Source organism: Ruditapes philippinarum, unplaced genomic scaffold (assembly GCF_026571515.1).
Source record: "Ruditapes philippinarum isolate M1 unplaced genomic scaffold, ASM2657151v2 ctg4810_1_1_1_1, whole genome shotgun sequence".
Taxonomy (NCBI): Eukaryota; Metazoa; Mollusca; class Bivalvia; order Venerida; family Veneridae; genus Ruditapes; species Ruditapes philippinarum.
The window spans coordinates 84,162-210,142 of NW_026858822.1; the positions used below are offsets into that span (position 1 = coordinate 84,162).

General features: G+C 33.4%; 9 protein-coding genes across 11 annotated transcripts; 5 read left to right on the forward strand and 4 right to left on the reverse strand.

Moving 5' to 3' along the window:
- Positions 1-5,297: 5,297 nt before the first annotated feature.
- LOC132754376 (carotenoid-cleaving dioxygenase, mitochondrial-like) lies at positions 5,298-25,216 on the reverse strand. The gene is made up of 13 exons (XM_060744989.1): positions 25,014-25,216; positions 19,887-20,009; positions 18,295-18,430; positions 17,309-17,450; positions 16,675-16,813; positions 16,109-16,190; positions 14,998-15,115; positions 14,648-14,759; positions 11,890-12,047; positions 10,500-10,605; positions 9,795-9,895; positions 6,471-6,582; positions 5,298-5,802 (listed from the first exon to the last, which is right to left on the reverse strand). Exons 1-13 carry the CDS (start codon positions 25,075-25,077, stop codon positions 5,639-5,641), a joined length of 1,557 nt encoding a protein of 518 aa, XP_060600972.1. The 5' UTR covers positions 25,078-25,216; the 3' UTR covers positions 5,298-5,638.
- A 7,477-nt stretch (positions 25,217-32,693) lies between these two features.
- Positions 32,694-37,229, forward strand: LOC132754387 (ciliogenesis and planar polarity effector 2-like). Its single transcript, XM_060745005.1, has 5 exons — positions 32,694-32,881; positions 33,772-33,918; positions 34,818-34,942; positions 35,453-35,589; positions 36,812-37,229. Exons 1-5 carry the CDS (start codon positions 32,773-32,775, stop codon positions 37,071-37,073), a joined length of 780 nt encoding a protein of 259 aa, XP_060600988.1. The 5' UTR covers positions 32,694-32,772; the 3' UTR covers positions 37,074-37,229.
- A 4,949-nt stretch (positions 37,230-42,178) lies between these two features.
- On the reverse strand, positions 42,179-43,324 carry LOC132754388 (carbohydrate sulfotransferase 1-like). Its single transcript, XM_060745006.1, has 2 exons — positions 43,218-43,324; positions 42,179-42,849 (listed from the first exon to the last, which is right to left on the reverse strand). Exons 1-2 carry the CDS (start codon positions 43,258-43,260, stop codon positions 42,179-42,181), a joined length of 714 nt encoding a protein of 237 aa, XP_060600989.1. The 5' UTR covers positions 43,261-43,324.
- A 7,869-nt stretch (positions 43,325-51,193) lies between these two features.
- On the forward strand, positions 51,194-54,039 carry LOC132754378 (uncharacterized). Of its 2 annotated transcripts, none has more exons than XR_009629078.1 (3): positions 51,194-51,375; positions 51,615-51,916; positions 52,519-54,039. XR_009629078.1 is itself a non-coding variant. In XM_060744991.1 (3 exons), the coding sequence occupies exons 2-3, from the start codon at positions 51,741-51,743 to the stop codon at positions 53,326-53,328; spliced, it is 813 nt and encodes a 270-aa protein (XP_060600974.1). In that variant the 5' UTR covers positions 51,194-51,375; positions 51,615-51,740; the 3' UTR covers positions 53,329-53,584. The 2 variants fall into 2 exon arrangements, 1 of the variants encoding a protein (XP_060600974.1); XM_060744991.1 differs by having other exon boundaries at positions 51,615-51,743; positions 52,519-53,584.
- Positions 54,040-54,126: 87 nt separating this feature from the next.
- On the reverse strand, positions 54,127-62,535 carry LOC132754377 (uncharacterized). Its single transcript, XM_060744990.1, has 2 exons — positions 61,081-62,535; positions 54,127-58,466 (listed from the first exon to the last, which is right to left on the reverse strand). Exons 1-2 carry the CDS (start codon positions 61,099-61,101, stop codon positions 56,109-56,111), a joined length of 2,379 nt encoding a protein of 792 aa, XP_060600973.1. The 5' UTR covers positions 61,102-62,535; the 3' UTR covers positions 54,127-56,108.
- A 531-nt stretch (positions 62,536-63,066) lies between these two features.
- On the reverse strand, positions 63,067-66,600 carry LOC132754379 (uncharacterized). Its single transcript, XM_060744992.1, has 5 exons — positions 66,460-66,600; positions 65,951-66,012; positions 65,313-65,505; positions 64,746-64,877; positions 63,067-64,472 (listed from the first exon to the last, which is right to left on the reverse strand). The coding sequence occupies exons 2-5, from the start codon at positions 65,972-65,974 to the stop codon at positions 64,108-64,110; spliced, it is 714 nt and encodes a 237-aa protein (XP_060600975.1). The 5' UTR covers positions 65,975-66,012; positions 66,460-66,600; the 3' UTR covers positions 63,067-64,107.
- Positions 66,601-77,162: 10,562 nt separating this feature from the next.
- LOC132754389 (uncharacterized) lies at positions 77,163-79,615 on the forward strand. Its single transcript, XM_060745007.1, has 3 exons — positions 77,163-77,484; positions 78,032-78,064; positions 79,346-79,615. The coding sequence occupies exons 1-3, from the start codon at positions 77,397-77,399 to the stop codon at positions 79,558-79,560; spliced, it is 336 nt and encodes a 111-aa protein (XP_060600990.1). The 5' UTR covers positions 77,163-77,396; the 3' UTR covers positions 79,561-79,615.
- A 1,566-nt stretch (positions 79,616-81,181) lies between these two features.
- Positions 81,182-82,873, forward strand: LOC132754384 (uncharacterized). Its single transcript, XM_060745000.1, has one exon. The coding sequence runs from the start codon at positions 81,182-81,184 to the stop codon at positions 82,871-82,873; it is 1,692 nt and encodes a 563-aa protein (XP_060600983.1).
- A 3,056-nt stretch (positions 82,874-85,929) lies between these two features.
- LOC132754380 (solute carrier family 12 member 9-like) lies at positions 85,930-116,049 on the forward strand. Of its 2 annotated transcripts, XM_060744994.1 has the most exons (14): positions 85,930-86,167; positions 88,084-88,392; positions 97,635-97,769; positions 102,242-102,376; positions 102,866-103,011; positions 104,271-104,454; positions 104,939-105,076; positions 105,690-105,801; positions 108,015-108,172; positions 108,709-108,791; positions 109,233-109,357; positions 110,834-110,955; positions 111,876-111,946; positions 113,362-116,049. In XM_060744994.1, the coding sequence occupies exons 2-14, from the start codon at positions 88,116-88,118 to the stop codon at positions 114,517-114,519; spliced, it is 2,844 nt and encodes a 947-aa protein (XP_060600977.1). In that variant the 5' UTR covers positions 85,930-86,167; positions 88,084-88,115; the 3' UTR covers positions 114,520-116,049. The 2 variants fall into 2 exon arrangements, with proteins under 2 accessions (XP_060600977.1, XP_060600976.1); XM_060744993.1 differs by lacking the exon at positions 85,930-86,167 and having other exon boundaries at positions 87,695-88,392.
- Positions 116,050-125,981: the final 9,932 nt, after the last annotated feature.

The following is a 125,981-nucleotide window of genomic DNA, read 5'->3' on the forward strand; positions in this document are numbered from 1 at the left end:
TTCTTTCCATGTTTTGACTCATTTTAGGTAAATGATAATGACTGTATGAGCCTTTTGCTAATTGAAATGACATAATTTGTTCTGTTGATTTTATTTCAAACTATTGATTTTTTAAAAAAATTTCATAAGTTAATCATGAATCTAATTAGAAGGGAACCCAATGACGCTTAAGTATTCATGATGATGATGATAAGGTGATGATAATGATGCTATTTGATTGACCAATTCTCAAATTGGTCCACAATTTTAGAAACTTGTTGTGGGGGGGGGGATGGGGTTTGGGGGGAGGTCAAACAATTCACTGATTTAAGACAATGATTTTTTGCACCCGTATATTCATTTGAATGCTTCCCTAGGGGCAGGGGCAGCAAAATCAATTGTCCGTATTGCCCAGCTTGTCCCGAAGCCAGTATGAGAAGTATAACTTTATTAGAATTTTCTTTATAAATACATGTAAGAAAAGAAATAATTACTGAAAACGGACAATTAAGTCAAAAATTAGATTTTGGCGACCCTGCAGGGAGATTATAATTTGATAGTATTGTATTGTTATGAAATAATGATAGCCGGTGGTGTTTTTTGGTTTTAAGGTTCAGTATTTTGATTGTTTGTTTTTGAAAATTTTTTACCATTGTGCTTATTTTTTGTTTTGATACTATTCTAAAATTACTCCGGATAATATGATGCCTGATAATTGCTCAGTTCATGTACATAGAATTTGGTTTTGTTGTTGTTGTTTTTCTTTTTTCTTACTTTTTCAGAGCTGAAGTCCTGGCTGTTAGCTCGTTTTGAGCCAAGCTCATGACTAATGTTCATTGAATCATTGTACAGATGTTAAGTTTCTTGTTTTGATTTATTTTGCAGTCGGTTTTGTTTTGAACTTTAACATTTTTCCTATCTTTGGTATTGAAATTGCTGACGCAATCGATAAATGGTTTTTTACTTTATTTTTTTTTTTATTTTTTTTTTTATTTTACTTCAATGTTTTACAGTATTAGAAGTCATTTTCAAAAATGTATGTGTAATATTTCACAATCGATACATGTATAACGAATAATTGCAGTCATCTGATATAGGTATGTATGTCCTGCGTTTTATGGAGTTTTGAACTTAATTAGAACCTGATGAAAAAATAATTAAAAGCCAGTGCAGCCTAGGAATTGGTAATTTGGAATTTGGTAATTATACTTTAGCATTTAAATTGTTTATCTTGTATTCAGAGGGCTTAATGAATTTCAACTCAAATAGAAAAAATGGACTGGGCTATGGATGCAGGTGACTTTGATGAAAAGTGTTTTAATTGTTTGTATTATAATTGTCATGATTTCATAAATAAGCATGTTCCAAAATTACTCTTAGATTTCTATTTATAAATATTGGCATATTTGTATGCACCTTTAATATTGAATCAGGCCAGTCTATTTATTTGCTAATAGCTTGATGTTTCATAGAATAGTGGAGTTAACCTACTCACCTATGCATATGTATTAAGACTTGATTATAGTTAATCAAACCCCTTTAATGTCATACATGTAACAGTACTGAAGGTTTTCATTTGAAAATTTACATACATTTACATGTATGTCTTTAAGATTCATTAATGTAAAATGTTATCATTTATATTTTTGCAAATTATTCTTGTTACATGGCTGGTTGAATATCCATTACGATGTTTGCTATACTTTCAAAAGAAAGTTCATAGCCTTATTATTTGCATGGGTTATAAGTAAATCCTAACAATGGCATAATGATATCTTATTCTGAAATCCATAAATATTATTTGATTTTTTGAAAAGAAAAAATCAAATGATTATTGTTGGAAGGTGTAGTTTACTTTCATTTTCCTTTTTCACTGATATTTCATTGTTTAGAGAAAGACTGTGTTCAAATATTGATGTTTATGTTTTTGTTTGAAAAATGCTGTTGGAAAACTATGATTTATTTTTTTGTCCCGTGGTAAAAAACAACGTACTACATTGTATTAGTTTACTCAAATGTAAATTTGTGATTGTAAAACTTCAATTAAAACGGACACTAGGGAAATGTATATATAGATATATTTCAGATTGTTTTACAGGGTAAAATGTAGATTCTGTTATTTTGTTTATGGTAATTCATCCACCTGATCACTCCATTCATTTTCATGATTTATCACATTTTTCCATAAAAACTGAGGTGCAGTACTTTTTTTCCTTTAAAAACAATTCTATCTGTCTTATAAGAGGGCCTAATTTTTGAAACAAAATAAAGACCTCCGTCTTATAAGAGATCTGTGTTATAAGTGAGTTAATATGGTATATAAACTCCCACTAGAAAATACACTTGGAGAATGTGTGTATACAGATTTGAGACTGTTTTAAAAGGGTATAAAGCTATATAGGGCTGTCAGCAACCTATAGAATACAGTAGGTTTTATATACATAAAAATCATGCCAAAGTACCTAAAATTGAAAGAAAGGTGTTTGAAAATTTCTGATTAAGCATGCATGCATTCATTGCTTAACCTACTGATATAGATTTTGAATATTTTGTTAGACAATGTTTTTATATTTGTGTGTATATTTCATGTGTGTTTAAGAATAGATCAATTTTTTGTTACAATTTTTACCATATATGATCATAAGAATATGAAAACAAGTTGATTCTAAAGTTTTGTCAAAGTTGTTATAGTTTATTTCTTCAAATATAGATTTACACCCTTTTGTGGTGATGAGAACATAATGCATGTAATACTATATTAATATGCTCATTGAAATACATGTATATTATTTTCTAATTATCTTGACCTTTATTTATAAGTTTATTTTAAAGCTGCATGCCTCCAGATGTAATCCTAAATAATTTCAAGAAAATGAAATTAGAGAAAAATGTATTAAGATTTTTACGAAAAATCAAATGTTTCAAGATTCAAGTAATATTTTCATGTTATGTGTGATTATTGACTGATTTTGCAGCATTTATCAACACCATATTGCTACTGCATTTGTAAAATGGTAAAGGCTAATTTTGCCATGTTATTAACATAGATAGTAAGCACCATTTGCAATGTGTAAATTAATATCTTTGTTCATTTCACAATATTTTACTTTTTAAGTACATTTTCCAAATTTTCATGAAAATTTACATAAATCTGGAGGCATGCTGCATTAAACATTATTTTATAATGCTGATATTGTTATGTATTTGAATGCTTCTACTACTTTAAGCACTGTTGGCGGTAAATTATTTGTAATTTATATGTTATAGTGGCTTCAGTATATAAATGTAATTGAATAGGAAAATGAATTTGTAAGAAGAAAAGTTTTTATATTAGATATTTTATAATACTGCATGTTCCTAACATCGCTTTTCATTTGATAACGGTTATATTTTTATAGACTTTGTATTACACAGCTGCTCATTCATTTAGTCTAAACAAGCTTTTTACTATCAGTAATTAAATTTTTTGTATTTTAATAGTGATATCCCTTAAATTCTCGTAATGGACTATTCCAAATTCAAAGCTCCTAAATTTCATAAAAAACAAAATGAGTAGTTGCAGGCTTACATAAATAATGAATCTACTGTTAAACAGATAGCGAAATATTTGTATTACATGTAAATAGGGATAAAAAGTTCAAGACTTCAGTGTCTCGGTTTTCTTCTGTTTTATATTTAATGTTTGTAAATTATTATGAATTATATGAAAATTATTTGTATCTATAAACAAGTACACAAGTACTTTATATGAAGTGAAACTCTCTTAAGCATGCAATATTTGTGATATTAGATGCCTATATATACTTATTGTTCCATTGAATGTCTCAAAATCATATACATTTGTACATGTCTAAATCATGTGATATAAATACTCATTATTTGAGTCGCATCACGACAAAACCAACATAATGGGTTTGCGACCAGCATGGATCCAGATCAGCCTGCGCATCCGCGCAGTCTGATTAGGATCCATGCTGTACACTTTCCAACTCTATTACAAGTAGAGAAACTGATAGAGAACAGCATGGATCCTGATCAGACTGCGCGGATGCGCAGGCTGGTCTGGATCCATGCTGGTCGCAAACCCATTATGTTGGTTTTGTTGTGACACGGCTCATTTTGTTTATTGTTTTTGTTTACAATGTTTATATTTTTGTATATGAAAAGTTGTTAAATTTGGAAACATATCATACATTTCCACATTATCCTTACAGTTTTTGTACTCAGAAAATTTTGTATAAAGTTTATTTTTTGTTGATATAAGTGTTGTCTTCTTTTCTTAATGTCCCATCATTTTTAGCCTGACTTTTCAATAAGAATAAGTAGAGCTATCCTAGTCACCCCGAGTGTTAGCATTGGTGTCGACATAACCACTTATGTTAAAGTTTTTGTAACAACTCAAATATTTTCAAAGTCCATTGGCATATGGCCTTGAAACTTTGCCCAACCTGTAGACAGGAGGAGGTTACTCTATCAAGCATTTTGACAGAATTATGCCCCTTCTATGACATAGAATTTACATTTGAGTTTGGGTACCACCTCAGGTATTTTCATATTTCATCTTGCTTTGAAACAACAAGTTGAAATTTTACACACTTCTTTGTAAGCATTACAGGATTCTCTCCAAGCCCTATATTATGGATTTGTAAAAAAAATTGGCCCTTTTGTGAACTTTGAAAATTTTACATTATTAAGGTTCTTTTACTATCAAGCACTTAGAATAGTTGAGCGTTGCTGTCCTACCGACAGCTCTTGTTATTGGAGAGCTCCCATGGCAGAGTAAGAGTTGTTGACAATATATATCATTGCCACGGGTTTGGTTTGAATATAATAGAGAGAACACTTAATGACATGCCATGGGTTGATTTATCATGACATTTCACAAGTTGATTATTCATGACAACTCTTGGGTTGAATTATCAGTGACAATTCTTAGTGGGTTGATTTGTCAGTGACAACGGTAACAACTTTTAAGTTGATTTGTCAGTGACAACGGTAACAACTTTTAAGTTGATTTGTCAGTGACAGCGGTTACAACTCTTGGGTTGATTTGTCAGTTACAGTGGTTACCACATTTTGGTTGATTTGTCAGTGACAAGTCTTGGGTTGATTTATCAGTAACAACCCTTGGGTTTATTTGACGTAGCTTTTGTTTACCTTCATATTATACCGCTATGCAATATTATTGTAAATCCCCTTTACAGTGAACAATTCTAATTGATATACAAAGAGTTATTGTCCTTGAAAATCAAATGACTTAAAATCAAAAGTACTGCAGTTGTCCTACAGTTTGGATGTAAAAAAAAGAAAGAACTGTCCGATTTATTCTTGGAAGTTTATTCAACAGTACAAAAAGACATCAACTTTTACCAATAATTTAACATAGACTTAACAATACGCTTAGTGCCTTTGTTGATTCTTCATTTCATTTATAAATATTTACAAACTTAGCATAATTAAAGCTCTCTTTGTTTAAATATTTACATATAACTTTCTATAAACACAATTATGTACAATTTATATACAAAACATTTTTTGTCAAACAAGAAACCTTTGTGACAGTTTATGGGCAATTGAAAAATACGACTTGAAGATTTTTTTATCATCTGTCTTCAAAATTCCATGCAAATCTTTTTGAATCATCACTAAACATCGATTTTCATGTCGGTCTAAAGATGCCATGTAAATCTTTAGGAAATCTGGGAACTCCGAAGTCGGCCCTGGCAATTTCCTGCATACTGCGAGCATCCAATATAAGCAGGAATGCATTAGCTCCGCCTTTCTCATCGAAATCTGTACGGCTTACTGCAGACAAGAGTACACCTGATGAAAATAAAATGGGCATTTAAAGTGTTCTAATACTGAAATACCTCATAAGCATTATCAGGGTTAAATTTCCTGAATTTCAGGTTTTTAATACTCTGTTGGAAATCACATAATATTTTGCTCTTATTTGAGTAATTGATTAAGGTTATTGGCTTAAAATCAGTCCTGTATGTGCCCCCTACATGCCCTAGTTGCTAGAACTGAAAGAGAGTAGACCTTTGCCACCAAAATAAGGCCAGTCTCATTGTATTGATCACAGTTACCTTAACCTTTGACTTAGTGACCTTGAAATTAAGAAAGGTCATCTTCAGGTTATGTCCAACTAAATCTGAGGACTCACAGTAGCCCAAAGCATTCTCTAGTTATAGATTGTGCAGGTGTTTTATGGGTAGAAACAGAGTGACCTTTTGACCTCAAAATCACTAAAGGTCATTTATAGGTCAAGACTAACCTACAATCCAAACAAGGACTGTATGCTAAAGTTTTCAATATGACCAGCTTTATGCAGACAATGTGACCTTGACCTTTGGCTTTAAAATCAATACAGGTCATGTCAAAGGCCCAGATATTTTCTAGTAATTGATCTACTGAATGACCAACATTTACATTGCAGTATACCCCCGTTCTTTTCAACAGTAAACGTCATAAAAATATAGTTAACTAACCATCATCTTCTGTGGTTGATTCTGGTCTTGGTACAAACACAGGCTCTGTTGGGAAACAATTTTCACATTTCCATTGTTTGTAGGAGTTAGTTTCTGTGTCAATTTTCACTAGCTATAACGGAAAATAGAAATTATTTTTTTGTACACTTGATAAATGTAGAATATTACAGTGAAACCTCTGCAGAGACACCCTTTGTAGAACAATGACCTCTTTACAACAATAGTATCAAATCTTCCCAAAATAAGATTAAACACCAATAACCAAAATCTTTGCCTTTAAGGGGTGTTGCTCTGCACAGGTTGTTCTGTACTACAGTTTCACTGTATGAATAACTTTTAATGTTTCAGATGAAAAAGTCCACATCACAAAAAAAGTATTTCATGTTTTGCATATCACAACTTGTCACATTACAAAATTCAATGTGTATTAAATAATAATATATACATGTAATATTTATAAAGAAACAAAAATTGTCTAAGGAGCAGCACATTCCACTTTTCTTGATGCTGAATGGAATGTTTAAAGCCATTGAGAAAAGGGGGCGTATATCTAAAAAAATGCTTGGCAGAATAACCTGCCTTATATCAATACAAGTTTCCGTCAAAATATTCAGCAATGTTTTATTTTTTTTACTTTTTTCTACTGTAACACAATAGGTTTTGTAATGCAATGTGGTATCTAAAAGTTCAGCGAATATTTTTTTTTACTGTCTTCTTTTTTTTTTTTGGAAAACAATGGGAAATTTTTATATGGTATCTAAAAATTCATTTATTTTATAAATGCTTTTTCTGTAACACGCTGGGAAATTTTTTATATTGTTCTGAAAAAATCAGCTTTTTGTACTGTTTTTTTTTTCTGTAACACAATGGGGAAATTTTTAATATTTAGCTAAAAAAATTGGGAAAATTATTAATAATTTATCAAATATTTAAATAACAATCTTCTAAGCCTCCAATTAAATAGATGAAAACAAAAAAAGCCTCTATATATTTGGACAAGTATACTATTAATACATTTGTATAATTTTATATGTGTGAAAATAACTTTATTGCTTGTTTTGACTTTTAATTCCCATGCATAAAACGCAAAAATAAATTTTGTCACATTAGCGTACCACATAATTTTTGTCCCCAAATCACATGATTTATCAATGTCATAGTTTTTGTTTGCCAACATTCCTTCATTTACATCTTAACTTACATAAAATAACTTTAATATGTTAAACAATATTTAAATGTCCCTTTTGTTTTATCAACAAAAACATTGCAACATATTTGATTATGGTAATTTTGCCCATTAAAATTCTAAAATTAACATATTAAAATTGTGATGATTTATGATTTGCATTTCTGTGTCATATGATATGTCAGTTAATCATAATGCAGATGATCTTATGAAATAATTCTTTTTGTGAAACAGATTACCAACAAAAATATGTTATGTAACCACATGACAGTGTTTTTTGTCTTAAACCTTCAGTGTGTTGCTTGCAACTTTCTCAGTGTGTTGCTTGCAACTTTCTCTACCTATGCAACCACTATAGACATGACATAAAAAATGGCCATACTAACGACCCCCCTTCCCACCCCCTGGAGCAAAAATTTGCAGCATAGATAGGGAATGAATTTCAAAATTTTTAGCAAAGAAAGCATGTCATAACTACGTAGTTTTTAATTACATTACCTTTTTTTATAGAAAATGTTTTAATAATGCAGGAGTACAGGAAATGTCTGCCCTTCAAATAGTATGAGAGGTGGCGGGGGGGGGGGGCAAATTTTCACCCTTCTAAAACAGGATGAGAGGGCAAATGTCTGCCTCATTGACAAACTAGAACTCTGTGGGTCTGATGTGTCGCTTTGTAAACAGTATAGCTCTGTCACTTAGGCATTATATTCTTCTTAAATATATGTTATTTATAAACACCACTCTTATAATGTACATGTACCTTGAACTTTAGTGGCATTTGAACTAATTCTAGCTTGAATAGCTTTTACTGTGTAGGAGAATTGGCCCGAACAAAAAGAAAGTAAAATAATTAACAAAGGGCAATAACTCTAAAATCATGAAGTATAGAGTGCTGGTTCTTGTGTACTGCTCTTCTTCCAATAAGATCTATCATCCTATGAAGTTTCACTTAGTCCATAGCTTTTATAGTTTAGGTGAAATAGCTGGGACAACAATAAAGTATTTTTAATCTACAAAGGGCAATAACTCTAAAATCATTAAGTACATTGTGCCAGTTTTGTACACTGCACTTCTGATGACGTTTCAAGTCCATAGCTTTTATAGTTCAGGAGAAATGGCCGCGGACAAAAATAAAGTATGAAAATTAACCAAGGGCAATAACTCAAAAAATAAGTGCAGAGTGCTGGTTCTTGTGCGTTGCACTTCTTATTAATCAGATCTATCATCCTTCTGAGTTTGAAGTCCATAGCTTTTATAGTTTAGGAGAAATGGCCCGGACAAAAATAAAGTATGAAAATTAACAAAGGACAATAACTCAAAAATTAAGAAGCGCAGAGTAACGATTTTTGTTCACTGCACTTCGGGTCATTGAAAGAAGCATGCATACTAAGATTAGAGTCAATCCGACTTAGAGTGACAGAGTTATGCTCTGGACAAGCCTTTTGGAACGCCGACAACAACGTTGACAACAAAAGTAACCCCTATAAGTTATGTTGCCTTTTCAAGGTGGCAGCCTTTTCAAGGCGGCACAAAAAGAAGCTATTTCCAAGAGAACATAAAGCTGTAACAAATGAAGATCATGATTTCATTTTATCTATGAATCATTGGCCTAGCTTTTAATCTCATATTCAAACCTGACCCCAATATGAAGAAAACACTCGGTACATTAGTGTTATGAAAATTTGATCAAAAGTGTAATCATCAGACAAGGTTTTCCTGGCAACTGCCCTGACTTTTAGCTTTGCTCATTAGTTTATACAAATTCATTTTAGTTCTATTTTGTTGGAAACTATAAGTTTATTGAAACACTTGTATCTGTTCCTGGAACAAACCGGTACTAAGCAATGAATGTAAAGTTTCTTGCTCAAGGAAAGAACAGCTGCTGAGCTGAGTTGCCCATGACAGGGTTTGAACCCACACGGTTAGTAATCCTTAGATTACTAGTCTGATGCGTTAACCACTCAGCCAAGCCGCAACTTTTGCTCATTCAAGGTATATTTTCTTCAACTCCTGATTGTATAAAAGTTTAATGGAATTTCCTATTAAAATTTATACATAGGACTTGAACAATCATATTGAAAATCAAAACATAGCACAGAATATTGTAAAATAATAACTTTGAAGGAAAGCCAGCTTACTGTATGGATAATGTCTGCCTTTGAATGCCAACCAACGCCATAAACATACCTGTACTTTTTAGTGTTGTAGTTACGATAATTTATCTGTGGAAATTCTATACCTGAAAACATTGAAGCATATTTTTAATGAAATAAGCCCAGAAAATTTAGAAATTATTTGACAACATCGGTATCTAGTGTATCTAAATTTGTTATGTCTATTATAAAGACTTTAACTACAAAGGAGAAGAGATGAAGTTTTATTTCATCTATTATAACTCAACACAGAAAACTGTTGCAAGTCGTTGTTTTCTTTCTTTATTAATTTTATCTATGATTTTTTTATTTATTTATTTATTTTTTTTTGGTTGAGGAGGGGGTGGTAATTTCAAGTAACACAGGCGCTATAAAAATATTAATGACTTATTGCGAAATTCCAAATTCATACTTTGAAACTGCCTCTCAATGCATATATCTCAAGAATAACAGAGCATCTGAGCTTGACTAGGGGCTGTGTAACCGCAAACCATCAGGAAGGAATGAAATGTTTACTCTTTAGATACCAAAATCTTAAATTTATGGCCAACACTACCATTCTAATATTTTCATACTGACAAAAAATGGAAATACTCATGAAAAGTTACGAAATCAAAGCTTGGAATCTCCCTTACACAAATTTAGCAGCACACAGGAAAAATATAAATATCTAAGAATATTTTGCCCTACCTATATCACAAAGTATTTCATGCGTCAGGAATACTGTTTTAGCGTCTCGTCTTTTTGCCGTGGCTTTTGTGTATGATAATGTGACAAGATTTGTGGCCGGAGTTGCCTGTAATTTTAAAAAAACATTATTTACATATTAACATTTCTTTGTTCATTTTTTTATATAATTATATATTTTCTATGTTTTTACTTCTTTTTAACACAAATCTCTTCCAGATATATATGATTTTAGAAGAATTTTAAGTGAAAAATGAATAAAATATTATCAAATGAGCACATAAAGAATAAGAAAAGTTAGTAGTAGGCAAATATATGGTGATTGAAACAGAAACGTAAATTCAGCCCAACTTTGCAAAAATTATGAAAAGAATTGCATGGATTGGAAATATTTATACATAGCTTGCATGGCTTAAACTCTTGAAACATTTTCCTGCCGTAATTTTATGTAAATATTGATTACACAATTCAAGATGTGCAGCTTAATGCCTAGAGTTTTTAGAGTTATACATACATTTACTTGTATACTTAAATTTGGTCTAATTTTGAGAGTTATGACATATATTTAATTGAATATTAACATTTGGTCTATTTTTGAGGGGAGCAATGGCCTAGTGGTTAAGGTGTCTGCCCCTCAACCCGTCTATCATGGGTTTGAGCCCTAATAGGGTCACGACCATGTTTCTTCATATGGCACCAGTACTGTTTCAGGTTCCAGGAAATGGACCCAAAAGTGATTGATATAAGTTGCAAGTACTTTGAAAGGAATGGCACAAAGTTAATTGAAAACATACATTTGACCTTATTTTGAGAGGCATCTCAGGATTATTTAAATGTATACTAACATTTGTTCTACTTTAGAGAGGTAACATGACATACAATGTAGGTTAAATTAATTATACAAATATTTGGTCCAATTTTGAGAGGTTTTACACAGAGTTAATTGAATAATAACATTTGGTTTAATTTTTAGAGGATTATCATAGAGTTTTTCATAGAGTTAATTGAATACAAACACTGATCAATTTTTGAGAAGTATGACATTGGTTTCATTGTATACTAACATTTGGTCTTATTTTGAGGGGTTTTACATAGAGTTAATTGAATACTTAAATTTGGTTTAATTTTAAGAGGTTTTACATAGAGTTAATTGAATACTCACATTTGGTATAATTTTGAGAGGTTTTACATGGAGTTAATTGAATACTAACATTTGGTCTAATTTTGAGAGGTTTTACATGGAGTTAATTGAATACTAACATTTGGTCTAATTTTGAGAGGTTTTACATAGAGTTAATTGAATACTTACATTTGGTTTAATTTTGAGACGTTTTACATACTAACATTTGGTTTAATTTTGAGACGTTTTACATAGAGTTAATTGAATACTAACATTTGGTTTAATTTTGAGAGGTATGACATATCGTCGAATTAAGGGGTCCTCAATCTTCCTGTGTTCTTTCTCGCACTGTTCTATTGTCAGGTTCTTCAGATACAGGTACTGTAAGACAGAGTCCTTCCTATATGCTATAATGTCAACCACTAGGTGTCCTGCAATGGTCAGTAACATATATCAGTAAAACATTATGTTTGGTTTGTCACAATCACTTTTGTACTTTTGAAATACTTATAATTACAAGCATATTCAAAGTCTATAAGATTTTTTTTTCATTTATTATATCAAGTGAAAAAAATGGGAAAATCTATTTGCCTATTTCTTTCTTTTTTTTGTTGTTTTGGTTTTGCTCAAAGACGTTTCCTGGAGTATAGCGCATTTTTATATTTTTATTTTTTTGAAAAAGCAAAGGAAGAAAATTCAAACTAACATAAATTGTTTCTCTTAAATCTTACAAAGTTAAAGAGAATCATAATTAAATTTTCTTTAAAAGAAGCAATTAAATTTTGTGGTCGGGATCCTACTTTTTGAGTTACCTGCCCCTGAAAGTTTGGCTCATTTAAGTCATTTTAAGTGTCAATATTTACTCAAAGCCGTAACTTGCAACACCTCATTTGATTCCAAATTTTTTGGCATAAACAGAGCTATTATTATATGACACAAACAGAGCTAATGTTATATGGCACAGAGCTAATATTATATGGCACAAACAGCGCAAATGTTATATGACATAAACAGAGCTTATGTTTTATGGCACAGAGCTAATGTTATATGGCACAAACAGTGCACGTGTTATATGGCACAAACAGCGCACATGCCATATGGCACAAACAGCACATGTGTTATATGGCACAAACAGCACACGTGTTATATGGCACAAACAGCGCACATGTTATATGGCACAAACAGCGCACATGTTATATGGCACAAACAGCGCACATGTTATATGACACAAACAGAGCTAATGTTATATGACACAAACAGAGCTAATGTTATATGACACAAATAGCTCTAATGTTAAATGGCACAAACAGAGCTAATGTTATATGACACACATCTTATATGTTATATTGCACAAATAGAGCTAATGTTATATGACACAAATGGAACTTATGTTATATGCAGGCTGTCCAGCACCTTCCGACATAAAATTAGGGTAAATTTTAGGGCAATATTTTAGAAATTTTAGGGCTAAAATTAGGAATTTTAGGGTGCACAAAAGAAATTTTACGGCTAAAATTTGGACTTTTATAACTAAACTTTGGCCTCAAAAGACCATGATATGGGCTGTAACCTTTGCATATTTGACACAAAAGTAACTCACAAATAATGCTCTAGTTTAGTTACAGCAAAAGTGTCTACCAGTGTTCAGTAGTCATCAGTGATAGTCAAACCATGTTCAAACCATATCTGAAATATGTTTTTTCAATGGTTGAACATGTCAAAAGAACATGTTCTACCTATGTTTTGGGAATGTTATAACCACAAGTGCTAAAAGGAATTCTTATACAGTGAAATTCATGCACATTGCATCTTTTGAATATGGACAAATCAAGTTTTTTTTATTACAAGTAGGAAAAGACATTTGCCCTAGTATAGTCATTTGAACAAATGAGAAACATCCGTAATCAACACACAGAATTGCACATCAAAAAAGTTCATCACACAGACCATTCAATTGCAGTTTATCTAGATTATATAATTGCAAATTGTATGTACATGGGATTTGGAAATGTGCTCTGTATTATTTATTGAACTGCCAAATTATTTTGAGTGAGATTTAATTATAGGAGCCTACCTTTTCCTGAATTGCTCCATATGAATAAAAAAAACAAGTATTATGGAATAAAATTGTAAACTTTGTGGCAAAATAAGCAATTTCTCCTGAAGAGGAAAGGATTAATAAGTATGAGGGAAAGAGTTTATTTTGCTAAGTCTACGTTAACACATGTAGTACTTTGCACTGTTGTTTTCAAATTATGCTTATTTAAATAAAAGAGTTGTAAGTAAACAAACTTGTACATTAATTTTGACAACTATTTCTATTTAACTAAGACTGTGATACAACAGCTTCATAATGATCATTTTGAAATATGATATGATATACATCAACCACTTTAGCCATTTGGAAAAAAAGAACAAACATTAAATTCAAGATATCATTAGTTGGCAAAACAGAGTCAAAATATTCCAGAATAAGTGGACATATTATGGTTATGATTTAAGTTTAGGACCATGATATGGTAGTGTTTTTGCTGTTAACTGTCAACATGGTCCTATCAATTACTGTTTTGATTATGAAACAGCAATGTTATGGACATAGCAAAAGTATAGTATATATAAAAGATAAAAATTAGGAATTTCAGTGAAAAAATAGGGCATTTTTAGGAATTCCCTTGGAATTTTTCATTTTTTTAGGAATTTTAGCCAAACTGAAAAAAATTAGGAATTTTTAGGAATTTTAGGGACGCTGGACAGCCTGTATATGACAAAGATCAAATGTTATACGGCAGAAAGAGAGTTTATGTTATATGACAAAAACAGAGCTTATGTTATATGACAAAAATCTAATGTTATATGGCACCAACAGAGCTTATGTTATTTGACACAAACAGAGCTTAAGTATGTTATTTGACAAAAACAGAGCTCATGTTATATGACAAAAATCTAATGTTATATGGCACCAACAGAGCTTATGTTATTTGACAAAAACAGAGCTCATGTTATATGACAAAAACTGAGCATTATATCTTACCATTATCCTCAAATGTGTTTATATGATGCATAAACATAAACAATCCTGTTTCAAATCTTATGTTGGCATTTACTTCTGCTCCAGTTTTCTTGTCTACAATACGGAACCTTGGCTGACAACAAAAAAACAAACACTATACATATTTATTATAGTAAGTCTTTTATACAGAAATATAAGGATATTTTAATTTAATGTGACCATTATGGTATAATTAAGTATACTGAGCCTAAATAAAGAGTAATTACACTAAATATTATGAAAACTATATAATGTCAATTATTATGAATACTTACAGCTGAAATTCAGGAATGCAATATAATATCATTACATAACGGGAAAAGTTTACCAACCTTACTCTGTGGTTTCCACTCCAAAGAAGCCTCCTGTATTTTTGTAGATGCTATCTTTTTCATACTCATATGTAGAGGTTGTTCAATAAATACATAATAGTTTTCTGACATGCCAAAACTGAAAGGATAATTTTCAATTTCTTGTTTCAATAAAAGTATTACCCATTTACTGTCTGTGTCCACTTTGTCAAGTAAAGGTGACTGTAGTACAGACTACCCCGTTCCAAAAATAATGCTACTTAAACTAGAAAATGAATTTTTATAAATCTTAGTTTCAACTTTTAATCAAATCATAGAATGTCCAATTTTAACATATTATTAAATTGGTCACTGGTCATATATTTAAATACATTCTGATATAAATGTACATGTGCCAGTATTTTCCATCAAAATTATAATGTTATGGGAACAGTGACCTAGTGGTAAAAGTATATGCCTCTCAGCCAGAGAATCCTCAGGATTCAAGCCCTACTAGGTCCATGACCATGTTTTTCCATCCTCACATGACACCAGTGCTTGGGAATTCTAGGAATCGAATTTGTCAATAATTCGAATCAGCTTCAAACTTTCATGTTTGTCTGGTTAGATTTTAAGTCACATGGTAAGGGTCATACAATAACTTTTCAGCTGGACTGGTTGAACTTGAAGACCTCAGGTGCCTCTTCATGCATTATCACAGGCACCACCAGTAAGCACCAAAGTAAAACCACTGACATTTCATAACTTAGCTCAGAATAGCTTCACCGAATTCGACATTGGTAAAATTAAAAAAGCTTCAATGCAACTTTCATTTGTATCAATTTTGTTGTATTTAAGTCACACACATCTTGTATAGGTGAAACAGCTTTTTTCCAGCTTGAATGGTGAAAGGCAGACCTTCTCATGCCCCTTGGTGCAATAACACAGGCACCAGCAAGCATCAAAGTAAAACCACTCATATTTTGTAAGCTAGCTGAATAGCTTCATTATAAGTTCCTAACAGTATTCAAAAACACATCGATTGAAAGTTTGTGACCGTAACTAATTAACCACCAAGTACCCATTTCAAGATTTAATCATAATAATCAACCATAAAATTAATATGTTTAAACTAAAAATATATAATCAGAACCTGTGTAGGTAGTTTATATGCATTTTAGACTGCGAGGCCAATGAAGCTACAACTTGACCTTGTGGAAAATCATCATTTTTATCTGAAATTGAAAATTTAAAAAATTATATTTAGTGCATTTTGAAGCAGCATGCCTATTTTTTGTCAATCTTTATGAAAACTTTAAAACTGTTTTGATGAGCATAATTTGTCACCTTAGTGCAGTAATAGGTTAACTTATATAAAATTATAAAATTTTATAAGGAGTTAACCCATTACTGCACTAAGGTGACAAAATGTCATCAAGTGTAGAAATCAAGAAACTTTACTTGGCATAAATCGCTTATTATCCAAAGATTCTTAATCACCTATAACATTGTTTAAAGTATGCAGATATTACAGAAGTAATGTCAATCAAAGTTTAAATGACACTCGTTACAGTATGCATAATGTTAAAGCCCAGATTGACAGGACAAGTGTTAAAGTAATTTAACTATCTGCTGACCTATGATGCAGGGACTTTATGAAATTGATACAGAGCTGAAACAAGAGTAATTTCCAATGCTACAAGAAGATACATTAATTACCTTTCTTAGGTGGTATTCGAACTAGGCATGTTTTTGGCCACCCCTGGTAGGTGTTACCAAGATTATGAATGGTACCGTCAGGATCCCAGTGTGGATGAGCTGTCCCAGAGTTCACAGCCACGTAATCTTCCAATTTCACCTGAAAAAAATGCACTTGTTGGATTTAACCGACAAAATGGGATGTATGACCATCAGACCTGGGCGACCTCTCAAACACTTTATTTATTGTTTTTGTTGATCAATCAGTTGCTTTTTTATTAACTATCAATAAACTCATTTACCTTAATTAAGACTTTATAAGAGTCTTGTGAAGAACTTTCATTGATTACAGCAATTTTAGCATACGTAATCAATTTTACACAACGGAATTTAATCTTTCTTTTTATCAAGAGACATATCCAAAAATTAGCACTCTTTAATTAATAAAAATAGATAAGGTGCCCTCAGTATATATATACCACTCTCAAACCAAACTTTTCCATATGCCTGCACAATACAATTATGAAAATTAAAGTAGCATACTTGTAAATTAGCATTCATATACATGTACATCTATACATGTAAATAATATCTCTTTAATAACGTTCTTGGTCTTTAATAAACAGTATTATCGTATTCTAATATGTATATTTACCTTCTCTAACCGGTCCAGGGTATCTGGATCTATTCTGTTAATGAAATTTCTCTCCGTGGCTGCATAAAGTTCATCTTTAAACGGAAAAAAACTCACATTAGTGTTGTCAGTGGAATCATCCATCTCAAAATGACTCAGCTGCCTGCATGAAATACATCAAAATCATCAGTAAAATATCATATCAAACCAGTCTAAAGTATCCTTTACTCCCATTGGTCAAGCCAAATTTAAATTTTAAATTTCGACCAATGAGAAGAGTTCATTATGAGACTGGTTTTATGTCCTGCTATGCCAACAATACTGAACATAGAAAATTCTCTTTTTGAAGAAAATACTTATTGGATAAACCATGGACTATTGCATGTATTACATTATAGTGGCTCAATTTTTTAAACCTGAAAAATGTACTAATGTTTCTTTATAGTTGTCTCTTGTAGCCATTACAATATAAGTGACATAGTGTGTAATATATTTTCCAGGATAAACATTCTACAGTGCAACCTTCACAAAACATCCACTTGTAGACCGATTACCTGATTACAACAACAGTATATGCATAACTACGCGTGAATTCAAGAAGTTGAATTCGTGGAGTTGAAATCGTGAATTCATGAAGTTGAAATCGTGAATTCATGAAGTTGAACTCGTGAATTCATGAAGTTGAACTCGTGAAATCGTGAATTCACGAAGTTGAACTAGTGAATTCACGAAGTTGAATTTCGTGAAGTTGAAATCATGAATTCATGAAGTTGAAATCGTGAATTCGTGAAGTTGAAATGGCCCGACCGGACTTTCGTATTATCCGGAGGAAAATACTGTTACCCAAGACGTTAGCTACTATAGGGTAGTGGGAGATGTTTTCCACATAGTAACAATTGCCTACACTATTCCTGTTTAAATATTTGAAGAAAAAAAAAACAAACAAAACGTTGACACACATTCTAACATTCAATAATGTCATAATCAGGATTTTTAATTAAACTAACCTCTTAAAACTGTTGATACAGGGATCCGGTGTACCGACTGTACCGAACTCATGTACCACAATCCGTTTTGCTTCCATAGCTTTCGTGTAGGCATCACTATGTAAATATCGGCACTGATATGATGCCTTCTTGTCACCTTAATAAAGATACATGTTTTTTCCATAAATATTTTAATTTGAAAAAAAAATCTATATTAAACCTTGCCAATGTTATGCTTTCAAAATAATATTACTATGATCATTATAAAGACTTTCAAAGAAATAAGAAGAATTTACAATACATGCATTCGATCATTATCCTTACAAGCAGCTTTTAATGAATCTTAGTAGAAATACAGTTAAATACTAATACAATAGATATTTTTGTAAAATGAAGCCATTTGATTAGTTTACACATCATTATTGTATAACTTGCCTAATATCAAAAATTCTCACAAATGTAGAAATCAAGGGTTATCTTTATTTCTTTTGTAACATTACCCATGAGCTATTTAAATCGCGAAAATTTGAGCTTAAAGGCCCATTATGCCACATACATGCTATCATTTCTATTTCTATAAAAAAAACTCATTTGCTATATACATGATCTATATCTGTCGCTGATTTTGTTATGTCGGCAATTGGTGTAAATATTGTGAATAAGTTTTCGTATGGAAATCAAAATATTACTTTGTTTACAGTTTGCTACCTTTAACACAATACTATAAAATGTATTTACTTCATAATAAATTAAACCTCTGTTCAGCAAACACCTGTCTCAGACATAACCAAAAATCTTTGCATCCTAAAGGTGTTGCTCTGTCGAGGTTATACTGTATTTGAATTGGGAAATTTAAGCTAACTTGGTAACATTGACAAAACTATTAAAGCATTCATTTTTTTTTTGCAGATACATGTACACATAATTAAATTAATAAGTTTTTTCATAAAAACTTGGTGCCTAAAAAGTTGAGCTGGTTAGAAGAAATCTTATATAAATTATATAATTTTGGGTAATGTTCAAGACTTAATTGGGATTTTTTTACAGTTTTGTCACTTGGGAAAAGGCTTAAATTTTACAACCTATACTTTGTGCACAAAATACTAGTAGGAATCGACTTTCAACAATATTATAATTGTCTCTTTCGTTTGTTTGTTTGTTTCGTCCCAACAGTATTTAAGTCATATAGGCGTATCTCTCTTGAAATAACTTAAAATACAAACTTATAATGAAAATAACTTTAAATACAAACTTATAATGAAAACAACTTTAAATACAAACTTATAATGAAAATAACTTTAAATACAAACTTACAATGAAAATAATACAAACTTATAATGAAAATAACTTTAAATACAAACTTATAATGAAAATAACTTTAAATACAAACTATGAAAATAACTTTAAATACAAACTTATAATGAAAACAATTTTAAATGAAAATGAAAATCGGTGGAAATTAGCTTTTTAATTTGTTTATATGCAGTACACTGTAATGTTGAAATAGAAGTGTCAATTTATTATCTGAAAATGGAAATCTGTGGAATTTAGCTCTGCAAGAATGTTGAAATAATAAAAGTGTCAATTTATTATCAGCCCATTCTTTCACTTACGAATTCTGAAGCACTGCAACATGGCCAAAGGATCGAGCCAGTGTTTGTATTTGTCCTCCCCGACCTCGTACATGCCCGGCCCATTTCTGTACAAACTTCCACATAACCATCCTGGTATATCCCCTGTAAACAAATGTTTAAAGGTAATCTGATAAATTCCCTGTAAATAAATGTTATCAAAAAAAGGATGCTATTTTTTTTCATTTTTTTTTTTTTTTTTTTGGGGGGGGGGGGGTTGGGGCCATTAAGTTAGACTCAGGGACACATTTCTAGAATCCTAGATGGAAGTCTACCACAATGTTGACTGTGAATAATGGTTGTACAAAAACAGTAATGAAATGAGCCGCGTCACGACAAAACCAACATAGTGCGTTTGCGACCAGCATGGATCCAGACCAGCCTGCGCATCCGCGCAGTCTGCTCAGGATCCATGCTGTTCGCTTCCCAACTCTATTACAAGTAGAGAAACTGATAGCGAACAGCATGGATCCTGATCAGACTGCACGGATGCGCAAGCTGGTCTGGATTCATGCTGGTCGCAAACCCATTATGTTGGTTTTGTCATGACGCGGCTCAAATAAATTCTTGTCCTCCTTTATAACAACTGATCTGGCCGTATAAACTTAACTAATTTTCTGTTTAAATGTATGGTCCGACCAATTTCATGGATGGACATGATTTTTCAGCGTATTAACCTGTTATACTTTGGTAATTAACACAGTTTCTATAAAAGCTATTTATGTCTCGATCTATCTTCATGACAAATATAATTAATCAAGCAGGAAAAAGACTTTGCGTACTTTATATGTACTATATCATATGTACTATATAAAAGACAACTGACCAGGCAAAAGTAAAACAATGCCCCGGTGACCTATGAACAGCGATGTTTTGACATTGTCAATAAATCATGCAATCATTTTTTTTTATTTACACACTAATCACTTGTCAATTACACTGAAATTTATGTACTTATAATTGTTTTGAGCTTATGTGGAAAAATTCAGTGATGACAATTAACCCAAAGCATCACAAGCTTATATTTTGAGCCAAAAGTAGGGCATTGCATTTCACTGGTCAATGAGCACATAAAAGTACAGAAAGCAGTAACAAGGAGGAGGTTTAAGCTCTGAACAGGATTGTTTGTGCTAGCAAAAGGCGACGCTATTCATGTTGTCTCTTGGTTCTCATGCACCCAGGTTCCGAACTGATTTATATTACATCATATGAATCCGTGTTTATGTAAACCATAAGAGGAATGGGCCACAGATCTTTACATGATCAGAAATATGCTACAATGCCCCAATTTGCAGTTACCCGTTTCCGAGCACCTGTAGACACTTGGGTGTCAGACACTATCCCCCCTCCTGAACTGCCCATGTCAACGGTCAATAATTTTTTTACCACACATGGGGAATCTGTCTTCATCAATAAAATTAATTTTTAAACCATTCGCATATGATAAAAATGCAAACAAGAGGGCCATGATGGCCCTGAAATCGCTCACCTGTATATAGGCCCACATGACGTGGCCAATTTTAACCCAAGGGCTTTTATTTGTACAAACTTGGTAGACACCCATTAGATGTTTCATGCTAAATATCTTAGCTCTAGCTCTTTTGGGTTTTTAATAGAAGATTTTTTAAGTTTTTACTAAATATACTTAAAGGGAAAAACATGACCCCCTGGCGCGGAGCCAATTTTGACCCAAGGTCTTTTATTTGAATAAACTAGGTAGTCACCCACTAGAAGATGTTTCATGATAAATATCTAAGCTCTAGCTATTTTTAAAGAAGAAATTTTAAGTTTTTATTTACAAATAATGGTAGCGAAATTTCAGACTCTAATGCTGTTAATTGCAAGTGCCGAAAGTAGTCCGCTTTTTTGAAGCGATTACTTCCCTATATATGTAACACTTAGGCCGAAAAAATTAGGGGAGATCATTGCGTCAATATGGCCACATGACAGGCGGATTAATTTTCAAGCAAAATAATTCCCGAATGGTCGAAGATTTCTAATATTGTTTTATTCTTTGTAAATATACATGCTTATAGTAAGCGCCATGATTATTTACACAAGTGTTAAAACAACAGTTAGCGTCGTTACAAACCCTAAATAGAATAATATGGTTTTCTTCAGGCCGTTAACATATAAATGCACCGTGGCCGAGCGGTTAGCGCAATTACGGCAATTCATTTTTTTTTCAAATTGTTTAAGTCAAATAAACTTTGGATCGAATATCAGTGTTGCAATTAGTCTTATAGCCAATCTACTACAATTAAAACGCTGGAAAGCATTGGTAGCACTATACAAAAACAAATTGTTTTATATCACAACCTTCACCTTTCTGATATTCTGCGCCTCCTGTGCTTTGATTTCTTTTTGTTGCCATGGTAACCAGAGTTCTGCAGGGAATTAATTTTTTTGAAGAATTTTTAAAGTTGACTACCAAAGGAACATTCATGTGAAGTTTGGATGAAATTGGCTCAGCGGTTTATGAGGAGATGTCGTTTAAAGTAAAAGTTTATGACGGACGCCGGACGGACGCCGGACGAAAAGCGATCACAAAAATTCACTATGTCACTATGTGACAGGTGAGCTAAAAACATGTACCGTCTGACAAGCCTAAAAAAACAACATTTTTTAGACTGAACGGTACCATGGAGTTAAATATAGTACTTATGTTTATCTGTGACTGTACATGCTTGTGGAAATGTGATTAAGAGGACCCCATTTACTTTACTTTACTTTATCCAGCGTATCCAGCGTAAGGTCGCAAGATCAGAAATCTCTTATAACCCCCTCAAGGTCTGACACCCAATAATTATTTTCCGGTACGGCAGTATATAATTTGTTTCTCATTACTTTATCAGGTCTGTTTTTTAACGAATTAAGCGTTGGTGAACATACCTACGGTGGCACAAAGGTGACATGTGTGTGTTTTTATTTATCTCGTGGCCACTAGATACTATGTCGTGGCCACGAGATACTATGTCGTGGCCACAAGTTGCTAAGTCGAGGCCACGAGATAGCTAAGACGAGATAGCTAAGTCGTGGCCACGAGTTACTAAGTCGTGGCTTAGTAACTCGTGGCCACGACATAGTATCTCGTGGCCACGACTTAGCTATCTCGTGGCCACGACTTGGTAACTCATGGCCACGACATAGTATCTCGTGGCCACGACATAGTATCCCGTGGCCACTACTTAGCTATCTCGTGGCCACAACTTAGTAACTCGTGGCCAAACATAGTATCTCGTGGCCACGACTTAGTAACTAGTGGCCACGACTTAGCTATCTCTTGGCCACGACTTAGTAACTCGTGGCCACGACATAGTATCTCGTGGCCACGACTTAGCTATCTTGTGGCCACGACTTAGTAACTTATGGCCACGACTTAGTAACTCGTGGCCACGACATAGTATCTAGTGGCCACGAGATAAATAAAAACACACACATGTCACCTTTGTGCCACCGTACATACCACAGTATCTGGTAATCTATTCCATTCTGGTACTACTCTTAATGAGAAGAAATGTTTTCTTATTTCCTTTTTACATGTTTTTGTTTTCAACTTTGTTCAAAACGTTAAAACATTTTTTATTGATCGTTTGTACTGAACTAAAGAAAAAGTAATGAACATTATAATATTATATCGATCTATACCCCCAGTTTTAGACCCTGGGGTCTATTCTAGGATATAGCACACGACCCCGCGTTATTTATGTGGTTTAGCTTGTATTTACACTAAAAGCAAATGGGGTTTCGAAAAAAGGGAGTTAATTTTGAAAAAGGGGAATAAACATCTGAGTAGGTAAGAAATGAAATAGCTCAATCTTAAACCTGGCACATGTTTTGTCCCAGATTAAACATAAAATTTGAAATTATTGTATGGATCAACTTGGGTACTTAAAATCAAAAATTATGGTAATGATTACAAAGAAGAATTAAATTTAAAATCGGACTACAGTAACGTTATTTTTAGTCAGATTTGAGTAACGCTTTTCATTTTCAGGTCAATTTGCGCAATGAAAATGATTATTCTGGAAAAACGAATTATCTGCAAAGTGCAAGTTATTTGTGAAGACCTAAGCCTATTAATTGCGCCATTTTCTAATTTAAATGTTGAATTCTGCTTAAGCCGGTGCAAGGGGATGGGACGTTGTTTGCACTTCACAGTGCCGTCCATGAACAGGGTGAATCAAACCGAGCATGCATCATTTTAAATTTTTAATATCTCTTTTTTTAGCCACGGCAAATGGTACAAGTCCACATGCGTTCGGCACATTTGTGTTGCCAATAATGGTCAATTTATCATAAAATTACCTCCCCTTGATCATCATGAACAAAATTAAGTATCAATCATTGTTTACTATATACATATGTTTATACCGTATGCTGGATTGTTAAAGTGCAATATCTAAACAGAAACCTATGGAAGAAATAAAATCTGGACTGTCTACTGTAATTATATTGGTCTGCAGCCAAGGCAGATCAGAAATCTCACGTGAAATATAGCATGTTTATAGGCACTATGAAATTCATTACTGTGCGCTTTGTCTTAGAACTGTTTGTTGAACCTGTAATCATGCTGAGTTTCCCAGCCTCCTCATTTTGAAACTGTTCGTTATCAAATAAAAAACTATACATCAGTCAAACATATATATAGGCTGGCTGGGTCTGTTCAGACTGCATGGTTGTTTGTTTGTTTCATTTTACGCCTTTTCCCAACAGTATTTCAGTCATATATAGGCGGGTAGTGTTTCCGAACCATCGTTCCTGGATAGAAACACCAGTACAAGACTACCTTCCTCCGCGCTAAACTACCAAAGCATCTCCTGGGGATCGAACCCACGCAAGAGAGGTAACTGGATTAGAAGTCATCGACTCTAACCCCTCGACCACGGAACCGGTTAACTGCGCAGACTCCCGGACTATTTAAATACTGGTGTCAAAGGCCGATCATTCGGTTCATTATCGGGGTAAAGAATGTCTCCAAGGATTCAAATTAGTTGTCACTGTCAGCAAAATATGTCCTCAAAAATAATCGAGAGTTTCCAAAAAAGAAAAAAAAAAAAAAAAAAAAAAAAAAATTAGGCTTGGCAAAAACTTGATTAATTCACATACCTATGACTGTTCCATCAACTGGGGTTTTATATTCCTCGTGAATAGTTTGGAAAAGTTTGTGCATTGCGAGTTGTATTAGTCCTTGTTAAAATAAACTGAAACAAACCGACTCGTCAAGAATAACGTCCGAACGTTTAACGTAACGCGTTGTACTTTACAAAGATAAATTCATTCCATTCAGCTGACTTGTCACGCGATAGTTGTACTGTCAAATGAAAATCACATGATCCGTTTATAAAACAAGAACTTACTGACAGTTTGATTGACGTAATAAATTACTGCGCGCATTAAACGTAATGAGTTATATGAAATAACGTTGTTTAACGTAGCGGACCAACAGCAATCTCCCGTGGGGAAAAACTAAAGAACATTACGTTAAATATTGACATGTTTGATAAAAATTTAATTTTCTCATACTATATGGATTACGTGAGAAAACAGTTCCCTGAAATAATTCCACGCGCTATTTCTTTCTTTAAAAGGTGTGCACATTACTGACACGTTACGTAACGTCATATATAGTTTTGTGCTTTATACATGTAGATGAAATTGAGGGGAATGTTCCTATTTACGTGGGGTCGTCATAAATTAGCAGCCAATAATAAAAATATGACCAGACAGACATATTTGACGACTGCTAAATTTAACTCTTCAATTCCGGTGGTAAAATTATACGGAAAAAACAACACAAAACAACAACAACAAACGATAATTGACGTAGTCTTGAACTCAGTAACGTTTTCGGAACATAAAAGCCTATACCACGTGATTTTTGTTTTTTGATATTTTTTATCTGTGTGGGGAAGCAAACCAATAGTAAAGTCCTTCCAAGATTTATTTTCCTCGTTGACATTTTAATTCCAAATTCCTATATTTATAATGATTTAAAGTGTAGAGCCCTTACATTCAAGTCAGTTAACCATATGTAGAATGTCGGGTGTGTTTTGTCGTTTGTTTGTTTTTTGTTGTTTTTTTTTCTTTCTTTTTTCTCTTGCTTCTGTTATATTTTCAATATTTTTGTCAATGGAAACAGCATGAATTTCTGATTTTCCAAACACGCGTTACACTTTCTGTTACTTTCTGAGAAAAATCGTTTTGCTCAGTTTTTTTTCTTTCTTTTTCTTTCTTTCTTTTTTTGAAGTGTACAGGTTATTGATTAGAATGAGCAAGCTCTACACTATATTTCGTCTATTTTTTGTGTAAAATATGGCGTTACGGTAAGAAAAGTCTATAATTATTCTCACCTTCACTTAGATTTCAAAAAAGTTGAGTTGTCAGCTTTTGGCTCGAGACTTTTTCAAGCCGTACAATTGGTTCAAGTTTTTGGGAACAACGGAATGCATTCGTTGTTACGCGTATTAAAACAGCACGCCTTCAGATTCATGCTAATTTTCATGAAAAATTTAAAAAAGTATTTAAAAGTATATTATTGTGAAGTAACCAAAAGAAAGCAATTCACAAATTATAAATGACACTCGTAATGTTCGTAAACTATCTAAAACAGGTCAAAACATGCAAAAATAGCTCTTAAGTACTGCGTTAGTAACGCAGTAGAAATATAGTTGTAAATACTGAAAAATCAGTAACATAAGAATTATTACTTGAATCTCGAATCTTACACCTTTCCTAAAATCTTAGTACATGTTTCTCAAATTTGATTTTTAAAAAATATTTCGGCTCATTTGGAGGCATGTAGCTTTTATATGGACACTGTTCAACCTAGCAATTGACGTTTTATGCCGTGACTTCCGTGGACATTTAGGTCTTTATTGAACTTTACCTACTCGTACATATTATCATAACTATACTTATCTCAGTCAGATCATTGCATCATGACGTATTGTAAAAGTACATCAAACTTGGGGAAATAATATGAATGTTGTAAGTGTACTTAGATCTACGGACTTTTTAGGGATCGCTAGGCATACCCTTAAAGGCACATTATGCCTAAAAAAACAAATAATTTTTTTAAAGGCACATTAAGAGCAAACATAAATTTATATAGAAATAATGGTTTTAGAGAGTGTTAGATGCTTGTAAGTTGTAACCTGAAGATGTGAAATACAAATGTAATTTGTCATAGAAGAAGCGGGAATTTTAAACAAAATTTTTTTTTTTGGATTTTTCCCATACAAGTTTACTTTTTAAACTATAACTTACTTTTTGCCAAAAACTAACAAATGAATAAGATGATTCACATAAATGGCCAATGCCATAAAAGACAAACAACATTAAAAAGCTTTTGAGAATTTAAAATAAAGCATTTCTGAGACATGATGGACCTTTAAAGAGTAAAGGTGACCAATATGTACACCCTATATGTCTTTATCCTTTTCTAAATTTTGATTTTGCAAGTAGTGCCACTAGATATTTTCAAAGGACTCTTCATAGAATTAATTAATGGTAAAAAAAGGACAATTCTGGCATACATTAGATATTTGAGCCGCGTCACGACAACACCAACATAGTGCGTTTGCGACCAACATGGATCCAGACCAGCCTGCGCATCCGCGCAGTCTGATCAGGATCCATGCTGTACGCTATCAGTTTCTCTACTTGTCATAGGGCTTGTAAGCGAACAGCATGGATGCACTAGCTGATCTGGATCCATGCTGGTCGCAAACCCATTATGTTGGTTTTGTCATGGCGCGGCTCAATTTTGTATTACGGTTGAACCTATGATTGTCTCACTTTTTTAAAGCTACATGCCTCCAGATGAACCTAAAATCAAACTTGAGAGAAATGTTCTAAGAGTTTAAGAAAGGTATAAAGGTTTAAGATTCAAGTAATAATTTACATGTTATGTGCGATTAAAGACTGAATTTTCAATATTTTTGTCAATGGAAACAGCATGAATTTCTGATTTTCCAAACACGCGTTTACACTTTCTGACACTTTCTGAAAAAAACTTCGTTTTGCTCATTTTTTTTTTCTTTCTTTCTTTTTTTTTTATTATTATTTTTTTTTTTTTTGTAAAATATGGCATTACGGTAAGAAACGTCTATAATTATTCTCACTTTCATGTAGATGGGAACCCTTAAAGTCTGTGAAATTCAAAAAAGTTGAGTTGTCAGCTTTTGGCCCGAGACTTTTTCAAGCCGTACAATTGTTTCAAGTTTTTGGGAACAACGGAATGCATTCTTTGCTACGCGTATTAAAGCAGCACGCCTTCAGATTCATTCTAATTTTCATGAAAAATTTAAAAAGTATTTAAAAGTGTATTATTGTGAAGTAACCAAAAGAAAGCAATTTACACATTATAAATGACACTCGTAATGTTCGTAATCTGCCTGAAACAGGTCAAAACATGCAAAAATAGCTCTTAAGTACTGCGTTAGTAACGCGGTAGAAATATAGCTGTAAATACTGAAAAATCAGTAACATAAGAATTATTACTTTAATCTTGAATCTTACACCTTTAACTAAAATCTTAGTACATGTTTCTCAAATTTGATATTTAAAAAATATTTCGGCTCATTTGGAGGCATGTAGCTTTAATATGGACACAGTTCAACCTAGCAATTGACGTTTTATGCCGTGACTTCCGTGGACATTTAGGTCTTTATTGAACTTTACCTACTCGTACATATTATCATAACTATACTTATCTCAGTCAGATCATTGCATCATGACGTATTGTAAAAGTACATCAAACTTGGGGAAATAATATGAATGTTGTAAGTGTACTTAGATCTACGGACTTTTTAGGGATCGCTAGGCATACCCTTAAAGGCACATTATGCCTCAAAAAAACAAATAATTTTTTTAAAGGCACATTAAGAGCAAACATAAATTTCATATATAAATAATGGTTTTAGAGAGTGTTAGATGCTTGTAAGTTGTAACCTGAAGATGTGAAATACAAATGTAATTTGTCATAGAAGTAGCAAAATGTAAATAAAATAGTATTTTGACTTCCATACAAGATACTAATTCACTATAACTATACTTATTGCCAAAAACCTAACAGATGAAAAAGATGGTTCAGGTAATTGGCCAATGGATAACTTTTTGAATGCCATAAAAGAACCTCAACATTGAAAAAGCTTTTGAGATCTTAAAATAAAGCATTTCTGAGGCGTAATGGGCCTTAAAAGAGTAAAGGTAACCAAAATATAAAACCCTATATGTCTTTATCCTTTTCTAAATTTTGATTTTGTAAGTAATAATTGTACCACTAGATCTTTTCAAAGGATTCTTCATAGAATTAACTAATGGTAAAAAGGACAATTTTGGCCTACATTAGATATGAGCCGCGTCACGACAACACCAACACAGTGCGTTTGCGACCAGCATGGATCCAGACCAGTCTGTGCAGCCGCGCAGTCTGATCAGGATCCATGCTGTTCGCTATCAGTTTCTCTACTTGTCATAGGGCTTGTAAGCGAACAGCATGGATCCTGATCAGACTGCGCGGATGCGCAGGCTGGTCTGGATCCATGCTGGTCGCAAACCCATTATGTTGGTTTTGACATGGCGCAGCTCAATTTTGTATTACGGTTGAATCTATGATTGTCTCACTTTTTTTAAAGCTACATGCATTTAGATGAACCTTAAATCAAACTTGGGAGAAATGTTCTAATATTTTAAGAAAGGTTTAAAGGTTCAAGATTCAAGTAATAATTTACATGTTATGTGCGATTAAAGACTGAATTTGCAATATTTTTCACCGTATAATACTATTTTTCTACTGCGTGACTTATTTGCTTGGATTTAACCTGCCGATTGCAAAAATGTATAAATTAATTTCTTTGTTCACTTCATAATATTTTACTTTTAAATATTTTTTTCATAATTTTCATGAAAAATTAGCATGAATCTGGAGGCGTGTTACTTCAACAACCAGATCTAATGGGGGTTGTTGTTTTTCCCCCCAAAAAAAACAATGAGTGATGGTCAATTCATGTTCAGATATCTTTTAAATATGGCGCAAACTAATAATGCATAAAGCATGTCTTGTTTTAGTTTGTTGTTTTGTTTTTCAACTGTCAAACCTGGACATTTATAAATGGACTGGCACGTGTCAGGTGACATCCGTCGTCTGGTCAGAAATGGTCGTTTCTTAATTTCCTTTATAATTAATGATACGCATTATACCATGTATATTTTATATGTCAAGTTTGATGAAGTTTAAGAGGCAGATTAAGAATTTTAATAATAATTATAAAACATGTCATTTACTTAGCACTCTCCTAAAAGTTAAAAAAAAACCGCCATCGTGGTCCTATATAATTATATATTTTTATTATTAGCTATAAATTTTGACAGGTTATATGGCCCTATATAAACGGTTGCAAATTGCGGCTCTGGTCATATTTCAAACAAGCGTTTATTTTATGGTCAGATAATCTGCCAGGAATGTTATATCGAATTCATAATACAGCAAACTTCATTTTTAGAGATAAAAAAAATTTTTTTTTTCATAAATAGACAGCAGTTGTTTATATTATTAATTATAAAGATTTTTGAAAGGTTATGTGACCGTATATAAACGGTTGTTTGTAAATATAACCCGAACAGCTAGGCGATGGTTATATCGCAAACAACCGTTTATATACGGCCATATAACCTGTCAGAAATGTTTATAACGAATAAAGGACACTTTCTGAAATGAGGACACTTTGAAGTGGCTGAATTCCTCTCCATTTGCCGTTTACAAAAAGAATCGTCCAGTTGAACAATTGCTTGTTATGTTGATGCACAAGCAAATGTTCCCCCCTGAAAATATTTTTTGGATAGCGGGAGGAAATAAGCTGATATATATCCCTACCTGCACTACTGGATAAGGTCATTGCGACAATTTTGTTTGGCGCCAAAATGTCAATTGCCATGGTCCATTGCATTTCGATCACTTTATATACAGAGTAGATCTATGGCCTTTACATGTGGTTTGGAACTACAAAAGTGTTAAAGTCTCCACTATTGCACTTGGATGTGGGACATGGTAACATTTGACAAGTAATTTGGACGCCTGTGACATTTTCAAGTTTGCAACATTATATATAAACTTGTATACCATGGAGCTTAATATAATATATCTGTGAGTATACCAACCAACATGAACTTGTCAGAGAGAATGAGATGTTAAAAGTTTGATAGAAACAGGAACGTTCATTACGCAGTCTATAGCTAAAAATAAGATTTTTCTCAACCAACATATCGACTATTAATTATATCCGAACTTTGACGAAAATGGCCGTAAAGCGCACGCTTTCTTAGCACCATGATCGGTGCTTCGATTCAAACCAAACGTGCGATTCCCGGTGCTTCTGTTGTGCGTTAAATCTTAAAAAAAACGATTTAGAACAAGTTATCAAATATCAAAAAAAACAACAAAAAACTGTACTTCTACCTTTTATATTATGACAACGTGTGTATTTATCTATTCAACTCATAAGATTTTATTTTTTGAGAGATTAAAGTGCAAAACTCTAGGACATTGAAACAGTGTGTATCTTCATGGAGCTAACTAAAGAGTGTAATTAAAGTCCGTTATTCCATCTAGTTTTATGATCGAATATGATACTGTTTCTTGCCCATGATAAACGCTGCTACTGTAAAGTAATGCTTTCTGCTGAAAGTTTGGATATATTATATATAAGATGATATAAATGCTTGAAGCATTACAAAAATAGGCGGGGGAAAAGTCAATCGGAATACATCGGATATTATGCATAATAATATTATCCGAACATTGACGGAAGCGGTTTGGATAGCAAGTTAAGTTTGATAGGTTACGTCCCTCTATTGTAATGCAATCCGGTCAACTCGTCCCCTGGTCAACTCGTCCCCTGGTCAACTCGTCACCTTTTTGGTCAACTCGTCCCCTACTTTTGGTCAACTCGTCCTGAAAGAGTCAACTCGTCCCTAATATGGTCAACTCGTTTCCTACTTTCTATCTATTCGTCACTATTATGTTGTAAATCAATGTCTTTAAATAGTTCTTCTATGTAAAATTAATTATGAATTTGATTGATATCGAAATATTAATAAAATAACGTCTTTTTTACGTTAAATTTTAATGATCTTTATCTAAGCGCACGTGCATAGCTTTGATGAAAACTACAAAGACAGGTAAGTTTGCAAACATTCAATTAATGTTTAATTAATCGGAGTTTTAATGATTATTAATCCAACTCTTTGATTTTTACCGCCACCTGAATGATTTAAAGACTGACGACAGATTAACAGAATTTAGAAGTACTAAAAACATTATGTCGGTGCGTATCTCATTATCTCATTAAAGAAGGATCGTGTCAATTAAAAATATGATAATTGTTTCTTGTGAAATTGTCAATATAAAAGTTGCCCTGATAAATATAATACATTATACATTATATGTTATTGCTATTGATTGTCTTCGTGTCGGTTTTTTTTCTGTATGTAATTTAATCAGTATTATGCATATATATACTTATTATTAGATAAAAAAAAACTCCAAATATTCGCATACAAAAAGCGTCAAAATATGTCCAATTCAGTAATTTTATAATATATTATTTTAACAGTCTATAATAATGTATGAAATGTATGAAAAACAAATAATAATAAAATATAGGGGACGAGTTGGGGACGAGTTGACCAGGGAACGAGTTGTCCAAGGGACGAGTTGACCAAAAAGGTGACGAGTTGACCAGAGGACGAGTTGACCAGGGGACGAGTTGACTCTGAATCATTGTAATAACGCCAAAATAAACATTGTATATTTATCATGTTTATGGCTTGATATTAGAAAAAAACTGTCATCAAGGAAAGAACAATGCTTACAGCGGGCAGCTTGATCAGTTCAGAGTGGCCCAGTACTGCTGAAGGCAGAGATATGTTATCATGTCTCTTCACCAGAAACAAACAGCGACTGAGAACATTTGGTAAGATATAATTTCTGAAATCGTGCAATCAACTGTAGTAGACTGTAGTCCTAGCTTTATTAGATTTATCACTGGTTATAGTAAAAGTAAAATATTATTAGTCATGCAACTTACTGAGGGGATTTACAGGAGATTATTCCATAAATGAGATTAAAATAGAGGGGGGGTTTATTTTCCTTTCTTTCAAAAATTTAAAGCGACTTTGTCATTTGAGCTTATGGACTGAAAAGGTGGTTCTTACTAAAAGAAAATTTTTGTGGGCCCAAAACTCATCAGACTTGTCAAAGTGACATCAAGATAAGTTTTGCAGGGGATGTCTTGACAGTATGAGAAAAAAAAGCTTGTGAAATGGGTCAAACTGTTCTCGCCAAATTAATTAGGCTAAACAAGTAGTGGCATTTGCCTGTAATTTTCATGCATGAAGGGGCAACCTACATGTAGTTGTCACTCTTACAGTTTTGTTATGACTTAAAAGCTGGATGCCTCCAGATGAGCTAAAACATTTCAAGAAAATCAAGCTTGAGAAAAATGTACTAAAGTTTAAAGAAAAGTTAAAAAATCAAGATTTAAATAATAATTTGATACTGTTTGACTAATAAAGTAAGGGCTATATTTGCATATTTGGACTGCCTTTAGTGATTTACTATATTTGTAAATGCTAAAATTTTGCATTGTGTTAAAGACATTTACAAATAAATATTTAAACATTGTCACGGTTAATCATGAATATCAGGCTATTGTAACATTTAGTACAAGAATTAAGTAGAATTTAGCAGTGACTTGTCCTGCAAGACATAAGGATTGCTTTAAAAAAAGTTTTGCAATCCCTGGTTATAAACCAAACAAATGTAACAACATTTTTTTTAACATATATGTATTTATTTGTACAGGCCTTCTAGAAAGACCACCTTTATCAGCACATATTGAGGAAGCCAGATACAAGATATTACTATCGGGAAAAACTGGTGTTGGGAAAACCTGTACAGTTGCAAAGCTGACGGGTCATGACATACCAAAAACACATACAGAGACAGCAGGTATGGTTCTTATATAACAATCACTGTGGGTATGGTTCTCATTTAAATTTGATATTTTTAAGGCAGTTATGGTTCTTATAATTATATTGCAGGTATAGTTCTTATGACAAATACTGCAGGTTTGGTTGATACAACAAATACTGCACATATGGTGCTTACTATAAAATACTGCAGGTATGATTTTTGCTATTAAAACTACAGGTATGGTTCTTGCAATAATTACCGTAAGTATGGTTCTTGCAACAAATGCTGTATGTAGGTATGATTCTTATAACAAATACTGCAGGTATGGTTCTTATAACAAATACTGCAGGTATGGTTCTTATAACAAATACTGCAGGTATGGTTTTTACAACAAATACTTATAACAAATACTGTAGGTATGGTTCTTATAACAAATACTGCAGGTATGGTTTTTACAACAAATACTGTAGGTTTTTCAAATCACTGCAAACTTTTTTCATTGATTGTTGAAATTCATTAAATATTTGTGATATATAAAAACCAGGGAGATAAACTATTTGAATAAAAACTTATATAAGATCTATTCAAACAAAATGTTGTTTTATTCTCTTTTAGATCACATGCTATTGTTCAGCTGTCCGGGGGGAAAATATACCTAACAAAAAAAAAAATCTTAATGTTATTAGTACATCTGTTATTGTAAGTGGATTTACTGGATTTAGCAATGTCGTGCACATACTCTGCTCAGTCTGATGTACTGTGATCATTTTATTTAGTAGGTTCTTTGGTAGGAGTCCAATCTATTCATTTTCTGACGGCTGAAAAATAGCTGTATATTCATTAAATGTATAATTTTAAAGATACTTAAAGAATAAAAAAATAAACATGATATATAGGCATTATAATTATTATTATTGTTTGGATTTCTTTTACAGGGATTCAGACAAGTACATGTTACTGGCCTGTCAAAGTCCAGGACTTGAATAAAGTGATGCTATTTCGCCTCCAGTTCTGGGATACAGGGGATGCAGCATGCAAGAAATTTGACCATATCATGCCTGTACGTATAGTTAGTTGTACATATCGTTAGTTGAGCTGATAGGTTGGTTTGTCATTCAAAACTTTTTAACTTTGAGGGTGTTGCCCAGTAGTTAACTCTTTAAGACTAGTAATCTTAGAATTAATGGTTGCATGGGTTCGGACGCCTTTAGGGGCATGTTGTGGTATCCTTGCGTAAAAATCTTGACACTCATTGCTTTTTACTGGTTGGCTGAATGAGTAAGGAACAGATTTTAGAGTGTGTCTGTAAGCTTAGTTTTCTGCACATTGAACCAAAATAAATCCTGCATAAACTACATTGTAAAACTTTTCGTTTATGGCTGTCATTCAAGTAGATATTGTACACCAGGCTTATGGTTCAGATATAAAATATATGCTTTCTTTGGCCCTATCGACTGAGCTGCCCAGCTGTCTACACATTTCCTCCTCTAATTTGTGAACAGTTCTATACCATTTGTAAGATTTGACAATAACTGTATACATTTTGTAGTTTTTCTCTTGTATTTTTCAGGCATGTACAGACAGAGTTGATGCAGTTTTGTTTCTATTTTCATTAATAGATAAGTCAAGCTTTGATGAACTTCATCAGCAGATAAGTCGTCTAACTTCACCTAATGATAACATTGCAAGAGTTGTGGTGGCTACAAAGTATCCTTTCAGCTGTTATGTTTTGTATTTTACAAACATTATCCATACCCTTAAATGGATTGGGAATGTCAGCAATATTGTGCCCGAAATTAGAAAATTTTATATGTGATGGTAGCCTAGATTTTATCCATGTATCAGTGTCTGACTTAAAAGTGTGTAAAGAAATGTTTTGACTTTCATTCAAGTACTTGTAATAGTCAAGCCACTGTCTTACAATACAGATCTTCCTACAAATAGGTTTTGCCATAGATTTTACTTTCCATAGATTTTACTTTCCATAGATTTTACTTTCCATAGATTTTACTTTCCATAGGTTTTACTTGCCATAGATTTTACTTTCCATAGATTTTACTTGCCATAGTTTTCACATGCCAAAGACTTTACGTGCCATAGGTTTTACTTGCCATAGGTTTTACTTGCCATAGGTTTTACATGCCATATATTTTACTTGCCATAGGCTTTAGTTTCCATAGGTTTTACTTTCCATAGGTTATACTTTCCATAGGTTTTCCATAGGTTTTACATGCCATAGGTTTTACTTGCTATAGGTTTTACTTTCCATAGGTTTTATGTGCCATGGGTTTTACTTGTCATATGTTTTACTGTCCATAGGTTTTACTTGCCATAGTTTTAATGTGCCATAGGTTTTACTTGCCATAGGTTTTACTTTCCATAGGTTTTATGTGCCATAGGTTTTACATGCCATAGGTTTTACTGTCCATAGGTTTTATGTACCATAGGTTTTACTGTCCATAGGTTTAACTGTCCATAGGTTTTACGTACCATAGGTTTTACTTGCCATAGGTTTTACTTTCCATAGGTTTTATGTACCATAGGTTTTACTTGCTATAGGTTTTACTTTCCATAGGTTTTAAATGCCATAGGTTTATTGTGCTTTAGGTTTTACGTGCCATAGGTTTTATGTGCCAAAGGTTTTACTAATTACTGTATATGATATGTATAAAATAAACCCTTCACTTGCTGAATTTCTGAAATGTACTTGTCTAACTTTCATTTTGAAACTGTCAGTTATCATTTTTGTGGATATCAAGATTTACATATGGTTAGCCACCAAAAGCCTGACTCTATACTTGTTGCAAAGGCTAGTCACCTTTGGTTTCAGCAGAGAATGGGTTAATTGATGTGTATTTTATTGAAAGGGAAAGATTGGCGGAATATTACATACAAACATTGTAAGCAATTTTCTTTAACACTATAACAGATGCGATCAGCATGCTCATGCAGAGGTCACACAGAGAGATATCCGAGATTTTGAGAAAACTTGGAATATTCCGGTACTCAAGATGAAAAACACTGTCGATAGCACCCAGTCGGACTCCAGTGATATAGTACATGCTTTGAATACAATTTGTGAACATTTATGGCAGCGTGATTTAATTTTAGCAGGAAAAATACCAAAACCTGTTCCTGAGCAAAGAACGGACACTGTGAAGAAAACATTTACATCAGATGAATATGTTTGAAAGATATTACATATTCAGAAAGAAATTTAGACCTGATTTAAATAAGTAAAGGCAGCTGGCTTCAGAATCTGCATGCAGTGACAATGATCTGGAAAAAGAAATAAATCATTTTTATCTTGACTTTTTCAAAGAAAAATAAATTTCGAGCTATTGCTACAGTCAGGTTGATGTAGCCATTGCACATGCCTTTGCCCTCCAGAAATTTTAACATGGTGGCCAAATTAATTTTTATTAACTTAATGAAATGTCTTTTCAAACTTTGACGCAACCAAACCCTTTTTGGGACAAGTTTCAAGGGTCCAAATTATTTGAAAACTTGTTACTATTATCATTAGCTTTGTTGTTGATTAATTTTATTTACCAGACTTTATTTTAATAACTTGGACAAAATAAACACATTTAATTATGACAAAAGCAGGGAATGTTAAGTTTATTCTAGGCTTTGATTACATGTATGACCTTTTTTTGACCTTTAATTTGACTTTTGACTTCTCAAAAAGTCGTAGCCAATTTTGAAAAAATTTGCATTGCCTTACTTTTCTTGAGTCTAACATGTAATTATATTTATGTATTTTCTTGGACAAAAAGGAGCTTCAATGACAAAACTGACAATGATTGATTTGATATATTCAAATGTGACCTTGACCTTTGAATGACCTTGACTATCAAGGTCAAACATGAAAATAGAAAAAAATTTTTTTACAAGAAAATTATATTTTGTAGGAGTACTCTTTGCTTTAATAGTCTTTCTCTGATGTGTTTGATTTTAGAAATAATAAAACAACGATGCGTGGCCCCACTTGGTGGTGGCTCTTGTTAATTTATCAGGTTATGAGGAAAAGCTTCTGATTCAGTGGCAACAGTTCTCAATCTGTTTCATCTCTTGAAGTTTTTAGTCTTGGTCTCTGTCCGGTGGTGAGGGTAAACAAACCCAAACACACACACACACATATTATAATATGATTAAAAAGAATCAAATTATTGAGTATTTGTCTGACAAATATTTTGAGATCTTGGTAGCTTAGAAATATTTGGACATGTATAATTGTGATGTGCCTTTGAAATTAGATCAGCGTTTTCTGATATTCATTCAAATTTGATGGTCGTACATGTATGTGTTAAGTGTTATTTATGAACATTTATTGTATAATTAATTTGATAGTTGTGTATGCAAATGTAAGCTTTTATTTCATTAAAATATGTGATTGTTTACAGTTCTTAAAGATGCACTATGCTCAAATTTGAGATTTGAAAATATAGATAATTGTTCAAAGTCTTTTTAGGAATATAAAATAAACATGTTTTGACTTCACACAAAGTAGATATGTTATGCTTTAAATCTTACACAATATTAGTGGACATACTATCAATATATAGTGTGATAAAAAACTGGCAGTTTTTTAAAGAAAGGACCAGCTTTACTTGACCTGTAATAAAGAATAGATATTCCCATACATAGTTTTATGTTCTTTTATTTAAATAAGACATATTCAGTAAGAATTTTATAGATTTCAATAAATTTCTGTAATAAAAATATTTTACTTAAAGATGAGCATAGGATATCTTTAATGTAACAAATTAACATGTATAAATATTGTTATTAAAGTGTATAAAGCTTTATATAAAATTTGCTGAAAAAATATTGTTTGAATTTTAAAGAATAATATATTATTACAAAAATGCTTGTAATAAATAAATACTAGTATGGTAGTAAATTGGCATAAAAACGAATGGTACATGCACAAATAAATTGCTAAACAGATAAAACCCTACTTAAAATTGCTGAATGTTAATCCTTCTTAAAATTGCTGAATGATATTTTGTTCTGGAACATATTTATTCCGTTTATGTACAATAGTCATGTATGTAAAATAACAGAGGCTATCTATGTTACAACTTTTTGGAAAATGGACTATATTTAATTATGGAAACAATATAATCTTACTGTTGATAAATTCTAAAAAAATAATTCATAAGATATAGCTTTATACCCTTTAATGTAACAAATGTACAATGTAAAAGTATTAATGTAACACACTTACATGTATAGTGTCATTAGTAAAACGATTGTACATGTATTTAGTTATTAATGGAACAGATATACATGTTTAATGTTATAAATGTAATAGACATACAAGTATAGTGTTATTAATGTAACAATAGTACATGTAATGTGTTATTCATGTAATAGACATACCAGTATAGTGTTATTAATGTTACTATTGTACATGTAATGTGTTATTAATGTAATAGACATACAAGTATAGTGTTATTTATGTAAAAGATATGTATGTTTTTTAACATTAAGAATATTGAATACTGGAAAATTAATTTCTAAGTGAACAATGTCGCAAGTTAACACTGATTTATTTGCTGTTATAGGTGTGATAAGTGTTACAACTATATATATGAGCCGTGCCATGACAAAACCAACATAGTGTGTTAGCGACCAGCATGGATCCAGACCAGCCTGGGCATCAGTGCAGTCGGATCGAGATCCATGCTGTTTGCTGTCAGTTTCTCTTCTTGTAATAAGGTTGGTAAGCGAACAGCATGGACCAGGCTGGTCTGGATCCATGCTGGTTGCAAACGCACTATATTGGTTTTGTCATGGCTTGGCTCAATTATAATCTTGTGCAGAGACCTCTTTTTATATGCATATTGTCAATTTTAGAATCTTTCTATTTTTACATTTAAGCATTTATTTTTATAAAAAAAATGTGAACTTTAAAGAAAAGGTGTTTTTTTTTCTTTCTTGTATACAAGTATATTTTTTATTATTCATTTATATTATAAATTTCATTTATTTTGTTCCCTATAGGCCAGTATTTACCGGTACCTAAAACGTATTGCACAAGGATTTTTTACACCAGCTGAATTTACTTAATTTTAAGTGTTAATTGTGAAAAGTCCCGATATTTTGCCAGGTCCAAGTGGTTGAATATAGCATTTTTTTGCCACTTTGAGACTTGGCTTGATTCATTTAGGATGCCTGCTATGAAAAAAAATTTTACATTTTAAACGTCATGTTTAACGAAAGAACTCTTTTGAACAACATTTCAATCTTCCATGAGGCCCTCAACAAGGAACAATATAAATTAAACATATTCAAACTATTAAAATACATAAATAGAAAAATACACACAGGAGATTATCAATTTGTATACATCAATGCGGTATAAAGTTTTACAGATGTAGCAGACTTGATATAATCAGGAAGGCCTTTCCAAAATAATAATGTAATTGATTTCTCCAGTTAAAACTATACGTTTTGAGTTAAATAGATTTTAAACTTAGAACATAAGTTTAAGAGATTTTAAAATTGGAACAGTCTACCTCCCAGTGAGATTATTCTTCAGTCATTTAAGTAAGATCATTTTATTCTATGAAATATGAAGCAAAATGAGTGACATTCTTTTCTTTATGCATTAGGAATAGTGGAAGGGAGATCATTCTGTATAAAGTCTGAACTACACAAGCTAGGTAATAAGCACAGTGTATGAATCATATAAAAAAAAGAAGATATTTTTATATAATTTATGAATCATACAAGGTTTTTAGTATAATTCATAAAATAAGAACGTTCTCATTAATTTATTTACCATACAAGGGAGATTGCTGCATCTTTTAGAATGTCTCAATCTTTAAAATTATATAGTGTTCTTCATTATGTCTATACCATAGATGAAAAAAAAGAACTTTTCATTATATTAGAATCAAACAACAAGGATGTTTCTTCTTAATGTATAAATCATTCATAATAAAACTAAAAGATAAACATGTACATATGAATCATATAACTGAAACAATGCTTCAATACATATAAATCACATAAGTAAAATATTATTTATTTACATATTTAGGTAAGTAAATATTTTAATATAGTGACATATGCAATATGTTACAAAAATGCAACAGTTCAGAAGTATTGAAAGCATCCGGTCCAATGGACCTATATGTCTCCAAAACCTAGACATCATAATGAATTCAGGTATAGATCAATGATATGATAACATAAAAATAAGTTTACTTATGCAAGTTTAAAGAAATTCGATATGCAATGTTTGGAGTTGTTTTTCTATGGAGATATGAATTAACAACATAATTATATTGCTGATTTTCATGAACAATTGTTTAAAAGACATGCTACGTATGTATGCATGCGTTCATCTTTTAAATTAACAGTTGTTGCCCCAAGAATATTTGTTGCTTATTTGATAACAATAGTCACACTCACTCATAAAGTGTAATTCATCCTCGATTATGTTGATGAGCAAAATCTGCAAAGTATTTTTTTCTATTTGTTCCATTGGCTCTCCCATATATCACGGATTTATATTACATGCAATAATTGTAATTGTAATTTAAATCCGTGCATATATTAACCTGTTTCAATTCTTAAAGGTACTTGATGAATCTTACTAGTCACGTTAGTCCTCAAATCAGACAAGAGAGATAATTTTTCACATATATACAATTTCTGAACAATCGAAAAGAGATAATACTTTAAACTATATTCATGAATAGGACAGCCATATTGTTCTTGTATGTCCAATATTTATGAGATAATACTTTGAAATATATTCATGAATCAGCCGTAATGTAGAATCTATATAAATGAGATAATACTTTGAAATGTATTCATGAACAGGATAGTCATAATGTATGACCAAAATTTATCAGATAACACTTTAAAATTTATCATGAATTCGCCAGCCATATTGTATGATCGATAGAAATGAGATAGTACTTCTGAAGGTATTCCTGAATCAGACTAAAGAGATCGTTGAAAGAAATGTTGTTTTAATCTAACTACATGTATTAGGCTGTGACTAAAAAAAGGATTGGAGCACCACACTAAATACCGTATTCCGGTATATACCGGGCAAGGCGCTTGAATGATAAAATGCTAAAATCTTGTCTTTTTACCCAACGGAATGAACTTTAACAGGTCTAATTCATCTTTTTACACCGAATCAAGTACGATAATCAAGGAAAAATGTAAAATTCGGCGAAAAAAACGATATTTGTCTATTTTGTGATCATGATTTCTGCAAGCGTCTAGTGGTACTGCTCCAATCCTGTATTGAGCTAAATCCCATGTATTATAGCAATGCATATGGTAATGGTGACGTCACAGGCTGTATCTCCGTGTCTTTTAATTCTTCTTCTGAACCAAACATAGTATAGCCTAATTCTTTATAAATATTGCTACAATATCTGTTAATAACTCTAACAAATCGCCATTCTAATTGTTCTCTGTATAAAAACGGATGATTTCCATTTAATTTACTACCGGATGTTGCGTTCGTATCGATGTCTATAAAGTTATAAGCTTCACTTGTAAACTTCATCCCTACAAAATCTATTAATTTCCGTATTTTCGGTAAAGGATTCTTAAAATCTTCATATTGCACAATAAGAAATCTTTGCGGAAACTCTGCTTTCAATTTTTTAGCGTTTTCAATGTCGTCTGCCATTCTGCCGCAGATGCTTCTGGAAACGCTGGCAACGCTTTCGAGGGAATTCGCTCGTACGGGGGACCAGTTCGTGCGTATGTGAGAATTGATTACAGCTCTAGGATCACGGAATAGGTGGACTATTTTAAGATTTGGCCGGACTTCTAGAAATGATTTCAGGTTAAATAGAGATATCCGTAATACTTTTGTCACCTTGTTTTGACTTCTGGAGCAGACGTTACTGGACATGTACCGGAGACACGTGTCCAGCGTGTGGTTCTTGGCGCTGCATTCCCTGAACACGTTCCACTTTTTACCTAAATATAATACATATTTCAGAATTGTTACAAAATTATACAAACCCAAAGAACGATAAAGGTTGAATAAAGAACACTTTGGTTTAAACTACATTTGTAGTAAAAAAGAAAACAGTATTATAGAATCTTTATATAACGTATATGATACAAAATGTATTCTTAAATTTGAATTGTCATCCAGTCCATCCATTTTTTTTCATCATTTATAATGTAGGCTCTAAATGCACTTGAACGTCATATTTTGACATCGAATTTCAAAGAATATGTATGGATGCATAGGCATACTATCGTGCCATTAAGTGCATAAAGTTGATCTTGAAAACATTAAGTTTGCTAGGCGGTTCACATTTGTCCTACCTCATATTTACCTGATAATTTGGCATGTATGTTTCGTTTGAAAAATCTCAGCATGGGGTCCGTATTGAAGTTACATCCGTATATTTGAAACAAAATTCTAAAAGCAATCTGCAATTCACCTGTCTCACTGAAATGAAAAACCGCCACACTATTTCATGTTCTTTTAAATCGCCAGGAAAACTTGAAAGGTAGGGAAATTGTATAAAACGCCTGTTTTACTGATGATTGAAACTTATAAACTTACAAAAAAGCGTCACAGTTCCCTAGAGGACAGTTAGGTACGGGACATCTGGACTTAGCTTACCAAGGCTTTTGTGATCATTCTCAGAAGGCGTTGGGTTATTCCGTACCCGACTCGGTAAGCATCGTTACCGCCCAATGGACAGGTACCTTCGGAGCCAGTCAGAACCGCAATATTATTGTACAGTGCAACTTTTACAAAGCGGCCCTCTAAGGACACGCCCGTTTAACTCACAACGAGTGAAAAATGTCCATCGGTAAAATGTTGTGAGCAACTTCCGTTCCTCGTTGTGAGCACCCATCTCTTTGGGGTATGCACAACGTCTTGCAAAGAAATGCTGCTGTGCAAAAAACGTTTTAATTGCTGTGGTAGATTGAAAATAATATTTTCACCATCTGAATTACATATTAAAACCATACACGCACTGCGCTTGTCTTGCTCACAACGAGGTTATGATACTCACAACGAGGATTAAAGCAAAAAAGGGGTATATCTTCGTTTCTATGAAGACTTTCAGATAATAATTTACGCTGAAGGCTTGTGGGCATCTGTTTTTTAGGTTAGAATGCACAAAAAACGTCACCAAGAATCGACGTTTTCAATGTTTAAATTAGGTCCAAAGAGAAGTGTCCCTTCCAGTTTTCCAGCTACCCCGAGTGGACTGCGTCGCACGGTATTTCCATCAAATTGTTCCACCAACAGGCAAAATCTTTACATGTGCATACTCGGAAAACACATCGCTAGCTAACTGCATTCCGATATTTTACATAAATGTCTGTAATCTTCAAAAATTTTATGAAAAACTCACCTTGTTTATCGTGTCACTCGTCATAAGATGGGTGCTCACAACGAGGAACGGAAAAGTTTGCTCACAACATTTTTACCGATGGACATTTTTCACTCTCGTTGTGATTAAACGGGGTGTAAGGAGCAATTATTTTCGTTTCAACAACGTAGACAGCTTCCCCATTTAAGTAAAACTTCCACAAAAAACCTCTGTACAGTAACCCCTGTACGCAAAACTCTAAATTTGATCCCAATGGCATAAAAAGGTTTAATACTAAATGGGTTTCATAATTTTTACTACAATTTGGTTAAAAACACGATTTTTTCGCATTCCAGGGATAAAAGTAACGGCTGAGGCCCAAAAGGGGGTTTATAATGTTTGAACGTATCCACCTATGTCCCACTTTTGAAGAAAGTCGAACCGGATCTCATGTACGCGCTGATCATAACTTCGACGCCGTCATTTCCGTTGACTTCCGTTCCTTAAAGATAAGCAAAAGTTTAAAACAAAAAGTTAAAGAGGCCTAACCTATTCAGCGAAAGAGAGTAAAAAAACAACATCAAAATCAAACAAACTGGATACAGTGTCCCGTTATGTCCATCGCGACACATACATAACTCGAAACATCGAAAACTCGAAATGACGATGGTGAAATTTAGTCGAGACCAGGATGTTGAAAAGACAAAGTTTCGATGGATGAAAGTACGATGGAGAAAAGTCTAAATGACTATACTACGATAGTGAAAACTCGATATAATTTCATAATTTCACCATCGACCTTTCACCATCGTATTTTCGACTTTTATCATCGTGGTTCCTTCAACATCGTAATTTCGTTGTTTCGAGTTATGTGTGTGTGTGTCTCGATGGCCCTAATGGGACACCGTACGTGTATTTAACGTTAATAAATGCTAGGGAAAAGTTCGGTCGAATAACCTATCAACCGAAGACATCGGACAGAAACTCTAAAAATCTCTATGCAATTTCTATAGTACAATAAATTATTATTGACCTTTAAAAGTGTGACGAATCTATTTCAACCACTTTTTACCTTCAAAAAAAAAACGTTTACCTTCAAATAACGAGGGTCTAAAACGCAGTTTTCTACGGCTATGATTCTGCTTAAAATCTATGTCGATATCTCGTTCTGAAAAAAATGCACGTGAAATTCGGTATATAATAAACCAAATCAGTTTTTTATCTTAAATTGTACAAGACGCTTGAAAGGTACGTTTGTTGTTGTTGTTGTTGTTTTGGTGCATGTTTTCGTGAGATAAAAGTATCTATTTCACATATAATCAATTTAAAGAGACACATCCGTGGTTAATTAATTTATCAAAGATACAAGACAATAAGGAAATGTTATCAAATGCCATGAATTATATGATTAATTATACATTGTAAAATAAGGTAATGCACGAGTACTAATCAATCATGAAGTGAATTTGTTTCAACTTAAACGGGTTTCATTCGGAACACTTCGCATTTTAAAATAATCACCATTTAATTGAAAATTCTCTTTTTGAGATTGGCAAGGGCCGGAATGCTTCGTTTTTGGGTCGCACATATTCGGACTTTGATGGAAAAGTCCGAGAAAATGCGAATGGCAGAATCTCCATCATATTTATTATAATATTATTCGCAATTCATGTATATGGAAGGGGAAATATGACTTAATTAAATTAAAACGTTGGTTCCGATTACTTTAATTTCCGGAAAATATTGCAAATTACGTATTTGATGAAGTTGAATAAGCGTCGAAATGACAAAAAGTAATATAAAATCTTTGTCGTTTCAACGCTTTTAAAACAAATATAAGAAACAACAGGAAGTATCTTTAAAAGAGATACTCGGTCGAACTAAAACTGGTTTATTTGCATATCGTATCTCAGTCAGGAAACATGGAATGGGAATCATAAGAATTATGATGTTGAGTCTAGTATTGAATTTTACGTTTAAATATTTGAAATATTAAAATCATATGCATTTGTTGGCAAATACAAAGTATTTTAATAGAAACAAAATCTTAAGTCTGAAGTAAATCCTTTAAAAGTAAGGAAGAAGTAAATAAGAACTACAAACAAACAAAACAATTTATTTCGTACTCATTTTTTTAGTCTCAATTCATATTTTCCGTCATGTAATTCTTTTATTTCTATTATTGTGATTGCCGTTTTAGCTCAAAGAAAAATATTTAAGTTATTGAAGTTTGTTCCAATCGAAATTTTAATTGAAAGTTTATAAATGACAACGTTTTGTTGATACGAAAAACCCGAGTTTTAACAACTTGACGAAGATGAATGTGGTGGTTTTCACTAATGTGTGACAAAATCTATACCTTTGGAAATAAGAAAGAAACCTTAAATCCGAAAAAAACCGAAAGAGAGCCTTCTTATATTAAATACTTTGGCAAACATTTATTATAGACAAACAATTCAATCGTTAGCGGTTAAATAAATACTTCATGAATATGTAAAATACATGAAAATAATAAACTTTGTATATAACTGATAATACCAGATAAATCCGTTTTCTTGTGTGCTTTTCGCTATTTTCATAATTATTGAAACCAATGAACTTTGAATAATTTGAATAAAAGAATTAATAAACTATGTGTGAAAAGCTGCATTCCCTATTACGGGACATGTAAAGTTGGTCCTTTATTAAACAAAAAGTATCTTTTAAAAAGATATTCGGCCGAAGTAAAACTGGTTAACATGCAAATTATGCTATTTTTAAGTGTTTAAAACAAAAAGATAAGTTAGTAACTCTTGCATAAAAATGACATAATACCTATTTCTTGTAATTAAAGGAAATACCCATTTCATAAGCATTGAATTTAAATTATAGCATAGATCTCTATTTATTTTGATGATTTTTCAAAGTAGGACAACTTCTATTTTAGGTTTTTTGTAGCAATTATAAAAAATAATATCAAATTTGAGCATATGTTTAAATTGATAGTAAAAGGACTTATGAATGTAGATATTTCGTTTCCAGGCTCCTTAAGATCAATCAAAATTTAGACGCGTGTATAATAGAGTTAGAGTTAGAGTAACCTCTCCTGATAACACTGCAAATGGCGTAAGGGTTCAAAAGGAAGGTGACTGTTGCACTCAAAAATAAAGTCGGTTACAGTGACTTCCCATGATATTATTGCAAATCAATCTCAAACGCAGTGATCTCTTCTAACAGGATTAGATCTCTGCCATCACAACATTTTCGTCAAGATTTTTGACGATATGAATTTTTTCAATTTTTATAGTAATTTTTAAAAGTAAACACGGTTTTGCTAATGTTTCAAGACCGTAAGGTGTTAGATGTGAACTAAAATGAAAAAATAATTTTGGAAACATAAATATTATGAAATTAATTTTTAAATTTTCAATATCATCGTTTATTTCCAAAACAATGGCCCCTCTCGAAAGAGAAATCATTCAAGTAATTATTAATTTCGACTCTACGCTTTACAAAAATGATTTTTTTTCTCAATCATATCGACATATTTGAAACAGAGTAGCGTAACCAGTTCGCGGAGTTTGATTGCAAATGGTAAGGGTTCTGTTGCAATTGTAACAACTCGGCAATCTCCGTCAAGTTCGGAGATCGACCTCGTATGTAAGTGTATGAATACACCAAATTGTTATACGGCCCGGCGAAACACAGATTTTAATTATTGATGTAAACAAAGATGGCGGACTTTAATCAGTGTCAATCGTAACAACTCGGCAATCTCCGTCAAGCTAGGAGGTCGAATTCTTGAAGTCGCCCGAGGTGTTCCGATTGACACAGGTAAATCAACAATTTTTAAAATAGTTCGTCAAAATGGCGCATCCCTTATTACTTCCCAAACTCCTCACATGAAGTGATTACCTCCCTTGGCAGAATTGTAATAACTGCCTTCACAGACGTCACATGAAATTGAAAGTCACATGACGTAACATCGAAATTCAAATGAAAATATCGACTGTTACATAGAAAATCTAACGTCATTTTTCTCTTTCTGTTTCATTTTAAACTTTTCGTACCTTCGTCCGTTATATTTATATTAAACAATTATCAAAAGTATACAAAATAATGAAAAAGAAATGAAAAAGCTAAAAAATATTAAATATACAATATTTAAATGTTTGTGATGGCAGACATCTCTGTACTGATAAGGAGAGATAACTGCGTAGAAGATTGATTACTTCCGATGCAAATTCTTGAAGTCGCCCGAGGTGCTCCGATTGAGACAGGTAAATCAACCATTTTGAAAATAGTCCGTCAAAATGGTGCATCCCGTATTACTTCCAAGGCGATTTCTTGAAGTCGCCCGAGGTGTTCCGATTGCGACTGTGACCTACAAATCGGGTCCCCTGATATAATTGAAAAATTGGTAAGTGTTCCACAGGGAGGTGACTGTTGCGCTACAAATCGAGTCAGTTTGAGTGACTTCTCCTGTTATCATTGAAAATGGCGTAAGGGTTCAAAGAGAGGTAACTGTTGCGCTAAAAAAGAGTCAGTTAGAATGACCTCCCATGAAAACATTGCAAATGGCGTAAGGGTTCAATGGGAGGTAACTGTTGCGCTAAAAAATGTTGATTAGAGTGACCTCCCCTGATTACATTAAAAAATGGCGTAAGGGTTTAAAAGGAAGGTAACTGTTGCGCTCAACAACAAGTTTATTAAAGTAACCTCCCCTGACAACATTGCAAATGGCGTATGTGTTCAAAAGAGAGGTGACTGTTATGCTATATAAGATTCGGTTTGAGTGACCTCCCCTGAAAACATTGCAAATGACGTAAGGGTTCTAAAGGGAGGTAACAGTTGCGCTAAAAAAAAAAATCAGTTAGAATGACCTCCCCTGAATACATTGCAAATGGCGTAAGGGTTCAAAAGGAGGTAACAGTTGCGCTATAAAAGATTGGGTTAGAGTGTCGACCTCCCCTGATAACATTGCAAATGGCGTAAGGGTTCAAAGGGAGGTACCAGTTGCGCTTAAAAAGATGTTGATTAGAGTGACCTCCCCTGATAACATTGCAAATGACGTAAGGGTTCTAAAGGGAGGTAGCAGTTGCGCTAAAAAAGAGTAAAGATTAATTTTTTATTTCTCCTAATTATGATTTAAAAATCTGGACCAAAATGCCTTGTTTACATTGTCATTATATTAGATATTTTCGACCATGCGACCACATACATGCATCGAGGACATATTTGAAGGAAAGTGACCGTGCGACCACATACACGCATCACAAGATTCCCGTTCTCTTACGAGAAAGGAACAAAGAGTTGTCCGCCCTTTTATTAAAGGCAGACTGTAAAAATGCCTTTGCCTTATGTTATTGATAAGGAGGCTAGTTTTCACAGATATGGCTTGAATTGGTTTATATATAACATTAGTAATGCAAAGCAAGCGGGTTTTCAGTTTACGTCTTTTTAAGTCCGCAATGAAATTTTAAAAAGATCATATATAACTTCTTGGAAAATTTTGAGTTTAAACTTTTTTCTACTTCTCATTATATGTATATAGCAGAATTATTATAATTTTGCAAAACATGAACGTTTCAAAAACGTTTTATATAAGTTAAATATTGGAGATATATTTCACACTGTTTTCACATATTAACCTGGGGGCATTTTTGCCGATGTACTATCCAAGGACAATAACTTGAGCCTATGTTTACATAAAAATTAATAAAAGGTAAAGCAGACTGAAGCCTAATAAATGAAACACAAAGTAAACGTCATATTTTCATGTGCCTTGATAGCGCAGTAAGCAGAGCGTCCTTGTCAGTGTTGTTTCATGCATTTAGATGCTCGTATCATAGTTAGGTCCCATTACATTTGAGTGTTTTATGCGACGTCCTGTGAACGTTGCCTTTGCCTTGTTGATCTTTATTCTTGTTATTTTATGTATCTTTTTCTTATTTGACCACCTTTTTTCAAATAGTTTCAAATGCATGAGATAGAAAATTTTTGTACACAGGTTGATAAGCAGTTGTGCTAAGTTTGGGGAAAACGTCAAACATCAGGAAAAAGCATTATCAGAAATGTAAGAAATATAATGAAATGACGTGTATTATATATTGATAATTAATATTTCGTAATCGTAGTGTGTTTAAAATTGATTGATTCTTAAAATGTTAAATAAGATTTTAAAAAATCACTTGAAATGTAGTTATTTTCTTAACAGTGGAACAAAAAATGAAATGAAATAAAAAACATAAAATAGAAATAGAAATTTATGAGAACCAAATACATGCATATTCAAATGATCATACAAAAGACAGACAAAGTAAAAAAAAAGGGAGAAAAACAACACCACCGGCAACAACGAAGGGTTCAAACATATAAGTACAAATCATTAAAAGTTACTGTGTCGTTGATTTACCAAGTGAGCTTCTATACGACGGTATACAGTTTTTAGAATTAAACTGTATATAGTTGTTGTTAAATAATATGCAGAGTTACCCTTTATTGGAATATTCCAAGTACCGTTAAGTCACAGGACAATTAATATGGACAATACACATTTAATTTCTATATTCGACTTATTCTACTTAAAAAAGAAAAGGTAATGTGATGGGCTGCAAGAAAAATATAGATTAAACTTGAGCAGCACGCAAATAAGACACCGGTAAGAATACATACATGTATTTGCAAGACTTTAGTCTTATCATTCCTGCTGAATTTGATCGTTACAAAAGCATGAAGTAGGCAGAAAAGTTGCGATCATGCAGTCACGCAGACCTTCATCCGTGTGACGTCAAATTCCCTATCAAAAGAGATACCTTATTTTCAGCTACATCTAGCCTTCATACCGTAATCTAACGCAAAACATACAATGCATACGTAGATACTTTATTTTTCTTTTTTTTCCTTTCTTTTTTATTCGTTTTTTTCTTCTTCAGAAAATAGCTGAAGATATACTCATGATACTAGTGATAATATTTAATACAGTGATACAATACTATCTTACGGAAGCCCATAAGTGCCATTTTGTCTTAGGACTTTTGTCTTATGACTAATGACTTGTGTATTATGACTTTTGTCTTATGTATTATGACTTGACAAAAAAGCGGAAAAAGGGCAAGTTTCATCACATGCACCCTTCATGGACGTTGGAGGTAAATCTGATAGTGAAACAGAAGACGATTTGGTAAGTGTTAAATTTAAAAAGTATGACAGTACTGTATTTCTCCTAACTTGAATAATTATCTCCCATACAAGGTTAGGTTTCGAATATATGGGTCATCTCAGATGAAAAAATAGGTCACAGGGCACAACAATCGTATTAACTGTTAAAGTTTAAGTATCAAAATATTTGCAAGACTGACACATTTTTAAAACATGTGTGAAACTTTATTCTGTATAAAATATAAATTATTTCTCCTTCAGGTAAATGCGAGTAGTAAACAATGCGAGTAGTAAACGTATTCATGCACTAGTTCAGAACATAGCAGGCCACTAAGAAGAAAAAAGACCCAGGAACATTGAAAAAGATTAACTTATGGAGATCCATTGATGGTAAACATGTTGGACATTCATCTTCTACCTGTGACTCTCTTTACAAAGGAAAATACAAGAAATTGATTTATGATTTATCAGACAAGTACAAAGGCAAATGTGCCGAATGATGATATTTTATCAAATTGCAGAGTACAGTAGGAGAACAAAAAGTAACAAAGAAGACTGCTTTGGTAAGAGTTAAATTGTTAAAAGATTTACATAAATTAATTTTGTTTATGTCATGACAACTATAGTATATAGGATTAACTGTACAACTAGTTGCAACTTCTCCATGCATCTGTTTCAGTTTCAGTTCTTTTCCAAAACTGTAAGGCATTGGCCTAACAACTTGAAACTCTTATTCTTTTGGTGACTCTATTGAGTTATCTCCCTTTTAAACTTCTTTTTTAATTTTCAAATATAAAGGTTATTTGAGTGTTCAGTACCTGTATACGGTGCAATTTTGATTTAAGCAGTCATAGTCTTACTTATCAACCCGCCCGCTTATATCAACAGACCGACGGTTTGTTGGCGAGGCTATGTTTTCCGTGATTGTGTATAAAATTTTCAGGCCATTTAATCAAACTCCGTCTTTGTTTAATCTTTTTTCTCCTAGCAACATTTATATGATTTAAAAAAAACAACAACAAAAACTACACACTGATAACTATGATGTTTGAATAATTATTGCAATTGACATTTTATACAGCAGTGTTTTTATAAATTATATATTTTGTCTGACATCTTATAAGTATGAATAAGAGCTTATATGTATACGTACTCTGTTTTCCAGATATCACAAGTGAATATGTTGGCGTTCCATAGCTTTTGGTTTTGTCTTTGGATACAACAGGTTAACTCTGTATTAGGAGTGACACCTTCAAACATACCAGACACATCGACAGCAGGAAGTACACGGCTTGAATTAGTGAAACACTATTTTTACTGTGGGTTTTCATATCCGGAAATTATTCTTTTGTTGTTTGTTATAAATAACATTAAAATATCGTTGCGACAGCTTAATAGAGTACTTAAATGTAACAACTTACGACGTCGAACTGGATACACACCAGATCACATTGTTCTTGATTATATTTCCAAGGAAATTGAGACAAGTGGTCAGTGCATTGGTTATCGTTCGATGTGGAAACGCTTGACAAATGAACATAAATTAAGAGTTCCTAGAAATAAAGTTCTTTCATTTATGAAAACTATTGATCCTGACGGAATTAATTTTCGGAAAGCCCACAGAATTAAAAGACGCAAGTACAGAATAAAGGGGCCAAATTATGTATGGCACGTAGACGGTTACGATAAACTGAAACCATATGGCTTTTGTATACACGGTGCTATTGATGGTTACAGTAGAAGGATACTTTGGCTAGAAGTGTCACAAAGTAACAACAACCCTGCAGTCATCGCTATGTATTATCTTGAAGCGCTGAAGACGCTTCGGGTTGTTCCCCGAATTCTTCGTTGTGATAAGGGAACGGAAAATTCAACTCTGTCTTTGCTCCAACCGTTCTTCCGGTACAATGATACAGATAGTATATCGAGACTTAGAAGTTTTATATACGGAAAAACGTTTCAAATCAACGAATAGAGGCCTGGTGGGGAACTATGAGACGCCAAGGAATTCAATGGTGGATTTCCTTTTTCAAAGATTTAAAGGACAATCAAGAGTATGATGAATTAAATCCTTTACATGTTGAATGCTTGAAATTCTCTTTTATGCACTTGATTCAGGCCGAGCTTGACAGAATAGCGGTTAATTGGAACTTACATTCCATACGTAAACAGAAATTCTGAGGTACCAAATGGAAAACCCGATTTAATGTACTTCGTTCCGGAATTGTTTGGCGGACACAATTATGGAAAGATTGTAGATCAAAATGATGTTGTGAAATGTACGGCTTACGTAGGACAACATGCATTATAGAATTTCAAGATTTGGTAAAATTACTAAAGCCTGACATCCGCATTCCCAAGGATGTACAAGATGCTCTAGAACTATACAGGGAACTACTGGAACTTATTGATGAAGCCATGGAATAATTTCTCTCATATATGTGCTCTGAATAAATTCTCTTCAAGTATCAGATATTTAATATAATTCATTAAGATCGTTTGCGGAACAAGTTCTTGCCAAGGTTTTTTTTAATCAAAACCCTAGAACCAACCAGTACTGGTGTCATATGAAGAAACATGGAGATGGCTCGAGTAGGACTCGAACCCATAGTCCTTAGGTTGAGGGGCAGACACATTAACCAAGAGGCCACCGCTCCTCTTTCCCCTTGTTTAAAAGAAATGGATTGTAGTACGAAACGTAATGTTGTGTAAGCTTGTTCCTCCGCAAAATGGGTTTTTATATGGAGTTAAATAAAGGAGTATGTAAAAATCATAAAGTAGAGCAATTTATTATATCTTACAATAATTAAGTCATGCAATAAATTCAATTTTGAAAAAGAAACAAAACCAAATGCTATCAGATAGTATCAGATGTTAACTTTGAATTGCTTTTGCGTAGTGGATTGGTAAATTCTGCGATCACACTTATGTGCCTTTGAACCAGAATCTTTTACTTATTTGAGGTCAATTCAAGGACATTAAAGTAATACAAAGAAGAATGAAACACGAGGCTATTTGATCTGATAGCTATCTGATACAAGGGGGCTAAACTAGTTACATGCTTGTTCCCAAAATGTTGTTCTGAGATGCCCACAATGTAACTTCCAAACATGCAGATTTTACAGGATATATGTCTTATAATATTGTTATATTGTTATATTATATAAATGTATATAATTGTCTATTATATGATTTAAAATTCATACACAACATAAGAAGTAGTTATGTACATTAAAATAACATAAACTGATATCTATTCTGTTTCCCTTTTATAGGTTTTTCCATAGAACTTATTCAAACAACCCTTGAAACTTCACTGGTGGATATCAAAACATGAATATTTGTTACTAACACGAATCATTTTATCTTAAACTATGTCCATTTGTTTTATTTCCTTGCTTAGGTTTAAAGACTGACACTTTCAAAAAATATTGTTTTAAGGAAAAGAGCTCGCTTATATGAAATATAATCTGATAAACAAAATTAAATGGTTTTAACGAAATATATTGACAATTATTTAAGTCTTTAAGTAAAAAAATAAACAAGTGTTAACTTAAAACCAACTTTCTTTTCGGCATACAAACTTAAATATTTTGAAATCAGTCATAAGTTTTACTTAGATTTAAACAAATTGAAAATACTTATATCAAAGAAACAGAAATAATTATAGTTTTGAAAACAGCCTAATACAAAACAAGAACTATCACTAAATGTGATTAATACCCCCGCAAGACTGCTTCGGAAATGATGGAGTTATTAGTAATAGAATACCTTTTAAAAGAATTGAAATTGAGTTATGGTTGTGGGCAATTAAAGATAGTTGTGGTTCTTGTATGTTTCAGTTCCAGTCAATGTGGTTTAACATTGATGAAGTGTTATTGAATTACCCTGTAATAAGTTCAGAAAGAGTTACGCTTCTTCAGCACTGCACTTCATCTCATTGCGCTTGACCATTGTATGAAGTTGCATTAAATTCTAAACATTAATTTTAAGTTATGCATCGGACAAGGAAAAGGAATAAAGGGCAATAACTCTACAAATACTGAAGATGGAGTTATGGTTATTGTATACTGCACTTCCTTTCATTGTGCTTGACCATTGTATAGAGTTGTATTGAATTCCAAACCATAGTTTTCAAGTTATGCACTGGACAAAAATTAACAAAGGGCATTGTATGAAGTTTTTTTGAATTCGAACCCGTGCTTTTAAAGTTATGCTTCGGACAAGGAAAGATATCAAAGGGCAAAAGCTCTGTAATTTGTCAAAATGGAGTTATGATTCTTGTGTACTGCACTTCCTCTTATTGTGCTTGACGATTGTATGAAATTGTATTGAATTACAACCAGTAGTTTTCAAGTTATGCTCCAGACAAGGAAAAGAAACAAAGGGCAATAACTCTGTAATTAGTCAAGATGGAGTTATGGTTCTTGAGTACTGTACTTCCTCTCAATTCGCTTGACCATTGTATGAGGTTATAAGGAATTCCAACCATGAGTCTTAAGGTTATGCTCCGGACAAGGAAAATGCAACGGACCGCTTGACCGACCGACCGACCAACCAACCAACCAACCAACCGACTGACCGACCACCGGTTGACTCCTATATACCCCCCTAACTTCGTTTCGGGGGTATAAAAAGTTTTATTTAATGTAATATTAACCACTTTTGACGTCACTCTCAATATATATCAAACAATAATATTTCAGTTCCATTATATCACTTTTACTTATTTGCTACACCCGTTCATATCTTAGTTTATTTACTAAACTCTGTTGGGAATTCAGTCGCTACTGGTCTGCTATCGGGATCATAGTTCAGCCCCTTGGTTACAATGTCTACTATTCTGCTACAAATACAGTCCATTTGTACAAGTTTTGTAATGGCATGTGGGACTTCTTTTTGACTCATAAATTCTTTAATTGTTTCAACAACTGATCTTTCATTTTCTTCTTCATCTTCCTCTTGTAATCCCCACATTGGACATTCACTGAATAATTCTGCAAGAGTGCCTGCCATTCCCCAAACATCAGATTTTGTTGATGCAGGTCTATTACCAAGCAAAATTTCTGGTGCTTGAAAGATAAGGGTACCTGGTTGCATACCTGGTGCATAGGTGGTAGCAGAACTATTTATTGTTAACAATTTTGAAATCCCCAAGTCACATAATTTCACTACTTCTAAAGATTCTGATACAATGATGTTCTCTGGCTTTAAGTCTCGATGTAATATAATAGGAGAACTGTTGTGCAAGTAAGCAACAGCCTGTGATATCTTTTCAGCAATGTGGCACTTTTTTAGAAGGGGGATTATTTGGCATCGATCACCAAACAGTAGGTCATCTAAATTTGATCCTTTTATGTACTCAGACACAATGTGTAATGCATTATTATATACCGAATACCCCATACACAGTATAATGTGTGGATGCCTTACTCTGCTGAGAACTTTTACTTCTCGTTCAAGAGCTTTCTGGACTAGTTTAATTCGCCTTATTTTTACAGTTTTTATTGCAACTGGAGTAAAAAGATAATGTGCCAAATGTACTGTTCCAAAAGAGCCTTCCCCAATTTTAGGTCCCATAAAAAAACTATCATAAGGAATTTCTGGCACATTTACATCTGTTGAGAAATTAAGCGCGTGTATAGGATTATACTTGGCTGTACTTGAACGTTCTTTGAAATAGTCACAGTTTGTCTGTTCACTCACATTCTCATTCATGACATGACTTTTTATTACTTCATTGTCTGTAATGGAATCATAACTAGGAGTTGATCGTTCAGTAACAGTAACAATATCAACTGTTTTGTCCTCCATTGATGGTTCAGTAACACTGTCAACTGTACTGTCCTCCATTGATGGTTCAGTAACACTGTCAACTGTACTGTCCTCCATTGATGGTTCAGTAACAGTGTCAACTGTTTTGTCCTCCATTGATGGTTCAGTAACAGTAGCAACTGTACTCTCCTCTATTGATGGTTCAGTAACAGTAACAGTATCAACTGTACTGTCCTCCATTGATGGTTCAGTTACATAAGCAGTATCAACTGTACTGTCATCCAGGGACTGAAGTCTTACTCGGTCAGTTAAAATCTCCTGAGTTGCATGACAAGTGTTTGTTGAAAGTTTTATTTTTTCTGCCAGCAAAGCTTGAGAGTCCACCCTTACAGCTGCACATTCATAAAGTGTATCTTCATCTGATACCTTCACCAAGTATTCACCAGGATCAGTTACGGGGATTAAGCAAAGGTCAGGTCCACTTGCAAAGAGTTCGTTGTTTTTATACCACTGAAAATATGCACCAGAATTATGTTCTTTATAAAGTACTCCAAGTATGATTTCCTTGTTTTCTTGCTTCTCAAAACCCACAATCTGGTCAGGTGTATGAATTATTCCTTTTGCGTTTGATGTAGCTGTTGGATATTCAAAGTGGTTAGAACTCGGATCTGCTTGGCTCAAAATAGAGATCTTGTTGACTGTTATGCCTGTCACTTTGAAACTATTTTCCAGTGGATTATACCCATCTCTTTCTCTGTCAGGATCACTTACAATTGTGTCAAGAAAGCAGTCATCAATGGTTTGGCAGATTTTTTGTGAACATTCTGCTGTGTATGATGAGTTGCAAAGTTTAGTGTACTTTACACATATTTCACCAGGTGTTTGGTCATTTACTATCAATGATGTTAGAGGAACCGGAATGCTTTTATCATCTACATGCTGTCTAACTGGCTCTCTACCGTCAATCTCCTGTTTTTTAGATGTTCTCAAATATAAAAAGTACTGAGAGGAAAACACGCCGATAGACTTCAAGTATGTTTGCAAATTACATTCTTCCCCATTTGGCATGACAAATTTTGAGATTACTTCTCCGTTACATGTAGACAGGTTCACTACCATATCTGTTAACTTTCCCATATCATTTTTTCCATCTGGAAAGAAAATGCTAGTTGCATAATTTATAACTGTCTGAACAGTTTGCTCTTCTTCTTTTTTAAATTCGTATATTCTTGTACCGCCTCCTCTCCGTGCGGTAACTTGTCTTAACTTCCCACGAGTTTCATGAAGCCATCCAAGGTGCAACTTATATATGGCATGTCTACCAGTACCTCGCTGTTTCTGAAAGAAGAAATAATAAGCTATCTATGATAATTTATTGAAAATACACCAAGGGATATAGTTTTATATAGAAATTTGATGAATCTTTCAACCATCATAACTGAATCTCATAGAAAACTTAAATGTATACGTCATTTAATAAAGCGCCCAAAAATATGTGTCACTCACATAAAAACTTGCTGTTTATTTCTTTCAAAAAAGTACATTATTTTACGCAATGGTCGTATTCATTGATTCGTTAAATTAATCTAGGTTTTGACAAAACCAAAACACAGTTACCAGACTAAAATTTTAACCAAGTGATCTAGTATTTACCACTCATTTACCAGAACGTATTTTGACTTTTGAATTATGTCTTATGTATTTTGACTTTTGTATTATGTCTTATGTATTTTGACTTTTGTATTATGTCTTATGTATTTTGACTTTTGTATTATGTCTTATGTATTTTGACTTTTGTATTATGTCTTATGTATTTTGACTATTATATTATGTCTTATGTATTTTGACTTTTGTATTATGTCTTATGTATTTTGACTTTTGTATTTTGTATCATGACATATGTAATACGGCTTATGTATTGTCTATTGCGGGTTAAGAAGTATGCATCATTTGAATTATACAGATATGTAAGAAGTAAGAAGTATCGCAGCTTGCTCATCTATTACCCTATCTCCTTAGTGATAATTTTACTTGAGAATACTAAATTTGACTGCTATTTGCATGTCGGTTCTGTGCCAAAATAATCATAAATGTTCAAACTGTTTTCTACAACTGAATCTTAGTGCTTCGAATTATTTTGTTAATAGAATAAAAGAAGATTTTGCATGTAGGTTATTTACAGTGTTTATTTATATATTATGTAGTCAAACATTGCACAAATGCTTTAGAAGAATGAAAAGTCAAACATTTGTTATTTGTCATTTTCAAGAAAACTTTATCGATTTGGTAGAACCATTTCATGTATCAGATCATTCTATAAGTGATTTTACAATTCCACCTATTGATCATGTTTAGAAAAAAACAACAAAGAATTGGCTTCAAAATGTCATATTTTAAATTATGAAAAAAATCCTTGTTTTCACCATAGATTCCTCAATATCAGATTATTAATTATCATTTATTGTACTCTTTGTATTTTCACATATTAATATACATTTATAGTAAAGTTTCATTATATAAAACATTCAATTTGAAGAGGAAAAAAGTAATATTTTGAATGATTACATACTACAAGCTGTCTTATTTTTCATATTAATTACATATCATTGCATGTATATATAGTGATATCAAAATACAACTGATTCAGGTACTCTCATATTTCATTCCTCCACAAAATATGATAAACAAAATCAACAAGTTAAGGCAGCGTTCAATGAACGCAAAAAAGACAATAGTGTGAAACTTCTTATTTATTTATATTTGAATAAGTTATGCTGAATTAATGCAATTGAATCAACCATTTCACTTAACTTGATTTTTATATTAATTAGAATTATATGGCACATAAACCGACAAGCACGTAAACTGACAGAAGAACAAAGTTGTACATGCACAAAGTATCATAGTAGATGACTTTAAGCATTAAAGATGCATGCCTCCAGATGAGTCAAAATATTTTTTTTAAAAACTCAAACTTAAGATAAATATGCTAAGATTTTAAGAAAAGTAAAGAGATTCAAGAATTAAGTTATAATTTACATGTTGGGATAAATCACTGGTTTTGCAGTATGCATCACCATAATTCTCCTAACGCGTAACGAAAGGGCTATATTTGCCAATTTAACCACCTTTAAAAATTTACGATTGTAAGTAGATTATTACTTTGTTCATAACAATATTTTCCTTTTCATAATATTCATGAGAATTTTCATGAATGTTTGAAGTATGCTGCTTTAAAAGTTAAAGAGTTATTCAAATCCTTAATTATTATATATTAAATCATGACTCAGATATAGATGTACATATATGAAGACTGTTTTTCCTAAACTAAAATGATTATTTTTGTTGCAAGTTTAAGGCATGGGGCATGTTCTTCACACTTCTTTAGGAGGACCCAGCAACTACCAAAGCAAAATTTTTTTGGTAAAATAGATAAATACAGAATTCCTAAAGAAAGCCCAACACGGCAAAATTGAAAATGTTGCAGGCTCGGTTTGATTGAGCCTGTTCATGGACGGTACTGGAAAGTGCAAGTTACCGTCCACGCCCCCTAGCACCGGCTTAAGCAGAATTCAACATTTAAACATGAAATAGTAAAATTTTGAATTTAGAAACATCCGCAGATGTGTTCATACGGCGGTTATCATGGAACCTTCAATGTGACACTTCCGTGCCATTCCATGAAAAGCGGCGTATGGTCCCCAAGTAATAAAAAGCGTGTGCCCTAAACGAGAAAACAATGTGCGGAACTAAATAAAATGGAATTTTGAAAGGGGATCAGAGGTTATGAAGCCTACATATCACAGATAAGACGTCAAAAGACAAATTTAAAACATCATTATTCAGTATCTAGGGATTTGTACTTATAAATCATAAACCTGTTTCTTGAAAAAATACTTGTATTTTCCATTGTAAACAGAGTAACGTAACAGACTGAATGTCTCATTTTTACCTTTTTTGGATTTTCCATCATAAGCTGTTTCTTCTTCTTTTTTTGCCCTGCTATATTTTTAACTAGCTCCTTAATTCGTTTTCTTCTCACATTTTTCCTGTAGGAGAAATAATATATATTTCATACAGAATATTGCAAGAATCAAGTTTCACAACTGTATCAAAATGTGTCTGTCTTGCAAGAATCTTGTTACTTAATTAATCTAACAAATAATATTCATTCATAAATCAGATGACCAATAATGGAATAAGACCTAGAAAACCAATCAAAACAATTTTCCTGGCCAATCTTCATAAAATTTGCGGTGAAAATGTAAATTCTAGAGAGTTAAGATTTATAGCGCACTGTAAACTACTTTTTCTCACGAAATGAAATGGTCCATATAAGGACTCGTCCGAGAAATATTTGGGACAAACATCCTGACCGTGTTCAACAGAGGCAAATGAGTGACCATCGGTGTATTAATGTGGATGGACATTCATAAAACCTTACTAAGCCACTGTTTGACGGATGTGTTCTAAAAAAAAAGAACCTGATATTAAGACAACTTTGCAATTAGAATCGAGGTGAAAAGTAAAACTATAAAAGAGCAAGATGGTTTTAAAATGTACGTCAGTGTTGGTATACTTTTCTGGCCCTTCGTGATCATTGATGCCAGCAGTATTAAGTGTGGATAATTGAGTACCGCTCAAGACGGTGCAAGGGGGCGTGAGGGATGTTGCACTTATTCATTATCCCTCATGAACAGACTCAATCAAACTGAGTCTGCAATTTTCGCGTAATTTTGTTGTGATTAATGCTTCAGGGGGATCACTTTGTTTCCATTTTATTCTTTTCAGTGATACACATGCCAGTGAAGAGCTTGGAAGTTGAATTTCTTTTATTAACAAAACAATATTTTGAAATTTGGAATAATTTTTTCCTTTTTGTAAATATTTACAAAGGTACTTTGTGTTTATCTTTCCATAAATCTTCTTCAAATGTTATGTTTCTCAAAATCAAAACTGACATTCCTCGCTTTTGTTATCCAATTCAGTTCTAGAGAACAATAATCCTGCTGGTCAGTTTTTTTTAATTGATTTTGTTATTGTAACTGCTTTAAAAACACTCATTAAAGGCAGTTTTAAATTAAAGTGTAGTATTCTTATAAGTACTCCATTATAACATTTATACATGTCTCATATCAATTGTTATTAGCCTTTGACACAGAAAGTGTTACTTCGATATGATTTTGAAATAGATATTGTTATTTTATTCTTGATAAATTATCAGTAATAATTCCTTGAATCATTTAGTGGTCTCCTGAATAAACTTGTTACACATGAATAGATTATTCCAAGTGTTGGACCTATCAGTTCATACCGGGTCAACATTGCATCATTTTATATCTCACCTTACAGTTAATTAGCCAGCAACTTGAAAGATGTAGATAAAAGTGATTTATATTTTCCCAGTTGTTCGCATAGTTTCTATACAGACCATAGTACAGAACAAAATATACAAACTGAATTAAAGATAAAACTCTAGAAATTTAAATTATGAATTTATAGATATTTTTGAAATTTTATGTGCTGTAAAAAATTCATTGAGTGAAATATGATCAGACCTATAAATATTCTTTAATGTTATTGCTGATTCTCAAAATACACATCACCTTACAACACATTACGTGTTATATTATGCTAACTGGCTTTAATGACGCTGTATCTGCCAAGTGGGATTAAGGTCTTAGACCCATCATTGACATATCTTAGAACCTATGGAATGTTAATATTTATTGAATCTATGCTACATGCCTGACATGTTTGCAAATTTTCATTGACTTTTACCATCTAATAAGAAAATTATGACCAAATGTATGTTTTCGGCCTTTCCCTTTCTGGATCGTGTAAAATTTGCCAGAGTTGAACTATAGAAATGAGCTTATTTTCAACAGATATTGCAAAAACATTAGAAATTTGGTACCAAATTGTAGTACATTTATTATTTTATCAAAATAAAATATCATTTGAGTAACAGTATTTGCAATAAAACTTATGAAAACAAAAATATGTTACCATTGTCACTCGGAAAATGGCCAAATCGTGAAAATGTAGACTTGTACTTCAATTTTTCTAAGAATTTTCTATAACCTACTTACAAGGTCCAGCCAATTGAAATACATAGAAATTATCTAACATACCATATGAGAAAAATAAGAAAAGAAAGACATCATTTACCATGTTGTTTGTAAAATATACAGCATTATATTTGACAACCCCATAAACTGATTTTGGCCATTTTTCATCAACAGTACACATTTCTTTATGTAAAATTCAAAATACATTTTGAAAAGTATCAAACATTCTCAAAATGACCTAATTATCATGAAGCTATATTCTAAGCATTCTATAAATATGTTAATTACTGTATATACTGAGTAAATGTAAAAATTGTCAACTTGAAATGGATCTCAACGTATTGTTCTGACTTTAGAAAGAGCACGAGCAGTGTACTAAACTGTATTATTCCCAAAGTATCCCCTCTGGAGCAACACAGAAGTATATCATATAAAAATGCTATGTCATACACTAATTCCTTGAAAAATACTGTGCAAGGGCAGGGATAACAGTTTCTAATGTTCTTTTAGTATTAGTTACTCGTGGCTGACCGTCACAGTTCTTCATCACGAAAATGTTCCGAAGACCATCTTCGCCTTGGCGCTTAAAGATGCACCTTAGATGTTGTAGGTTCAAGCCGGACGCAGCAATATTCTCGGCTGTAGTTAACTTACACACACTATTATAAATCAATACTCTAAGTGACGGCAAATTCTTTGCTTTTTCCCGACTGCACAACTGGGAATTGTACACAGATTTTGTTGAAAATGTGTGTGGCAGCAGATCAACAGATAATATGTCCAAGTGGTGAATAAGTTTACCAAGAATCGAGACATCTTCTGAAGCATTATGAGCACAGTATGAAGCTCCCAATAGATCCTTTGCAAGGTCTTCCTGTTTGTAAGACTTCCTGTTTGGGTATGCTTTTCTAAATATAGACAGTGAATCCGCACATCCAGCAACACACTTTACACATTCTGTCCCTCAATCCTACATTGTCACATGCCGTCAACAAAACAGGAAAGTCAAATCTTCTGCCATTATGCGCAACCAATACAACATTCTGAAATTTTTCTAACCAATCACAATATGATTTCAAAGCTTCATATATGGAATAAGCCTCTACATTAGTTCCATTGTACTGCATCTTGTGATCCACCATTCTTAGGCCGGTCACTTCTTGTGCCTTGTCAGATATGGGCAATGTAGGTAGAACATACATATTGAAAGCTTTCCCACTTTTAGGTTCTGTGGCAGCAACCTGGGTAATATGTGGGATCTGGCCATCGTGTACTGAAACAAACAACACAATTATTTATAAATAAATAAACAATTTTGAGCTGTTTTATGTGCTCTTATAAATAATCTGAGATCTTATTCTAATTCAGCTTGTTCCGAATAAGGATAAACCATTCCTGATATATTGCATATTTTTTTACAATTATATTTTAAGAGACGACTAATCACTCAACCTAATATCGAAGGACGATAACCTAAAATGAAAGCAACTGTGTTACAGTTTTCACATGATATATATCAACAAATTCGCAATACAGGTCTACTTACTAAGGCCAGTTGTCTCCAGGTCAAAAGCAATGTATGTAGGCTGTCCTGTTGGCAGCACTATAGGTTTGAAGTCACCTCGAGGGACTGGATCTGGCAGCTTTTGGATGTCAGCATCATCTGAATGCCCAATCTCTGAAATACAAATATATAGATTAGAATATAACCTATAAAAGTAAACAAAAGGTAATTTGCAAACTTTGTTTTAGTAATGTTTATATTTACAAGAAATGATGTTCGAAGAAGGAAAAGAAGAAGGAAAACACCAGTACCTGCAAGACTGACAGTATTTTGTCAAAATACATGTATATGAGCCGTGTCATGACAAAACCAACATAATGGGTTTGCAACCAGCATGGATCCAGACCAGCCCATGCTGTTCGCTATCAGTTTCTCTACTTGTAATAGAGTTGGAAAGCAAACAGCATGGATCCTGATCAGACTGCATGGATGTGCAGGCTGATCTGGATCCATGCTGGTCGCAAACCCATTATGTTGGTTTTGTCGTGACACGGCTCATATGTTTGTTCTGTAAGTAAAAAAAACAACAGCACAAATCACTTTACCTACCTGACTGATAGGACATGCCTTCAAGAGCTTCTTGAGCACCTTGTGTTATTGACCGCTCTTGTTTTAGTTGAAGTCGCCGCCGCTTAGTCGATGGCAGTGCCGATCTTTCCTGGACACGCTTCCTATGCTTCTGGCATTTATCTGCATATCTGAGGCTGTGGACACCAGGGGAAAGACCTGCCTCGGAGTGTACCTGAAAGCAGTAATCAGATTATTTAGCACACTTTAAAATGAAATATTCAGTCAAACATGGATATTGTAAGAAAAGAATTTTCTTGATCTATATATAAACCCAGGCAAAAATAATTCAGATAAAATGGGAACTATTCATAACTCTTTACTATTGTTGAGGAAAACTGCATTATGATTTTTGTAAAAGTAACACCATTATTCAATAAAGTTTGCTTTTCACACCAACAATTTATACATTCCATCAAGGTGCATAGTGGTCTATAAGCAATATTTTTCTTCATTATCACTCAACATTTTCAACAGCAATTGCTTATATCTTTATATAAAAGTCATCTTGTGGATTGTTTGTCTCATAAAACTGACTGGCATACAGGTCCTATCTGCACAAAGCATAACAGAAAATTTAATGACAATCTTTCCAAAGTTCTAGATAATAGAGTATTTACCTTATGATCATCACCTGTCAACATCTTGTTCCTTGAATAATAACAGTGCTGAACTGGAACAGCTGAACAAAAACAACAAACTTCAATAAACAATTAACATCAATCAACCGTCAAACAAACATTCCAACATTATTTTGGCAATACATCCAACTAAATACACTTCCATGAAAATTATTTTTTTTTTTTTCAAAGGCTTCAACAATCTGAAAGAGACTGTTTTCTCTTTCTCAAATATAAATCAATGCTTATTACTTTATGAATGTTCTTTATTTTTCGAGTGATGGTTGAAGTTTGCCAAAATTATGCATGAAAAATTCACAAATATATGTAATACTGAAAACAATTAATACCAAGGAAACAGGGTCTCCAGAACTAGTATACCACAAATGAAAGGTTGTTATGACTTTCTTAATTGTTGTTCAAAACTATGTCTGTACTGGTCTAACATTTGTAAATAAAATAACAAGCAAACTAAACAGAACAAACTTAAACAGTAACAAGATATGTACCTTTGAAATGTAGTGACGCCCTTCATTGATGAATGCTGCTGTGGCCTTCACTCTAAAATCCAAAGATTCTGAATTCCCATAATGAAGGGACTTTGGAGCCCTCATGGTGACCTCTCTGTTGGCGTGCTCGCACTGCTGACTCGAACCTAGGTCTGCGAGCTGGGGAGCCTTCATCACAACTGGTTCAAACAGTTTTTCTAGCTGAGATCTAAGGTGGTCGTCCTTAAGCGGTCCTTTGTAGGGCAGGCTTCTGTGTGAGTATTTAACACTGCGGTCACGCTTGTACCCACACCATCGAGGCTGGCACATTGTGTGGTCTGCGAATTGATGAGGTACTAAAGCTTTCAGATTTTCTTCTAGTCCCTTTGGATCACCTTGATTCTTTGCTAGAATATACTTCACACATTTCTGAATGTGTAAGATCACTAACTTACTGAGCTTTGTGCTTTTGTCCGCCTGAAGAGCATATAGCTTCTTTCCAATGTTTTTCACTATATGATTTCTGTCAAATTTCTTTTTCAAGCTAATGTTTGATTTGGATTTCAGACGAGCTATCATGGTGTTATCTCCATCGCCTTCAATCACTTCCACAGGGGTTCCGTCCTTGTGTAGCTCACATACACCCCGCTCACCCGATACACTTTCCATAAGCCTGGCACTTCCTGTGTGATCATGAACACAACGATGATTTCGTACTGCCTCTGAAGGTCTATAAGACCACAGAATTTGCAACACTTTAAACCAGAAAGAAGAACATCAAACTCAACGATTCTACGACCTGTCTTCCAGCCCATCCTTGACACATTTTTAGGCAATTTCGGCTGGCATTCACAGTCTTGTCCATTACACAAATGTGCTCCAACATAATTGTGATCTTCTATAACATTCGACTGCTTCTTTAATCGCCGAGAATTCACAACTTTCTTGTAACGGCCTGTTTTATCGCGGACTTTCATTTTGACATTTACGGTGAAGGACGTTTCATGTAATCTCTAAACAAAGTGGTGGATTTCAAACATCCGATAATTTCAACGAATTGTTGGGAATTTGGATATTATATTGTTAATATACCAAACAAATAGCAGTTATTTAATTTTTGTTTACAATACTTTTTACGAAAACGCAATTTGTAACGTTTATATTTTTTAGAGAATAACTAAGCCGACCTAAGCCGAGTAATCCCGAAGTACCTCCGTATCCGTTACGAGGAAGGGCGGAGTTAGGCGAAATTTCACGATCTAATGATGGGTCTAAGACCTTAAGCCGTCAATTGTATCATAATCCATGCTTTTTTAGGGGAAATGAACCTTATTCCACTTTTACACTCATGAATGAAGTTTATCTATCTTTCAAATTTGATTTCTATGACAGGCATTATGTCTGTCTGCTAACATAAAGAAACAGGTGGCCATAGTAAATCATGATGTTTGCAAACCTCAAAGCAGTAAAATCACTTATTAATTAATCTTGGATATTTTTATTTATTTCCTTACTATTTCAACTCAAAGAAAGTCAAAATATATTGTTCAAGTGATTGCACAGGTTAATGAACAAATATGGTGAGATAACACTGTGAGGAGTGCTTTGCATTAACACCTGTTGTCTAAATTTTGTACTCTTGATGAAATCTTTGTAGTTTTAACTGATACATGAATCGGAGCAAGTATGTGCTATACATAAATAGCATAAATAGTGTTCGCTATAAACAAACAATAATACATTGAGAAATAAGCTTGTATAAGGGAGCCTAACTGTTTTCAATTTCAACACTTACCAAATTGTCTTCTGTTTCACTATCAGATTTACCTCCGTCAGCCATAATGGGCGCATGTGATGAAACTTGCCTTTTTGCCGCCTTTTTTGTCAAGTCATAATACATAAGACAAAAGTCATAATACATAAGTTATTAGTCATAAGACAAAAGTCCTAAGACAAAATGGCACTTATGGGCTTCCGTACTATCTAGATCTGTCATAAGCTTTATCTATATCTATTCTCTTCCTACGCAGTGACCCCGTTGATCAGTAAAATCTGCAAAGGGAGGTAATCACTGTGAGGAGTTTGAAGATATCTGGAATTTTATCGTGACAAAATATGGTAATTGATTTAAATCTACTATAACCTCTTGTCTGCAGGAATATATAGGTTTGCAGACCTTTTGGAGTCTCTTCGAGTAGATAATGAAGACGAAAAAAAAGATATAAACTTTACTCAATATAGATTCATTATAAGACTTAGTCATTTGTAAAACGGAAATATTTGGTCTGCTACTACTATTTGTGACTATTTATTTTGTGTTTGAAGGTTAGTAAGATACTTTGATAATTAATCTAAACACTATTCAAATCGTTCCGAACTTTTGGTGTTATACATATGAAATTTGACAAGGCTTTTCATTACATGTAAGCGCCATTGCCTATTAATGTTTATTTCTTAAACTGTCTATTGTCAACATGACAGACAAAGAACAGAAACAAGATAACGTACCAACCTGAAACATTCCACGCAATTAAAATTATGAAAACTGCAACAATTCCAAAACATAAAAGCTTGGGCACTGTCTTCATGTAGTAAGTATAGTGAAAAAAGTGCATAATTCTTCTCTTGAAGAGTTTTGGCATCTGAAACATTTGCTTCCTATAAAGTTATATCAAAATCCCGTTTTCGTTTAAATACATATTCTATTATACACATACATTTGACTGCCATGAATATTGAAATATTGAATTTTTCGCCGATCGTAATCAGTAACAAAAATGCCGCGGGCAGTTTTTGAAAAAAGCTAAGGTTAAAAAGACATCTCGTTTTAATTGTTTATAATTTATGAATATTTACAATAGCTTTCATAATGCTATATTTAGATATAAAACTAAAATGGACAGTCATCAGAAACTGTTTTATTTGATTGAAACCTAATTTCAAACGATATATATTCACAGGGATTGTACAATACAATAAAACATACACGTAGAAAAAATCATTAAAAAACCAAAAAGAAGTAATTTTAAAAAAGATACTCGGCCGAAGTAAAACTGGTTAACTTGCATATGTTAATTACGTGTAGTTCTTAGCTTTCCTTGCATAGTCATGTTGAAATGTTAGCAAAGCTTGCATAACAATGACATAATAATTTTTAAAGGGTATTGATTTTGAAAAATGGATCACTTTAAGATGTATGTGTTTCTGAACAAACCTGTCATGTTTTTGGTAAGTGAACTCAATTTCTAACACCAATATCTTGTCATCAATAAGGCAATTGTTATTATTAATACTTGATTAATATGCAAAAATATATAAACATTATAAACATTATATCAATTGAACACATCAATAATCATATAATATATTAGACACTTATTGAACATCATAAACTAAGGGTACCTGATAAGTTCTGATATTATTCTCGTTATTTTGGACAAAATTTAAAACTCAGATCTTGTGTAAAATAAACTCAGTAAGTTCTTACGTAAAATAAACTGTTCACTAGAAAATGTTATGTGATCTGAATGCAATATGCAATGCGTATTGTTATATCTGAGCGATTCAACTAGAAAAGAACTTGAAAGTTAAAGAACTATTCTGTACATTTTATTTCAAAACTATCCTTTACATTTTATTTCATAATGACAATTAAGAACTCCCCTTTACATTTTAGTTTTGAACTACATGTATCTTAGAATGACAAGAACTATCCTTCACCTTTTTATTGTAGAATGGCCAATGAGATTCCCAGATTTCATTTTGGAATTTTAAAATGACCAATGAAAACTCTTTTTACATTCAGTTCTGCCCTGTAAATTGTAACAATGCAGTCAAACTGAAAAATGAACAGCCTTAGGCCGGAATATGCAAGCAAAAATGTACAAATAGATGAATGTACCATACTGGCCGTACTGTCACATTTAGTGGGACGGTAAACAGATTAATGTGGTAAAAACAATAACCTGTCAATAGATAACAACAACAACATCATTTAAATGTAGCCATCCAAATGATCAATGGGATAGATTTTTATTTTTATTTATATTTTTTGGATGGGTTTTACGTCGCACCATATGGTGGCTTTTTAGCTTTCAGACACAACCGTGCACCCGAGTAGAACCACCGACGTTCCATTAGCTAGATGGATAGCTTTCTCACATGAAAGAGTCTGAAGACGCTGGCACGACTCGAATCTACAGCGATGAGAGGCAAGGGGTTTGAAGTCAAGGGCCTTAACCACTCGGGCATAGACACCCCTCTAGTTTAAGTAAATAATATGAGCCGCGTCACGACAAAACCAACATAGTGCGTTTGCGACCAGCATGGATCCAGACCAGCCTGCGCATCCGCGCAGTCTGATCAGGATGCTATCAGTTTCTCTACTTGTAATAGAGTTGGTAAGCGAACAACATGGATGCGCGGATGCGCATGCTGGTCTGGGTCCATGCTGGTTGCAAACACACTAGGTTGGTTTTGTCGTGACGTGGCTCAATTATATTTCATCATGTCATTTCTAAAACACGATGTTGTTTTCCATATTTCGACCATGAATTATACCAAGTCAATATTTTTGATTTTTTGGTATATATATATATACATTCAATATGTTGTGTTACGATAGGCTTATTTTTTATATAAAATTTATTTCCTTGCATTTTCATGCTGTTTTATTTCCTTTTGTGTAGTGGTCGTGCTTTTAGGTGTGCTAAAAATGTGAAACCAATCGAAACATTTTGGCTTTTATTCATAATAACGTTATTATACTTATCCGAAGTTTGACGGAAAGGGCCGAGATGATGCGTACACTTCGGTGACGTTTTTTACTTAAATAGAAATTAGATGATGGATATGGTACGCATAGCTTCATATGGACTACAACGTGCAAAGAAAGTATCAAACGAGCATTTTTGTACATGTTATACTAGATCTTTTTTTAATTCTTTTTTTTTTATTTAGACTGGTTTGGGGCATTTTTCTCATGAGCATGTTAAACATTTCCGGAGCCACGACAACAAATAAAATAAAATAAAATCCAAAGAAGTATGCGTCAAAAATCAACAAGAGTTGGTATGACTGCGTGCTCGACTACCATCTGTGCTCGACAGTAAATCAAGAGCCTGGAACAAGTAGATATTTTAGTTCAAAAAGGTCACAATTCTGTACAGAAAACAAAACATGTTCGAGTTAAACTTCGAATAGTCGAGCTAAAAAATGAGTGTCATAAATAGGTCGAAATATTCAATATCATTTTCATATTTTCCCGTCATGACATACTATAACAAGCTAGATCGTCAATTCTTTTAATATATGTACAAAATTCATAAAGTATGTAAAATTAATACAATTTAATGACAAGAAAATCATTGATGCAAAGCATCAAAGGGCGACGCCAAAAGAATTTGATCCAGATTTGCACCTAAATACTTAACAAAAGATGTGTACTTGATAGCAGTACCATTACATGTGACCTGGAGGCTAGGGCCAGTTTAAGTTGAAACTTAAACCAAAAAAGAATAGACTGTCTTGCCAAGATGCAAAGACAATTTATAGTCAATTAAGCAATCTTATAAGACTCATGCTATAAGAAAAAATTTCTTCAGATTTATTTTATGAGACACAAGGATTCCTGAGTCATCAGTATATAATCACAGGCACGGGTATCGGACCTGGGAAGAAAAATATGACCAGATTGATAAAAAAAACTGTGTTTATAAAAACCAAAAAAAAAAATGTAAATAATGATCCCCTTTAAAAATATACTATCAACTTGAAGTATATTTTTAAAGGGGGTCATTATTTACATTTTATTTTGGTTGTTGACACTTTTAAGATGAACACAGGTTTTTTTATCAATCTGGCCATATTTTTTCTTCCAAGGTCTGATACTCGTGCCTGTGCATTATAATAAAAGCTTACTGCTTAGGGTTGAAGACATGTAATTGACATATATTAGACATAAAAGAGGACCTAAAATGAACATCAGGGGGACAGCATAGGTACTCAGAGCAGTAGTAGAATGAGTACCAGCCACATCAACCAGCTACTATCAGAGATAAGACTTAAACCATGTAAGAATGTCATTATATATGGCAGATGCTTGAAGTTTCATGAAAAACCACTTCTAAACCCTGACTGAAACTGCCTGACCATGACTCGAACCCATGACTTTCAGAAGACCAACTGAGCTATCCGGCCTGCTACACATTTTCTCTTTAATAATGAAACAGTTCTAAACCACAACATATTTCCCCACTATATCGATTTGTGTTCGTGAATTTCTTATGTTACAGAGCATAGGAAATTGAACTCATGCTTATATGCAGTCACAGGATGAGAAAAACTTTGAGCTTGACCAGAACTCAAACCTGTGACCAACATAAGAAATTTTATGAAGGCTGATTTGTATTTTGCATCAAGGGCACCGGGCAAAAACATGAAAATGCAACAAACAAACCACTTTGTGGTAGATTGTATTTTCATGTTTTCATCTGGCGCCCAGTTACTTTTTGTACTATGTTGGTTTTCATGTGGCACAAATCACCCACTATAAATTTAGTGCACAAATTTATTCAAGGGCAAGTAACAATCTACTCTATGTACAGTCTGTTGTCCGGTTGACTCAGGAGACCTGGAGGTTGAGACCGGTGTCCCTTCATTACAAATAGATAAGACAGAAGCTGTCCTTTTCAAACTATGCACATGTTAGAAAAAAAATAGAATAACTGTTCAGAATATGATTTTTTGAGACTTTATTAATTATATTGCTTGATCCAAGTTTAAGGACATTTTCAATCAATACATGTTTTATCATTTATAACTTTAAATGAAAGTCTCATCCCTTTAATAATAATGACATAACTGTATCTCTTTAAATGCAGAAAAATTATAAGTCTCAACATATCAATATACTACTGTCTAAGATAAACATGTATGCACATAACATTAATAATTCCCAGTTTATATTAAATAAATATGAAATCATAACATTAACATTAACATGCTTTTGATGACCTTACAACTGGTGAATTATATACAACAAAAATAGTAGTATAAGTAATACCTAAGATAGACAGAAAAGAACAAATAATTTAGTAAACATGAGTTACTTCCCCTTACAATAAAGAAAACCTGAAACCCAAAAGAACACCCTAAACAGCAAAATTATGAAATGCTGCAGGTTCAGTTTTATCAAGCCATGCAAATTAATGGTAAAGTATTCATAAACAAGAGCTGTCCGTAAGACAGCGCGCTCGACTTTTTTATTGCTTGCCAATAAAAAAAGTTTTTGCAGTAAAAGGCAATACAAGAATCTCTGTATTTTTAAAGTGAACTAGTTGTTTGATACCCTTGAATATTACAGCAATGTTTATATGACATAATTTATGGTAAAGTGAACAAGTGGATAGGAATGAATTTTTTTAGATTTTTTAAGTTTTTTAGTGCTTGCCTATAATACAAAACATTGACAGTTAAGGGCCATAATTCAAATAAAAACTTTGACAGAATTACCTTCTCCTGGACATGTTTGGGAATCATGATTGTAAACAAATATTCCAACTTTCAAATTAATATCTCAAACAGTTCAGTCAAAAAGTGGACTGGTACTAAAAACTTAACCAAGATTCTAAGTCGATAAAAGGCCTTAATTTTTAAAACAAATCCTTGACAGAGTTACCTTCTCTTGCGTACAGATGGGGGTAATGATGTGAAATAGCATTAAAAGTTTCAAAGCAATATCTCAAAGGGTTAAGGCAATAAGTGGATTTTACCCATATTCAATGTATTTTCTATGTCAAAAAGGGGCATAATTCTGTCAAAAACCTTGACAGAGTTATGTCCTCTTGTCTGTTGATGAAGGTCGTGATGGTAAACAAGTATGGTCAGTTTCAAAGCAATACCTCCAATGGTTTTGAAATAAAGTGAGGTGGTACAAAAAACTTAACCAAGCTCAATACACTTTCTAAGTCAAAAAAGGGCCATAATTCTGTCAAAAACCTTGACAGAGTTATGTACTCTTGTCTGTAGATGGAGGTTATGATGGTGAACAAGTATGGTAAGTTTCAAAGCCATACTTGTAATACTTCTGAAATAAAGTGGGGTGGTACGAAAAACTTAACCAAGGTGTGACGCCAACGCCGACGCCGACGCCGGGGCGAGTAGGATAGCTCCCCTTTTCATAGAAAAGTCGAGCTAAAAAATAGATGGCCATGTGTCAGCAGTAATTGCAGAAAATCGGATAGCTTTCAACATCCGGATACTGGTACACTTTGTAAAAACAACCATTCTGCGCAACAGATAAATGTAATAAGGATAAAATCAATAGGATAATCGTTTACAACAGTTCCATTACCTATCCTTATACTCAATTGCAGGTGAACTTTCTTCTTGTAGGAAAATTTTGAAAATGTATAAATGAATGAATGAACTGATACGGCCTCAATCTAGACCACAACGATATTCGAAATCCGGGTTTTAGTATTGTCATTAAAACTAAGGGACAAGCTGTTAAACTTAACCTGCAATTTCGTGAAAATAATATCACAATGCACATGCTTTTTACATAAAGTTATTAAATACAAATATAACAACACATTTGTTTACTTGATTTTTACGAATCAAAATAAAACTAATTAACACAACATGAAATTAACTGCTAATAATAACAGCTCCTTCCATAGGCAAAAATAAAAAGCATTCCATAATAGACGACGCCGCTCACCGGCGTCGCCAATAAAACAGTTTTCTGAGTCGGAAGTACAACACAATCTTACAAAATGTAACATCACATACTTTAAAATACACTCAAGCGCGTTCTAACACAACCGCACGCGCACGCTTCTCATGCATTCACATTCTTAAAATAGATGTTATTAAACACGAATGATTTAACCACAAATTAAAAACGTCTATACAAAAGTAAATAGTAAATCAAACTTAATAATAGTAAAGAAACGGTGATATTACACATGGAAAATTAATTAAAGAATTTATGATATTAAATCACTTTGATGTCTAAAGGCGTATTTTCCATCGTACATTTCATGTATTCATTGTCAGACTATGTATTTACTAAAAGGCTTAGGAGATATATAATTGTAAGTTAACGAATAGCGTCTTGAAAAATCACAGCATTTCACAGAATTCTGTTAATATAAAAGATCCTTTAACACTATTTCTCATGGTTTTAAATCATAAATATCATGCTCAAATTAAGATTTATCAATATTGTAGGTTCCAAAAAGCATTATTTATCAAGATATTACCGAATTTAACATTTCATGTCAATAAAGGGAGGTAATAAAAAATGTTATTTTCTATAAAGTTTGAGTCAAATTTTACAATAAGAAATCCATGCATATTTTTTAATGATTACATACAATATGCACAAATATTTACAGTACATATTTTACATATTCTTCGATGTTTGAAAATTCTTTTATTTGCATAATTATGTATATATATATAATTTCACTTAGTGTGGTTTACCACTTTGATCCTTTAATTAAAATATATTGCTATGGAACGCCGCCTTTGCGCAATTGCGAATATTGTTCTTGATTTATGTTTTTTATATTAATTAATATTATTTATTTCCTTTTTCGAGAGGGGATGAAAAGGGTGAAAGGGGGAGGTTCGACAGTCTTTCCGCTCTGCTTTATTAGCCGTTACCAAAAGACATCATTTTACTACCGGAAACCTATGAACACCCTGGTCAGCATACGGAGTAGTTTCATAACTCCTGAACTCCTTCGTCTATATCACTCAAACATGGTTCACTTTTTAATTGAAATACAAGTAAACTTGAAACTTGAAAACTTGATTTAACGCCTATTTCTACATATAGAATACATATTCAATGACGTTGTACAGCTATATACCTTATATGTGCTACTCCCAGTGCTACCATACACAATACTCCCAGCAGTGCGACGGTCACAGTGATTGGGTCAATCCCAACCAACATGTAACAATCTACACCCCTGCACCCCTGCACATGATAACACATGGGCTAGACTTTATTATATTATTGTACAATGAAAACAGTAAAAACTGATAGAAATATACAAACATGCACAAAACAATTAGGAACAGACAATGCCTTCAGCGTCACTTAAAAAAGTGCAAAAAAGTCCTTGAAGTAAAGTGATTTCAAATCGAAATACAAGTATTCTGTATTAAATTCTATACGCTTGTATATTTAGTAACGAAGTTGTCCGGTTACGCGCATATTTTACTGAAATTGAGACCAAATCTAAAAAAAATCAGTTTGAAAGAGTTTTTCAAATACGAAGTGTGATTCATTTACCTATTTCAATAAAAATATTATCTAAGTACACTTAAGATTTTACAAAAATTGTATTGTACATTCAGTTTTCACGGCCTACACATGTAACCGACCTTAATCACGCCGACGTCAACGACCTTCCATAATATTACATTGTACACTCAATTGATTAAATAAAGAATGATGCGTAAAGAAATTACAATTATATACGCTTTATGCCAAAAGACAATGGAAAAAGAACAACAAAAACACACACAAAAAATTCAACAACAAAAAACAAGGAAGCAATATATCAAAAATTTGATATCAATAAGAACAAAGTGACATGTTACACCTTGTTATTTTTTCATCTCGAATAATGAAAAGTTAATAGTTTCTTTATGGCCTTACACAGCCAAAATTACATCATACTTAATTTTGCTAATAGCCGGCGCAGCGGTGTACAGACAGGTGTACTTTATTGTCTTTTTTAACAAGAACTTCCGACTAGAAACACACGATAATTAATTGTCATATAGCATACATATATGTGATTTACCATTTGTTATTCTGACATTGAGCTAAACCATGTATTAATTAATGATATGTGATTGATCAGTGCTGTTAACATTTATGTGAAGCATTTAACGTTATTTCATAATTGAAAGTAGGGAAATTCACTTAAGACAAAATGCATCTTGCGGTTAGTACGTGTCTTTTAATTCTTACGATCTGCACTTGTGGAATTAATGCTTCAAATGAACAGATATTTGCTCCAGGTAAATACATAGCGGGTTTTTTTTATTATTATTACAATTTTGAAATATCATTTAATTTTGAGTTTATTGTTATTCAAAGGCATAGTAAGCATCAAAATATTTTTTTCTCCAATAAAAAGGAAACATGCGTTTTGTAATTTTTTCATAATTCATTGTACATTTAGAGTATATACGATACTCATCGTGTGAAAGAAGAACCGTTGATTATAAGTAATATGTTATCAAAGTAGTAAAATGTTCCCAAAGTGTTTTTTACGTCTTCCATACAAAATACCAAATCTTTTATTTTCGTAACCGTCAAAAAGCACCAATATGACCAATACATTCGTTAAATAAACTGTATAAACAGGAAAAAGTTTTTGAAAAATAAAAATTATATTATTTTCTTGGGCTGAATAAGCTTTTAATATTGCACGGTAGATGTGACACAATTTTAAAACCAAGGCTACAGAAAAGCCTTATTGCGTACATTTGTGTTACTAAACACATGCAAATTTGTGGCTCAGAGACAATCTTTATGTTATCGTATGTTTTTTTTTCGTTCCAGCTATCCCAAGTACAGGAGGAGGAAATGGTGGATGTAAGTTTTACTTTAATTCTTATTTCTTCGTTAAGACATACTTCTGCAGACCATCACCTTTTGGGGAAAGAAATATTTTGGATATAGCTAATGTATTGTATTAATAATATACAATCAAGAAGAACCTGATGTTGCTGGTATTTGATGTGCCTTGAACTGTTTTAGCCCCAGCAATGATAACACTATATCTTTTCTACCGGGACTGTTGTGGCACAGAGGTGACATATTTGTGTTTTTATTTCTCTCGTGCGCTCTAGATACTATGTCGTGGCCACAAGTTACTATGTCGTGCGCACAAGATAATTAATCGTACGACTTAGTTACTCGTGGCCATGACATAGTACATTGTGCCCACGACTAAATTATCTTGTGCCAACGACTTAGTAACTCGTGGCCACGGCACAATATCATGTGCCCACGACTTAATTATCTCTTGTATACGACTGAGTAACTCGTGGTCACGACATAGCATCCCATGCGCACCACTTAATTATTTCGTGCGCACGACCAAGTAACTCGTTGAAACGACATAGTATCTCGTGCGCACGAGATAAATAAAAACACACACATATCACCTCTGTGCCACCGTACGGGACAGAGCTAGACCAGTGTGTCTGACCGGACCAGTCCACCCCGTGCATGGGTATGCGGTGTGATCTGACCAGATCAACCAGTATGACCGGACCAGATCAGCCTGTGCAATCCTGTATTGTGACATAACCTTCAACTTTATTATAGTATTTAATTCCATTTATGATATTTAGCGTGGTTAATTACAGACTCCCTTCAACTACAAATGAACATTCCCAAATTCAAAGAAGGAAATTTTCATTTTCACAAATTCATTAGGGGTAAAAATTAAATGTTGGCACAATCTACAACAAAATAAAGTTATGAAGGATCTACGTCTTTAGTAACAAACTTGTTGTCCGAAAGGAATAATTATTTAACATATTGCCATTGCTCGCCTTGTTTAGATTGATACCTTTCATGTGTGCTATTTTAGAGGACACGTTGAAACGTTTGAAATATTTATCTTTTGTTTTGTACATGTTCTTTCATATTTTTCAATAAGTTGTTTCTTTGAGGTTATTATTCCAGCTGTTTTATGCACATTGTAGTTATTTTGAAAAGTAACTTACTTCACTATTTATTGAAAACATAAATATTTGAGCATGAACGATTTAAAAGGGAGACAATCGTGTGTAACCTTAACCACTTAAATTTATTGAGTTGTCTCCCGTGTATCATGTCTAGTGCTCATTTTCTTTTCATTTCCAGTCGGTCCGGGTGGCTCTCTGGCGGACATGTATTGTGCGTATTGCAGACAACGAGGCTGGACCGATTGTATCCGAAGATACTGTTTCGGAGGATTTGGCGCGTTCGGGATCGTAAATCAAGCGGGTTTCATTTCCAGTTTTCAGCCCCAGGAACGTTTTATTTTCAATGACGACCCTAAGTTTTATCTTCGTTTGAAATATCTATATGATAATTGATAGGTACTCACCATTCTTGTTTTAAAGACTGAGGTTATTCTAGCAGCTCATCATTATCAACAACAACAACACCACCAACGACGACGACGACGACGGTGATAGAAGCCTTTAAGAATCTTTTCGTTACACTTTACATATAATTCATTGGCGCTTAAGTTACATTGACATTTGTATATTTTAAAGCCATGTATTATTTTTAATTGACAAAAATATATTTGTACTTTTTTTCCTTCATTTAAAAATGTATACCATTTTATATTTCTCCATTGGATTAAAACAATATATATCTGTTTTATGCATTTATGATGTAATTGTTCACGAATACTTCATTATATTCATTTATGAAGCTTTACGAAACATACTATGCATTTTCAAGAGTCTATATTCTATATATAACTGTGTGTGTGTTACATGTACATAAACATTGTTTTGTTTTAAGATATATAATTATGCTTGATTGTAAAACACATGTACGCAGAATAAATTACATATCAATCACATTCAAGTCGACTTCCTGGAACAAAACAGAACTAGTGTCATATGACTGAGGAAATCTGTTCGTGGTCGGGGTTGGGCTCAAACCCCAGATCCCTGGGTTAAAAACACACAAAAAAAACTTTAACGACTAGACCTACGGACGCATAATTTACTTAGTTTATTTAGTATATTATAGTATTTACCTTTCCTATACACATATGGACAATTTCATCAATAATTAAGATATTATATCTGTACTTATGTTTAAAAAAGAAAGTTTCAGCTATTCTAAGCCGAACTTTTCGGTCTTGGCTAATGATTAATGGTAATATATGAGAAGTTCCGAATGTCACATTGTAAGCAAAACAATGCACGGAAATTCGGTTATTAACAACATTGAATCATCCAAAGAAAAAGCTATAAAAGAAACACTCAAAATCTTAGCACTGGACAACGCCCCTCTGTTAAATCCTTAAACACATGTACATAAAAGAACGACAGAGAGAGATTTCATTAAAAATGATAAGCTAAAAGAAGAAGAAGAAGAAGAAGAAGAAGAAGAAGAAGAAGTAGAAGAAGAAGAAGAAGAAGAAGGAGAAAGGAGTCTATGATACTTGAACAATATTTGATGCCGATCACTCTGTTGGTGTTGTATCATGTCAAGTAATGTTAACGTGCTAAATGAATAAATGAATGAATGAATGAATGAATGAATGAATGAATGAAAGACCAGCATAATTTTTATGTCTTTATAACTGACATTTTCCATAAAGCGCTTTGATAATTTCATTTTTTCATTTAGGACTGAATCATAAAATCTGAAAACAAAACATGTACTTCTTAAACGCATGACTTTTTGAATGACCATGACTTCTAATTAACAAAATGTAGATACATAAATATTAACACCATATCAGGTTTCCCGGTTTTATTACTGGGCACTCAATTGTGAAAAATGACAAGTTTTAATAATGGAGTCATGTCACGGTCACATTATACCGGTATTTGTAAACGTTCACTTTTAACTTAAACGTTATTAAACATATCTTTAAAACCTTTAAATGGAATCAATGCGAAAATATATTTGTGTTTTCGAAGGAACTTAAACTAATTTCTTACAGCAAATTCTAAATTTTCTGTAACCATGGAAAAGACGATGTGTGACCCTTGTAAAGCCAGGTCAAGGTCACTGGCCGCTTCATACTGGTGTCCGTTTTGTCGTGAGGCATTTTGTAAGGTGTGTTGTCAGTTTCACCAGACGATGAAATTGACCCGCAGCCACAAAGTTCACACACTTAGTGACCTTAATCCGCACGACAGGGAGCGCGACAGTTCTGGGCAGAGTTTTCGACTCGAAACCCTGACCCCAGTCACCTTCAACGAAAAGACACAGCTACGTGAAATAGACAATATTTTAGTTTTTATGGACGGATTGAGTGACACGAGCCTAACACTGAAGAAAATGTTCTTTGATTTGAAATTGCAAAACGAATCTGAAAAGAATGAATGCTTGAGAAAAGTGGCACTGTTTAAGCAACGATTAAAACAATTAGCAGACGATTTCGAGCGTCACATTTCCGGTGAGCTTGATTACATTCACCATGCAGAGAACGTTCAAGTTGATTCCAGAATAGAAGAATGTGAACAGATCTTCAACGCTCTTGAACTGTCGAAAGACTTAGCGCAAAGCGTAAAAACAGAGTATATAACTCCGCAGACGATAAGTAAGGTGAACTCTGCACGACAACGGTGTAATGAGTACAAATTTTCTTTACAAAGAATACACAGTCGTCTGCAACCGGTCAAATATAACCTAGCTATTGATCGTAACGTTTCTGATGCGCTCAACACCACGCCGGGTGTTATTGGTAAGATAGAAACAAGTCATGAGAACGATGACCTCTTTGAAGACTCTGACGCCAAACAAAACAGACGCGAAAGCATCGTTTCAAATAATATGGCGCGTGCTTCCGGCTCAATGGGCAGGCCACAGACGTTTCTTTCGAATTCCGAGCATGCGCAGAAAGTCAATGAAATATATCTTCAACGAAAAGATGATCATGACGAACTTATGATTACGTCAATTTGTGCACTGAATAATAACCATTTCATAACTCTCGATCGCAATAACAACAAGTTACTCCTTGTACACCAAGACGGTACCATTGTGACGTCATACGTGTTTACGAATCAAATTTGGGACATGGCGTTAATTGACTCTCTTACGGTTGCCGTCACCGTACCAGATAATGACAAGATTGTTCTTGTGAAGGTGAGAAACAAGAACCTTTGCGCGGAGCGCTTAATTAAAACAAGCAATATATGCTATGGAATTAGTTCCATCGAAGGATTCATGGTTGTGACAGTTAAGGGTGGCTACGTCAAAATTGTGACAAAAGCCGGTGAAGAAGTGGCATCAATACGTCATAATTCACGCGGAGAAGTCCTGTTCACAGATCCACAACACATAGCAACAAATCGTGAACAAAATGAGTTGTATGTGTCGGACTATACGTTACACACCGTAACAGCCTTGTTCCTGACTGGCGTGAAGATTGACACACAGCCGAAATTTGTCTTCCGGAATAACGAGCTACAAAATCCCACAGGACTGTGTTTGGATGTCCAAGGCTACGTGTACGTTTGTGGGTACTCCTCGCACAATGTTCTTAAATTGTCGTCTGACGGTCAACTTTTACAAGCGTTACTAACAGGTATCATGAATCCGCAGACGGTCGCTTTAACGACAATGGAAGACCAGTTATTGGTATCAAGTCTCAGCACCGGCGGAAAGACGAAACATATGCAAAATGTGATAGAAGTATTCCGAATGTGACAAATATGTAGTTTTCAGTTAATAATTCTGGATGTATAAAATTTGTCTTTTGATGTTTTATAGAAAGTTGCTGATTTTCTTTTATAACATGCATACCGGTATCTAATAGAAGTTGCGAATGTACTCTAAACTAGTGGTAAATTTATATTATGCAAAACTATAATTGTGAAAACAATATATGCCTTTATTTAGTTTATAATAAAAAAATGATGAGAAGACATTCTAAACAGAATTTCGCTTGGGTCTGTTTTTTATTAGATAGAAAAAGAACTGTTATATCTTTGAGAAAAGGAAAAAAGTCTCTATATCGGTTAGTCCGGAACACCTCGCCGAATGCTAAACATCCTTGGAAAGAGATGAAAAGTTTTTTTTCGTCCCTCAAATGTACACATTACATGTAAAATTATATCCGTAAAGAAAATCAGCGCACAACGTATCAAAATAATATACCGATATCTCGTACAAATGCATGTGCGACCAAATGCACTCCTACTTAACAGTGGCTCTTTTCACATTTTGGTGATAATTTTAAATGAGTGCACTCCAATCGCAACTACTCGGCCCTTTCCGTCAGTCTTCGGATAAGGATTAATCAATCGCAACTACTCGGCCCTTTCCGTCAGTCTTCGGATAAGGAAAGATAATAGCCGAGGCAGTTCCGAATGAAGGATTAATATTATAGATAATAGCCGAGTCAGTTCCGAGGAGGCAGTACACAGTTTCGGCTGTTTAGTTTCGAATTGGCAAATAAGAGACAGTTTTGAAATTGAAGTGGATATTTGAGGTTCTAAATGTTTAAAGTTACTATATTTCAAGTTTCAATGACTAGTATTGTGTTTCAGTTATTTAGTAAAATTGAATTTAGTGGCGTTGACCCTTGTTTTTATGAGAGAGTACCTGTCGGATGCGAACGTGTGGTTTCTGGAGCTAGCCGGTGAATCAGCTCTTCAATTTAAAGGGTATGCAGAAGACTTAGAATAGTGAAAAAAGTAGGTGGATGGCACCCCGTTTGGATGTTATTTTCAGATTGTGCATTGTTTAAGGAGGTAGAAACACTATAGCTTGTGATTTAAGTTTTTGACGTTAATATATTGTTGTATTTTGCGAATAGGGATAATCCGCTTATTTTGTCGTTGATTTTCGCGACCAAAACAATGAAAAACACAGGGCTGTGTGCCAGAAAACTAGAAGGTGGACATGTATTTTTAATTGTTTGCTGTGAGATACATATATATATGTTAAATATGAAATGCATTTATTTCAGGTGTGTGATTACAGACTTGTGTGTGAGGTTTTGATTGTGGCGCAGTCAGTTGTTTGCCGAGAAGCCTTGAAAACTGTGTATTGCCCCCCGAATGGAGAGCACTCGACACTACCCTCCTGACTTTCGTCTATATTTATCCATTTTGGTTCCGAATTTTTATGCAGTCACTTTCCCGAAAACATGCAATGCGTATTCATGAAGAAAACGTCGCTTTATGGACTCAAAATACAATTATAACAAAATCTTACCACTACATTCAGTTGTTCACGATGGGTGAACTACCTTAAACTATATCGTCGAATCTTTCTTTGATATTGTTAATTTAAATTGTTCTATATATTTGTCAAAGCAGTTTTATGCTCTCGCAATCTGTTTTATATATTGGATTTTTAAAAGTATATATTCCAGAGAAAACGGAAGTTAATTAAGTCATAACAGCGTCTCTCCATCTGTGTGTAAAGACGCACGCATGATGGCCATAAACAATGACGCTTTTATCGGAATGCTAGCCTGGAGATGCATTTCTAAAACAGTTTCTCGGAACATATAAAACAATTTCTCGTAATTATTAGTTTTCACTTTGATATGGAAACAAATGCAGGCCATCTTCGAAAAGGCGGCATGCAATATTACACTGTTTACATAGATTAATGGCTCGAAATAAATGTATGATCCAGATTCGGGACAATTTTCTACTAGCTTTTCAATCGGAATACATCGCCCATCCTCAACAAAATAATAATCTATATCCAAAGATTAAAAGAAAGGGCCAACATGTTGCGATTGGAAGATTAAAGGAGGATTTGGGAAAATCGAATTTTGTTGTGTTGGCTGTTAATATTTTAAAAACATTCTTACGCACCAGTCAGTTGTAAAATTGACCCCCACCCGGGGTAAAATCGGGGAATGAATCTTCGATTATCATACCCACGGAAAAGGCCCGCCCTGCCTGTGTGGACAGTCAATTCTATATGTCCCACGTAAGTTGCTAGTCAGACATATACATTGTACTCTGTTATTTTGGCGCCAATGTAAATCCGGATTGCACGGGGACATACAGGAACGTCAAATATGCTCATTTTCCACGCCCCGACGATGGGACGGGGTTACAATTGACTGAAGCGTTATCATCCCATGATATCTTTGTTTGTTATAACTTTCCAATTATTTTTGCAAAATAGTTCAATGCTGTTTGTTATGGAAGGCAAACCTTGACCTATTGCCACAGTCTAGGTGATAAAAATGAAACATCTGTCAGACTATCTATGTAGGCCTATCATCAAAAACTTACTAGAAACAATGCATTATATACATCCATAAATATGTATACATCAAAGCGGATGTTTTAACAAAGAGAACAATACGATTTATACAACAATAGATACAGTTACATTAAATATCTCGTGCATGACAATGATTGATTTGCCTGCACGTGAAAATTGATATTTCCAAGATCGAAGTTTGAGAAAAACCGAGCGGATTTTCAAAATAAAAAAAATCCGACAATTTTAAGATGTAAAGAAATAATGATTTAAATATTGATACATTAAAATTTCACTAATACCTGTAATGAAGTTGTTTTAATAGTTATAGAGGTAAAATCGTTTAAGTTTTTGCAAGTTTTAGCTGTGAGTAACTGATAAGAGAACAACAAAATTCCTTTCGGATCTATTTATTTGTGCCACTCATTAAGCCTATTTATAGCAGAAAACGTTATAGATAACATTCGTACCGTGTATAGGTGATATTTATAACATAGATTTCATTTTTGGATTGAGGAATTTGTTTTGCATCCATTTGTTATTTCTGATCAAATTTTCCAATTTACTCATTGTTTCGTAACGTTGGTGTACTATTATCTGTTTTGACTATAATCATTTGATACTCGTCGAAATGCACCGAAAATAAGCACTTTTTTCTTCTGATATGACGAAATGGGCCGTCTGCTACGTCTTATCATGGTATTGGTGATATGCGGAGATAAAACATTAAGAGCTTTTGCACCAGATGTCAACATTATTTGATACAAGGTAAGTGCTATAACTATATCAGTCATGTCTTAAATATATTAGAACTTTTTCTAAACAAATAATTTGAACTTCATTTTTAATATGTAAAAGAAATGCCATCATGGTGTCAAACTGGCATTTTTCTGCTTTATATCAGCAAATTGTACACCTTTTTTTGAATTTCAAAGTTTACCGATATACTGATCTTTGTTTGCTGTGATTTAGAGACGGACAGAACCAATTTTCTAAACATAAAAAAATCAGAATGCATATTATAACATGTTCCAAATCCCTTAATTTGGACAGAACCACGAAACTCTTATTGGATAGCTATAGAAGTCGGGGGTTGGGGGATGCCAAGCCATTAAAACGTCTTGCACTAGAACAACTGGAGCCTTTGTTGGGCCATTAGAGCTAAAGAAGATGAAAAAAGAATAGATATGATAAACCTTGATTACGTTGCCATGAAAAAATGGGTAGATTATTGTCACACTTTGTCTGTAGCGTTTGTCTTAATTACACAATTCTCTCACGTTTGTTTTCTCTGGGGAAAAAATCAATCCCTTTTAAATAGGGGTCGTAAGACATACATATTGAAATATGTTCACCACTTCTCACTAATCAACATATGAATTATGATTAAATATGGTTTGTAGAATCTTTTAGTTGGTCGGCCCCTTCTTGAGGGCCACCAAAATATCGTAGATATCACAGAACTTTGTCTTCAGCAGATGTTCTTCTACCAAGTTTACTTTAAAGATTAATTTAGTCGTCACCTTCTTGGGGTTCCTGTAGCTAGAAGTTGATCAAAATAAATTGCAAGAATTTATTTCTCAATTGTACTTAAAAAGAATTAACTTTTTTCTGTTTAAATTAACAGGTATATCATCAATGGATTTGGTCCTATTGAAAGATACATCGGAATTATTTGAGCTAAAAAAATAAAAGCGTTTTAAAATAGCGTATGTATCTTTTTTATGCAAGTGAGCGACGGTCAGCCAACATGGTCCTCTTGTTACATGTTTTGTTCGTTATGTGACGGCAGATAATAATAATAATAATAATAATAATAATAAAAATAATAATAATAATAATAATATATCTATTTTAAGAAGGTAACACATATAAATGTACACAGTTAATGAAAAATGAAATAAAAACTGGTAACAGTAACTGATGAAAAGAGGACAAAATCGTTATATTTTAAAGGTTTTCAGACAGAGTATCCGGGTACGAATTTCAGGTACGTTTCACATTTCGCATGTGATGTTATTTTTTTGGAAATGATATTGAAAAAGGGTGTTTATACGGAAATTATATAGATAATATAATGTTCAATCCCGGATGCACATATATTGTTGTCCAACAATTAGGACAAAAAATATAATTCGCTAGATCAGTTTATTAGATTACCTTTTTCCTTTAATAACGTGGTTATTCATTTTGAAATTTTCTTCCCATGGATAGACATGTTATATGTTAAGTATAGATATAATGATATGTTTTTTAAGGTCGATTCATTTATTAACATATTTATATGTATATTTATTATCATTTTTGAAATCTGGATTTATTAAGTGGTAAACATCTCCCGGGCAGTGGTGGCATGAGGTTAAATTAATTTTGTCTGACTCATAGCCCGGCGTTGACAATTCTGAAAAAAATGTAAGCAAAGCAACATCTGTTGTCGACTCAAGTGTTATTGGATTAATATAGCAGAATAACGTGGACACATTTTTCCTTTATGCTATTATTTTCTTGCAATTGAGCAAAATTATTGTACATTCATGTAGTTACGGTTATTGTTAAATGAGAAACTATTTACCACCAATATTATTTCAAAAGGTGTTTTAATACAATAAACATAAAATGGATATTAGAAGATCGATTTTGGTCAGCTGTTAAAAACGTGATATTGTTTTTTTTTTCTTTTAAAGACTTGGAATTTTATGTACGTCTGCTACATAAAATGAATGACAAAACGGAAGTATCGAGATTTGCTATTGGAGCAGACGACTCGTCTTCTTACTACAGCTTCACTTCAAACATGTCCGTAAATACTGCTGCGGAAAATGACAATGGATTTTGGACTCGGTTTACACAGTTCTTCCAGAGGGTCAAGGACAGTTCAACATCCCCGCTTATTGAGAACGCGCCAAATGTCAAAAGGACTCTGAACTCATTTAGCGGGGTCTTCGCACCAGTCGCACTGTCTATGTTCGGAAATCTTCTATTTATTAGAATCGGTATGTACATGTACCTCATATTGTAAGCAGGTGTATGTGTGGTGTTTGTGCGTGTGTGTGTCTGCTTCTGAAATAACTTTGGCACCTTGAAATAGTCTTATATCGACTTCCCGGCTTTAAAGGTGGGTGGGTGGTAAACCCCCATATGCTTACATGCATTATTTCTGGCAAAGACATTGGTTCGAGTCCTACTAGTCATGACCATGTTTCCGCATATGACACAATTTAAAGCGAGATTTTTCAAATAAGAATCTCCTATCTTAATAAGTGAATGCTCTTTAAATTTTAGTTTCTATACTTTAAAATTTTTGAGGGGGTGTAATGTTCTATAATTGTGGTATAATATTAACATATAAACTATTCGGTCGGGGAATGGGACCAAAAAGTCACTGCAAACCAACTGTAAATGTCCGCCATGTGGACAGTCATTTAGAGAGTAAATAATATGTACATGCAAAGGACATATCGCACTATTTCGGCGCGAAAACATGCAAAACGGCCCGATGTAAATTCTAACATAGCACCACATAGGCAAACCCATATAAAGCTAGTTTATGAAATGCTTATAGATCTAACAGTTGTTCAATATCAAATTTTCATGTATATTATATAATATAATCAGGGTCTTTCAAATAGAAAGACCCTGATATAATATAATAGGATATCATATATTTTTTGTCAAATAATAAGCCGCTGAAATTATTTGTGATACATACTGCAGTACAGCATTCTACCATTACAATAAATGTTATTATTGCACAGACTTGAGCACCTTAATTGATCTGTCATACAGATCAGCTACAGTTCACAGGCACGAGTATCGGACCTGGGAAGAAAAATATGACCAGATTGATAAAAAAACTGTGTTCACCTTAAAAGTGTCCAAAAAAAAAAAATGTAAATAATGACCCCCTTTAAAAATATACTATAAGTTAACTTATAGTATATTTTTAAAGGGGGTCATTATTTACATTTTTTTTGACACTTTTAAGGTGAACACAGTTTTTTTTTTATCAATCTGGTCATATTTTTTCTTCCCAGGTCCGATACTCGTGCCTGTGCTACAGTTGGCGTTTATGTAAATTTATGTATTTTAACACGGATTCGTAATGATAAACAGAACTACTCAGTGTGTAACAATGAGTACTAAAGTGTTGATTTATGTTTTTATCTATGTTTTAATCGATTTATTAAGCTAGTAAAATACTGAACTAGTTTCTGGACGTATTTACATACATGTAGTACACTACCGGTGAATCAGCTGGCGGGCGGGTCACGAGTACTACAACAACAACAACAACAACAACAACAAGATTATTTTGTTTGGAATATAAACAAAGATTATTTCGAGTTACATCAATGGAATATTGGTGATTTTATGTAGATCTATTTATGTGATATTTGTAAAAGTATGTGCTTATATAAACTATCCTGAATGGCAATTAATTTTAACGTAATTTGTAAATACATCGATTGAAGATCTTACTAGTAGTCGGATAAAATAATATTCGGATACTAGTTTGTGTTCACGTGAAATACGTTCAGATCTGTAAAATATATTGGGATTACTTGGTTTTCAATTGTTTTGTCACTATAAGTGGAAATTGAAATTGGTGAAGTTTTGTTAAGACACTTATTAGACTTTTTAAATCGATAATTATCATTAATTTTTGGAGGGCAAGATTTATTTGCAGTCTGCAAACTGGGCCAGATATTCACACTTAAGTAATTAGACTACATTGTATGATAAGAATTGTGACAGGATGTTTAGAGTAGCTTACATGTAGGTTAGTTCAACAATAGCATCATTGGATCAGTCATTTTTTTGGTAATTAATAATTGAAGAATAGGGGCTATTAGGGCAAGCTATTGATCTTCTGACCCAAGCATTGGTGCTTTTGTTGCTATCACAATTTGGTTATGTTTTTGTGTGCAAGTTGGTATCTCCAAAAATTATTGAAGGAAATAGGTTGAAACTTCACACACTTGTTCTCTTTAATTTATATCTTACATGAATGACATGACTGTAAGCTGCATGTACATTTACCTGTTTTCTGAGTTTAATGCCAGTTTTCTTACATTTATAAGCCCTGAGAATATTCAAGCACGCTGTCATATAGACACAGCTTTGTTAAACCAAGAGTACATGGGTATAGTAGGCGTAACGAGTCAGAATTTACCTTTCCATTATACATATGACAATGACAATGGTCACACTGCCTTGCAAATATTATGGTTTGTTTTTGTGCTAAAATGATATTTAAATGTGATTTTAAATGACAGGTACACCCCACACATTGGTTAGATTTTAATTCAGAAATATGATAAACCAGGCTTTTTCTCCTTATAAAGCAGGGGAGGGGCTGTTAAAGGGCTGCTTCTCCAAAGAATTTTTTTTAAATCATGCAGTTTTCCCGAAAATTGAATAAAGTTTTTTCCTCCCCTTTTGCAAAATTTATATACCATGTTATTTCCACCCAAAATTAAGGACGGGCTGCTTCCAAAACCTGTGAAAAAAGGCCCTGACAAATGAACATGTATAAGTTGGTCTTTACTCAATTTAGCCAGGGCTTTTCAAACAGAAATTTTCTTATTTGAATAAATTGAAATTTGTTTCAAGATTTCTGTGGATCCAATGATAAAAAATAATATAGTAGGTTATAAGTATTTTAGTATTTATCACCCAAAAAGCATCCAGTTTGCAATGTTAAATATTTTGCTTATGAAAGTCCACATTTCATACAAACCTAAGTGTGTCACTATAACTCGGATTAAGAAGCCCAGATGATACAAATGGATGTGCAGTTGATGTACATGTATTAGGCTAGTTTTAAAGCTGCTCGCCTCCAGAAGAGCCAAAATATTTCAAGAAAATCAATATTGAAAAAAAATTTACTAAAATTTTAAGAAAGGTAAAAACATTCAAGATCTAAGTGACATGTTACATGTTATATTTGGTTTAAGACTGCTTTTGCAGTATTTTATCACAATATTTCTACTGCATTACTATTAACGCAGTAACGGCAGTTTTTGCTTATGTTGACCACTTTTTGGTAATTTTCTTGGATTGTAAGTGCCAATTGCAATATGTAATTTGCTTTATTTGTTCACCTCACAATATTTTACTTTTAAATACATTTTCAAAATTTTCATGAAAATAAACATGAATCTGGAGGCGTGCTGCTTTAAATAGTTAATGCTATTAAAGGAACAGAGACACAAAATAAATGAGCCGCATCATGACAAAACCAACATAATGGGTTTGCGACCAGCATGGATCCAGACCAGCCTGCGCATCCGCGCAGTCTGATCAGGATCCATGCTGTTCGCTATCAGTTTCTCTACTTGTTATAGGGTTTGTAAGCTAACAGCATGGATCCTGATCAGACTGCGCGGATGCGCAGGCTGGTCTGGATCCATGCTGGTCGCAAACCCATTATGTTGGTTTTGTCGTGACACGGCTCAAATGATATCATCATGATAATCCCTGCTAATATTTAATCTGTCTGGTTTGTACCGGTTATTTCTGCATTTACCTGTTAATACATAATCAGTAACCACCAGATACAAGACTCGGAGTACACCTCACTTCCTACTTAAGTCATTTTGAAAAATGATTTAATTTATTTTATGTACATGTATAGCTCATGCGATAGCATAATATCATCATATTCATGATTATTTCATTTATTTAAGTATCCATTCAAATTAACTTAATATCATTTAGTATCAAGGGGAAGATAAATAACATTATACAATGTACATGGAATTGAAGTGATTTCTAGTTAATAATTAAACTGACATTTGCCAATAACTACTTTTATCTGATAGTTATATTTTGGGGATTTGAAACCTTTTCTTGTTTAGCTAATGATAAATTAGTAATGCATTGCGATCCTAAAAGATTAATATTCAGATAAGTGTTTTATTATAATACTTGTTATATCATTTAATCATGAATAAAATTTAATGAATATAGATATTAGATATATATGCACTTTTATTTGAATGAAATCCAATCTACCATAAACTTGCTAATAAACACAATCATGTGAAATTTTAAATTATTTGTTTTTAAAGATAATATCAATAAATTGATTTATTCCTAAAAGTAAAGCATTTATAGACATGGAATGGTTTCCAGTAAGATAAATTAGAATAAGAACACCCCTGTAAACATGCTCTTTGAATAAGGCAAAATTGCCTAGTGTTACCTGTCATTAAAAAACCGCCTCCGTGGTCGAGGGGTTAGAGTCGATGACTTCTAATCCAGTTACCTCTCTGGCGTGGGTTCGATCCCCGGGAGATGCTTTGGTAGTTTAGCGCGGAGGAAGGTTGTCTAGTACTGGTGTAACTCTCCAGGAACGATGGTTAGGAAACTACCCGCCTATATGACTGAAATACTGTTGAAAAAGGCGTAAAAATGAAACAAACAAACAAACAAACAAAAGCTGTCATTAAAGGTAGTCATTAGAGCGATAAAGGGCAGCTCTAGTCCTCTTGTTTTAATTAGCTATGTCATTTTCTTATTAGGTGAAGCACGGTATGTCAGTAGCCAGTAGTTAACATTATGTACTTTGATCATAGATAAGTATCTATTCACTGGACAGGATGATAAAAGTGTTTTCCACTGTTTACCTTGGGCCATTTTAAGGAAGTTTTTGTTGCTTCCTTTTCTTATTTAAAACAAATCAGTGTAATTGTATTTATAAGTGAATTGAGTATGCTTGTTAAACTAATGTGTTTTTGATAGTTTGTTTTTAGTCCTTGTAAAAGATTTTTGTTTATGTAATTGAAAGCTATTATGGTATCTTATATCAGTGAATGGATCTTATATTAAGCACATACACTTTACACAATTAGTATAGGGAAAGAACTTATGATCGTGAAATAATAAAAAAGGTTTAACTGAAAAGGATATTTCCACTTGGAAAAGTGAAAGCAAGATTTTAAAAAAGAAGGGACAATGGCTAGTAATATGGCTGCAGATTTTGAAAATAGCGGGAATTTATCTACCAGTAAGCGAGTGACTTACGGTAGCAATGAGGAACATAACCCATCCCCTCCATCGAGTGAAAATAGTGACATTAATGGGGCGGACAACACACCGCTTATTCACTCACCAATGATCTGGCGACTGCCTCGAGGCTTGAGCAGGAGTGTACGAACGAGGCAGGACTCCTTGATGGACAATCGTAGGACCCTCGGAACATTTGCGGGAGTATTCTGTCCGATTGCATTGTCAATGTTCAGCACCCTTTTGTTCTTGAGAACAGGTACATGTATGATTGTATTTGTAAAGTGAAATTAAAAAATTTTGAGTGACTTTATGAATTACATTGTGTGATGTTATGGTACTGATTAATATAAAATGGTATGTTATTGATATAAAATGGTACAGTATAAGGGAGTATTGGATTTTATTGTTTTACTTGTTGATGATTTCATGAACGCTGATTCCACAGAAGTATTAAGCAATAAAATGATTATCTTAAGTTATCTTTTTCAACGTACAAAAGTGACGTTGTTTAAAATGTAAGTTAATAATATTATGCAATACAATGATAAGTTAAAAATGATAATGAAACACAAAATAAGAATTCTATAACATAATAGTTATTGTTTTTTTTATGAAATAGGCAATATTTAAGGACAGACAGGTTCATATTTAAAGCATGACAGTTGACTGAGAAATGTACAATGTAATGCAAAGGGCAATGTAATTTATGTCTATGAATAACATGGAGAAATTATTTCCAATTACGAAATTAACTGTTTCACTTTTTCATACATAGAGAGGCTAGTTTTTTTATATGCACCGTTATCTGTACTGTGTCATTATGTATGTAGATCTACATGTATACCCATTGTTCTTGTGCATATTGTTTATTTATTGCTGTATTTCTTGGTTCATTGTTCAAAATCCTCAGTCAATTAATGAATTTATTATCTGATGGATACAATAACATACGAAACCAGTCATCAAGACACAGTCAACGCCCTCTTTCAGTATGTGTTCTAAGTTTAATAAGGGTCCATCCACCCTTTCAGGCACTGAATGTATGAACCCCGGACATGTCACCAATCATGTCCTTAAATACTATTAAGTTGCCAAATGGTGACCTCTTTCCAATTTCCAGTCCTTATTTATTGTCTGTCTATAATCGGCCCTTATATGATGTGTATGACCTTTGTAGAAAGGTGACCTTGGGTCCATGATTATTACAGTATACATGTAGATAGTTTACATATGAGCCGCGTCGCGACAAAACCAACATAGTGGGTTTGCGACCAGCATGGATTCAGACCAGCCTGCGCTTCCGCGCAGTCTGATCAGGATCCATGCTGTTCGCTATCAGTTTCTCTACTTGTTATAGGCTTGGTAAGCGAACAGCATGGATCCTGATCAGACTGCACGGATGCGCAGGCTGGTCTTGATCCATGCTGGTCGCAAAAGCATTACGTTGGTTTTGTCATGACGAAGCTCATATTTACATTATATATTAGATATCTTATTTACTTTTATCATGATATCTGTGATATACTGTACATAAACTTTGTTTTCACTCATGTTTAACCCTACGGTATCATATTTGACGTAGATAGTGAACTTTTAATTATTAAAATAAATGTCAAATGTTAGTGCATTTGTTGTTAATTAAGAAACATAATTTGTCACCTTAGCGCAGTAAGAGATTAACTCCTTATATAATCTTAGGGGAGTTAACCTGTTACTGCACTAAGGTGACAATTTATTGTTTCTTTATTCATCAGATCTGCATTTTTTGACCTCATGATTTTTTACTTTGTCAATGACATTTATATGTGAATGATTCAATTGTACAATTGTAATTTCGTCAGCAAAGATGCACATGATATTGAGAAAGTGTAGGGTAATTGGTTTGTGTGGCAGGCATGTTGATGCTTATTTTGTCGCGGTGGTATGCCACAAATGTTAATGTAAATAATAATGGGCTGAAATAAGCATAATCAGGACTTTTCACAGCCATTTTGAGAAAAAAGTACAATGCATAATTTTGGGATTTTTTCCGCCTAAATTTATCTAATTGGGAAAAAAACTTTAAGTATTCGGTTCATTATTAATTTTGAGAAATCTATAAGTAAAAAGAAACTAAATTGGATTTCTATTCATGTTTCTTTTCACTGTTCCATCATTTTCACTAATTATGTTAAGAAATTGTATACCGGTATACGGTGTTAACAGTGTATACATATCAAACTAAAGCATTCTTCTTTCTTTCAACCAGTGACTTATATAACCTTCCATCACTGAAAAGTGAAAACAATGCAGATTATGCTTTGTACAAATGTAGCACTGGGGTATATGATTAGTGTAACTCAAAGTGTGAATAGTGTATACCAAAGTCTGATCAGCTGGCACTTCTGTGAATGCATTTAAACAGATTGAATGACAGACAAGTTCGTTCAAGATATTTAGCGTTTTATGGCTTCAAGAAGCTCATAAATTGGCATCAATAAAAATAAATTGATTATGCTTTTTACTGATTCATGTTCTTGCAAGTAATTTTAAAAACACCTTCTTAATTAAAGGAGGTAAGTTTTGTTCACTTTCCTGTTAATTTCATCTTAATATTTCACTCAAGCGAAGCGGTGAATTAGGGAGCTTAATTACCTAAATCATCAAGGGAAATTATCTGCAAGGAAAATTACTTACTTTTCAAAAGTGTTATATGCTGTATGAACAGACACAGGTCTTGATATTATTGGTGACAGACAACATTTCTTTGCTGTTGCTGTTTCCACAGCTTCTTTGATAAGTTATACAATAAAGCTAGTGAAAAACTTAAAAACTTCTGTTGCTGAATAGTTCCCTTGATTAGACTTGTCAAATAGATATCAACATGTTTTTGGACAGGGAACTTCTTTTCCCAATGGTTTGACAGTATAGGAAACAAAACTTCATCTGAAAATTCAAATATGTGTCAAACAAATCATGTGTAATTAATAAAGCTAGTCGCCAAGTTAATTGCAGTTAATTACAAAGATTAAGTACTGTATAAGTAAATGGAAAATGGAGGCATTTGTTCTTGTTTTATAAACTTTAAAGGCATATAATGACATGCTATACAGTTTTGAAATACCTTTGACATTTAATGCTAGATATGCAATTATGCCAAGAGTTTATATCTAATATTTAGTACATGTATTAAGTGAGAGAATTATTACAGGAAAAGCTTGGATGACAAAATTTGACCTTTAAGGTTTTCAGTCTCTATTTTTATGATTTGACATGATTTTCAGATTAAATGATGCTGTCTGTAGATTATACTTAAATCGCATGTTAGGAGTTTCCAGTTATATGTACAAATAATGTAAGTTAAAAGTCATGACGTTGTCTATGTATATAGTTAAAGTAACTCTTACCATGCCAAATATATTAAATGAACTTGCACCACTTTCAATCTGAACAAATCCTTTTATGTTTTTTTAAGGGAAAATTTCAAAATAAATGCTTAGGGAAAATCTCAAAAAATTAGTGTTGGCTGAATATCGAACAGTGCAGACCATGAACAGACAGCATGGGTTTATTCAGTTGCCACCAGCAGCAGGCTATAGACTAAAATGTCACATGTGCATATACTTGAATGTTGCCCATTTATTCAAACATTTCAAGTTATCAACTTGACACTTGGAATACAGTAAATTCTGAGCTTACAAACGACCCTTTATTGCAGGCAAATCAATAATTTGCTCACTTTTTTCAAGTCCTGATTTTCTTTTGCCTATAAACTGTTATATTTCTACAACGATTCTAATCGTAAATGATAACCACCTATTACAGATACACATATAGATGATATAGTGATAACTGGCATGGGTCTCTAACTTAAGACCAACTTGATAATTATAAGACCACTTCTACAAGAGCCCAAAAGTGGTCCTAATCTTTATAACAGACTTTACTGTACTTGCTTATCATGACAAAGTGCAGTGGTTAGACAAGGGGCATAATTCTAAAAGCAATATTTTTTGAGTTATGCCCCTTTTTAACTTAGAATTTTAACAGACTAGCAATAATAACCCATGTGATGCTCTTGATGTATTTCAGTATTGAAAATCCCATATCTTTAAATGGGCTGTCCCAAAACCAGGCTAATTTTTTATACATTACAAAAGTTGGACTGGTTAACAGACTAACAGTTAATAACATTGTGTTCGGACTGTAATAAATAACCATATTGTCAATTTTTACATTTCAGGTTTTGTAGTCGGTCAGGCTGGTATATTGGAGACGATACTACAGCTTATTCTAGCCTACACTATACTCGTATTAACTGTGTTCAGTATATGTGCGATATCAACAAATGGTGCCGTGGAAGGGGGCGGGGCTTACTGTATCCTTTCAACAGATGTTACACATTCTTTACCTACGTTATTGCTATTAATTGTCAGATGTTATCATCAGTTTATTGTCAGCTTAATGAAATATATTTTTATTGTTGTTTTTTAGCTCACCTGTCACAAAGTGACAGGGTGAGCTTTTGTGATCGCTTTTCGTCCGGCGTCCGTCGTCCGTCCGTCGTCCGTAAACTTTTACTTTAAATGACATTTCCTCATAAACCACTTGGCCAATTTCATCCAAACTTCACAGGAATGTTCCTTTGGTGGTCACCTTTAAAATTGTTCAAAGAATTTAATTCCATGCAGAACTCTGGTTGCCATGGCAACCGAAAGAAAAAACTTCAAATATCTTCTTTTAAAAAACCCTAAGAGCTAGAGCTTAGATATTTGGCATGAAACATCTTCTAGTAAGTGTCTACCAAGTTTGTTCAAAAAAAAGCCCTGGGGTCAAAATTGGCCCCGCCCCAGGGGGTCATTGATTTTCCCTATATGCATATAGTAAAAACTTAAAAAATCTTCTTTTAAAGAACCCAAATAGCTAGAGCTAAGATATTTAGCATGAAACATGTTCTAATGAGTGTCTACCAAGTTTGTTAAAAAAAAAGCCCTGGGGTCAAAATTGGCCCCGCCCCAGGGGGTCATTTATTTTCCCTATATGCATATAGTGAAAACTTAAAAAATCTTCTTTTAAATAACTCAAAGAGCTAGAGCTAAGATATTTAGCATCAAACATGTTCTAATAGGTGTCTACCAAGTTTGTTCAAATAAAAGACCTGAGGTCAAAATTGGCCCGGCCCCGGGGGTCATTGATTTTCCTTATATGTGTATATCAAAAACTTAAAATCTTTTTTGAAAAAACCCAAATAGCTAGAGTTTAGATATTAAGCATGTAACATCTTCTAGTAAGTGTCTACAAAGCTTGTTCAAATAAAAGCCCTGGGGTCAAAACTGGCCCCGCCCCAGGGGTGTCATTGTTTTTAACTATTTGTGTATAGTAAAAACTTTAAAAAATCTTCTTTTAAAAAGCCCAATGAGCTGGAGCTTAGATGTTTAGCATGAAACATCTTCTTATGGGTGTCTACCAAGTTTGTTCAAATAAACACCCTGGGGTCAAAATTGGCCCCGCCCCAGGGGATCATTGATTTTCCCTATATGCATATAGTAAAAACTTAAAAAATCTTCTTTTTTAAGAACTCAAAGAGCTAGAGCTAAGATATTTAGCATCAAACATGTTCTAATGGGTGTCTACCAAGTTTGTTAAAAAAAAAGCCCTGGGGTCAAAATTGGCCCCGCCCGGGGGGTCATTGATTTTCCTTATATGTGTATAGTAAAAACTTAAAAAATCTTCTTTGAAAAAACCCAAATAGCTAGAGTTTAGATATTAAGCATGAAACATCTTCTAGTGAGTGTCTACAAAGTTTGTTCAAATAAAAGACCTGGGGTCAAAATTGGCCCCGCCCCAGGGGGTCATTTATTTTCCTTATATGTGTATAGCAAAAACTAAAAAATCTTCTTTGAAAAACCCAAATAGCTAGAGTTTAGATATTAAGCATGAAACTTCTTTTAGTAAGTGTCTTCAAAGTTTGTTCAAATAAAAGCCCTGGGGTCAAAACTGGTCTCGCCCCAGGGGTGTCATTGTATTTAACTATATGTGTATAGTAAAAGCCTTAAAAAAATCTTCTTTAAAAAAACCGAATGAGCTAGAGCTTAGATGTTCAGCATGAAACATCTTCTTATGGGTGTCTACCAAGTTTGTTCAAATAAAAGCCTTTGGATTAAAATTGGCCCTGCCGGGGGGGGGGGGGGGGGGGGGGAAGGGGAGAGAGGGCAGGGGGGGGACATTGTTTTTCATTATATGTGTGTAGTAAAAACTTAACATCATGAAACATCTTCTAATGGCTGTCTTCCAAGTTTGTTCAAATAAAAGCCCTGGGGTTTAAACTGGCCCCGCTCCAGGGGCCTATATACAGGTGAGCGACCTCAGGGCCATCATGGCCCTCTTGTTTTTGTTTAAGGTAGTTTTTAATGATTTAATAAAGGTTTTATACATTTTACACAGAGAGGCCTTATATCAGTTTAACCATAATCCTGCTAAATTTGTGAAATGGATTTGCCCATCTTTGATACTAGAACAGTCTAATATAGGTATTAAGGGATTTTAGAATCAAAATACAAAAAATGAGCTACCAACATATGCTAGTTAATTAAGCATGAATGGTTTGAGCCACTTAACTGTTCTTTTTTTCCTACTGTCAAACTGTTTCGAAAACGACATCAACTGTTCAAAAAGTATCTCACTTAGTTGGACTACCAACATATTGTAACCCTCAATCTATTGAATTTCATGAATTTACTTGTCAAGCTTCCACTCTTGGAACTGCCCGTTATCAATTTTAGGGATGTAAGAATGAAGTTATATCAGACTGAAGTTGGTGTCAGCCAACAGTGCCTTGCCTGGCTCTATAAATGAGCCGGGTAACGACAAAACCAACATAGTGTGTTTGTGACCAGCATGGATCCAGACCAGCCTGTGCATTTGCGCAGTCTGATCAGGATCCATGCTGTTCGCTTACCAACTCTGTTACAAGTAGAGAAACTGATAGCAAACAGCATGGATCCTGATCAGACTGCGCGGATGCGCAGGCTGGTCTGGATCCATGCTGGTTGCAAACCCATTATGTTGGTTTTGTAGTGGCGCGGCTCAAATGAAACTGATAGCAAAGGCTAATCACTTTCTGTTCAAGAAGGTAACAAGCGAAAATGAAGAATAAAAGTAAATTTGTAAATAAATAAAAAAATAAAAAGAAGAAAATAAGCATGTCTGATGTCACTGAATCAAATATGTTTTTTTTTTATTATTTTTGTTGACAAATGTATAGCACCTACTCAGAAGAGAAAAAATTTAGATAAACATCTTTTAAATGAGAGAGCTAATAATAACAGCTGTTAAGTGAAATAAACTTCAACACCTTGAATTATAAAATTTGATACCATCTGGTGATAGGTAGTTTCTTTGAACAAATTTAATTGCCTATTGATTTGTGGGTTGCTTAACTGGAAATTTAAACCTGTTGCTATTCATTAATATAGCTAGAGAGACATATGTAGATATAGACAATTATTTGTCAATTGTCAAGATTGATAATTTACTTTAAAGGCTGTTATATTCATTCTGTTTCAGCTTTTCTTTTAAAGGTCCTTCATTTCAGTTTGTTTAATCTTTACTTTTAAAGGCCCTTAAAGCCATTTTGTTTTAGCTTTACATTAAAAGCACTTAAATTCATTTATTTTTGTTTACCTTTAAAGACCCTTCAATTTATTTTGTTTTAGTTTTACTTTAAAGGCCCTTAAATTCATCTTATTTTAGCTTTACTTTAAAGGCCCTTAAATTCATTTTATTTTAGCTTTACATTAAAGGCCCATAAATTCATTTTGTTTTAGCATTACTTTAAAGGCCCTTAAATAAATCTTGGTTATTTGCATCTTCAATATTGTTTTACCAATAAACTACTTAAACTGAAAGTGAAAAACTTTACAATCAGTATACTGCCAGGCCAGGCATAACATTCAGTCTGACCAGTGGCTATATTCTACAATCTTGATATCCCTAGAACTGATAATGAAATGTTCCAAATATAGAAGCTCAGCAAAGTCTATTTAAGAAATTCAGCAGGATAAAGGTTATATTACAATAATTAAAACATACTAGGATTGGTGGCTCTATTTATTTTTTTAACACATAGGATATTAGCTTCGGCTGAGGTTAAAATATTAGCAGTCCTTTACATAGTAGTATTGAACTTTAGCTAAATCATAAATGTTACTAGTATGGTATTGAACTTTAAACCATTACTTTTAGTTCATTGACCTGAAGGTCATTGGATTGAATTTCACACAGTCCTCTAGGTTCATGCTTTTATGTTTTAAGTAGGACAGGGATAGTGGAAAGGTTAATTTATTACAAATACCTAATAATATGAATTTTTAGCTTTGTTACTGTCATGTCCGTGCAGGTTGCTTAAAAAGGGCAACTTTTTCTTGTTAAAGAAAACCCAAACAACAAAATTTGAAAAACATTGATAGTCATACTTCCTTATTTTTTTTAAGGGTGAACCAGTGGATAGATTATCACAAAGTTTATTCTGTGGCAGGTTCACTGTCATTATTATGCAGATGTACTTTGTTAACTTCTTAAAGGAAATATGGCCTTTTCTCATGCTTTCATACATGGAATACTTATTTATCACCTTCGTACTCATTTTAAGACTGTCATGGATCATAAATTAGATCATAATTATGCACCCTGTTTTGACTTTAAAGTGTTCAAAGACTAATTCCCCTTTTTAGACATACAAGTTTTCTATGACCAATCTTCTATCCTCTATCAAGTACTGACTGTTGTCAAGGGCCCTGTTTTACTCCAACAATTATTGCTTGAATATTTGTTTTCCTGAGCTATATATAGATATGATCAGCAGAGCCCTGGGTCCGGAGTTTGGTGGTAGTATAGGGTTCCTGTTCTATGTGGCCAATGTGCTGGCATGTGCCCTATATGTGAGCGGCTTCACTGAAGGTATCTTAGAAAACTTCGGTGTTGGAGGTTAGTATGTAGCTATATAATTATGATAGAATCAAAGTTCGATATTGTGTCTTTTACAAGAAGTTTTATAAAGCACTTTCATAAGGCTATATTTGAATTTTTAGCAAGACATAGTGCCCATTTGCTAGCTGGATAGCTTCTGTAAATGAAACAATAAGTCCCTAACCCAGCTAGCATCAGTTAATGATTGACTAAGCCCAATATCCAGCTAGCTTCTGTAAATAAAAGAATAAGCCCCACATCTAGCTAGCTTCTGTAAATAAAAGAACAAGTCCCACATCCAGCTAGCTTCTGTAAATAAAAGAATAAGCCCCACATCCAGATAGCTTCTGTAAATGAAAGAATAAGCCCCACATGTAGCTAGTTTCTGTAAATGAAAGAATAAGCCTGACATCCCTTAGAAATATCCCTTACTGAACAGAAGAAAAGGTTACTTGTTTAAGCAAAACTATTACAAAATGTATTAAAGTACCTATGATACTGTTACAGGTTACTTCATGGATGATGATACAGGCCTACCTGTGAAGGGATCCTGGTGGAAATATCTGTATGCCACTATTGTACTGGTCCTATGTCTGCTAGTTTGTTTGGTGGGTGGATCCATGTTTGCTAAAACTCTGGCAGTCATTCTTGGGGTAGGTATTTCAATATTTTTATTATCTTGTCTTTGAACTTAAGGTTGCACAAAATAAATGTATGTTTCTGTTTCATCGGAATGTATAACTCCAAATGTTTGCCAGTCTTTACTTTATTTCGCAATGATACAATTTTTTTTATCCATTTGAATGGTATGATTTAAAATTGCTGTTTCGTTAGCATACTGTATAAGTGGTTCCCACCTAACTAGAGGTTTACTGGTACGAGACCCAGGTAATCCTCGCATGTATCAGTGCTATACACTGGGCATGTAAAAGAACCAAGGAATCTATTCAATGTGCTAGGGACTTGTTCAAGGATTCCCTTGTATCTCATAGCTGTCTCTAGAGGCTGCTGAGGTAAGGACCCTACTGGAAATAAGTGCTTGCACTTTCGTAGGTTATCCTTGACCGCCCGGTCTAAAGAAAATCAATCAATCAATGGTCAAGTTTGTGATGTGGAAATATTGGGGAATTTCCCGAATTGACGAAAATTGCTAAATTTCCTCTAGCATAAATATCAACCATCCTGTCATGAAATTCTACCCTTGAATAATCCGCCAATATTTTCTCATGCAAAATGTCTGGAATATTAAATTCACGAACTTTTTTACACATGAAATATCCACTTATACAGTACTTTTCAGCAAAAAACAACACACAATCTGCAAACTGGCCTTGTATAAAATTTTGTGCTCAAATTTTTAGCTCCAACTTAAAGAAAAGAAGGCGGAGCTATTGATTATGACCTACTGGGCAGCTTGGCATCGATTAACCTTGATGATTTCTTTTTACTAAAAGTCAAGGTCACTGGTCCCTGCTATAGCACAACTTAAATTGATGATGAAACCAAAGTGTAGTTTAATCAAGCACTGAGAAAATTTGCGTGCTCTTCTTTTTGGACAGCTTTTGTTTGAGTGAGACTAAAAAAAAATGTTAGATCACCAGACTAAATACCGTATTCCGATGTATAACGGACAAAGCGCTTGAATGCTAAATGCTAAAATCTTGCCTTTTCATCCAATGGAATGAACTTTAAAACATGAAATTCATCTCTTCACACTGATTTATATAATGATAATGAATGAAAAAAGTAAAAATCAGTGAAAAAAAAGCGATATTTTTCTGCTCCAACACTGTAGTGAATTATATCCCTGATAAACCTAACTTGATAATGGACTGTTCCAAATTCAAAGTAGGACAAGTCCATTATGTAAATTTATTGATTGATTTATTGGGATAATTATGTAAATTTTCAGATAACAGTGATATGTACATTGATGGTAATTATCAGTATATTTGGCCAGAATCATACTATAGCAGTTGAAGTGCCGAAAGCAAATCATTTAGCACACCATAGACATGAAAACGAAACAATTAATGGAACTCTTACATTTGACTACACGGGTCTTACTGCCAAGACATTCAGGGATAATTTATATTGTAAGTATATATTTTGTCACCTTAGAGCAATAATTGGTTAACTACTTTTAAATTACATAAAGTGTTAACGTGTTACTGCACTAAGGGGCCGATTTATCTTAATATGTGTACATGAAGTTTGCTTTATCCTTTACAATCTTTAGCCCATATATTCGAAGAATGTGGAGAGTTATTGTACTCGCCTATGGCTCAGTATCGGCGCCACACTTAGGATAAATTTTTGCATTGATTGTAAGTTGGTTTCCCCAAAAGCACGGAAGCGAATGGGTTGAAAATTCACACACTTCACATGCACTTATTTGGGAGGATTTGTTTTTGTGTATTCTTTTCACCAAGAACTGTGCATCACAGCTTGACAGACTATTTATAATATAATTTGTTTCATATAAAGAAAATATACAATGGTTATACATTAACATGTATTAGGTCATTAAAAACAAATGATATCATAAGTTGTGATGAAGTAATTTACGTTTTATTACAGCAAGCTACGAGAGAGACTATAGCACATGTAGTGATGAGAAATCTAAAGAAGGTCCTTGTACCGTGATGAGCTTTGCTACAGTGTTTGCTATATTGTTCAGCAGTGTTACAGGAATTATGAACGGGGCGAATATGTCGGGTAAATTAAGTTAGCTAACTATAAATAGATATATATTTTGGTGGATTTAGTTGAAACATTTGGTGATTCATTTTGGCTGATATGTGATGAAATCTTTATAACTTATTAACTTAACCAGTACTAGTGTTGTATTAAAGATCTTTAATGCTTTTAATGATCATTTTCATTGGCTTTTCGAAAGAAAAGTGAGAACTGTTTTACTCATCCCAACATCAGCGCCACATTTAGGTTAAGTTTTTGCACACACTTAAGTATCTCTAAAAGTCAGCAAAGGAATGGGTTGAAACTTCACACACTTATTTGAGAACATAATAGGAGGTCACTGTCAAAGGCCCATAATTCTGAATTATAGCCCTTGCTTAGTAGCTTGTAGAGTAAGGAAAGCTATTGTACTCGCCCAGGTATCAGGGTCTCTCTTTGGTTAAGTTTTTGCATGTAAGTTGGTATCTCTAAAACCCTCGAAGGGAATGGACTGAAACTTCCCACAAACCAACAAGAAATCAAAATAAATTTGTACCTGCACTTTTAATCAGTAAGTGCAACTAAAATATTGGTACGGTTTACATATGGTTTACTATTTCTGTTTCCATGTTTTCTTGTTGTTTTTTTGCAGGAGAATTGAAGGATCCAAGCAAGTCCATTCCAAAAGGGACATTGGCTGCTGTAGGGTTTACATTTGGTACATATCTAATAGAATCAATCCTCATAGGTGGATCTTGTGATAGGTAAATGAATAGAGCCGCGTCACGACAAAACCAACATAATGGGTTTGCAACCAGCATGGATCCAGACCAGCCTGAGCATCCGTGCAGTCTGATCAGGATCCATGCTGTTCGTTATCAGTTTCTCTACTTGTTATAGGGTTGGTAAGCGAACAGCATGGATCCTGATCAGACTGCGCGGATGCGCAGGCTGGTCTGGATCCATGCTGGTTGCAAACCCATTATGTTGGTTTTGTCGTGACACGGCTCAATACATTTATTATGTAAATGTAGAATTAATTTTAAAATTTGCTTACCACCTCAGATGATCCATCAATAAATGACTTTCGGACTTTGCACTCTTGCTCACCTTCATAATCTTATTCTGTGTACTAGAGGTGGTAACTATATCAAGCCTTTTTACAATTTTATGCCCCATTACTATCAACCACTGAAAATATTAAAGCAGGCTGAACTACTGATAGCTCTTGCTATAAATGCCTATTGGTTTCACGTTTTACAGTTTTGTTATGTGTATTGCATTCCAACTTAAATATTGAAATATGCATTGCAATTCATTGGCTTCTGCAATATCAATCATCAATTGCATTATTTGGAAAAAAAATATTTTGATAATATTTTGTACATAATAGATGAAATTGTGATGCACACCCAAATCACATAGCTGTATTGTATGTAAATGTATAGTTGTCATGTGATAAACTGCCCCCATAGCTGTGAAGAAACACACTGTGAGCGTACTGTAGAGCCCAGTCTTACGACCACCCCATTTTCATGACGAATCTGCTATGACAACAAGATATTTTTATGCCACCGCAGCATCTGCGATGCGGTGGCATATAGCGATTCACCTGTGTGTTTGTGTGTGTGTGTGTGTTATATAGATTATATAGTGAACTTAAAAAATCTTCTTGTGAAAAACCACTAGTCCAATTTCAACCAAACTTGGCAGGATTGTTCCTTGGGTGAAGGGCTTCCAAAGTTGTTCAAAGAATTTCATTCCATGCAGAAATCTGGTTGCCATGGCAACCAAAAGCAATTATAAGAATAAATTTAAAAAATCTTCTTGTAAAGACCCAAAAGGCCTAGAGCTTAGATATTTTGCATAAGGCATTGTCTGGTAGACCTTTAACAAGATTGTTCAAATTATAGCCCTGGGGTTAAAATTGGCCCCGCTCCGGGGGTCATTGATTTTCACTATGTACATATAGTAAAAACTTAAAATACCTTCTTGTAAAAACCCAAAAGGCCTAGAGCTTAGATATTTTGCATAAGGCATCATCTGGTAGACCCTTACCAAGATTGTTCAAATTATAGCCCTTGGGTCAAAATCGGCCCCGCCCCGGGGTCATTGATTTTCGCTATATGTACATATAGTAAAACGTAAAACACATTCTGGTAACGACCCAAAAGGCCTAGAGCTTAGATATTTTGCATAAGGCATTGTCTGGTAGACCTCTACCCAGATTGTTCAAATTATAGCCCGGGGTCAAAATCGGCCCGCCCCAAGGGTCATTGGTTTTCCTTATATGTATATAGTAAAAACTTAAAAAAAATTCTTCTAGCAATTGACAAATGCTAGAGGTTAGATATTTTGCATGAAACATTGTGTTGTAAAACTCTAGCAAGATTGTTCAAATTATATATTTGTGTACACGTAGAAAAAGCAGAAAATAAAACAAATGTTTTCTGAATGGGAGAAAGCTATAGCTTAGATATTTGACTTGAAATGTTGTTTGGTGGACCTGTATCAAGATTGTTATTAAACCCTTGGGTCAAAATTATGCCTTGCCCAAGGGAACAGTGACCTACTTTCTTGTCCTTTGATGTACAGCAATGGCATTTTGACCATGTGCACAGTTTAAGTTGTAAAATTGAACTTTGACCTAGATTTTGATGATGTGACCTACTTTCTTGTCCTTTGATGTACAGCTATGAAATTTGAACCATGCGGTGGCATAGCATTTTTCTCAAATGCAATCTTGTTCACCTTATTTCAATGGTCTTTCTATCTGAAATTGAGACCACCCCGCTGTTTAGATCATTTTTCATAAGTTGGGTTCTACTGTACATATATAGATGCTATGTGATAAACATTCTACAAAAACTGTTTTGCACTCATCACATAGGTGTTATCAATTGCCATCAGGATTTCTAAAGGATGAAGCCATCTTTACATCGAATAGTTATATATGATTTTATTTCATTTTCTCTAGAAAACTTCTGATCAACAACTATATATTCCTGCAAGACATAAATTACTGGCCATATTTTGTTCTGATTGGAATATTTGCTACAACTCTGTCTGCTGCACTGGGCAACCTGATTGGAGCTTCACGTATCTTAGAGGCACTGGCAAAAGATCAACTATTTTGTAAGTGTATATTACATATATGTTGGGTATTTTTGATGGCCATTTATATAACGTAAAAATTACTTGTATAAATTTTAGGTAAAATGTTATGGGGACTCTCTGGCTGATTGAAAAAGGCCACTGACTTTGAACCGCTTGCCCCTCGTCTCTGTAGGTTCAAATCCAATCGAATTTCCCCAAGGGTTTAAATTCTAATTATTTTTTGTAAGAAAGTCGTCAAGCTGGCAAACAGAAGGTTTATGACTTTATTTATGTGCAGGTTGGACATTGATTGCACTTGAAATAATGTTTGTTCTTTATAGGGGGTGTATGATTGTCTTCCACTATCATTAAAAGCTGGAAAATTTCCAAATGACATCAATGTATTATACATTGTTTTTATATTTTAAAAAAAAGAAAAATATTATGTTATGTTTTGTTCTAGGTGCTGCATTTAAAAAACAAGCACATCCACCATCATCAACAATAACAACAAAATATGACTTCTGTATATTTATCTTATTGCAGGGTTTGTACCAAATATTTTATTATTCCAGGGTTTGTACTAAATCCAGCAACAAAAACAACCAGGGGGGGTAATCCATATGTTGCAGTCCTTATTACATGGATTTTAGTGCAAGTAAGTATAATTATAATACTTAAACTAAATTTTCAAATTCTGTTGATTTGAACAGTCAGACATTCTTGATTCTATACATTTGACAACCTTGATTTCAGTACTTTGATAATACCATCCCTTTATGCATTCAAATTCAAAGCAGGATTGAACTAATCTAATCTAAGCTGTATAATCAAATTTTTTTTCTGATGGGTTAAATATTGCCAGTGTCGCAAAATAGAAGATATTAGCAAAAATAAAAAGTAGCTAAATATTCATAGTTTTTGTATGAATTTGATAGAACTGAAAGTATAAATTCATGAAATTATTTAATTTTACCAGGAAGTGTGAAATGCAAAATTTTTTGCCCTGCAGAAATGTCTGATTTTACAAATAACACAATATTCAGGGAGTAAAAATTAGAAATTACACAAAAAAAAAATTAAATCTTCATTATTTTAGCTGGTATTGTTAGTCGGCTCCTTGAATGCCATAGCTCCAGCTACCTCCGTGTTTTTCTTGTTGTCCTACGCCTCAACTAACCTGGCTTGTATGGCATTAGATCTTGCATCGGCCCCAAACTTCAGGTATGTGCTTGAATAATACTATTGATTTTACTGTATGAAATTTTAATAACAATGATTACTGTATCTTTTTTGGAAATTCATAGAAGAATCTTGTATTGTTAACTTTGTCATGTCATTTGACTGTAAAGATATTAATAAAACCTATAAATATAATGTTCAGATAATTCATTGTCAGGAATCAGAAATTATATACAATCTACCTCGAGTAAAGCTAGTATTACATCAGTGTTGAAGGTATCTTACTAAAATTTCGAATTAAAGCAAATTTTTTTTTTCAAATTATGTAGGTATTCACTTTGTTTTCTGTGAAATTTTCATTTAAAATGTTAAGAGTATAGCTTTTAGTCATTTGTAAATCATTTGGAAATTTTATCTGGTCACTTGCAATGATATTTTAATTATTATGATATAAGTTATTCGCTGGTTAGTTATCCAGAAATGCCAAGTTGATGGATAGACAACCCAGCAGACATTTTCACAAAAAATCTTACGATTTATCTTAAGTTTTTCACTTACGATAATCGTAAGTTATATCTTAAGTCATTTTCACAAAGCCACTTGTAAGTTAAAATTTTATCTTAAGATAAAAAATTTACTTACGATAAATCTTACGACAAAAACATCCCTAGCAACGTTCATTTGATAGTGATGTGCATGCTCTATATTTGATTCCGGTTTTAAAATCAAGTAATCAAGAGCTTGAAATATCAATTGAACACAATCAAATTTCAATAAGAACAAAAAAATGATTCAAACTGATATAATTTATATCTTGATTGAAGATAATTATATATATCTAAAAGATTCAGAAAGAAGGTCTACCATGTTATTAATAAATAAAAAGGTACCACTAGTACATGCTGGCAATGAAATCGAACTCACGAATTGTACAAATTATAAGTTTTCAATAATACTATAGTCTACAGTATAGTTCACATTATTTTAAAGTATTCATAACCCTCTCCATCGTGACATCATCAAGTCATGACGTCACAAATGTATATGTTGAAAAATAATTATACCTCAATTTGTGTTATTTATAGCATACTGTTTGCTTAATATTTAGTTGTCCTCCAACTTTTTGTTTGTTTTTATTCAGTTTAAGTAAGAGATACATGATATTTTACCCTTAAGAGAGAAAAAAATACACTTACGAACGGGAAAAACCTATCGTAAAGTTACGACAGATTTTGCACTTAAGATTTTCTTAAGATTTTTTGTGAAAAGGAGATTTATCGTAAGATTTCTCTTACGACAAAAAATTGTCGTAAGATTTTTTGTGAAAATGTCTGCAGATATGTCAGAAAAATAGTTAAAATTCAGCATAAAAACCAAACTAACAAAAATGTAACTTTAGTGCAGTAACAGGTTAACTCCTATTATATTATGTAAGTACTTACCCATAACTGCACTAAAGTGATGAAAAGTACTACTTTTAACCATATATGTTTTGTACAAAAAAAAAATATATTTCAGGCCGACGTTCAAGTACTTCAGTTGGCATACATCATTTTTGGGGTTAATCGGTTCATTGGTCATGTGTTTCCTCATTAGCTCCCTTTACTCCTCCATCGCCATCATTATAATGCTGATTCTTATCATACTGCTACATTTCCGGTCTTTACCGACCCAGTGGGGATCCATCAGTCAGGCACTCATCTTTTCATCAGGTATGTATTTATTTATACTTCTACATTTCCGGTCTCTACCAACCCAGTGGGGATCCATCAGCCAGGCACTTATCTTTTCATCAGGTATGTATTTATTTATACTTCTACATTTCCGGTCTCTACCAACCCAGTGGGGATCCATCAGCCAGGCACTTATCTTTCATCAGGTATGTATTTATTTATACTTCTACATTTCCGGTCTCTACCAACCCAGTGGGGATCCATCAGCCAGGCACTTATCTTTCATCAGGTATGTATTTATTTATACTTCTACATTTCCGGTCTCTACCAACCCAGTGGGGATCCATTCAGCCAGGCACTTATTCTTTCATCAGGTATGTATTTATTTATACTTCTACATTTCCGGTCTCTACCGATCCCAGTGGGATTCCATCAGCCAGGCACTTTATCTTTCATCAGGCATGTATTTATTTATACTTCTACATTTCCGGTCTCTACCGACCCAGTGGGGATCCATCAGCCAGGCACTTATCTTTCATGAGGCATGTATTTATTTATACTTCTACATTTCCGGTCTCTACCGACCCAGTGGGGATCCATCAGTCAGGCACTTATCTTTCATCAGGCAAGTGTTTATTTAAACTCCTACATTTCCGGTCCCTACCGACCCAGTGGGGATACATCAGTCAGGCACTTATCTTTCATCAGGTATGTATTTATTTATACTTCTACATTTCCGGTCCCTACCGACCCAGTGGGGATCCATCAGTCAGGCACTTATCTTTCATCAGGCAAAGTGTTTATTTATACTTCTACATTTCGGGTCTCTACCAACCCAGTGGGGATCCATCAGTCAGGCACTTATCTTTCATCAGGTATGTATTTATTTATACTTCTACATTTCCGGTCTCTACCAACCCAGTGGGGATCCATCAGTCAGGCACTTATCTTTCATCAGGTATGTATTTATTTATACTTCTACATTTCCGGTCTCTACCAACCCAGTGGGGATCCATCAGTCAGGCACTTATCTTTCATGAGGCATGTATTTATTTATACTTCTACATTTCCGGTCCCTACCGACCCAGTGGGGATCAATTAGTCATGCACTTATCTTTCATCAGGCAAGTGTTTATTTATACTCTTACCAGGTACATTTCCAGTCCTTACCGACCCAGTGGGGATCCATCAGTCAAGCACTTATCTTTCATCAGGCAAGTATAAAAATTATGTTTCTTATTGTATTACTACTATACTGGTTGGGGACCACCAAAACCGGACAACCACCAAATCCGGACGGCCCCGAAAATGCTTAATTTAGTATTTTCTTTGTTCAGTGGTTGTCAGTCACATTTTTATCAACAATAAATGCATGTTTCTTCTAAAATTAAGTAAATAAATTTATTTCATTCTCCGTAAATGGTAATATTTTAATGTCTATTTCAAGAATGTTGATGTTGAAATTGGGGGGTCAAGAAAGCAATGCCTGACCTCATATACCAGCTATAATCATTTGCAGAGTAAACAATAGAATATCCAAAACTTCAGCATTTGTTGCTGAAATATTGTATATCATGTTAAAAATCAAATATCAAAACACCCATGCTTTTTTCTGAATTAAATCACGTCATGTACATATCTGTCCGGACACATGGTACTGTAGTGTAGACAATTTAGGTAATTTTGATACCCACCTTGTCAAGCCTCAGATATAAGATTTAATACAATCAGAAATAAACAAACTAGTTTGTTAGTTAGGAGTAGAACCTAGCTGAACTGTGTCAAAAAAGTTTATCTTTAGGTTAAAAATTATGAAACCTGTACGGAAAAATGTTCAAAAAGTGTCCGGTTGATGGTCCTTGACCAGTATTTCTGTTCCATAATGACCGAGTGGGGATGCATTAGGCACGTGTTGTCCCTTTATAATCTATCAGTCAGGCTGTTATCTGAAAATTATATTGCTTATTATATTGCTATATTTCTGGTCTCTAAAGACCAAGTGCTGGTGCTGATATTTCATCAGGCAATTTTTAAAATTATACCACTACACTTCTGTTCGCTTGTGACCCAGTTGCGAATCGTTAACCACCTGTCATTTACTGAAATAATATTGCTAAATAAATGGTCACATTATGATCCAGTGTGGACCCATGAGCATGAGCTTATTTTTGGTAAAGATCTATGCAAAAGTAGTAATCTTTGATGTTGGAAATATCTTTTCAGTCAAATCAATAATTGTCAATGTGACCAGGAGTTTTGATAATTTAAAAAGCACTTGTAGTTAAGTATTGAATATTAATATTGTAAATATAATCTTTAGAAATGCGTCAGTTTGTAAGGGACTGGTTAAGAAAATGATTTTCTTTCTTTCAGGTAAGAAAGTACTTGCTCATGCTAGACATTCGTAAATCCCATGTAAAATATTGGCGTCCACAGATCTTACTAATGGTTGCGAAGGTGAGACAGTCGGCTGAACTAATTGATTTCATAAATGACATCAAGAAAGGAGGTTTGTACATAATAGGACATGTTCGAGTAGGGACTTTAGACGATTATCCAGAGAAAGATCCCTTGCTGGAAGAAAATCCAAAATGGCTGAAGTTGGTGGATAAACTACGCATAAAAGCCTTTGTTGAGTTAACACTGTCTCAGAATGTACGTGACGGTTTTCACCACCTTGTTAGAATGTCCGGTTTAGGTGGCATGAAACCGAACACAGTTTGCCTTGGTTTCTATGACAACAGTCTCCCAACCGATTCATTGACGAATAGGCCAATAAGAAAGAAAGGTTTATTTAAATCGAGGGACACTCAACAGTTTCTAGAAATTGGTGAACAGTTTGGGGGAATTCGAAAAAATGATAAGAAAGATTTAACAGCGAAAGAATACGTAAAAATAATTTCCGATACTCTGAAAATGTCTAAAAACGTCATGCTGTGCCGTCATTTCAATCAGCTGGACAAGGGTGCTCTCTTTAACATGAGGGGGATTCTATACATCGACGTTTGGCCAGTGAACTTTTTCCGTCCCGAGACAGCTAGTTATTTCGATAACACATGCCTTTTCCTGCTGCAGTTAGCCACTGTGATCAACATGGTCCCTGGATGGAAGTCTAAAACGTGTTTACGAGTGTTTCTATTTGTAAACAATAATACTGAGAATTCCACAGTGAAGGAACAAAAATTAGAGACCTATTTAAGACAACTTCGAATCATGGCCAAAATTCAGATAATTTCTTGGGAAAGTATTTCCCAAGAGCTTTTGGGCAGGGATATGTTTGACATTAGCGTGAATTATCCGGAGTCAAGAATGCAGGAATATAAAGAAATGGGCAATGAGTTTGTCAAGGCTGTCAATGAAAAAATCAAATCTAATTCAACCCGCACAGCTCTAACATTCTTATACTTGCCCCTCCCACCTTCAGGAGGCGGGGAGGAGGTGTATATGAGACAACTTGACGAGTTGTCCGACAGTCTACCGCCAACGGTTTTTGTACATGGTTTACATCCGGTTACATCAACTACTCTATGATCTACCGGAAGACTGATCTTGTGTATATGTAGTTATAGAAATAATTTACCGCCAAAGTGCTGTACATCCTGAGTTGATGTATCATTGAAATAACCTCAAAGTGCTGCACAGTGTACATTGGGAGTTCATTTACCATAAAATCCACATTAACTGTTAAAAGATTTTACCGACAGTGTAGTCCTGTCAATTCAATTTCCAAGATTTATTTGTTAATTTATGTGCTAGATATTTATTAATAACAAATAACTGAGCAGGGTTTAAAAAATGTCTTTTGTACACAAAGATGAATAATTATTTCTGCATCCATTCAAAGGATCAAGGGTGTCAATTATCAAAGAATTTGACTCACAACAATTTTGGAGCAGTACCTTTAGATGCAGAAATCATGATCACAAAGTGGAAAAATACTGCAATTTTTGCTGACTCTTACATTTTTATTCATTTTCATAATTATATAAATCAGTGTGTCAAGATGAATTAGACGTCTTACAGTGCGTTTCAGCAACTGAAAATGCAAATGTGATATTTTACATTTAATCATTCAAGCGCATTATCCAGTTTATACAGGAATACAGTATTTAGTGTGGCGCTCCAACACTTATTTTAGTCTCACTCATTATGAAATGTAAACCAAAAACTTAACAGTAACCAGAATAGAATTATTAAGTTTTTCTTAGTAAGCATAAAAATCATAATTTCACAAATTGATACACATTTTATTTTTTTGTTTACTGAATTTCAAATATGCTGTAAATATATCACACATATTCAAGCCAGCTGTTCATTTTTGCTTCAATATAATACTGAAAACTGATAAAAACTTGAAAATTTAGTACTAATTTTTTTCAAGGATTTAACTGTAAAGCAGCACACCTCCAGATTCATGCTAGGTTTTCATGAAAACTGTAAATATTAAAGAAAGTAATTTAGTCAGTGCATACGGCACTTACAATCAAAAAGAGGTTCAAAATATGAAAAAATAGAGCTTACTGCATTAAGCATGCCATAGAAATATGGTGATTAATACATTTTTGTACTGCAAAACCAGTCATTAATGGCACATAACATGTAAATTATTACTTGAATTTTGAATCGTTTTACTTAGTACATTTTTACCAAGTTTGATTTTCTTGAAATAATTTGACTCATCTGGAGGCATGCAGCTCTAATGGAACTGAAAATGTACAGAAAAGACATTATTTACTGCATTAGAGTTTTCATATGGCTTGAAATGTCACATATCAATATGGGTCATTCATGTTAGTTACCAGTCATGAATATTTATGTAGGATTTATTTCCCTTGTTTACAATCAGGGTTTTTGTCAAGTAAAAAAAAATCACTGTTATGAATATGTTACAGTAATCTGGTCCATAATGTAAAGTCTGTGTCATAACTTGTAAAGCTTTGTGAAAGAGGCAATTTGTTTGAAGTGTGCAATATTGTAGTGCTTTCTTGTATTTCATACTCATTCTTCACCCTTTAACCTCCTGATCTTGTGTAATGGATTTGCCCTGCTTTATATTTGGAACAGTCCTTAAGGGATTTCAATATTATCCGTTTGGGTTCCAGCAGGTCAAGGGTTCTATTGTGAAGTCAATCTGTCTGTCATACCTGAAAAATATGTAAATGTAATATTATTTTTTGTGATAAATAAATATACATTTGTGTTCTTTAGTTATAAAAATGTACCATAATTGAATATATTTAACGAGTTGAATATATTATATCATGCAAGCTTCTATATAAATGAATGTACATTTGTATTTGTCAAACATGTCAAATGATATAGTTTTAGTGATAGAACCAATAAAATGAAATATTCATTTTTATCACATACCCGTGCCATTTTTTGCGACATAAAAACGGTATTGGATGGCCTTGCATATATTTTGATGTGACATCATTTGCATTATACAAACATAGTGTAATGACGCTCTAAATTTTAGGGTTACACTATAGGCCCATCATTGAAATATGGTTCTATTTCACTTTAAACACTCCTTATTTTGGGTATGTGATAAAAAGTGAAATATGTTTTTTATATAGTTTGTTGAATATCAATGTTCCTTATTTTTGAAAGCGATCAAATAAAAAATGTGATACATTCTTTTAAGTTTGAAACTTATGTTCATGAAATTCAGATATTCAACATGTATGTGTTTTTATATGAATATTCGTTTCAAGTGAAAAGTGGGTATTTAAAGAAATATTTGTTCGAATGAAACAAAGTGTTGTTTTTTTTCACAGCTTTTTTGATGTATTTTTTGTAGGTTATATTTTGTTAAATATTTGTTAGTGAACTATTGCGTACAGTATGTATAAAAGTCAGTTTGTTTTCATGTACATGTTTCTGTAGATGATGTCTTTGATTCCATGTATGTTTGTTAACATTTTCACTTAGTTGAAGAGTCCATAGACCGGTTGTCTTTTTCTTGCATTTATATAATGTTTTAAGTTTAATATTTAACATTCCTGAAATTAAAATACAGTTTTCAGTACATGATAAATTCTTATTTTGTTAAATTATTCATTTTTTTTGCATAGTTTTTTTTACCAATTTCAACTGAAATTATGTTCATGTAATATAGATTTTGACCTTGAAAATTGCAATAATCATGATATTAACTGGTGCAAGGAGGTAAAAATATTAACTGATGCATGAGAAGGTAATTATATTAACTAATGTATTAGGATGTAATAATATTTACTGATGCATTAGGAGGTAATAATATTTACTGATGCATTAGGTGGTAATAATATTTACTGATGCATTAGGAAGTAATAATAATTACTGATGCATTAAGAGGTTATAATATTTACTGATGCATTAGGAGGTAAAAATATTAACTGATGCATTAGGAGGTAATAATATTAACTGGTGCATTAGGAAGTAATAATATTTACTGATGCATTAAGAGGTAATAATATTTACTGATGCATTAGGAGGTAAAAATATTAACTGATGCATTAGGAGGTACTAATATTAACTTATGAATTAGTTGGTTATAATATTAACTGATGCATTAGTTGGTAATAATATTAAATGGTGCATTAGGAGGTAATAATATTAATTGATGCATAAGGACAGGAGATATTATATTTACTGGTGCATTAGAAGATAATATTATGATATTGACTGGTCATTAGGAGATAATATTTGAGATAATGATTTTATCTTTCGCATTAGGAGATACTATTAAAAGGTAATATCACTAGGAGATAAGAATAGGAGATAATGAATTAACTGGTGCTTTAGAAAATAATATTTGAGATCACAGTAACTGATGTATTAGGAGATAATCTTAAATATAGTAACTGGTGCAATAGGAGGAACATTTAAAATGATATAAAGTCATGTATAATGAGAAAAAATTTGAGATAATGAAATTAGCTAATGCATTAGAAGATGTTTGAGATAATATGAAGTAGTGCATTATGAGATGATATTTAACTGATCTCATTACATAATTTTTGAGATAATAGATATGAAGGTAAAAATTATTATTATATAAATTATGTGATATGTAAGTGTTATCTTTTACTGTTAACCTTAGTGCAATTCTGTGGCTTTTCTCAAGATAGGGACCATATTATTTTTTTTCTGATACATTATATACATGTATATTGATATCTTGTACATAGTTATGTAATTATTATATGTCATTTATATTATTAAATTACTTTACTTACATAAAAGCCTCCTCGCTTAAACATATTTTGTTTATATTTTGACACTACACACCCGCCCAACCCCCACTTATCAAACCATTTTTTACTGGTTATTGACAAGTGATCTAGCAATCTTTAAATGCGGGTGGTGGTTTTGTTGGTTGTTTTCACTCCAGATCACAGGTGTAAGCCAAATTAAATTTTCCAGAGCACAGTTCAGCCACTGCATTGTTCCTGGACAGGCTGTCAAGCAGTTTACCAATACTAGTTGCCTTCACTTTCACAATGATCTGAAACTTCTGTACATACCAGAGCATAAGTACAGTGCGAATGACCGTAGAAAAGATTTCATGATCAATCGCAACGAAAGTGGCCTGCGCCATTTTGGAATTAAAACCTGGTCGCCCGATTCAGTCAAACACTCTACCTATTGAGCTAACTGGACGACTATTTTAAATGTAGCAATCTGTTAAATAAATTTATAAAGAAACTGTTAATTTCATGTCAAAATGATTTATAAATATGACCTGCCAGCTGTTCTGCCTGTCTTACACTTGTCCACTTGGGTAGATGTTTGTGTTGGTATAAATGAAAATAAATTTAAATTATACCCCAACCTGGCACATTGACTGTACTTGACTGGTCAGTCTTGAGCTCGAGTCTATTATGAAGAAGCTGCTTACGTCTTTAATGGATTATTGTAGGACAATGCTTAAGACAGCAGATCATACCAATCAGGGCTATGGAGTCCATAGAAGAAGTAGTATGATTCAGCAACAATATTCAGACTAATGTTTTTTTTTTTTGGTTGGTTTTACATTGCACCAACACATTATAGGTCATATGGTGCCTTTCCAGTTTTACTAGTGGAAAAAGACCTCAGGTGCCCATCTGTACATCATTTCAGGCACAAACGGGCACCTAAGTAAAACCATCAACATTCTGTAAAGCTAGCTGGATAGCTTTATCAAATGTGGAATCTGAAGACGCTGCTCGAACCTTCTATGCTGAGAGGAAAGTGGTTTGAAGTAAATGACCTTAACCACCCGACCACAGGCACCCTTAGTAAGTTGTAGGTTTTGCAAAGTGTCTGAAAACCATATATCAAAAACGTCTACATGTAGTTTCAAAGCAATGATAATCTTCATTTATAAATGTGATATTAAGTGAAAAAACCATCAAGTATTATGTCCAGGCAATGTCAAGTATGACTGACCCGTTATTATTGTTCCAGATGGTTTAACTGAAAATTAAGGTAAAACATGTAAAACCTGGCACTAATAAACCTCGGTCAGTAATTCACACATGCTTTGGATTCTGAAGATATTTATGCAAGAATAAAAGTATGCAAACCGTATACAAGAAAGTGATATAAATTCTTGAGTGACATCTGAATGAAAATGAAACTCCACCATTTTGTAAGTAAACTTTAATAAATATATGCAAGTATATCTTATATAACTGTATCACAGTGATGTAGTCAAAATAGCTTAATCATGTACAATTTAGTACTAAAATAATATCTGCAAAATATTGCACACAATAAACAAAAACAAAATATTATGTTCTTAGGCTTTTGGACCTCAGTGGAGCTCATTTATTTTTCCACCATAAATTACTGGCCTAAATAGCCTGAGTCATGTTAATTAAGCATTACTATCACTGCAGTGCAGACCAAGAAATACTCACAAATCCATGCCATCGATCATTTACTGCACTGTTCAGTCAGTGCATAGGGACTATTTTATTATGTTGTATATGTATTTTGAAATTTTCCCCAAAAATGATGAATGGTTTTGACCTGGCAGACAGAAAGATGGACAAGTCGATTTAAGGTATTCAGCATGATTTAAAGAATATTTCATGGAATATGCCACATTTTATGACAATATGATGTAAATTCATAGTCAAACCCAAGACAAATACAGCCGCATAGTAAATGTCCTTTCTCATATCTTAAAACATAAATTGAGCCGCGTCATGACAAAACCAACATAATGGGTTTGCGACCAGCATGGATCTAATCAGCCTGCGCATCCGCGCAGTCTGATCAGGATTCATGCTGTTCTCTTACAAACCGTATAACAAGTAGAGAAACTGATAGCAAACAGCATGGATCGTGATCAGACTGCGCAGATGCGCAGGCTGGTCTGGATCCATGCTGGTCGCAAACCCACTATGTTGGTTTTGTTGTGACGCGGCTCAAACATTATCTTGTGATTTAATATATTCTAATATGTAACCATAGTAAATGGTATACCATTTCTCTGTGAAAATTCAATGCATTCTAATCTGTATCCTCGTATACAATTTTACAGTAAATATTCAACATATCCTAATCTGTATCCTCAGTTAATGGTATACGATTATAAGGTACAGTTATTTGAAACTGAGCGGTAATCTCTTCAATGGTTCTTCCTTTAGTTTCTGGTACTTTAAACAATGTAAATATCCAAAAAATCGCCAGAAATACAACAAATGGTATGAATGAGTATGCTTTTATAGATTCCTGAAAAAGAAAGACAAAATAAGGAAAAAAGGAATATTATATGAGTTTCTTCAATATACTTAAATAGTTATGTAATTATGCTATTATAGTGCATTGTTAGAAGTTTAATGATCTTATTATCACTTTGAATGCAATAACATGATAAATGCACAAATAAAATTCTTGCACCAAGAATATATAGTGCAAAAATTTATCACACTTATTTATTGACTGAAAACGAAGAAATCTTACATGCTATATCAGTTAAATGGTAGAATACAAAACTTTTCCTTATTTTTTATACTGTTTTGCTTTCCAGGAAATTTTCATACAAATGTAGTGTAAACATATGTCAGGATGGGGAAAATAAATACAATTCTTATACAGTTTTCTAAGTTTATAACAAGTATTTCGGCAACAACAGTGTCTAGTGAGTTAATAATACTGGATATAAATACATACCAACTTACAAGTTTGGATAACAATGTCGTTTGTAAGAATGTTTGCTGTATTTGAAATTTGGCGGTTTTAAAACTTCATTTACATTACTTGGAGGTCAAGACCGAAGTGACAACATTGGTTGGATTCCGACTTTTATAAGGTTCGATGTTTGAAATCCACCAATGAAACAACAGAAATCCGGAAATCCTCCAATGGACAGACGGCCGGATTTCTGAATCTGAAATCTTGGATTTCAATGGCGGCCATATTGAAATCTCATATAAAATCTACATACGAAAATCATTAATATACAGAAACATGTAGTGAATATTTAAGGATTTCTGACCTTAATCAATCATAAACTTTACATAAATTAGGTTCTTGAATTGAATTTGACTGAAATTGATATTAACAATAAGAAATCTTCAATATAAAATATGAAGTGACAGATTTCAAAGATGTCAGGCATTCGACGTCTGCTACACAAAAATGTAAAGAGAAAATCAGTTATCTGCTATATATTAAAGGTAAGTTTAACAATTTTATCAGCTTAAATTGCAAAGTCAATAAGTGTTAATACAGTGTTCCTTCAGATCAATCAGGTAAGTGAATCTTGTTATTGTAGAAGTCAACAAATTATGGAGCTATAGGATTTCACAATGTCACTTGGATTTCATTAAAAGTTCTGTTGTAAGTACCTTTCAGAATAATGCTAGAATGTCAGATCCTTACACACCCCCTCCCTAAGTCTTTAAGACTGATATTCCCTGAATTTTTTATACTGTCCGAAACTTCTGCTGTTCTGTAATTATTATTACTTTTTGTGATTATAGTATATGAAAAGTTTATTTAATCAGATAATGTAAATGTCCTCAGTCTTATTGTAGTTTTTATGTCATGCTTAATTATTTTATTCAATTCCTAGGTGTTGATTCTTCAGATGCGGAAATGTCAAGATTTTATTCAGATGCGAATTTTAACATCAGCAATTGTTTCAATATATCTTCAATTCTTTATAGTGTGATGCTGCTTCAAGCTGATACATATATGTGTCTTACCCAAGTTTTGAACTATTTTCTTTAAGCTTCAAAGATGTTTCTAATAGTAACCCTAGATAGATTCTCGCGTGGTAACCCGTGTGCTCGGAAAGCAAATAACAGTGTATACTTATAAACAATAAAGCATACATTCATACACAATTACTTTAGATTAAATACTAACATATCTCCTAGTCTATTTTAAAGCATTGAACAAATTTCTGATAGTCTTCTTATGCTGGGTACTGTTTTTCTAAACCCAATATCTACCAGTCATTAAGTTTCCCCCATAGAATACAGCCAGCTTTCACTTTATAAGAATCAACACACACGTTAAGACCAGAACTCTCATGGCCATTAACACACGTGACATCATCCTAATGAAGTCACAAAGGTCATCTTATCGTAATCCCTGGGTGATTCAGGCCAGTATTACCGTGTCCCGCTTTCCATTCCTCCAAAATTAATTTTATCATCCGTGAAAGGTGTGTTTATCTATGGTCATTCTTAATACACTTTTTAGCATAGTAGGTATTCTTTTCTTTTGTTCTGCCATCTGAGATATGCATGTATTAGGTTTCACGTGGCTAACCATGCCTTACTTTTCCAATTCTAGAAATATAATATAGGTCACCTATTGAAAGTGCAAGTTCCAACGTCAACTTTTTTGTTTGATTACTGTAGTTTGTTTCCAATTCACTTGAGTGCATGACGAGTCATTTAAAAGCAACACCAATTACTATTTGAAGAAGAATTTGCTTTGTAATTAGATTAAAAGTAATTAAAAACTGGCAACATAAAAGTCTTTGTTTGGTACCTCTAAAAAAAACCCACATTGATGTTTGTACTATTTCGGATACAATAACTTAAAAAGCAGAACAATTATCTGAATGTGTACCTGTCCATTGTTGGATATTACCATCTAAAAATATTAAGTCTCTGATTTTCTGGTATCAGTTGTTTTTCACATTTTTTTCATTAAAAGTCTTGGTCAATGATGCCTTGGGAATGTGACGTTTTTGCTACTTGTAACCCAAAACACTTTCATATGTTTGTATAATGCTGACAGCATGATCTATAGTACTACAGTTTTTTCCGATGCACTTATACTGAAGCTCAGGACACAGGTTATTGTACAATTGATCTAAAGCCATTCGCTCCTGTGCATTGTTAACTCATATCAGAATATGCTTTGCGTGCAAGTTCGGAAGAGAGAGCATCTGCAAAAGACCGCAATAGATTCTGTTGAACCTCGTTTTTTTTTGCTTTCAAGAGAAGATACCCCACACCTGGAATGTATCATACTTTGTTAGTAAATCTATTTCGCAGGGCCTCAACCAGGCTGCGATAAGCTTGATTTAGTGTCAGTAGGAAGTCTTGAAAATAAAAACTTGGGCTCTTCCCGTCAGACAAGACCTTAAGGGCTAAATTCATGCTATGTAAGTCCCAGCATCCTAAATTCAGCATTTTTTCAAAAATGATCTATGAATTCTTTTAAAAAAATTTTCATCTCCAACTAAATGATTTAAGTTTAATGTTTGGCCCTCTTGGCAACATTTTCCTGGAAAGTCCATTACGTCTGTCATGGTGTTTTCGTCACTTTGATGGTCTACCCCTTGAAGGGGACTTCGTTCCTGACCTGCAAGCGGCTCTTCATCATTTGTGTCATACTCATCGAATGGAGAATCAGCTCTTTCAGTTTCAATATGAAGATGGTGGCGCTTCATCACCTTGCCTTTCATCATTCAAAGCTCTGTTGTTATTATTCTGAAAACAAAATTCTATTTCAGAATCTGAAGAGTCTCCCATAATTTATGCGTTAATCCAATGGTAAATACTGTTTAAATCCCGATTTACTGTTAGTTATAGATATACAAGTACAGTTTTTATTCAAGGAATAAAATAATGTTGTTGTGAGTTCATTTTGTATGTTTCTTCACAAAATAAAATGTTCTTCACCAGTTGAAAATGTTAAATTTTTTTTTCTTATGGATGGATGGATGGATGAGATGCACTTGACTGGTCCGTTTTATAGGATGGTAAATAATTTAGACCATCCCATTACTTCTGACACCATTGTAAACATATGTCAGGATGGGGAAAAAAATACAATTCTTATACAAGTTTTCTAAGTTTATAACAAGTATTTCGGCAAAACAAGTGTCTAGTGAGTTAATAATACTGGATATAAATACATACCAACTTACAAGTTTGGATAACAATGTCGTTTGTAAGAATGTTTGCTGTATTTGAAATTTGGCGGTTTTAAAACTTCATTTACATTACTTGGAGGTCAAGACCGAAGTGACAACATTTTTTTTTTTTTAATGCGTTTATTTAAGGTCGCCGCCGGAAAGCCCATATGGGCGACCGTACACTCAAGTCGGGTCATCCTAGAGCGTCCCGCCGAGACAATCGTACGATTTTTTTTTCCAGCTTTATTGGTGGAGGAAGACCCCAGGTGGCCCCTCCGGCATATTTTTCAGGCACACGAGCGGGCCCTTAATCAATCATAAACTTTACATAAATTAGGTTCTTGAATTGAATTTGACTGAAATTGATATTAACAATAAGAAATCTTCAATATAAAATATGAAGTGACAGATTTCAAAGATGTCAGGCATTCGACGTCTGCTACACACAAAAATGTAAAGAGAAAATCAGTTATCTTGCTATATATTAAAGGTAAGTTTAACAATTTTATCAGCTTAAATTGCAAAGTCAATAAGTGTTAATACAGTGTTCCTTCAGATCAATCAGGTAAGTGAATCTTGTTATTGTAGAAGTCAACAAATTATGGAGCTATAGGATTTCACAATGTCACTTGGATTTCATTAAAAGTTCTGTTGTAAGTACCTTTCAGAATAATGCTAGAATGTCAGATCCTTACAGTAGTTTATATACTGAGTTTTTTCCACTAAGATGACGCTATGGGAGGAATGACCAAGTGATTGTTTATCAATAATTTATACATCAATGAAGCTCATCCGAATAAGCGTTTTTATATTTTTATATTGTTTTGAATTTGAACTTTTCATAAGGGGTTTTCATATCGGAGTTGTATAACAAACAACCAATTAGTTCATCCATGTTCCTAAACCATATGCACATCTTAAATGACAAGGGTCATAACTTTGGCATCTATACTATAAAAAATATGTATTAATTTTGCTTCAAACCATCATACTTATTTGGACAAATTATTTATTTTTGATAGACAAATAAATTGATTTTATCATACCTGTAGAAATGGGTAAAATAGACCAACACAGAAATTAGCTGACCAATTGAACAGTACCCCTATACTGACTACAGCAGGTCTAGGTCCTTGATCAAATAACTCAGCTGTGAAAAACCATGGTATAGCCCCTGAAGTAAATATATATTAAAATTTCATAATCTATTCACTGTAACTTTGTTTGTCTTGTTCTTATGCCAATTTAACAATATTTTTGTCATATCTACACTGTCTACACTGTGTAAGTCCCACTTCACCAGCTTCGCTATGAAATAACTAACTCATTGTAAACTTGAGACCAATTTCTCTGAAAGTAACGACCCACAAATCTCACAATGAGTTCTAAAATCTGCGCAGTGAAAAAATGACTCAATTGTTTGAATCAATGAAAATGAAATTTTTCGCTTAAAAAACCCCATGGCTTTACCTGAGTGACGCCCTCTGAACCCCAAAAAGGGGGTTTTTTAAAAAAACCCTTTTTAAAATTTTAAATTTTTTGTTTTTTTTTTTAATTTTTTTTTTTTTTTTTTTTCCAAAAAAAATTTTTTTTTAAAATTTTTGGGCCCAAAAGGGTTTTTTAAAAAAAA

Excerpts from the sequence above, each read along its gene's own strand:
- LOC132754376 (XM_060744989.1), bottom strand. The coding sequence starts at position 25,077 with ATGCACAAACTTTTCCAAACTATTCACGAGGAATATAAAACCCCAGTT. Across the intron at positions 17,451-18,294 it reads TGTATCAACAGTTTTAAGAG|GCAGCTGAGTCATTTTGAGA; the intron begins GTTAGTTTAATT and ends TATTTCATGCAG. Across the intron at positions 15,116-16,108 it reads CATATAAACTACCTACACAG|TTTTGGCATGTCAGAAAACT; the intron begins GTTCTGATTATA and ends TTATCCTTTCAG.
- LOC132754387 (XM_060745005.1), top strand. The coding sequence starts at position 32,773 with ATGCTTACAGCGGGCAGCTTGATCAGTTCAGAGTGGCCCAGTACTGCT. Across the intron at positions 32,882-33,771 it reads ACAGCGACTGAGAACATTTG|GCCTTCTAGAAAGACCACCT; the intron begins GTAAGATATAAT and ends TTATTTGTACAG. Across the intron at positions 35,590-36,811 it reads AGAGTTGTGGTGGCTACAAA|ATGCGATCAGCATGCTCATG; the intron begins GTATCCTTTCAG and ends ACACTATAACAG.
- LOC132754388 (XM_060745006.1), bottom strand. The coding sequence starts at position 43,260 with ATGCTGAGATTTTTCAAACGAAACATACATGCCAAATTATCAG. Across the intron at positions 42,850-43,217 it reads CATACATGCCAAATTATCAG|GTAAAAAGTGGAACGTGTTC; the intron begins GTAAATATGAGG and ends TATTATATTTAG.
- LOC132754377 (XM_060744990.1), bottom strand. The coding sequence starts at position 61,101 with ATGATGGAAAATCCAAAAAAG. Across the intron at positions 58,467-61,080 it reads TGATGGAAAATCCAAAAAAG|AAACAGCGAGGTACTGGTAG; the intron begins GTAAAAATGAGA and ends TTCTTCTTTCAG.
- LOC132754379 (XM_060744992.1), bottom strand. The coding sequence starts at position 65,974 with ATGTTGACAGGTGATGATCATAAG. Across the intron at positions 65,506-65,950 it reads TGACAGGTGATGATCATAAG|GTACACTCCGAGGCAGGTCT; the intron begins GTAAATACTCTA and ends TACTGCTTTCAG. Across the intron at positions 64,878-65,312 it reads AGGCATGTCCTATCAGTCAG|AGATTGGGCATTCAGATGAT; the intron begins GTAGGTAAAGTG and ends TTTGTATTTCAG.
- LOC132754389 (XM_060745007.1), top strand. The coding sequence starts at position 77,397 with ATGCATCTTGCGGTTAGTACGTGTCTTTTAATTCTTACGATCTGCACT. Across the intron at positions 77,485-78,031 it reads TGAACAGATATTTGCTCCAG|CTATCCCAAGTACAGGAGGA; the intron begins GTAAATACATAG and ends TTTTCGTTCCAG. Across the intron at positions 78,065-79,345 it reads AGGAGGAGGAAATGGTGGAT|TCGGTCCGGGTGGCTCTCTG; the intron begins GTAAGTTTTACT and ends TTTCATTTCCAG.
- LOC132754384 (XM_060745000.1), top strand. The coding sequence starts at position 81,182 with ATGGAAAAGACGATGTGTGACCCTTGTAAAGCCAGGTCAAGGTCACTG.
- LOC132754380 (XM_060744994.1), top strand. The coding sequence starts at position 88,116 with ATGAATGACAAAACGGAAGTATCGAGATTTGCTATTGGAGCAGACGAC. Across the intron at positions 97,770-102,241 it reads GGAAGGGGGCGGGGCTTACT|ATATGATCAGCAGAGCCCTG; the intron begins GTATCCTTTCAA and ends AGCTATATATAG. Across the intron at positions 105,802-108,014 it reads ATAGGTGGATCTTGTGATAG|AAAACTTCTGATCAACAACT; the intron begins GTAAATGAATAG and ends CATTTTCTCTAG.